Source organism: Rousettus aegyptiacus, unplaced genomic scaffold, assembly GCF_014176215.1.
Source record: "Rousettus aegyptiacus isolate mRouAeg1 unplaced genomic scaffold, mRouAeg1.p scaffold_m13_p_2, whole genome shotgun sequence".
NCBI classification, from domain to species: Eukaryota; Metazoa; Chordata; class Mammalia; order Chiroptera; family Pteropodidae; genus Rousettus; species Rousettus aegyptiacus.
The window spans coordinates 164,134,083-164,241,359 of NW_023416295.1; the positions used below are offsets into that span (position 1 = coordinate 164,134,083).

Consider the following 107,277-nt stretch of genomic DNA (forward strand, 5'->3'; position numbering starts at 1 on the left):
TCAGGTTGGGGGGCCCTGTCTGGATGGCACAGCCAATCCTGGCTAGTCTCAGGTAACTGAGGGAGCAGTTGAGGGTTGACTTGATGTCTAAGGTTATAAATTTAAAGATCAGTCCTGGCAGTTATAGCATAAGCAGAGAGCTGTGTGTAACCAGAGCTGTCCAGTAAGTACATAGGCGACGGCTGAGGATATATGGATGGATGGACCCAGGAATCTAAACTGAAAAATGAGGAGAGTACTTAACAGTGAAAAAGTGACAAAGAAATGGATTGGAGGTCCTGATATAGTTAAAGCCCAATTTATTACATTCATAAATACTGCGCACACACACACACATCATCCTAGTCTCTTCTGGGTGACTCCCACACAGGCTCAATGTACATCTAGTTTATCAAGAAGCACAACAAGGCTGCGTAAATATTTCTTAAATTTTATTCTTATTTGAGTTTACAACAATTCAAAGATCCAAGATGCCCATTATAAATGGGTATATTACACCACAGACATATTATAAGGCAAGGAAACCCAATTACTGAAAGACTTTTAAAAACATACTTTATTTGGCAACATCACTGATAGTCTATGATGTGGAATTTTTGATGTCTTCTAGAAGATTCTTCATCTTAAGTTTCCATTTTATCACTAAGAAACTTTTTTTTTTTTTTAAAGAAAATACATGGTTTGTGGACAAGAATGAAAAACGTTTGCAAAAAAATTATCTGCATAAATAAAGTGTCCGATAGACTAGTGAAAGAAAGAAGTTTGGAAAGCAGAAGATTTTACATTGTATAAAAATACTGTGACTTTATATTATGTAAGATGGATGTTAAGTGTTGTTTTTGTAGGTAAATAAGTCATCTGATCAGTTACATACTTATGTAAAGGATTTAAAAAAAAAAGGAAAAATTTTTAAAGAAATCTATACTCCTTTTATAAATCAATTAATCGAACAGTGACTGATTTTTCCATGTCTTTATTTTTATTTTCCTATTCCATGCCTTTTAAACACTTTGTTGCTGTAACCAAGACTGAGCAGCAAAAGAGAAAGGAGACAACCCAAATCAGTTATCCCAGTTGTTGATCGGTATCTATGGAAAATGGCTAGATCTGGGAAGGGTGGTAGCAATTAAATGTTCTACGAAATAAGGTATTGTTCTTTATTCTAATGTTTTCATTTATCTGTGTTTTCCTTGGTCTTAGGAACACGAATCATTTAGAGTTGGCTAGCCTTACTATTAAGATACATTAAAGGGAGGTTTCCCTGTCTGAAATCTAAAAGATGTAGCAGTAGCCTATTTGACTTTAGAAAATCCCGTTTCTCCAGTTGCTCTCCTCTCGGTTAATCAGTCAGGTGCTCCTGGTGCATGTGGAGGGTCTAGAAAGTTCTGGCTAAGGAGAGTGGAAACCTGGAATGGACTTCAGCTAGAATTCGGTCATTTTGCAGCTGTGCAATCTTAGAAATTTAACTTCTCTAGTTTCAGTTTCTTCCGTTGTAAAATAGATATAAGAATATTTACCTGACTTATTTCACAGGTACTGTTGTGAGTACTAAATAATACAATGTATTTGAATGCGCTTTAGAATAAGTAATGCACTAAAAGTTATTGATAAATGCTTTAGAAATGTGTTAGCTGTGTAGTACTTTATTTTAAAAAATCAAAACAGAAATCACTGAGAAATATAAATGCTTATAAATCATATAGCCCAGATTTAAACAAGTAATTTATAAATGCTTTACAATAAAATCAAATAAATTATTTACGGATTTGTTTAAATAAAAAAAAAATCTCTGCAGATAAATAGTCATCCACTTAACTTAATCATTCTTTTTTCCTTTTTTTAAAAATAAGAATGTTCACTATGTGACATTATAACTCTCCAAAGGAGAAAGTTTATAATTAGTTCAGGTCTCTGCCTTAGAAGCTTCATTATAAGGCAAAAGGATGGAATAATTAAAGTTTTAAAATAAGCAAAAATATATCTCTAAACCACAGTCCCCTTATTTTAAAGAGATTAATAGGAACGCTTCCCTCCATGTTTATAAACAACCTACAATTTATCTAATGTTAACACTAGCTCACAACGTAAATCATGATTATCAAAGTTAACGTACATGTTTTCTTCCTCTGTTGGCTCAATTAAATATCTGATGGTCTTAAGAGATTCCACTGCATTTTTAAAAAATGAACTATATGTGATATAAAAATGCTTACCCATTGAATAACTAAGGTGTTGGTCAAGTGTTTGGAACACAGATCAGAGTTTTAGGAAAAGATGTGAGAGACAGCAGTGTATATAATAAAATCCCATGTGGAAATAAGACTGTGCAAATATACGCAGGTGATATACACAGGCCTGAATGATACCGAAGTAACCCACAAACTTCTCTTTTAAAATGCTGAGGCTAAAAGTCTCAATATACTTTTTTAGAAGAGCAAATGAACCAATAATCCAATAATATCTCAGTTAGACTAAATGGTACTGTTTTTTAAATAAGAAGAAACTATTAACTATAATGCAGGTAAGAAATACTAAATTATGGGCAGTAGCAAAATTTTTGGACCACATGATATAGAAACAAATCAATAAAATGTGTTTAAGAATAACTATATAATACTAATATTCTAATAGCACTATTTTCTTTGCTACCAATTAGCCAAGACTCAGTTCTCCACCAAAAGCTTCTCTGTATCTATCTGTCTGTCTGTCTGTCTCTCTCTCTTACACACACACACACACACACACACACACCTCATACCATCTAGTCTCCTCCACAAATGCAGCTCAGCTTATCTTCTGTTTTTGACTATTAAGTCTTTGCAAAAGATCGACATTCTTTCAACAAATCAAAGATCCAAAATGACCCATTGCTTTCATTAAAGATCTCTCAAGGTCATTCTGTTTAAAAGGCAGCCTGCCAAAAATCGGCAGAGCTGAAATTAAATTGGCATTGGCACAGGGAAATTCATAGACGCAAGTAAAAGTGAATTTATCTTATGCTCAGCAGCATTTTTTTAGGTCAGGTCAGGAGCATGTAATGGGCAAACTTATCCTCAGCTGGCAGAGAGGTAGGCATAATTAAAACTATTAAAAGCTTTGTTGGGCCCCTTTCGTTGTACAGTATGCTTTGTGGTACAACACATCTGTGAGATCAGAAAGGCTAAACCAGAATTCTGTTTCCTCTAACCTGGCATTATAAGTTAAACAATAAAAGTACATTTCTGCTGTGTCTGTGGTTTTAAAATTATTCTTTGTAAACATCCTGTATTCTTTCCTACTTAATTAATTTCTGAACTTGAGCTTCTATCTATGTCTGTGTCAAATGATCATTTTTTTCCCCCTATGAAAAGCAGCATAAATACTGTTCATTCTGGTTTCAACACAAACTCTTAAAAAATGTTAAGGCCATTTAATTGGATCAGGGCCAGCCGAAGATTACCCTGGCGCAAGTCAAACTAGTGATTTAAGATTTTTGAGAAAAAAGCCAGAAGTGGTTGTCTTGTGTTTTCCTCCTTGGTAACTTGACAGCAGCTGGTAGGATTTATTAGTCTCCAACATCTCCATCTCGATCTCCAATAAGCCAAAGAAAATGAAAACTTAGCGCTAACAACGCTGTCCCGAGCAGATCGCCCAGTGCTGTTAGGTAGGGGATGGAGAAGCTGTCGGGGTCCTTTCCTTTCCTCCAGAAGTGATGGACCATCCAGTCGGCGATCCACAGCAAGGTAAATACCTGGAAGAGAACACCAGAGATTACGCCTGTCACCTGGACCTGGTAAACAGGGCCATAAACTCAAACCGCTGCTTTCTGAAAGTTAAAAACAGCAGGCATCTAAGTCAAGGACCTGCTTGAAAAGAAGAAATATTTAACTGGCAGAAGGTTTTCTTTTCGCAAGGAAAAATTCCATTTCTCCCTGAGATAACATTTTTTCCTCAATGTTTCATATAAATCTTCTCATTTTCTTCTCGCCTTCCAATGACCATAATCGCCCTTATATTTAATAGCATTGTAAAACTGCCAAACCACTGTCAGGTTTCAGCTTCTTTCTACATAAACCTGGGAAGAAGGAAGAAGAGATATGAAGAAGGAAATAAAAATTAAAACTAGGAATCATTTAACATTCTCGTACTGCAGGTATGTACACCAAGTGACATAAAGGGGGAGAACTGACCATTCATTTCCCGATTGTAAGGCCACTGGGGGCTTGTCAAGGAAAACTTCAGTGCAATGGTAAGAACAAGAAACAGAAGGTACGTGCATCAAGGAATAACTTGTCTACTTAGATAGAGGAACAGACACAGAAAGAGTCAGAATATTCTAAAGGGCTATTCAAATCCTAAGGTGATAGATGTATTTTCTAGGATATCAGGACTATAAAGACCTTTGTGATGCTTTGAATCTTGGGATCGGATAAATGTCTTTTTTCTTAGCTCCAGATTTTCTAATTATTAAACTCTTGGAGTATTAAAAGGGATTTGGGATTAAAGGTTAATGTTTACTGGTTTTGGACAAGTTGGCAAGTAGAGAATTAGTGGTTCAGAGCACTTCTCTGTCACTTACTAGCTGACTGTAGGCAAGTAAACTTTTTTTCTGCTGCTATTTCTCTGAATGAACATTAGAGATAATAGTAACTCCTCACAAGAACATTGTGAGGATTAAATAATAGACTAAATAAATTAGTGGCTGGCACAATAAACTACCAATAAACTATCAATAGTGTCTGCTATTAATTTCTAACGGTGTCACCGCTATTATATTCGTGGCCTCTCAGATTTGGGGGACACTTGGTATGTGTGAGAGGAAGCCCACTCTAGGTCCAGATTCTAGGCCAAGGGTCTGTTACCTTTCACTGTTCTGACAGGTAAGCCATGGAGGTCAGATGTCTGCCTTGGGTTCTGTAATTTAGCTCTGACACCTTTTCCAGGAAGGTAAGTGGCTTGTCCAAACAGGGATATATACCTATTCCAAAGAAGTGAACTTCAGATGTCTCTGGACATCTGTTAGAAAAAGAGGTGGTGTTTTAAGTCCTCTTTTCTTTCCCATGAGGTTGATTCTTCCTCAGGGTTTTACTGGCAGAATGTTTTGGAATCATAAGATTTTATTAGGACAATCTATTTTATGTCTGAAGGAAGTATGGAAAGGGTCAGGCCACATCCAGGCAGTGTGGTGGGAACTTGATCACCCCTGTGTCTGCAGGGTCTAGCAAAGAGGACTAAGTTATAAAGTAGACACCTGACATCTGCTTGAATACATGAAAATCAGCTAGAGACAATGTTACGTAATAGACTCCGATGAGAACAAGAACTGTTTGTCCTTGGGCAGGGAGGGTGGGAAATGTAAATTTAAGAAGGTTACTGTGTCAGGAGATACTAGTTTATAAGACATCCTTCCAGGGTAGAGTTTTAGGCTACAGGATAAAAGTTACCAAAAGACAGAACTTAAACAAATAACAATTTGGGCTGTCTATAAATGGAGCAAGGTATATGGTAAATTCTGTAATACAGGAGTATATGGAAGTTCAACAAACCACCCCTCCCACTGATTGAGTGAATAATGTATGCAGGAGGAAACAGTTTTAAAGAGAATGAGGCTAGTTAATTTAAGATGGGCAAAAAATAAACAAATATTATATACACATTACATATTTATATATTAATAGTAAATTGTGTATTAATAATTTATATATTATATAATATATCACACGTGTGATAGGTATAGTTTACTAATTCCTTGCATCACATCTGCATTGAATGGGAGATTTGTCTAAAGTAGGGTTGGCAAACTACAGAGTCCACGGGGCAAATGTAACCTGTTGCTTGTTTTCATAAATAAAATTTTACTGGAAAACAATGCTACCATTTGTTTACTTACTAGTCAGTCTATTATTTCATCCTCAAAATGCTCTCATAAAACTGGTACTATTATTATCCCTAATATTCATTTGGAGAAGTTGAATCAGAGAGGTTAAGTCAGCTGCTTGGCGTTACAACGACATAACTGCGCAGCTGTGACAGAGACCACATCCTCCACAAAACCTGAGATATTTGCTATCTGGCCTTTTACAGAAAAAGGTGTGCTGACCCCCACTCAGGAGAAAATTCTTACTCATACAGAGAGAATGAAAATGGCACCCTTACCTCACACCCACAGAATCAATTCTAGGTAGACTCAAGTACAAAATGTTTAAAACGTTTTATAAGAGGATGTCGTTATGACCTTGATGTAGGGAATGATTTCATGGATAAAATGCACGATACATTAAAGGAACAAGTTTACAAACTACATTGAAGATTTCTGTGGTTCAATAAATACCATAAATTAAAAGTCATGCCCCAGGCATATAACATTGCATATAACTGACAAAGAATTAGTATTCAGAACATCTAGAGAGAATATACAGAGAACGGCAATTCATAAGAAAAATAATCTAGAGACCAAAAAAGGAATCTAACGCTCCAAAAAACATATGAAAAGATAATCAACTTTACTAAAAACACAGGAACACAAATTAAAACCACACTAAACGTAAGACTATCAAAAATCAACTTTTATATAACAATAATAGCAAACATTGTTTTTGAAATGGCCTGTTATGGGGACATGCAATGTTCAAAGAGGTTCACATGTATAAACTGATTTAATTCTCAAAACATACCTGTAACATGCTGTGAATTATTACTAACCCTTTTTGACATATGAGGAAACTAAGGCATATGCAGAGTATAAGAAACTTGCCCAAGATCACACAGCTCATAGGTGGAGTCAGGTTCAAACTCGCACAGTCTAACACTATCCACCAGTGCAGTACATTGTTTTGGTAAAACAGAACTTACAAGAGCATAAACTGGCATAACTACTTTGGAGAACAATTTGGGACTATCTATCAAATTTGAAGATGTGCATCACCTTAATTCAGCAATTCCACACAGAAACAATATATATATATATATTTTTCCTTCTGTAACATGGAGGAAAGAATAGAATGATTCACAGCCTGGGGGCTCTACTGACCCCAGGTCCCACCCATATGGCTGCGCAAGGACGGACATGACCAATAGCTTGGTGTACTTGTGGAAGCTCTGCATTCACGCACACTAAGAGACATGTGTAAGAATATTCACTGCACCATTGTTTGGAAAAGACAAAAACTAGAAATAACCTAAAATGTCTATTGACAGGAGAATAGCTAACTTAACTCTTCGGTCATATAACTGAACACTCTATAGAAACTAAAATGAATGAAAAAGAGCTACAAGAATCAATACAAATATGTCTAAAAAGCTTAAGGTTGAATGAAACAAAGCAATAGGAGACTATGTATACAATTCTAATAAGGTTTATAAAATGAAAGGCAGCACAATGCTATAGATACATACATCTGTAACAATAGTATAGAATGGCAACAATACGTACCAATTTAGAATGCTGATAACTGCTAGGGAGGGAATTAAATGAGGCCAGGAAGAGACACGCAAGAGGCACCGACTATATAGATGATCCAGTTTCCTTCAGCTACCATCTGTTTGACCCCTCTACCCACTTCACCTTCCCCCTAGCCCCTTATATTTAAACTCTTTACCGCAAGGAGTGGGGAAGTAGACGTGGTAGATGCAATTTCTTTTTCGAGGTATTGTGACAACTCAAAGTTCAAGCAGGTTTATAAATTTATTAATTTCTTTTTTTGCAAGTTAGCAAAGGATATCCGTGCTTCCTTGGAATACTGTTATAATGAATTATTAAAGTCACAGTAAATATCAGATACTTCCTAATGCACTTTATTTCAAAACTAAATGATTATTTAAGGAATGCACATTTTTCACTGGGAAAACACATGAAAAATCAAACCAAGGGGAAACTGTGTTTTTATACCTCTTGTTTGTTTTTTTCATGAAATATGCATAACTTGTTAAGGTAAATATACCTTTTGAAAAGGCAATTTTGTAGTCCAGCTAATTATCCATGTTCTAGATGTATTACTAAGAATTTAAATTAGTATATAAAGTATGAGAATATATATTTATTTTGGATGATTGTGACTCTCTAGGCCAGCTCCTTCTCTGAGCTAGAATCAACATTCCCATGCACTAAGATCCCCTCAAAGCCCCAATTGCCAAGGACAGTCTTTTATAATGTGTGAAGATGATTTCTTTGGGAGAAGAATGCTTAGAAATATGATACAAATAAACACTAAGAAAAGCAAATTAGTACGGTTTTTCCTAACCTCTAACTTACAAAGGCTGAATTCATTTCCCCTGTGAAAATATGCTTCCCTAACCCAGTTTCCAGACTGGAAACTTTACACATTAAAATCTAATATTTAAATGTCTGTTAGGAAGAGTTTAGGATTATCAGTTAACAGGAATTAAATCTACTCTTGATATTCAGATAAAAGCATCTTTTCTTTGGTCTGGACTATTTTGGTGAGGTGGCAGACAGGGGAAAGTGGGACATGAATGAACCTTGCTTTGAGAAGGAGCCCGTAATATTCACCAAAATTCCAAAGGAGTCCATGGCACAAAAATGCTTAAGCCCTTCTGTCCAAAAATAAGCCCTTCTGTCCAAAAATAAACCTCTTAGAATGTGTTCCAGGAGACATATGCACCAATATTTGTAGCCTTGATTTTTAACAGCAAAAAACTACAAATGATCTAAAAGTCCATCAAAAGAGGAATGGATGAATAAATCATGGAACACTCATACCATGGAATACTATATTGTGGTAAAATAGATGAACAGTTACGCATGTGAATGAATCTCAAATACAATACTGAGCAAAAGAAGAAATTCACTTAAAACATATTCATTATGATTCCATTTTGATCAAATTCAAAACCATACAAAACTAAAAAAAAAACATTTAATTTGGGGTATCCAAATATATGCAGTAAAATCATACAGAGAAGCAAAGACTTTTTAGCCCTACGATTCAGGATCAATAAAAACGCCTTTGCCTTGGGAGACTATAGGGGCACAGAGATGGCTTTAAAAGATATAGGTGAGCTGACTGGTGAGTGTACTGATGTTTATTGTATTATTATTATTATTACTTACACTTTGAGCATGTTATTGTTTATCTATTCGATATTTAATATATAATTTGAATTTTTTTTAAATATAATAATTTTCAGCTGGGTGTTCATTAGATCTGGCCTAGTTAATCCTGCCATTAATCACTCCCCCTCATCTCACCATACCATTCTGTCCCAATAATGCAAAGAACCAGCGATAGCTAATATCACTTAATATCAGGAAATGACAACCTGAAAATCGAGAAAAAAGTCATACTAAATAAGATGTTTCTTCATTTCCAATAAAAGAAGAAAAACATGGAAATGAAACATATAAACAGCTAAAGGAAATTAACATTGATTTTTCTACCACATAATAAATAAAATTACTTTAATGCTGTTGATATATGTACAATGTCAAAGAAAGAGGCAATCAGCATCACCGGGCCCTGAACACCCTACTTGCTCCCTCTTCACCCTTCTCCTAAAACCATCCCCTTTCAAAGAAGAGGCCTTTCTGACAAAACATTTTACTGGCAAAAAAAAACTCCATTTATTTACTTTAAATTATTTATTGGATGGACGCCTTTCCCATGTTTTACTCGAATTTCAGAAATAATATTTTTTAAGAATCTTTTTTTGGTCTACAAGCCCGATCCTGTCTGGATCTTGAAAGCTAAGCGGGGTTGGGCCTTGTTAGTGCTTGGATGGGAGACCACCTAGAAAGACCAGGTGCTGTAGGAGTAAAAAATAAAAAATATAGGGTCGTAAGCTGACAAGGTTCTTGCAATCTGTGAAGTCAACCAAGGGTTGGCCAATAAACAAACAAACAAATAATAAAAATAAAAAATCGTTTTTTTAACGGCACACCAAAATATTTTGTTGTGGCGGTCTTTGAGTGTGGGGACTATGGGCAGTTTTACAATGATGAATACAGGTTGCTTTATGATATGAAACAAAGCTCAATAAACTAAAGAAAATTCCCATAGAACAATGTCCAAGCTCAGTAGTATAGAGATGTGTTTCTTCACTTCACTAGGTGACACGTGGTCTCAGAAAACAGACTTAAAAGGATAACTTTGAAATCGATAGGAACTGAGTAATGGATATTGCTAGAAAATGGAACTACCTGAAAAATATTTTAATTGCTTGTTAAATGAAAAGTCAGAAGTATAGCTCTGAACTTCTTTGACATGAACATCCCTAAACAGAAGACAATTCGTTTAATGGGAGAGGATAAGAGAAAAAACAGAGAGATTTGAAACCTAGAAAATGGAACTTTTCTTAATATAGAAGGCTCCAAAGTCATTGGTTAGAGACAGAATATGGAGAAAAGCAGAGAAGGGAGTTGGATGTACAAAAGGAACATTAATCTAAACAATGTCCTAGAAAAATGCAGCAATGAGACATGACAAGTGTGAAAGCCCAAACACAATCGACTTGGATTTCGTAAGATTTGAGATACAGTATCGCATGAAGATTCATAACTATAATGGTGTATTATGTTTACGCTGAAATATTAGTGCACTAAGAACTCTATGCTATGAATAGAGAATAACAGGATGTTGATTTGGCAGGAAGACAGAGAGAAACGCATCTATATTAGATCTAGTTATATGGCACATCTGTACCTCTAAAAATACTTCCTAAGTGAACTCAGACATACCTAAAAAAGAGAGTTTGCAATTAAAACGAATGGTAAATGATTTGTTTTAGAGACTAAAATAAAAACATGCTAAGGCTTGAAAGAGTAGCACAAGAATAAATATATAAATCAATGAAACAGAATAAAATGTAGAAATAGATCATATATATGTATTTCTATATTATATATGTATGTACATACATATAGTAAATTGATTTTTAACAAAGATACTAAGATCATTCAATGGGGGAAAGGACCGTGCTCCTAATGGTGCTGGAACAACTGGGTAGTCATATGCAAATATATGAACCTCAATCTGTATTGTATGCTATCCACAAAAATTAACTCCAACTAGGTCAGAGATCCAAATAAAAGCTATAACTAGAAAAATTTTTAAAGAAAATATAAGAAAAACACCCCTCATAAGCTAGAGATAGGCAAAAGTTTCTTGAGACAAAAAGTATTAACTATAATGAAAAAACTGACAAACTGAACTTCATTAAAATTGTAACTTCCATTGCTAAAATATATGATTAAGAACAACGCAAAGGCAATGTATGGACTAGAAGAAATTATTTCCAATACGTAAATCTAACAAAGAACTTGTATCCAGAATATCTAAAGATCTCAAAAATAAGTCAACTGAATTTTTAAAGATGGACATAAAATTTAGATTCCATTAAAAAAAAAACAACTAGAAAACATGAATGGCCAATAAACCCATGAAAACATACTCACTACCATTAGTCGTCAGGTAAATGTAAACTGTGATCACCATGGGACACCACCTTTACACCCTCTGAAATAGCTCGAGATAAAAAGACCGATAACATTAAGTGATGGTGAGGAAATGGAGCAACTGGAACTCTCATACTAATGGAAACGTAGGTCAGTCTAATTACTTTGAAAAATAGCTTAGCAGTTTCTTATAAACACCAATTTTTTTCATAAGATCCAGCAGTTCTACTCCTTGGTACCTAAGAGAAATGAAAACATGTCTACACAAAGACTTGCACATAAATGTTAACAGCAGCTCCATTCATATGTAATAGCCCCAAATGGGACACAAAGCAAATGTTCATTAGCAAGCGAGTGGATAAACCAACTGTAGTATGAATTCATACAGGGGAACACTACGCAGCAAAAATGGAGCAAATTACTAATATATGTAACAATATGGATACACTTTTAAAATATGCCAAATAAAATAAGGAGACAACAAAGAGTATACATTTAGATTCAGTTATATGAAATTTTAGAAAAGGGAAACACAATTTATAGTGAAAGAGAACAGATCAGTGGAACTGACTGCAGAGAGGCATGAGGGAACTTTCTGGGGGCAAATGCAACATTCTATATGTTGATCGTGGGGGCTGTTATAGGGGTATCCATGTATGTCAAAACTTAAACTCTATGCTTTACATTTCTAGATGTAACTTTGCATTTATATTCTCATTCCAGAAAGGGAACTCCTAAAAATATATAAGGACTCTGGTAGAGTTTTCTTCTCAGTAATGGCCTACAGAAGTCCACAAATTACAGCCTGCAGGCCAAATCTGGCTCACTGACTGTATGGCCCAAAAGCTAAGAATGGCTTTTCCATTTTTAAATGGTTGAGAAAAAAAAAAAAAATCAAAAGAAGAACAATATTTTGTGACACATGAACATTATGTGAAATTCCATTTTCTGTGTCCATAAGTAAAGTTTTGTTGAGACACACCATGCTCATCTATTTATATATTATTCACAGCTGCTTTTGTACTGTCAAAACAGGGCTGAGTACCTGTGACAGACCATACGGCCTGCAAAGCCTAAAATGTCGACTATCGGGCCCTTTACAGAAAAGGTTTGCTGATCCCTGCCTTACAGTACAGGGTCTCTTCCTGTTAGCCCCCACTAACAAATAATGAAAATACCAGGCTGTTTTCAAACCTTTTACTTATCCTGTGATGGACTAGGCAGAGCAGAGGCTTTGGAGTAATATAAATCTAAGTTCGAATTTTGTCTACCACTCAATGACTATTACTTTGGGCAAATTTTTTAAGCTTTTGGGTTCTTACATTTGTCACTTGGAAAGTAGACGCGACTATACACGTCTCAGAGGACTGTTAAAAGGATTAAACAAAACAATGTAAGTAAAATACATATTGACTGGCATTTAACAGACATAATAAATATTACTTCTTGTTCTTCTAAATGAGGTATTCAAGAAACGTGGCTTGTCAGAGGGGATGGAGGGGAGCGAGAATAAACTTGATTACCCACCGAACAGTTTTTGAATTAAAATGCACAAGTTATTCTACCCTACTTTGCCCCAGGCCTATTCTGACAGAAGTCAGTTATCAAACTTCATTTACTTCTTTCTTAAAGCTGTTAATGCTTCTTTCTGTACTTCACATAAATAGAAGCATGTATTATATGCTCTTTTTTGCATGTGGCTTCTTTTGTTCAACCTTATGTTTGTGAGATTCACAATATTGTGGATTTTTGCATAAAGTCATAGATCACTCATTACCCTTGCTGTAGAGTATTTCACTGTGAAACTTTATTGACTTTTGAAATAATTTTAAAGTTTAGTATTCTGTTCCAGTGGCTAAGATGTTACAATATCTACATTGTTATAACACTTAAGTAGTGATTTATAGAATATTTTACTTGTACTGGTTAAGCATTTAATACTACTTTTTAAAAAAGTATCATCTGTCTTCGAATTGTGTTATGTGTGTTTCACCTCCCCAAGAGACCTGTTATCTCCTTTAGATGTGGAACCTTGTCAAGTGTTTGCCCTATTACCCATACAAAGTTCACCCAATATATCTTAAATCAAATTTAACAAGTATATATTTATACCTCACCTAGAAAACACTATGATAAGCTTTCTGGAGCATTCAAAGAAGAATAGACAGACATGGTTATTGCTTTCAATGAGATCAGAATCCACATGAAGAAATAAAACCAAAATGCCTAAAGTAACCCAAGAACTTAAAGCTGAATATTCATTTTATAAATATTTGCTGTACCAGGCAGGGGCTGATACTGAGTCTATGATGATGAATAAACGTAGTGCCTGAACCTTTGGCTAAGTACTGGTATGCCACTGTCTGGAAGAAATACAACAAAAAATCCATAATCCCTGGATGAACCTTAACCAGCATGATCCCCTGCTATCCTCTGGGGCGGGGGGGGGGGGGGAATGGAAGGAATCTTAGCAGAGGTGGAAAGTAACCTCATTAGAGAACCTAAACTGAGGTTTTCTAAAGCACCTCCAGAAACAGATGACTCATGGAAGCTATTAACCCAAGATCATCAGAAAAAGAGATGACCACACAAAGTAGACAGCTTCCACCCAACACCATCAAAATAACAGTTATAGATAATGGACTAATTTTGGACTTTTCTTTTGGCCAACCAAAACCACTATTAACACTTCATGTCGTCACTGAATTAACATCACAGGTGGAATAAAACAATCCATATCTGAGCTAAAAGGACAGGTAGCCTGACAACCTAGGGAATCACGGGGACTTGTTTTCTTGGTCAGGCCTGAAAAATCTTAGGTTATGGTAGAGAAAGATATTCTAGTCCCTTCTTATAATACTTCTTTCTAATTGTTCCTGTTTGTTTCACAGTCATTTAATGTTTATTGTCCAATGTCTCGAATGCTCCAATGCATCCACTACCCCAGCAGAGGTTTCAATAAAAGACAAACAAACAAACAAAGAAAACAACAAAAAATGAAATTATGGGGATTGACCCAAACCGAAAATCAAATCTTCACAAAATGAAACCCCATCGTCAAGAAGAATCAACAACAGAGGCCAAAGTCTAGACAATCCTTGATGATATCCTACAGCTTTGAGTCAGTGAACAATAAAAGTGGAAACTGAGTATATAAAAAGCTCTCACACTCCTAGTAAGACTATTCTTTAGCCATGAAAACAAGTCATCAGAACTGGTTTAAATTCATTCAGTCAATAAACAACATGCCTCATTGAACATGTTTTAGAAGTCAGCCAATCAATGACCATCCTTGCTTATGAAGGAGCCAATGAGAAACAAATCCAGTCCAATAAATACAGCTTTGAGGGCCAACCAGACAGTAATCTCACTCAAGTAACCTCAATTCTACAGATGACATCACCCTACTCAGCTTTTGAACACCTGCCAGTCCCTGAACTCTACACTTCCCTAAAAACCTTCACCAGTAGTTTGCTCTGCTTGGAGAGATTTTGCCTGATTCCAGCATAGCTCCCTTATAATAGTGAGCAATAAATTCAACTTTGTCTTTTAATTTCTGAAACTGAATGATGGTCTCATCATCCTCTGATGTCCTTTAAATGTCCCTTTAATAATACAAAAATCTTTAGGGATTTTTTGCTTGAATACATTTCCCTACATGGCACAAAATGAACAACTTAGATCAGCTTTATTACATAAGAACTAGCATGGATATTTCGCTTTATAATAAAAAAGTGGAATGGCACTAAATATTTTTTTAAATAGTTACAATATTTAAATTATAGGATCGTTTAGGTTAGTATTTTGGGGGTGGATACTCTGGGGTTATAATCAACCAACATTTATCCCGGTAAACTTCTTGAGTAATAGAAGTTTTTTATGCTTTTCAATTAGTGCTTTCACATAGATATGTTTTGGGGGTTTTTTTGTAGATGATGTGAAAATTCCTCTTAAGTCATGTCTGCAGTCTCAGCAGATTCAGAATACAAGCAGTAAGTAACGTCCTAACCAGAACACTAGAAAAAGATGGCTCAGCTTCTCTGGTCCTATCTTCATCTTCATCAGGCTTGACAAGACTGAAAAGAGCTCAATTTCTCACTGCCTTGCTACACAGGGATCCAGGATGCTGTGTCCCTAATGAGGCAGGCAGTCATTTCATCTTCTGTACATTACTGGCTTGGAGCCCAAGCATACCTATCTAGAGAATTAATTAATCATAAATGTGGATTGAGGAAAGTGTCTCAATTTTAAAACCCTGCAACCTAAGCTATAATAGCATAATCGCACTATTGTATCACAAAAATGTAATCGAAAAACTAAAAAAGAATCTCAACAGTTCACCTGTTTAACGTCTTACTTTAAAGTAATCATATTAATTGACTCTCAAAGTTAAAGCAGATATTTTTACAAACATAAAAAAAAAAATCTTGGAGCTGCAGATCTTCTCCTTACTTTTCCTTTATCATTCCCTTCACACTCTTCTCTCAGCCCAAGCTAAAAGACAGAAAGCAATTAAGAGGCAGAGGCAGAACAGTCACATAGAAAGACAAAGAGATCTCTACTTTCCAGTTGGAATCTGCCAGATTTAAATCCTGAGCAGCAAGAAAAGAATGTCAGTGAGGTCAGGGAACCTATTAATATCCCCTAGTTGCTTATTAGCTCTTTCCTTGAGATGCCATCTGGGAATAGAATTTGAGTAAGTATCGAAATGAAAAAGACATAATCACACAATTCAATCACGGCTTACTATGTGCCAGGTATTTAAACTTTATAACTACTGTGTAAAGAGGAATTGTTATCCTCATTTTACAGGAAAGAAGAAGAAGACCCCAAGGAATTAAGTAACTTGCCCAAGGCTAAGCCAATTAAGTTGTTTAGCTACTGGGGTTCCAGATCTGGCCATGTTGCCGCCATATGGCTATATTCTTCCTTATTTGGAAGAGGAATGGAGTGTCAGAATCAAGGTAGGGATACTTCATGCTAGATTCCATAGGTTCTGATCCTCTCATGGATACCCGAAGAGACGCAATGCCCCAGTATAATCCGCAGCCACCGATGATAATATTAAAATAATAGGACAATAACAGCACCTCACATGCATTATCTCTCATTTCATCCTTATAACGACCCAGGAGGTAGGCCAATTCTTAGCCTCCTTTTAGAGCCGAGAAAGCACAGCCCCTGAAGGGGTACCTTGCCTAAGGTGACACAGGTAGTGAATGGTGGAAACCAGAGCCCTAGCCCTTACACACCATCCCACACAGCATCAGATCTCTGAAGTCTGCCAGGAGCGGGGAAAATGTCAAAAGCCATCAGTATTATAGAATAAATTAAACTTTTAATTTTGGTCTTCAAGATCCTTCATGATCTTGCCACAACCTGTAGTTGTCAATCTTATTTTCCATCACGTCCTTTCATAAGTCCAGAAATTTTCTTACTATTTGTTGCATATACCCTAAGTTTTCACATTTACCTAATTTTTCCTTTGGCTGAAATGGCATTTTCTATGGATTTCACAACACACAATTTCATCCACTATAAAATTTCCCTCTGCACACAGGAGAAAACGCTTCCTCATAGTGCTTTGCCTTTCTCTCTGGACACTCAGGACATATTTACATCCTTGACTGGATTCCTCCTTGACATCAGCAGGCACAGATTCCGTGTACACTCTGGGGAATAAATGCCCTTCTGAGGAAAACGCTTAGTTGGAAGAAACGTGAAGCTCTAATGACACCAGAGAGAAGGGACAGCTTTAAGCCTACGGAATTTGCCATCCTAAAAACGACGACCCTCACTAACAGCAAAACAAAGTGTCAAACATATTCTTGTCAAACCCATTCTTGTGAAACAGGAGCCAGACTCCACCTTGCTGTGTGGATTTGCATAAGTCACTTAACTTCTCTCCATGCCGAGTGCCTCATCTGTGATGGAGACTAGGAGTACAACTTACCTCACTGGGTTGTTGTGAGTCCTCAGTGAGTTCACATGTGTAAAGGGCCTAGAACAGTGCGTGGTCAATAATAAATGCTATATAAATAATTGCTAGTGTCATTTTTGAAACTCTTACCTATATGTATCGGAAAAGTGGCTCAGATCACCAAACCTCAAGAAAAAGAACAGTCAGAGGTGAAAAACTTTCATAAGGAACAACTGAGGCGATGAGAAGATGAACCGGATTATACCTAAGAGAACCGGTATTTTTTTCCTCTCGAAAGTCACAGCTCAAGAGGAAATGTAACTGAACACTACAAAATAATGTCAACTCATGGCAAAACAAGGTGATTATAGGCTTCTTAGTAAAATGCAGAGATATTAGAACCACACAGTACACTTGAGACCCTGAAGGGAACCTATTGTAGGCCCAACAAATTTAAAAATAGATCGCTTCTACGCTTAAAAACAGACCAATTTAAAATTAGCTATTTATACCTGGAATACAATTTTTCAGGAAAACAATGTTTTATATATTTCTCTGACTAACCATAAAAGCCAATTTAACTTAATATTACTTTAGTAGTAATTATAGATTTTAATATTAATATATTATTTTGGTTGCCAGATAATTTTCATATTAACATGTATATTACTAATCATGTACAACAATGCTTTGTAACAAATCATTTATTGCAGGAGAATTCACAAAATCACACATCGTGGATGCAGGAGGGGATGCGCATGACAGCTTCAGTCATCCACTTCCCAGTGTGACCGGGACAGAGATGATATAAAGTCTGTGGGAGTGAGGCTCTCCCACTCCAGGAGCTGAGGGCTGAGAGATTGAGGGGATCCTTGTTGGTGTACCCTAAGCCTGGCCTATTTCCATTTTCACTATATCCACTTGCGACTTCCTGTGCACCACTCCCCACTGATAGGGGACAGATTTGGGAGGAAATAAGGAATTTAGTTTTGGACATGTTAAGTTTGAGATGTCTTTTCAGCATTTAGCCAGAGATACCAATTTGGAATAAGCAATGAACAGGGGGGTATCTGAGGCTCAGATCACTTATCAGAAGGGCAAGAAAAGAGTCCTACAGTCAAGAACAGGCCAAAAGGAAGGTGAGTGGAGATGAAAAAGGACTCAGGGCATTGAACAACCTGCTCCAATAATGAGGAAGGAAAAAAAAATAATGCTGATGACATTAATGATAATAAACTGCAGCTACTCGCATTATTAAAAACGTATTATGTTGCAGGAACTCGACCAAGTACTTTAGATTCCTTAGCCTAGGGAAAAAAGTAAGGCCAGAGAGCTTAGGAAACTTAGATAAGGACACAAAACAGTAGCAGAGCAGAAATGCAGACTCAGGTCTCACTCTGAAGAGCCCAGGTCTTTCTATAATGTTATGCATATGGGAATCTTATTTTCCCTCTTTTTTCCTTTGTCCTTTGTATGTGACGTTATATGAGGAGGGATCGTTTGGCTTATATTTCTCTTCTGTGGAAACGTTCATGTTTACGCTTCCATAGTTAAAATAATTTCACTGAATCATCATAACTACGATGTTGTTGGTGCTTTTTTAAAATTTATTTTTCAACTACAGTTTTGCCAATGCTTCTTTTAGTTAAGTCTGTAGAACATATTTCTGCCCCAGCCATGTTCTACTTAGATGAGAAATGGAAGATGTTTGCTCTCAATTTGTACTATTTGTGTTATGGCCATTTTCATATTATAAAATATGTTTCAAAATGACCATGAACTATTATTTATAAAACAGAAACACTTTATTAATCAATATTAATCAATACTATATTTTATTTTGCAGGGCATTCATTTGCTCATTTAAGGTAGGCTTGCATTTGCTGAGAACAATTTTTCTTGAGAGCACAAACCTATGGGGAAATATAAGATGGTGTAATTTGCACATAAGTATAAAATTCTGGTGAAAGAGAGTAAATTGGTGTTTACTGAAATCAAGGAGAAGAAAATTTAGATTCTTCTGTTCTTCTGGAATATCGGGGACCCAAATACAGCTGTAAACTCTCCTCCTCCTTCCAATGAAAGAGGAGTCAGAGCTGGCAAGATATGGTCATTCCGTTTCACACACATTAACTGAGCACTAGGGTTGGGGCTCGGTGCTAGAGATACAAAAATAAGTACAACAAAGACTTTCTCTAGAATGGGTGAGACAGACACATCCACAGATAATATCAATATAACGTGGAAAAGCTAGGCTCATTGTATTCGCAGGGTGCTATGGGAACAGACCAGATTAGGTATCCAAGAAAGGCTTCCTGGAAGAAATGACGTCTGAGTAAATACAGAAGTCCTGCAAATGATTGTTCCCGTGTCATTATCCAATATCGGGTTTCCTTCAAACAGATTTCCTTCATTTAGTTGGCTGGGAAACTAAGGGGTAAGGGGAAGGTTCTTCAAAGCATATTAACCTGGGAAGAGAATAAAATACCAAGAATTCAAAACCCAACCGCTACATCGTGCCTTGTGAGGAACACCAAAGGAAAAAAGGCTTAGTCTCTGTCCTCAAGGAGGTAGGAATCTCGATGGAGCGAAATGAAGCATTAGAAAAACCTTACTATATGACGGTCAAGCAAAATAAGCTTCCGGTTCTCAACTTTCACGGGTCAGAATTCAGGTCAGAGGTTAAAAATGACATATAGGTATCTGCGAGAATAGGTTGAAATTTAAATCTTTTTATAAATTCAGAAAAATTACTTATATCCTTCATTGGCTTAAGTAAAATGAAGCATGGTAGTGTATTGGCACAGACCCATAAACATAAATGTCAAATCAACTCATAAGACAAAGAGGTAGAGTTGCAAATAAAACATGTTCTAAAAATGGCATGTTTATCAACAGACAAAAGAACAGTCTCTGAATAATTCCCATGGAATTGAGGAATGTATCTTTCTCATAATACTCACACAATGCTGAGAACATAAATTGTAATAAGCGACCAAATCATATATAGCAATACAGGTAGTCAGTAGGGAAAAAGCATCTGAAATAACTTTTGTCCCTACTGAACAGTAGAAAAATATTACTCCCCAGATAGAGTTAGTTGCTTTTTCTTCCGAGCTCTGACAGCAGATTACATGTAGCTATTTCCAGTGTTTTGTATTATATATCATATCATATTATATTATAAATCTTTATGCAGTGTAGTAGTTTTCCCTCCAGACTGAATCCTTGAGGATAGGGTCTGAATCGATTCATTCTGAGATTTAAAACCTATCCATACATCTGCTAGAATGAAGGTTTATTGAATGAATAAGTGAATTATAGGTGATTTATAATAAAAATCTCACTACTATAAAGCCTTATAGAAAAGTTAAATATCAATTAAGTCATAAGAGGTTTTGTTATTTTAAGAATAGATTCTAGTCTCCTTTGCCTGGCATCTGAGGCCTTTCTACATTGTCCCAAATCTACCTTTTTAACCTTCTCTCATCTACTCCCCTCTCTTAGTCAAATCCTGAATTACGTTCTCCTTCTCTCGTAAGCTCTGTGCTATCTCATTGCTATGCTTTTATTCAATAATCTCCAATGTTTTAGATTATGTAGCCCTTTCAGTATAAAATATTTGAGCATACTTACTTAACGTTGTGCTAATATACTACGTGTATTAGAAAGCAATCATAAAAATAGAATAGACATTTTAAACAAATGAGGTAAAATATATGAATGGAAGTTTTAATCTTTTCATTCTATATAGAATGCATTTTTTAACATGTACTTCACTTCAAAAATTACTGATTTACAATCAAAAGAACAAATCTCATAGAGTTTGTGAAAATTAACTGAATGAAAACATGTAAAGTACTAAGCAGCACTGTTCATGCAGGAAACACTATAAATGTCAGTTAATTTCATTAACATCATTATCACCAATGCAGTTTATTTCATCCATGCAGTTTCTTTCACCTGGAACAATGCCCCCATACCTATCCTCTAGCCTCACTCTTGTATGTCTAAGCCCTTGAAGGCCAAATTCGAATGTTATCTCTTCAAAGAATTACTTGAATGCATCTCTTAAAGGGTTAGGATTTCTTAACGTAGGAGGTACCAAATCCTACAGAGCTTAAAAGAAGCTATGTCTAAGAAGGAAAAATAAAGCTGGAACAGTTAGAAAAAAATTAAGTATGGGTTTATGAAAAATGATACGAATATAACCATAGTAAATTATCTGACTCTATAGTAAACAATGTCCAGATAGGCCTAATAATAGAAACAAAATTACTAATTTAAGAAAAACTGGTAATATAACTATATAGGAAAAATGTAATTATAACAGTCTTCAAATTCTCAACTTTTATTAGCAAAAATCTAAATTAAAAAGGTTAATCACAACTAGAAATTTGAACATGTTATTTTAAAATTTGTAGTTAAATGCCAGAAGAAACAGCTTAAATATTTCAAAGTGGTTGTCTCTGAGAAATGTTTGAAAGGTAGGACCCTTCAGTACTATTTAATTTAAAAATTTTGTACATATATTATATTGATCACACATTTTGAAAATAAAGGCAATTTTCTTAAATTTCAAAATTAATCACCTTCCATGTAAAGATAGCAAGTTGAGCATATGCATTCAACTCTACTTTCTCCAGAAACCTCAGTAACACAATAGAGAAAAGCTTTGGGAAGTCACAGAAATCTCCCCCAAAGAAATAGAGAATAAGAAAAGATAAAAATTTTAATGCAGGAGTTCCAGGGATCAAATAATAAGATACCAGAAAGAAACAAGAAAGGCAATCACCAAAGCAATAATTCAAAAATTTTTTCTAGAACTGAAGATGATGAATTTTAAGACTGAAAGGGTCAAATAATGTCCAAGAAAACAGACAAATACACCCAAACCGGGGCACATCAACATGAAAGTTAAGAACAATAGGGAAAAAGAGAAGATCTTGCAAGCTTCCAGGGAGTTACAAGTAGCTTTGTACAATGAAATCAGCAGTGAGAATGGTATCTGTTGTTTTTCTCCATGGTAATAGAAGTTAAAAGGCACGGAAGCAATGTCTCTAAAATTCTAAAAGAAACAGAATTCTATATCCAGTCAACATATCCATGTTAAAAAAAAATTTGCATTTTACAACATGCAAAAGCTCAAAATATTTACTTCCATGCACTCTTTCTCAGAAATCTATCAGAAGATATATTCATGCAAAACAAGCGAACAGAAAACAGGAAGATACAGAATCCAGGAAAAAGGAACCAAAGGTTCTATTGATCAGATCATATTAAAACTGGTCTTGAGTTATTGGTTTTAAGAAGATCAAGTCAATATGAAGGCATTAGGCTGGTTTTTGAACTCTTAAAATATTTTGTGTGCCTTTAGATTTACAGTTATACTTTTATATCGACCTGAGCATAAAAAGACTGTGAGAGGCTTTAACTCTTACCTGTAACACAGCAGCAAATAAGTATACTACTATGAAGATTACAGTTAGAGATGTATGACCGCTTTTCATCAGATGAATAGTGTAGAGGAAAATTAAATGCCCAGGAATCACTAAAAGCAGTAGAACTTGAGCAGACTTATTATTTACTCCTGTAATATAAAATGTAAAAGTTGTTAAAACAAAGTCATACTTTTCTTAATAATAGGTCACGGTTATTAAAATGTGAAGATTACTTCCCAGTTACTATACTGCATAGCATCGCACAAAATTTAATTGCTAAAAATAAATTCCAACTATTTACAATTCACTTAATTCTTTAAAATTCTCACAAAATGTTCTATGTTAATTAAGTAAAAGGTAGTTGATGAAAATTTACTATGAAGAACATTGGTCAGACTTTAATACCTTTCATAAAAATAGAGGGATGACAAAAGAAAAAATATAAAGTTCTTAAAGTACAGAAATATTTTAATTTTAATTTTCCTTTAGAGTCCTTTTGCTGATATGACAAGTCTGGGCATTTTTGATTCTCACTCAAAGGTCAAAAATTACATTTATTTTTATCAGGAAAAATAAAGGCCCACATTATGAGGTTTACGATTGTTTTAATTTTTTGGCAATCATGTGCCTGGTTGATATAAACAATGCACTGGTCCCTTGTAACTGAGGTTATCAGCTCTCATCCTGTTAGTCTGGGATCAAATGCCCACATTTAGAAAACCCAAAGAGATTAACATAGGAAAGACAGTACATCTGTCTCCCTAAATCACCTAGCAATGTTATCTTGTATCTGTGAGGTTCCTCTTTCCTGACTCATAAACAGGATATCCCAGCGAAAGGGACAAATGAGAAAAATTATACAAAATTCCTCAGCAACTGCAGAATTGATAAAAGTGACTTCTTGCTCCCTGAGATTTACTGAACAAAATCTATTCTATTTAAAATCTATTTAGTGATCAGAAACAGAAAAGTGTAACAATCACAAACAAAATATATACTCAACAAAGCTTGCCTGCTTATACTCACAAAGAATAATAGTTCTTAAAATAAAATGTTCAAAAATTCACAAGTACATACCTGGACCAAAAAAAGTTCTAAATGGGTAGTAACAAGTTTTAGGTTCCTCGGGTAATTCTCCTGGAATGCTATGTAAATGGAGGTAGGTAGAAATCCTGCTAGCCTGAATGGCCACCAAATTACCACCAATACCTGAAACACAGGAAAAACAAAGTAGTTATTCTCATATTTTAAACAACTTGCATAAATTCAACCAAATGTAAGGCCCTCTATGTCACATTCTAGGCCAATAACTGTGACATATTATTAACCAAAACATGAAATGCTGATTTATTTAATGTTGAAGTATATTTTCCAAAGGCATAAAATAAAACCATTGTTACGAAAGACTTAGTCATTATTTTTTCAACTCTGACCATCATCTGGTCTAAAAGCAGACTGAACTAAGTAATTTTTAAAAATTACTATCACAACCAAGAAATAAAGCTAGGTAACAAGATGCATCATGTTCCTCATCATAATGAGAGGAAAAATAAGCTAAATTTACTCAAATAGACAAGGCTTAATACTTTTCTTCTCAGCTTACTAAAGAAATTGGTTTGCAGCACTAAAAACTACACTCAAGAAAGTCACCTTTTAACATAGATTATCTTCTCATATACTCCAAGGAAGAGGAAATGATCCTGAGAAGTGAAATTAATTCCAAAGTGTGGTAAGCTCCCCCAAGGTGAGACAAGACACCCAAACTCTTTCCCCTTTTACGGAGTATGGGAGGAGAGGCGGTAGCCATAAAAGCAAGAAGGAAAAAACTGAAAATTACAAATACTTAAATGCTGACTGTGAGCTGGCATAACAATTTAGAATAACACCTGGGAGTCCTAGACACAAAAAGAATCCACATTCACTTGCCAGTTATTTCTGTAAGCCCTCACCAGGTGCTGGTGAGACAGAGTGAGGTAGGGAAGAGGACTCGAGAGAGCAAACCTTGGTGGCACACAGGCAAGAAATCATATCTATCTATTTCTGAATCTCTCTCCCATAGGAAGCATAATCTGCTTGGGATGATAAAGAAAACATACTCACTATCTGATCCCCGAGAAAGATCAGTTGCCATTGCAGGAAAAGTAGAAGTAACAGCTGTCTGCTACTGGAGGAGTGGAAGAAAATCTTCTGCTCAAGCCCAGTCTGACAGAGTTTGACTGTCAGTAGGGGGAAGGGAAGAAAAGTTGAGAAAGCCTCACCTCTGAGGACTAAATATATAGGAACTGCTTAAGATTAAGAATAGTGCAAGAATCCCAAACTCCATCCTACGCCTTGCACCAAGTAACGAGCAAGAGTACAGATAGTTAAGCCTTCCAGGATGCAGGCATAAAGCACTTCAGACTTCACACTAAGCATAAGGTAGCAGGAGCTCATCGACAAAGAAATTTGAAGTCAGTGGTGCACTGAGAGTAACTCTAATCATCACAGAAAACAAACCCAGCTCAACTACTGACTAGATTAACTCAATCCTCTGAACTGATGACCTAACAGAAGGAAAAGCCTGCTTACTTCTAGGCATAAATTGTTGCTAAACATCCTATAGAGCACAGGAAGCCCTACAACAATAAGGAATTATCTGGCCCCAAATGTCAGTAATGTCAAGATTGAGGAACCCTGTAATAAAGGAATTGATATATGCCTCCGCTACCTGAAAACTGAGAAAACTATCTCTAAATAATGTGTAAATTAAAGAAGAAAGCATAATAGAAAGTAGAAAATATTTGTAATTAAATGGCAATTAAATACTACATACAAAAGCAGATGGGATACAGCTAAAGCAGTATTAAGAGGCACACTTATAGTCTTAAATGCATATATTAGAAAAGAGGGAGGCTTATTGAACTAAGCATCCATCTCAGGAAGTTAGAAAAGACAGAAAAATAAACACAAAGTAAGAGAAGGAAAATAATGAAAATAGAAGAAATTAGAAAGATTGATAATAGCTAAACATTGGTTATTTGAAAAGAAAAAAAAGAGTAGTAAAATATCAGGAACAAAAAAGAGAGTCATAATTCCGATTATTCCCAACATTTAAAAAATCAGAATATTATAACTAACTTTATTGCCAATAAACTTAAAAATTAAAATAAATATAAAAATATCCTAATGTATATAACAAAATTAACTCAGGAAGAAATAGAAACTCTGAATCATTCTATAGTGATTAAAGAAATTTAATCCAAAATTTAAAATCTTCCGCCAAATCACCAGGCCCACATATATTTTCCGCTTTGTTGGTTTTTTTCCAAGTGAGTTCTATGAATATTTAAGCAACAAATAATTTCAATCTTACACATATTATTTGGGATGGTAAAGGAAAGTGTAAAATAAGAATAAATAAATCTAACTCATATAATGAGAGAGTCTAGTATAACTCAGCGTTCAAAATCCAAAAATGAAAATATGAAAAAGGAAAATTATAGGTCAATCTCATGAATAAAAATAAATGCAAAAAATACTAAACAAATTATTAGCGAAAAGAATCCAGCAATATATGAAATGTACAACACATTATGACCAAACTGGATTTATCCTACAAATACAAGGTTGATTTAATATTTGAAAATAAATTAATGCAATTTACCACATTAACCGATAAAGGTAGGAAAAGAAATAATATCATTACATAAATGAATGCAGAAAAAAATAGTAAAATTCAACATTTTATCATTTAGGATTAAAAACGCTTAGAAAACCAGGAATTGAGGAGGACTTCTTTAGCCAGATAAACACACACAAACACAAAACCTGAGATATGACAAAGAAGGTACTGCAGATCAATTAAGAATGCTATACTTCTGCTCAGCAAAAGAAATCATCAGTCAACAAGGTAAAGAGACAACCATCCGAATGAGAAAATATATTTGAAGCAACACCTCCGATAAAGGCCTAATACCCAAAATAAACAAGAACTCACACAACTCAATGACAACAAAAAAATAAATGTTCCAATCAAAAAATGGGCAGAGGACCTAAACAGACACTTCTCCCTAGAGGACATACAAATGGCCAACAAATATTTGAAAAGATGCTCAACGTCGCTAGCTATTAGGGAAAAGCAAATCAAAACCACAATGAGATGCCATCTCACACCTGTCAGAATAGCTATAATCAACAGGACAAGTAATAACAAATGCCTGAGAGGATGCAGAAAAAAAAGGAACCTTTATACACTGCTAATGAGACTGCAAATTGGTACAGTCATTATGGAAAACAGTATGGAGGTTCCTCAAAAAACTAAGAATTGATCTATCATAAGATCCAGCAATCCCTCTACTGGATATTTACCCTAAAAACTTGAAAACCCATATCCAAAAAGATATTTGCACATTGATGTTCATAGCGGCATTATTCACAGTGGCCAGGACATGGAAGCAACTGAAGTGTCCTACAATGGATGATTGGATAAAGAAGCTATGGTACATATATACAATGGAATATTACTCAGCCATTAGAAGAGATGAAATACAGCCATTTGCGACAATATGGGTGGACCTCGAGATAATCATGCTAAGCAAAATAAGCTAGACAGAAAATAAGCTAGTTGAAAATCACATGATATCACTTATATGTGGGATATAAACCTAAAAGCAATAAATGAACAGGACATACAAACAGAGACTCTTGGACGTGAACTGTAGACTAGTGGTTACCAGAGGGTAGAGGATGGGGGAGGCGGGGAGGTAGATGGGATAAAGGGCATCAAATATGTGGCGACAGAAAGAAATTTAACGATGGGAGGTGAACACGCAGTGTAAATATATATATGCCGTACTGCCTTACAGCTGAAACTTATTGGATTTCGTTACCCAATGTCACACAAAAAAAATAAATAAATTTATAATATGAAAAAAAGAATGCTATAGACTTTTCAATAAACCGTGCAGTGATAATTGGTTATTAATATGCCCCCCAAAAGCCCCATGAAATTAGACCCTTATTCTAATATGATTCACAAAAATCAATTCCAGGTGGATTAAAGATATTTTGTGAAAGGCAAAATTATTAAACTTTAGAAGATAATATAAAACGGATGGGAAGGACTGATTTTTTGAAGACGTAATAGAAAAACAGCAAACTATAAAGAAAAGCGTTGATAAATCTATCTACAGTATAATTTAAAAATCTTGTTCATCAACATACATAGTAGAGAAAGTGAAAAGGCAAGCCTCAGAGTGGAAGATCTTTATAAAACAAAGGACAACTGTCTAAAATATATGAAGAATTCCTAAAAATCAATAGAAAAAAGGAAAAAAGAATAGAGAGTTCGCCAAGAGGTTGATCCAAATTGCTAGTAAACTTTATGAAAAAGTACTTTAAGGTACTGGCGTAAATACTGGCTACTCAGTAGTTTTCCTTATGATTATTCTTTAAACTACGTGTACTTGTATTTTGCATTTATTCCACATTATTAAAAATAGGGAAACCTAGAAATAGCAAAACCTAGAAAAAATACATAAATAAACTAGGTACTGGAAAAAATATCCACTATTTATTTACAAATCAGGTTACCAAAATTTAAACAACAGACAAGAATATTTTCAATGCAATTATGTCTCTGCATACCCACACATAGAAAAACATTTTAAATCTTTTGTATATATTCCAACATCAATAGCAACAACAATAAAGAAAATAAAAGGCAATCTAAAAAACAATCGGCAAGAAATTTCATCTAAAAAAAAATCTCTAAAAATCAAACAAAACAGCTAAATGCTAAGTTGAAGCAGACAAAGCACTTAAAATTCCTACTATTAATACAGATTATGCCTCGAGATGAGTTAGTCTACACTGCTCACTTAGGAGGCAGTTACCGTCATGAGTGAATGACTGTGCAATAGAGTGGAAAGATCACTGGTTTTACAGTCAGAAGATATAATTTGAGTCTCAGCTCTACTTTCTGGCTTTGTTATTCTGGCCATGTTAGCTTAATCTCCTTAGGCCTTTGTTACTTAATTTTTGCAAAATGGCAATTTAAAATATCTTCTCTAAATATTGTTTTATAATCCTTAAAATGCTATAAAAACAAATACAACCCAAATTATATGTAAATGTACCAATTCAATGAGTTTACCTAGATCACCTCATTTAAAATTATAGTCCCTTAACCTAACGTTCCCAATGCATTTACTTGACCGTCCAACTGTTGTGTTTTTTTTAGTAAAAATCGTTGGGGTGACAGTAATAAAATCAAATAAGCTTCGGTTGTACATTTCAACAGTATGTTGCGTGTGTGTGTGTGTGTGTGTGTGTGTGTGTGTATTGTATTGCGTGTTCACCATCCACAGTTAAATTTCCTTCCATCACCAAATATTTGCCTTTTTTACCCCTATCTACCTCTCCCCGACTCCCTCTGGTAACCACTAATCCACTGTCTCTGTCTATGAGCCTCTGTTTGTCACGTTTGTTTGTTGCTTTCAGTTTTATATTCCACATGAGTGAAATCACATAGTTTTCGACTTTTTCTGTCTGACTTATTTCACTTGGCATGTTTATCTCAGGATCCATCCGTGTTGTCGCAAATTGGCAGTATTTCATCTTTTCTCATTCTGCCCAACTTTTTCATAACATTTACCATCTTCTAACATACTCTATTTTTATACATTATGCTCATGATTTATTGTCTATCTCCTCCTAACTAGAATGTAAATTTCATGAGGGCAGAAGTTTTTGTCTAATTTGTTCACAGATATCCCGAGCCTAGAATAGTACTTGTATATAACAGTAACTCACTAAATATTGTTGAATGAATGAATCTGACAAATTCAGCTTACTTAGGAAAAAAACATACTGGAAACAACTCTAACATTTTCAAAATGGACCATTTCCCTAGACCTAGCTCTATGCTTTAAAAGTTGGCAGAATAAGCTCTGCAAGAAGCGTGAAATTATAAGAACTGAAAATCTTCCAAGTCTGTGCAGGACTCCATTTGAATCACACGTTACATACTGGAGAGGGAGAATTTTAAACAAGGAGAGTTAGAGAACACTTCCAACAGGATGTCTGAACCAGGTGCTAACATTCAAAAGTTTTGATGACATCAGAGAGAATCAGAAGCCAGCAACTCTGTGGCCAGGACTATCACCTACTCTTGATCCAAATTACCTGGATATGAAACAGATTTTCCCCAAAAAACATCTGTGGTGAGACTACCTGTTTTTGTTTGTTTTGTTTTGTTTTTGTAATAGGAATATCTGGTTGTTGCTAGATAATGAATTCTTTGGTTGAAAATTTAGGATGTGATTTTTAGGACCTAGCAATAGGTAACTTACTATGGAGAAATCCAGGCCTAGCAGGCTCCAAATCTAAACAGTTTAACTGGAGTATACATAAGCATTACGCTCAGAAACACAGGTTGAGAGATTTTCTTTGAAGTCAGTCTATATGACTTATATATTGCTTTGATAGCCAGTGCAATTCTGGCATTCAGGGCATTCTAATAATTTGTTATTGTGGAAATAAGAATTTAATGTTTTTTAATCACGGAAAAAAATTAAATAGAGAAACAGGAAAAGCATAAACCTCCCCTGCCTTTTTTAAGCTGAGAAATTGATTTCTTGGATCAGTGCATCAAAAATAAATCAATTTAAACATTATTTTTTTAACTGAGGTATAACTGACATACATTCTATTAGTTTCAGGTATAACAACATAATGATTTAATATCTATATAAATTATAAAACATTATATTTTAAAACAAATTGTAATTACTTAAAGTAAATGTAACTTCATGATTTCCTTGCCATGTCTCATTTAGTAAATAAAAAATTCATTAAAAGCAAATTCTTAAGATAACTTAAAATAGTTTATCATAAAAATGACTTAAAAATGGATCTCAGAGAGTTATAAAAAATTTCTGAAGGAAAATAAATTTCTTTAAAAATATATTTGAAAGAGAAACAAAGCGACATTGACGAGGTTGCCTAATTAAAGCCCATAAATGCAGAGCTCTGTGCTCTGCAGAGTTGATTCTGGCTTAGACCACATGGGTTTGAAAACTGCCTCAGCCACTTATGTGACTTCAATGATGTTTATCCTCTTGGAGTTTAGTTTTCCAATCTGAAAAATAAGGGTAATTTATGTCTAATGCATCAGAGGTAGAATTAAATAAAATAAGGCAGGCATGAAAGATACTTAACAGTCTCTTCACTTGGTAAAGCTCAACATTTGTTGACAATGATGATGATAATGATACAACTTGTACAAATAATGTGATTCTGACTTGGTATTTTCTTAATTGTAAGTCCTCACACTTAACTTGCTGAAGACTTCATTAGTCAGAGAATGTGCAGGAACTGTGTTACTTTTCAATTCACATATCATTTTGTTCAAAAAAATAAAAAATAAAAAGGAAGAAAGAATAAATCACTTGGGTGTCCATATTTTAAATAATCAATTAATCTGCCTTCTGTTTACTCAGTGAATTTTCCATTAGAAGTTAGTGATGACTATTTCTAAAAATCTGGATTTGCTAAATCTGAGCTCACTTTGTGAAGTAAACGACTGGAAGAGAACACTGAATAGCTGGTACGTATTGGCACTCATCTGATTCTAGAACATAAACAAGGCCAATAACTTAGACCTCTAACTGGAAGTAAATTAGCATATCCTAGAAACAGAAAGAGGAAGAGTCTTTACACCACGCACAAACTTTCACCAAGAATTGCTGGGTAAAACAATAAGAAAAGCCTATTATCATCCATGGATTTTAATTCATAGCCCCCCAAAAGGAGAAGAATTGGATGCTAAGAATTATGCTATTTAATGCAGAGGAAAAGGTGGCATTTTGGATACATTTTTTCAATGCCAGGTATTTGCCATAGGAAAGCATAAATGGTAGTTTCCTTTTTATCTTCATTTACTCTGGGGATTCTCTTGGGTGTAATGTTCTCTTTGGTGTTTTGTTAGATATGGAATGCTTTAGTGCAAATGAAGAAAGCATGAGCTATTAAACCCAAAGAATATCTACTCTATCTGTAACCGCCCTTGGATTAAATTTGAAGCAAAAAGCTATTAATGATTAGCTGTAGCTATCTTCTAAAAAACCACTGGTAGAACTTCATAGAACTACTTTTATCTTTTCTTTGTTACCATGTCCAGATTAGCACATTGATTATCAATGCAAACGAATCCTTACTATCAACTTATCACTTTCTTCTTCCCTGCATTCTTTGACCTGCTTCACTGTGTAGTCCAGGAAACACAGACAAAGCTGGTGTTACAACTTCACCAAACTAAAAAAAGAATGAACTGAGACTTTATAAAGAGACTGGATAATTTTTCCAGATAAAGTGAATAAAACTTTAATGTAAACAACATAATTAGTGTAGGAATTTATTAAAGTTTTAATCTCTCAGGAGGTTAAAACCCCATCGTGACCTCATCATGATCACTGGTTATATTTTTAAACTACAGAGGAAATAGCTTGAAATAGCTTTCTTTAATATCGAAAATGCTTTCCTGCTATTATGACACTATCTTTCGAAGAGCTAGTCTATCCGTGTTTCTTTCGAATTAGTTAAATTCTTCACAAACTATTTGCATTACTAAAGCTAGTAGAGAGCATCTAAAAATTGTGTCACATAAATTAATAACATTAGTAAGAACAGCTTTGCCAATATACTAAATAATTAGTGAGATCCCTCAGCATCCACAAGACCTAATTTTTAAGTGCCTTATGCTACAATAAACTCAACGGATAATAAAAAGTTTGATAGTATAAATAAATTATCAGTAGGTTCATCTAGGGACCGCTTTAAAATCCCACTTCGTGTTTTGTTAAATTTAGAAATACATGTTTCCAGCAAATGTTTAGAACTCACATTGTATATATTTCACATTATGTCAAGAAATCTTTTGGACATTCCCAAGGGAACTTGAAGCGAAAGTTCATTTTTGTTAACCAGTAAATCTTTATAATCAACAGCATGGCAGATCTAATATCATCCATAGATACCTACATATTTTAGCCACCTCCGTATGTCTCTGCATTTTCACCTATCCTCCCATGACTCCTTACCAGAACTCACATGCAGAAATTACACTTCTAGTTTTAAGAAATGCAAAGGGATCGGGGAGATGAGTCTTCCACTTTTTCTTATCTTTAAGAAGAAATACACATGGAACCCCCTCATAGCGAAGACCCTTTCATCTGAACAAGGACGGGCACATTCACCTCCCACGTCCCTAATCCATTACCCTTTACTGCTTCCTTCCAGACAATCTGATGAATGAATGACAAAGTCTCCAAATTTTCTATTTCCCTTACCTTAGATCATGTATTCTTAATGCGGTCAAAAATTGGTTTTGGGGACAGAAAAAAATTCTTAACTCATTTTATCTAAAAAGCACAGATATACATACAGTATATAAATGGATAAAAAGGTTATCTGTGATATTAAAATTTCATGGGTAAGCACATTTAGGGGAAAAAAAATTGTTTCAAATGGGTCCTTCGCAGGATAATGAACAACAAAGACTGAGAAACACTGCCCTGGGTCAGAACTTCCCAACCAGTATTCCTTGAATGGGTTAGAGGTGTATTACCCAAGGTCTGCAAGGGCAGAAGAGGCCTGGGATTACAAGTAGGCCTGGTTCGAACAGCCTGCCTCTTCACCACAGTGTGCAACCCAAATATATAAATTTCTATGTGTGCCGTGACATGAAAAAGGTTGGGAAACACTCCTCTACAGAAATGAATCAATCCACTTTCTTGGGACAGTTGAGGCTGTCAATATAAGTAAGGCCTTAGTCTCTCTCCCCTACCTCATACCTCTGTATTTCTACCTACCTCTCTTGAGGACTCCCTTTTCTAGGCCATCAAACGAGGGGTATCCTTTCTTCTCAAGGCTTCTTTATAGTCTACCATTTCATGGAGTTGGTCTCTCATTATTCACCATCTCGTGCATCCTCAGCCTCTCTCTATTACTCCTTGCCTCCTTACCAATTAATACAACTATCTCTCTCCTATCTTAGAAAAAGTTCCTCATTTCGACTTCTAGGTGTTATCCTAATTCTATTCTTTTCACTGTCGACCATTTAATAAGGAATCTAAAAGTGCTACTTTCAATACAAAAATATTTATAAAATACATGTAAGCTATGAAGAATCATAATACGAAATCACGTACCCACTACCCAGTTCAAAAAATACAACAAGCCCTAGAATCAGTCCTTATGTAAGGTGAGATAATAGAAATATTCATTAAAACTTACTAATAATAGGATTGTTGTAATTTAAATTTCTCACTGAAATATTAGACAATACAGCTCTATCAGTCACTATTTGACAACATTTATCCTAGTGCATTCATCAACTAATATTCACAGAAGAATATTTGAACAGGTGGAAGAAAAGCAGTAATCATTCTACACAGTGAAAACTAGAACTCTGTAGGGCCTCAGTATAAGAATCTGGTTAGAATGACAAAGGAAGAAGTTGCATACATCCAAAGGCATAGAGAACATTGAAGCTAGGCAGAAGAATTCAAACTTGATTTCATAGGCAGGAGAAAACCACTGCAAAGTTCATCATCTTAAAACTGATGTAATTAAAAAACAAGGTTCAAAAAAGATCAGTCTGTTAGTGAAATTTAATTTGCATTGAATAGGGACTTTATTATTTGAATGATGGCTAAAGGGAGACATTAGAAGACTATGATGATGTGATTTGCTTGCTATATAAATAAATGAATAAGTGAATTATGTTAAAGAGAAAAGAAACAAGGTCTGGTCATTGTCTATTGAAAGAGGATGAAGGGCCAGGTTGGATCAGGTGACTCCATGATTTTAAGAGCAGGTGACGGGGAGAATAGGGGCACCAGAAAAATGCGGAGGGAGGTCTATAAGAGAAATTTATTGATGGACGTTCTAAAGGTCCACAAACATTTAAATGTAGAAATTTTAGGTATAAAATTAGATTTTGGAGACCGTGCCTTTATATAACAGATTTGCCTGTACATAAATATACAAAAGTGAGTTATGTGTAGTCTATCCTATGACATGTTTTTCCCCAGGTAGAATTACTTTTTAAATTATATTGGCTTAGTTTACACTAAAATCCAACTTAATGATGGCCAGCCCAAAAGCCAGTAGGACTGGATTAAAATGATCTTATTAAATGGAATTCATACAAAAAATGCCTGTGAATTTAAGTATTATAATTTTCATTTTATAGATAAGCAAAATTATCAGGCAGATTTTCAAGGGATCGGCAGAGGTGTGATAGACTGCAATGCACTGCGTTGACTCAAGCGATGCTTAAACCTGGCTAACTCTAATTTATCCATGAGACTGACAGGTGCAGCGACAACATGACAGAAGGCAGCAGATACACCCAAAGGATCCGGAACCGAAATAGCACCTGTTGCCACAGTGACCTTAAAGGTCAGATACGCCTGATTCTCAAAATAATATCTAGTGGTAAGATTAAGAAATAATTCTTTTCAAAAGTGACTTCTACATAGTGAGAAAAGGGAATGGCACTTCCGCTGTCAGCAACAAGCTGGGGTTAGAGGAAAAATGGACGGGATGGGAAGAGACATCTACTCTTAAAATCTGAACCCTAAGATTCCTATTAGTATCTAAAGGTATGTGAAGATTTGATGTCATTATGAAATAGCATATCTAATTCTTACCATTGATAACTGGTGTGTAAACGACAATTCCAACCAAGTTAGGATCAGATACGGTTGTGTCCAGAATAAGGCCTCCAATGCTGAAAGATATAAAATCATATAATTTAGGGAAGAGGAAAGGAAATGTACTAATTGGAAGCTTTCCTTTACACACACAAACATCCCTACTTTTAAAAATAAAATATTTAGGCATGAAAAAATAGAAAAAAAAAAAGAAACAATGTTCAAAGTGAAAATCAATGTCAACAGCTAAATATTGAAAATAAAACAAGGCATAAGATGTAGGCCCACATAGCAGGGCTTTTTCTTTTCTCCAAGATATGCTACTTGTAAAAAGGGAAAACACACACTTTAAGTGCATGAAAATGTCTGCAAAGGCATATAAGACATTATCAACAATGTTTATCTCTAGCAGGTGAGACTGACGGAAGAATAATGGTCATTTTATATCCTATGCTTATTAATTTTTAAAAACCTTATACATTTATTGCTTTTATCATTTAAAAATAATTTTTAAAAAGAGCATCTTTTCATATTTGAACTAAACAAGGCTTTAAAGGGATGATTTCTATTGTATTAAAACCAGTTATAGTTTGGGTGTGTCTTATCACTGGTAAATTAAAATAATGAGTTGTAGCTGTAGAAAGAGCTGATCTTGAGAACAGAGGTCTGGAAAAAATGACATACAATTATACAGTGGCAAGCCATACACTCGCAATGTCTCAGTGGAGCTTGGAGATTTGTTTTTTTTTTAAAGTTTCCAAGACTATTATCTATTGGTTAACTTCAGTCTCTTGGTCTACATACTCTGAAACATTGCCAGTCCCAATATTCCATGGGGTCCTATTGCCTAACTCTTCCAGGAAAATGTGATCCACATTACAGAAAAATGAACTATACACTGTTACAGAATGGGGTTTATGGTCAAAATACCAGATTAAATGTTCTTACCACTATTTGATAGTTAATATTAGGAAATTATTAAATCTTGATTATTTAATTCTTTAGTAAAATAAATGAATAGGTCGATATGCCCAAACTGCTAGAAGTTCCCATTAAAAGATACACTATCAAGTCCAAAAATAGTCACCCTTAGAAATACCTGAATATTTTAAGCCCAATTTTTTAAAAAATACATATTCTATTGAACTGGTTATGTGTAAAAAAAAAGTGGAGGGAAAAAAAGAAAAAATCAACCATAGTTAACATCTTTCAGAGTTATACTGTTAGGATGTTGGTATACAGTTTCTCAGATATTTTAAAACACATATAGGTTTAAAAATAAAGACAAATTATAAAAGTAGTTTTCTCCACTTCTATTAAATTTTATTTTTATCAAACGTGTATTTAAAAAGTAAAAGTACCACAAAGCTTATTATATAGTCTCTAGTCTCAACCCCTAATCCTGTTCTCCATTAGTAATTCTTCTAAACTTCTTTAGCTGTTACTTCTTGCATTTAATTTTGTTATTTATAAATAACATGTTTTTACTACTATTTCTTGATTTTTAATTTTTACCTAATGACTTCTACTCTAGCAGATGAGGTTCAGTCTCGCTTATCCTTCCTTCCAACTTTAGTCACTTCACAATTCCCTTCGTCCCTCTATCCTGCCAAGCTGGTTATAATTTTTGGTGAAATATTTAGGGTTTATTAAAACACTGGAATCGTTATTCACAACTGAGCCACAAATTGTATTATTAGATTTCCTCACTTGTACTTTTTGCTTTGCCTCATATTTTTCTTAAATTTTTAGCTACTATTTATTAGTAAATCAGCCTCAAATTTGTAACCAAGTTAATGAAATGCCTCTGAAGACATTTCAGGTAATCGATCAATTCCACTTCTGTTTTTCTTAGAGACATTTCTCCTTAAGCCTAATGACCTCCTGCCAACCTCGACTGTTGCTCTGATGCACGGCTGTCATCTGTCATCTTCCCATGCTGGGTCTTGGTCAATGGGCTATGACCAAGTCCCAGCATTTCACAGGATCCTGTTGCCTGAACCTTCCAGGAAAAAGCAATCTACATTACACAAAAATGAACCACACACTATCACGAAACAGATTTCCTCTTTCCTGTGTCACCTTATTTCCGTTTTGATAAGACCATATCTTCTATTAGCTTTCTTATAAGAAAGGGTTCATGGGAATACATTTTCTGAGATCCTGCATTTCTGAAAACTTCCTGAGTCTATCTTTACATTTGGTTGATGCCGTGACCATATTTTACGCTTAAAATCATTTTCCTGCAGAATTCTGAAGGAATCACTTCTGGTGTTGCTATTGGATATCACTGATTCCCAATCCTGTATACGCAACCCGCTTTTTCTCTCTGAAGGATTTTGGGATTTATGATAATGTGCTTTGGTTTGGTCCCTCCTATTCCAATTCACTGTGTTGGGTCTTCAGTGGGCCCTTTCAATCTGGAAGTCTATGTTCTTCAGTTTTGGGGAATTTTCTTGTATTATGTATTTGATAGTTTCCTCTTCTTATCATTTGCCTCCAGGTCCCACTCTTTTGCTCTGTTCTACTTTCCAGGATAGTTCGTCAACCCTGTCTTCTAACTTTCCTACTGAATTTTTTGTTTCTGCCAGTTGTGTATTTTTAAATTCCCAAGAGCGCCTTCTGTTTTTCAAGCCCTCCTCATTAAGGCATTCTGTTCTTACACTGTGGATGCCATAGCTTCAAATACCTGGGCATCCTTCATTGTCTACTCCTCCTCTAAGGGGTACCATAAAGCATACCTGGCGCTGTGTGCCTGGGCAGAGCTTGTCAGCAGGTGCACCTCACTGAATAATGGTCAGGCAGGCATGTGACTCTTTCACTAAAAGACCCACAAAGGTCAGTATCTACAGTTTTTAACACTGTGCTGATAACTTTCTCCAGGAAGATATAACCTAATTTTTTTGCCTGAGGGTATAAGCCTGACTACCAGCAGTCTACAAGCAAAGAAAAGGAAATGGGATAGGGGTTTTCACTGTTCGGCATTTATAGACTTTCTCTTAATCCTATTTTTCATACAGGGCTTAATGCGCATCCTCACTTGTGTAGGTGCTTCTGAATCCAGAGCCTCTCAGATTTGTTCTCTCCATAGTTAATTCTTGTCTTCTGCTAAGGTGGTGGGGGGTGGGGTGGGGCAGTCACCTGGGTCATCAAGCTAGAGAAGGGCATTAAGGATCTAATTGCTTCTTATATAAATGTTCAACCAATCTTCTCTATTTCGGCTCACAGAAGTACTTAGGGCCTCTTATTCCTCCACCTTTCTGGGTTTCTGAGGCTCGGATCCACTTTTTTCTTACGGGTACCGTCTCACCCTGCGGGCACTTAGGTTTCAGCTCTCACATTCTGTGAGTTAACAACCATCCACCTGCTTCCCACCTCACTAATTTCATCAACTCTCACACCTGCTGTCGTCCCCTCTGCTCGCCTTCTGTCCTTGTGGTTTTATAGCTTTTTATTCTTTTGCTGTCATTTTAGAAGTTTCGGGAAGGATGTTAGACGCCTATCCATGTACCATGTTTAACAGGAAATTCATACTCATTTTTAGCTTATTCTTTTCATCAAATGTATAATTAACCCTTTCCCACATCAAGAGAAATGTGACGATGTTGTTTTCAACAGGTGACTGGGATTCCGTTTTGTGGCTAATGCCACAGCGTCTTTGCTAGGCCTCTCTGGTGTCCTCTCTCCCCTCCATTTATTACACATTCCGCTGTGATGATGATCCTTCCAACTAAGTCTTTTGCATATAACCTTAATTATATCCTTAAGTCCTGTCAGAGTCCTAAAAGTGGAAGTAGTCAAAGGGTATATACATTTCCAAGGCTTTCTGATACCTATCTGAGCAATTTACTATTAAAAATAAGGTTTTTTCAGCTTAAAACACACACACACAAAGACAAACACCACTAAATTTTACTCAGAGATCTGATAAGGATTTGGTTGGTGAAAAGTTTGAAACCGGCAGGCAAATGAGGTTCTGTACATCTATCTAGTTCAATAATTCCTGTCATTTATTTCCCTTATTACCTAGGATAATAAAGAGTTGGCCATAAAATAATTGATCCAAAAAATAAAAATAGGCAATTGATTTATTTTAATATACACACAAATACATGCATATGAACTACAAACTCTCTCTCTCTCTCTCTCTCTCTCTCACACACACACACACACACACACACACACGTAAACACACACATTTTAATACTAACCTACTTATAACCATAGCCGTTATTACAGGTTCCCAGCCTGAGTGGAGAACTGTCCTCGTGGCTGGATGTTTGGCAGCTATTATAATCCAGATAGGAGTTAGAGCCAAGAAAAAGACACCAACTAATGGAGAAATGTAGTAATAGGTCTCTAAAATTAGAAGAAGAAAAAAAGAGACATTTTAATCTCTCTTCTAACCATGTAGCAAATTTAAATATTAAAGTAAAAGTTTACCAGAAGATATGCTATAAAACATATTCATGTGCTATATATATTATCTAAAAATTTCAAACAAATTTAAAACTATATAGACAAGGTAAAAATATTAAATAATGTAACTGAAAACTATTACATAAATTCAACAAATATTTATTGAAATAGCTATGTGACCTAGATAGGAATAGCAATGATAATAATAATAAGAACAACAACAATAAAAAAAACTAAATTATTTGGCTCCTACTATTTACCAAGTGCTCTGTTAAATGCTTTATATTAACCATCTCATTTAATTGTCCTCACAAGCATCAGGTAGATACTATTGTTTCTAGTTTATGAAGAAACTGAGTCACAGGAGCTTAAGATTACGTACAGCTAAGAAATAACAAAAGTTGGGAGAAAACGACATCTATCTGAAGTTAATGCACTTAACTCTAAAGCCAAATAGAATATTGTTTTTATCTACAAGGATCTCACAGTACAAGTATTCCATGGAATATTGGTTAACCAACTGATAATAGGTATCCCCCCAATACCATGTAGTACTCCAAGTTACGCCGCCCCCCCAAAGAAAACATAGAAAAACTAGGTTTAATAGTGTTAAACAGATTTCTTCACTGCAGAACTACTTCAGAACCTTTAATATGCTAAGACAGAATATAGTATGCTGTATTAATCAAAGTTTGGCCAGATCATCTAGTTTCCCATCAGAGTGCTACAACCTACCTTGGACAAGAAATTTAACTTCTATAAACTTTATTTCCTTCTCTATAAAATGATAACAATAATAGTACCTATTTAATGGGCTTGTGAGTCTTAAGAGAATTAACATGTTAACTAAAACAGTGCCCAGGCACATAGCTAATGTTTACTGAACCCTTACTATCAACATCATCATCATCATCATCATCATCATCATCATCATCCTCATCATCATCATCATCATCCTCATCATTACTATTAACATCTTGCTGTTCAGGACACACTGAGGCAACAGATTGCCAGGACTTTGTTATACTTCCTAGTGGCAGACTGTCTTACTTGATCACAGTTATTCATCCTCTCCCCAGTCTTGTAATGCTTTCCTATAGAAAGTGTTTATTTCTGCCTCACTGACTTTGGACTTGGCTATTTGTCTTGCTTTGTAGACATGATATATGCATGATGTATGCTTCCTCTGAACAAAATTTTAAGTACTTTCAGAAATGACTAGAAGATTTTATAGATAGCTAGATAGACAAACAAGATAGATAAAAGGGCAAACAGACAGGTAGATATCAATGGTCTTCAGTCACTAAACGGCAGGCATTGCAAGAGTGTAATCCCTGAGAGAAGGGAAGAAATAAGCCCTGTGATAACCTTAGCTTTCTGACTATAGGCACATTCCAGACAACAGCTCAGGAAGGAAGAACTCCACCAAAGCGAGGCTCAGGCAGCAGGAATTTATAGGGTAGACTACTGGAAAAGAGGAAGCTAGCAGAGAAAGAGCTTGAGAAATGAATATCAAGCCATAGTGTAAACTCCACGAAGCTAGTCCAAGAATCATTGGGGATTCGTAAACTGAGAAATTCCCAGCTTTGAATACTGAGAACATTCAGTAGACTTATGAAGGGTCATGTCTTAGTGGTAAACCTAGTCCCAGTATGAGGTCTGCTCTATATCTGCCCGCAAAAGCATAAAACCAAGCTTTGTAAAGCTCAAGCTAATCCACAAATAACTGCCTACAACAAGAATGAGGCCTAATACTGTGTAAAGAAAAACAAAACAATCGAGCAGTTAACATTAAATTCACAGTGTCAAGCATACAACCAAAAATTATTTTTAAGAGTTTGGGATAATATTTGGTAGATTTACAAACTTAGTTAAATACCCTAAGGCATTCTACTTATGTTAGACAGTTTATGGACCTCACAAAAGTATCCAAGTACTTAAAATAATCTCTATACATCTAATAAATCTAATAAATTACATGTACAAATATGGTGACTCTTAAGTTTTCACAAATATTCATATACTGTATACAAAATTGGTAAGATTTCTATTTAACCCCAAGAATAAGTCAATTACTTAATCATAAATTTAAAAATGCAATTAGAAGACTGACATGTTACTCTAATGGGCTAAATAACAAGTATATAAAAAATATGTACTGCCCTGTTAACACTGTTAATAGCATGAGTTGAATTCTCAAATATTGTCGAACTTAATTCTAAATCTCTCTAGGATTAAAAAAGTTGCCTATCCCTTCTTAAAACAGTTACATCATTCCAGGACATTTTGGTAATATTCTTTTAGCTTATTAAGGTTTTATTATTATCAGAGATTTCAGCCAGGACATTCTGGATTCTTCTCAATTATTCTAATACCCATTTTGTAGAGTGGAGATTTCATAGCTTAAAGATAGAATTGATCTCATAGTCCTTGTAACCTACAGCCTTAGATTTAAGTTGAATGCTACTAAATTTTTCTGACATTTCACAAAATCCTTCAACTTATTCATACTCTTATCTTTAATTGGATTTTGTATTTCTTCATTTTACTAAGATATTTAGAGATCTCACCTATGACTGAAGATGTCTGAACTAGATAGAAACTCGGATTTTATTCCTATCAGGTAGGAACAAACAATAAATATATGTATATTAAAAAAAATACCCAAACATTATTTTCATGGTTTTATCTGGATTTGCTGTCACATCTTCAAAATAATTATACTAACAAAATTCATTTAAATATTTTCTTCCATTTAAAGGGATATGACTAATGCTACATATAGTGCCATTTTCTCCATGATTTTTTAAAAAGTGCAAAATCCTTTATTGAATGGATTCCCATTTCTCCTTTTTAAACCAATGGATAAGGATAAAGAATATCTTAATTAGAAGCATTCTTACTTCCTAAAACAACTAAGGTTGCCAACAATCTCTTTACAGGATTAAACAGAAAACTAAACGCATTAAAGTCCATTAAACACAAATGAAAAGAACTATTCTACAAGGTTAGATCATCTTAATATTTCATTTTCAGGTCAAGAGAGGGGTATCTCGCCAGACTTTTAAGTTATTCCCAATATTAAATCTCTGGAAGGTCATCTGAAGTTGAAAAAAAAACATCCACCACCCCAAATCCAGAATTGCTGTCTGAATTTTCAAAGAGAAGGAAAACTTTCTCAGGAAAGGAACTAAAAATAATGAGTGAGCAGTTCCTCAAAAACAAACAAAATTATCACATGACCCAGCAATTCCACTCCCAGGTATATATCAAGAAAACTAAAAACATTATGTTCACGTAAAAACTTGTACAAAAATATTCATATTATTATTCATAATCACCAAAAAGTGGAAGCAACCCAAGCATCCACCATATATGGTGAATGAAAACAAAATGTGGTATATCCAACAACAGAACATTATTCAGCCACATTATTAGTCCATACGATGGACTATTACTCAGTACTGATTGATGCTATGACGCGGATGCATCTTAAAAACATACTCACTGAAAGAAGCCAGACATAAAGGGTCACACATTATATGATTCCATTTTTTGAAATGTCTAGAACAGGCAAATCTATAGAGATGGAAAGCAGACTGCTGGTTGCCAGGGGTTGGAGGAACGGGGAGTGACGGCTAAAGATTTCTTCTGGGAGTGATAAAGATGTCCTGGAATTAGATAATAGCTCACATAATCTCATGAATGTACAGAAACCCACTAAACTGTACACTTTTAAAAGGTGCACGGTATGGTATATGAATTATATCTCAAATTTTAAAAAATTCCAACAATGTAAAAAAAAGAGACCATATTCTTCAAAAATGTCGATGTTATAAAAGGCAAAAACTACATACGTTTGTACACACATATATACGGAAAGAAAACGAAGATAAAGCAAATGCGGTAAAAGTATTAACATTAGGTAAATATGGGCACAGGGTGTACAGGGTTTTTCTTGTACCACTTTTTTTTTTTTTTTTGCAACTATTCTATATGTTTGAATGATCTCCAAACAAGAAAAAAAAAAATTAAACGTTAAAAAGTGTGAAAAACATGCTAAAATAAAAGCTTCTAAAATGGTTTACAGTAAATATGTCCTACTTCAATTTCCTAGCAAATCGGATACCCATTCCTGCCAATTAGGTCATATGTATCATCATTATATAGCACCCTCCCACTTTTTCCCTGGCTAATTTCTAATACAATTCTAATAGTTAAGGAAAAATGAAAAATACAGAAAAAGGGAAGGTGCTAAAACTTTCCTCTTTTTAGGATACTGGTTTTACGGATGTCATAAAATTAGACAATGGCTTTTAGAAAACCACTAATGACACAATTGACACAAGAAAATGGTCAATGAAATGTCAACCATAAACTTCTGCATTAATATCAAAACCTAAAAGAATGTCTTCCTTCTAAATGAAATATATTTAAATGATCCTAATCAAAATAACGTTTTGTGTTAATTTCTGAGTATGTCATAATGGGCACCGCGCCTGAATAATGGCCCTCGAAGACATCCATTTCCTAATCCCCCAAATCTGTGAACGTTATCTTACACAGCAAAATCCTTTTTGAATCAAGGCTTCCGAAATGGGGACGTCATCCTGGATTATTTGGGTGAGCCCTCAATGCAATCGCAGGTGAACTTACGGGCAGAAGGAAGAGGGAGATCCGACTACAGAAGAAAACACGAAGTACCCATAGAAGCAGAGACTGAGTAATGGTGGCTAAAAGCCAAGGAAAGCTAGCAGCCCCCAGAAGGTGAAAGAGGTAAGAAATGGATTTTCCCTTGAAAGCTCTAGGAGCAACTTGCCCTACTGACACTTTGATTTTAGCCCTGTAGAACTCATTTTGAACTCTGGCCTCCAGAACTGTAAGAAAATTAGTATCTGTTGTTTTAAGCCACGAGGTCTATGGTAATTTGTTACAGCAGCAATGGGAAGTGAATACAAGTACTAAGTAAAACTTTGTGGGATTTTAAGTCTCATGAATACCTATGTGCATTTGTACTGATCTGTGGTATAGGTAAACAACAGAATGGTCCAAATTGCTATGATTCCACTTAATTGCCAAATGTAACTGCCATCTTTTTGATTCATGGCTTTTACCTTTTATTAGATTGTTAGTGGCATTTTGCAACTACTGTTATGTAATTTCATTAATAGCACTCATTACTCCCACTCTAAATTCTTCTCAAACATGTAGCTGCTATGAGTGACAGACACCTTTGTTAACTGTTTCTGTGTGAACAACAAAGCAATGAGCATTTTAAGTTGTAAACAATTTTTTAAATGCCATTTATATCGACCATCAGAATTCTCTCACTAAATTGGTCTTCTAGGAACCACTCTAAACTGTGACAGCACTGGAAAATTCTGAAGAAGAGTGACACGCATGATAAATTTAGTTCCTACCTACTCACATCATCACGTCAAGGCAATGACATTCTATAACGTCCTGTAAATAACCAGGTGGCCTCCCTGTTAGTTCGCATAGAACTGAAGTAGCCACCTGAAGCTGATTGTTATTGCTCTTAAAACTTCAACTAAGCCATCTTTTTCAAGTTAACCTTGAAGAATGAGAAATCAATCAACATTTTGCCTCTCAGATCTTGCCTAAAAAGAGAAAAGCTGGCAATTTTCAAATCAATAAAGATCAGGTACAAACAAGAATTATATAGCCATGCAGATAAAAATAATGGAAAAATAGTTTTTACAATCCTCTTAAAATTATGCAAGCAAGAATAAAGGGCAACAATTATTGCGTACAGTTACTTCAGTTACTGGCTCAACCTTAGGCTCTTTTAATAGTTTTTAAAGATTATTATATATTTAAAGATTACTATATGAATGAATAAATACCTTTATATTTTCTCTGCAAGTCATACCAAAGCATATTATAGTCCAGAGCTTAGATTACTCTCTATACTTTCTATTTCTTCTTCTATTTCCATTTGAAATAGATCTTTTTTAGCTATATGTTGACATTTTAATTTTTCCATAAATGATACTAATCTTTAGGTACTTTCTGCTAAGGCAGGATACCCTTCCAATATTTCCCAAATACTGTCTTCATTCAAAGGATCATTTTTGTTATAATCTATTATGTTATTGGACAGATACTATGGCAAAATCATTTGGAGTTATATCTGTCTTCTATTTTCCATGCATATATCACCTCCTGAATACCTTCTACCTACATTAATTGAATAGTTTTCAAAAGCAATAAAGCATTTGATGAAGTGCTATTTGCTTAACATCAACTACAGAGTGCTACAAAGGTAAATAAACAAAATAAGAACATAGTTTTATCCTCAAGAAGCTTATATTCTCATAAAGGTGCTACATAATGACCGCCCAAATGAACAGAATGTCATAAGGACCAACAAAGAGTTATAGAACCTGAGAGGAGAAAAAGATCCTTTATGATTGGGGAAATGTATGAATTTAGCATTGAAAAATGAGGATTCTGCGTGGCCTTCAAGGAGGGGAGGGGAATGACGTAAGAAAGAAAAGAGAAAAATCACAAGCTTGTATGATGATCAGTAAATGGCTGAGTTTAGCTGCAATAAAAGGTACAAGGAAGGGAGAATCAGGTGGGACTTGAGAAGGTAAGTTTCTGCCAACTCCAGGAGGCCTACATACCAGACTAAAATGAACTCTGTTTATTAAGCAATAAAGACTTACTCAGAGTAACTCCAAAAAAATAAAATCAATAGGAATAAACAAAGCTTTGGGCTTGTTTTGTCTTTTTTTTTTTTTTTAAGAACTGGAGAGGTGAGAAGTAGGGGATAATCCATGTTTACTTCAACTATCAGAAACCAGCCGATGTTATCAGGATTAAAAGAAAGGTAGGCAATGAGTCCTAGTACATGTATTGGATCTAACAGGACATGGAGAGAGCTGTTTAAAGTCATTTCCAAAAATTCAAAATCCTAAGTAAGGAGTTAAGTGAGACTTTTCTCAGGATCCAGTTCTTGGAGAGCCATATAATGCATGGCCTCTATTTATAACCAGAGCCCACAGCTGCCATGAGATTCTCTTTTTATCTTTACAGACTGCTCAGTGTTTCCAATATCGTTCAGGAATTAAACTCTATTTCCAAGAACGAGGCATCTCAGCAGGATGAACAAGTCTTGAGGTTTAAATGTGCCAGCTGCCAATCTTTGTATTCATAGTACCGCTAATACTAGGCTTACAACTGCTGATCTCATGAGGCCCCCTAGTGCTCACAACGCAGATACTTGAGAATGGCGAACACCACACTTCAGAAAAACCTTTAACTACTAAATCAACTGGTAGGTAACAATATATACAGTGGAATGTTACTTGGCAATAAGAAAAGATGCAATACTGTCATTTGCAACAACATGGATAGATCTTGAGAATATCATGCTAAGCAAAATAGGTCAGAAAGAAAAAGTTAACCATGATTTCAGTTCTATGTGGGATATAAAACTGAAAGCGACAAACGAACAAGACAGACAAAACCTCACAGACACAGACAACAGTTTAGTGGTTACCAGAGGGAAAGAAGTGGGGGAGGGGGGAGGTAGAGAAGGGTAAAGGGGGTCAAATATATGGTGACGAAAGTAGATCTGACTTCGGGTGGTGAACAGACTATGCAGTATACAGATGACATATTATTGAATTATACGCTTGGAACAAATATTATTTTATAAACCGATGTTGCCCAAATAAATTTAATAAACAAACAGACAAACTATGGAATCAATAAGAGGCTATGATTCTAGTACCAATTCCAGTGTGAGGGTGTGGGATTGGGGGCTTTTCACACCGCCAAGCAACCCCCCAATGCTAGCTGGGTGTCCCTATCGCTCAACTCAATTTTGACACTATGTGTCAGAGACAGCATCAGATTCCGTAGGGTAAGGGTTCAGTCTTACAAGACTTCCTCTCCACCTCCCTACGCCTTCAGATGTCATTCGCCATGTCTAGATGGTTACTTATGCTTCTGGTCAAATGGCTGTAAGTCAGAGGTTCCCATGACCTCCTCCTTGGGTTTAATTAATTTTCTAGAGTGGCTCACGAAACTCAGAGAAACATGTTACTTACTAGGTTACCAGTTAATTACAAAAGGATATAACTTGGAAATAGCCAGATGGAAGAAAGAGGAACAGGGCCTGTGTGGGAAGGGGTGTGGGGCTCCCATGCCCTCTCTGAGAACAAAACCCTCCCCAAAGCTCCACGGCGCTCACCAACCAGAAGCTCTCTGCACCCCGTCCTTTGGGGGTTTTTATGGAGGTTTCATTACAAAGGCATGAACATTTCTGACCCTCTATTCTCAGTTGGTTCCCTTGGCAACCAGCCCTCCATCCTTAGGTGCTTTCCAAAAGTCACCTCTTTCTATAAATCCAGTTGTGGTGAGAAGGGGCTTGTCATGAATAACAAGACACCTACTTCACCTTCATGGCTCTGAAGCAATTTCAGGAACTGAGGACAAGATATTAGGATGAGATATGACAAAAGATGCTCCCGTTGCCCTTACTGCTTAGAAAATTCCAAGGGTTCGGGAAGCTGTGATTCAGGAGTCTCGGACAAAGAGTAAAGGTGAGAAATATATTGTGATCTGAATGACTAAATATATGTTGCTTATAAATCACGGTATCATAATAGCCCATTAAAAATAATATCTTTTTAGGGAAATAAATGATACAGATGAAATTTAAAAGATCCTATTTTAATTCATCTTGAATTGCTTTGAGCCAACTTTCAGGAGCAAAGGCCTGGAAAAGCCTACGCAATCTTTAATCACAAAATGGTTTTTTTCAAAATTAAGATCTCTGATGGCATCAGTCCATTTCACTTTACTTCTTGATCCAATTGAGCTACCAACCACATATAACACTCAAAACCTGAAAGCTTTAGATGAGAACACATTATGATTACGTCTTTTATAAGGAGAGTTTATCACTTGTTGACAAGTCAGCACACATTGTTTTCCTCAAAAGTTGATTTACCTTCCGGAATCTAATAATACTTAGGTCTGTATCATTACAACACTGTCATATTTATTATGATAACATTCTTTGATGATATTCTCTTTCTTACTTTCTTACCACTGTGGCTTTAACTGAGGAGCCGCCCTGATATTTAGCAAGCAGCTGAGAAATGTGTAACAAATGACCACATGGTAATTTAAGTCCCCAAGTCTGCAAATAACATACCTTACTTTTTTAGGTCCATAGAGAAATTCATCCGAGAACCACTACCATCCCTGCAGCCTCATTACCACCTGCACCCACAATGTTCCTGGCCAGATCCACAGAATTTCTAACCTCTAAATATTAGGAAGAAACCCTTCTCCCTCCTCTACTTCTCCCTCCTTCTCTCTTACCTGCTCCTCAAAGTGGGAGAGAATTATCTACTAGGTAAGATTTGGGAAAAGCACCAAGCATGCCTAACGCATGCCTTTCTCTTTTGGAATCCAGCCTATTGATTGCTGTCTCCCCTCCCCGACACAGTTAGCAGCCTGTTCCTGCAGGGGTGAGGCCTACAAGTTGTCCAGCTGTCTGCCTTTGAGCTGGTGAATACGTTTAACGGAGTAGGAGAACAACACTGAGTCACATTATCTGATAATAGCCATAAGCTAATATTGCACTCCCTGACTTCAGTGAGCATCAGCTGCTAAACTGCATAAGAATTTAGAGGTGACAAGTATGACCAATTATCATCCCAAGAATACAAATTAGAGCAGAGTATCCCTTTAACAACGTAACTCTCATTTTCTGTGCTGGGAGAGAAATTAAGATTACCCTGAATATACATAAATTTCTATCATTCCTTGTACATTTGACAAAAATAACAAACACCCAAGACCTAGGAAAACAAGGTCTTACATTCAGGGCATTGATCATTTATTGTCTTCTACCTTACTTCAAGTGGAAAATCTTTTCTAAATGAGAAGATCTGTTTTTTGAACATATACATTAAGTCATTAAATATTGTTTGTATCCCACTCAGAAAATAAAGGTAGTTTTATATAAATGAAGCTTCCTAGATAGCTCTGAAAGCAATAGAAAATTCCTGAGTTTGTTAGGTTAAAACTCTTTCTCTAGTTCAAAAACACCTGAGGCTCTTCTTCAAACCAAATGTACTTTCGTCTAAAGTGTACTATAAAGCTGTAGAGAATCGATGAAAATATATGAGGATATGTAAATAAATGCTTCTGGTTTGGCTTATAAACTCCCTCTTTTTTTTTTCTTCATTTCTGAAGGTGTCTATTTTCTTTTAATTTTTTAAATATGGCATCTAAAAAAAATGACCCACACCCAACTTTTAGCACTAAATCAATTTTCACAAATCATATTCATTTACATTGATAGTAGTCCCAGAGTATACATGTGTATTAAAACAACTCATTAGTCTATCAACACTCTATCACTATTATCAGGAATCACATAAGTAAGATGATTCCAACTTCACACAGCATTCGGGTTAATTTTCACGGTGATTTTTTTTTTTTCTTTTTGTTAAAGCACACTGAGTTCTGATGGGGGGGAAATCACTAAGTTTCAAGCACTACCATAACCTCGTGTTCTGAGACACAGTATCATTCATGTTATCAGAACACTATAGGGTGATTCCTCAGTCGTGACACATTTAGAGGAAAAGGCAGAAGTCACAGAATATGACAGACCCGTGTTTAACCTTCCTACCAGTAGTGGGGAACATACATAATCTGTATGATCCTCAGTTTTCTCATCTGAATTGGAGATGATAATCCTTATCTTACAGAGTTTTAAAATATGAGAGAAAAAATATATGAGAACCATAACACATAGTAGGTGTACAACAAATGGCAGTTATTGTTCTAATCAGTCTCAACCACAGCTCTCATACTGATGAAGGCCACCACGGATTCATGGCATTGCTGTAACAATATTTACTTAAAGATACTCTGAATAACACATTATATTTCGTTTCAATTCAACTTACCAAGACAGGCGTACAAACCCTGACTTATCCAAGCTAATATGGCAAGAGTTATAAGGTCACCAAAACTAGCAGCAATGGGTGTAGCAACATTATCAGGATTTATGCCAGTCTTCTTTGAACCAACGATAACCCCAACCATTATTATTCCTAAAAGAAAACGAAATTATTACTTTTATGCTATGATTTTAAAGACAATTAATCCCCCTGAACACTGAAGTATATAGGCTGGATAAACAGCATAACAGTTCCAGTCAGACTGCTTAAATAAGCGGACTAAAGCAGATAAAACATTTTACACTAATGCTTTGACAGAATGCCTTTCAACAAATTCCAAGTGGGGAATCACAGAAGATTTGAGAAGTTCTTTAGAGACCTGAAAACGTACTGTAAAATGACATTAAATTTTCAAATTAAGTAACATGTATGCCTTAGATGTAATGTATTAGTGTGTATCAAACCCAAAGATTTTATTTTAACCCTCAAATAAAGCATGAAAATATCAAAGAAAATAAGTGATATTTCTATTCATAATGAAAGGTAAGTGATATTTATATACATAGCAATGAAAACTGATTTGTTTACATAGTGGTAGTCAGAAATGTTTGCTTCATTTTATCATTCGAGAATGTTGAAATATTAAGAGGAGGGAAGAAATTAAATTTTGAACACAAGGACAGAACATAAGAAGCTGTCTTTGTAAAAGATATTCTTTAAACCCAAAGTTTTTTTGTGTTTTGGGTTTTTAAAATTATTATTATTAGAATTTATTTGAGCCAAACTGATGAAATATGCTGGGGAGCAAGATCTCAAATGCTCCCTAAACCCCAGGTTTCTGTCTAGGCACCTATCACTAAAAACGGAAGATGAAAATGTGGCTGTGTACTTACACTTTTAAATCTTTATTTTCCTGAATCACAAAAATGGGAGAAAAATGATAACATTTATATCCATACCTAATTGTATAGATTTTCTCATGCCAACACAACTCATTAAAGGCATGCAGTGGAGAGACAATTTAATATTAGTTTACTTATGTGCTAATCAAAAATCAATATGAAAACCAAAACATGGCTATTAAAAAACAGGATCTTAGAGCATTTTTAGACTGAAAATGACTCTAAAGGATTTTATTCTAGCAAACTCATTTTATAGATAAAAAATCTGATGCCTTGGGAGGGGTTTAAATTCTTGCCTAAGGACACATAGATTGTAAGCAACTCTAGTCCAGTGTTTTTTCTACTATCTTATAAAGCCAAATTATTAAAAGTAGAATTTTTGTCTTGCATCAAACAATGTCTCATATATTACATTCTGGAGGCTTTTTCAATCTATGGACTTACCTTTCTCATAATATCATGGAAGCAGCAACAGAAAAGTTTTTTAAAATGTATTGTGCAATAATCAAAATATGATCATATAGAATTTTTTTCAAAATCAGCACATTTACAGATTGATATGAAACGTTCTATGACAGAATGCCATCTATATCATTTCAACTGAAAAAAATTATTTTGCCATCATGGACCAATGAAAAGAGCTGGGGGTCAGCGAACAGGTTTTAAACATGATTTTTCTGTGAACAAGCTGATGAAAATGGACAAGTCACATTCCCTGAGTCAGTTTCTCACCCACAACAAGTGGTTAATAGTATCTGCTCTACATACATTCAGGTGGTTACAAAGGGCAAGTTACCATAAAATGAGAACATACGTTATTCAAAGTAAGAAGCATTAAACAAATATATTTTTAAAATCTGAAATTTTATGGTTTTGAAAATTCTAGGCAATACAGCTACTTACTAGACTGAAATTTTTAAAGCAATTTTAAGTGAAACAAAATTAGAAAAACAGAAGCAAATAAGCCTTAATCAAGTGCTAATGCTTCATTTTTTTTTCCACCAGAGACTAATTTTCTGAGAGCTTAACTTTGCTCACTTTGACCAGTGTTGACTCGGTTCAACCCTAGTATTTCTGTGTACAGTCATGTTACTAAATGAGGGGAATCCATTCTGAGAAATGCATTGTTAGGTAATTTTGTCGTGTGGATATCATAGGGTGCACTTGTATAAACTTAGATGGTACTACACCTGGGCTAAATCGTATAGCCTATTGTTCCTAGGCTACAAGCCTGTACATCATGTTACTATACAAAACAACACAAAATTAAATCTAGCACCAGAGAAAATGGTGCAATCAAGACACAGTAAACATGAGATGTACAAAGCTGCTGCCCACGTAACACATCATACTGTTGTAAAGCAATTTTTTATAAGTAGAAAGAGTACACTCTAAAATAATGATAAATTGTAGAGTAGATACATATACCAGCAACATAGTTGTTTATTATCATTACCAAGCATTATGTACTGTACGTAATTATATTTGCTATAACTTTAACACGACTGGCAACGCAGCATCGCCACAGACATGTGTTGCACTAAGACATTACGATGACTATGACGTCACGAGGCAACAGGACTTTTTCGGCTCCATTATACTCTTAGGAACCACCATCACATATGTGGTCCATTGTTGGCCGAAACATCATCGTGCAGCATATGACTGTAGAGACAAGACACTACTCCTGATATAATTTAAGTACTAAAAAAAAAAAAAAATGCTGGAAAATATTTTAGAAATCAAGTCTTAACTATAATTAAATTCTCTAAATTCTGGGAAAGAACCTAGCCAAAAACTTAGCTTCATTATCTGATCACCTCATCTGAGAGTCTTCTATTTTTAACTTTGCTGGTGATACTAGGGTGAGAAAATGGCAAATATAAAAAGAACCAAGTCTTTCTGATTCCATAATAATCTTGTTCTCTCGTGTAAAGTTCATAGTAATAAATAAATATTAAAAATTATATCCCAGCCAAAAATTTCTCATGTGGTTAACTTTTTAAAACTTTTGGTCCTCTCAAATTCCACAGCCAACGATATGCTGTGCTAAGCATATGGTTATATTTGTATTGCCACAGAGCTAGTGAAGAACTTTTTTTTGAAATCCGAAACTTTAAAAGATTTTACCAGAGGGAACGGCTTTTGGAACTCAGAACGCCTGGAATCCTTGTTATTCAACTGACGAGATGAGTTCCAGGAAGGAGTTTCTCATTTTCTTGATCCTGTCTGGGAACTGTACCTGGGTACTTAAGGCCAGGAGACCACTCAGAGAGCCTGTTCTCCACTAAGGTTTACGTATAAGAAGTATAAATATTGGAAACAAGGTATTTCAAAAGTCTGTAGATAACATTTGTAGTTTTTTGTTTTTTGTTTTTTGGTTTTTAATTATGAACAGGTATCATTTAAATAAAAAAAAAAGCATCATCTTAGGAATAAATCTTTGAAAGTAAAAGGCTTTAGCGTAGACGCCTATAGATTTACTTACCCTGCAGGAGAGAGGCAATGAAGGCAGTTGCTACGCTGCTGGAGCACAAAAGGATGGAATGATTAAGGTAGTATTTCCCTTCCGGGATCCAGCCCAATATAATGGCTGCCACGGCTGCTAGAAAACCAACGACTGTTGCTTGAACCTAAAAAAAAAAAAAAAAAAAAAAATTTATAACATCCAACAGAATTATTCATTCTGAAATCGCATTTTAAAATCTGATTGTGTAAATGTGCATACGAGAAGTCAGAGGAAAGTATTGTGTATGGTAATTGAGCTGCCTTACCTTTTCAAGAAGCTAATAAATTTAGTTTTAATATTCCCTAAGGCAGTAGGTTCTCAAACTGTCCTTTCTGGTGGCAATAGACATGGAATAGGGTCCAGGAATAGGTTTCTAACAAGTGCCGCAAGTGACTTTGATGATGTAATCCACAGATCATCCAATAAAATACCAACCTTAATACTGAAAAGCACTGAACCCACAAAACTGAAGTCTGACGCTAAAGGCAGCATGGGCAAGAGGCTGCATTTTATAATCCAATAATAAGAGATTGACTTCTGGCTATGACACTTAGCTCTGTGGCAAATTATTCAAATTCATTCATTCGACAGTATTAAGTTGGAATCTATTATGTACGAGGCACTATGCTTGGTGTTGGGCTACAACCATGGTCAAAATAGATTTACTCCCTGCTCTCAGAGCTCTTGGTTGGTGGGAGAGATAGATATTAAACAATAGCCTTACATATAATCACAATTATGATTAATGCTATAAAAACTTTAGCTCCTAATCTGAAAAATGATAATGATAATATCGAACTTGAAAGAGTTATTCCGAGATTTAAATGAATTACACGAATATATAAAGTGCTCCCCACAGGGGTGGCATAAAGGAACACTCAAAAAAATAAACCAAAAAACAGCAACTAAAAAAAATTAACACTAATTGTGAACTCTTAGAATGGTTTTAGTCAAATGTCGGGACTAAAGGAAACCCCGACGGAACTATCTAGTTTACTAATTCTTAACTGTTTTTGTGTCATGGACTTTGACAGTCTGGCAAAAATATTATAGATTCTTTTCTCTATGAAAACACAGATGCATTCAACATTTTCAGTGGGATTCCTAGGTGCTCACAGACACTCTGAAGCCAATCCATGTACTGGAATCCAGGCCTCTGGGTAAAAAAAAAAATCCCAAATAGTCTATTATCTGTCATATTGTAAATTAATGGAAGAGCCAAGGCTAGTGAGTCTAAGAAGCCTAGATTCTGTCTCCATGGTCTTTCATCACAGCTCCCGTTGACGTCACGCACGGATTCAGAGCCGAGATGCAAGCTGTCAGCTTCACTGTGGCTGTACCACTGGTTAAACTATGTCCGCGTTTCACACTGGTTAGTAAATAATATGTAAACTCAGTAAAATTAATTAATAATGTAGTTTCTAACACTGTGATTCCAAGGTTTTTCTTGGAAATAAAACACAGAACCAGAGAGCTCTGGATTTTACAGAACTTTTATTTCTGGGAAATAAAGTACATATCTAGGGAGCCTATAGCAGACATGATGGCATATGGCGTGCGCGCACACACACACTCATGCACACACTCACACAGAGAGGGGGGAGGGGAGGGAGGGAACAAGAGAGAGAAAGAGAGAGAGAGAGAGAGAGAGAGAGAGAGAGAGAGAGAGAAACAAGCACACAGCTGAGAAGAGGAAGTCCTGTTCCATAAACCTGCAAAAGAAATGCCTAATTGTACCCAAGAGAAGAGCAAAGTCTGGGTCGAGGAGTAGCTGAGGAGGTTAATGGGGGCCACAGGCCTAACTAGATGTGAGAGCAGGGTACGTCCTACCTGGAGAGGTAATGGTTCTTCAACAAGACTGGGAACTTTGCTTTATTTGACAATTTACACACTGGTCAAGATGGGCTACCTGTACAATTGTGAAGAAATCTGTAATGGGTAATCCGTGTGGGGTCCCACTTAAGAGGAGAGCACACACCCCGGCTAACGGCTAATGAAAGCATGTGCCTCCTCCGTCCTTACTCTGCCCACCTCTACCCACAGCCTGTCTCCTGTCAGAGGAGCCTTTACCAGCCCATCCTGTGCCCCTCCCCTTGCTCATCTCGCTGTAGCAGATAAAGCCTCAGAAAGGGCGCAACACCTCCGCCCACCTGACCTTTTCTTCTCCCTTCTGCTTTTGTCCACAGGAAACTGGGCTCCAACCAGGTGCTGCCTCACTGCCTAACACCACTGGTGCCTGGTGGGCCTGTGTGGGGTTCCCTGTTTCTCATACATCCTTGGTGGAGTGAGACAGACACAGAACAGACACAGACTTCAGGCCGGAGCACCTAAGATCAGTGAGTCCCCAGCCACCTCTGGCTCCCATCCTGACCAACAATTGCAGGGAGAGAGGATGACAAGGGAAGGGCTGATACTAAGAGTGGAAGGAAAAACTAAAAACTGAGATGGAAATTGTTAAATGATTTAACTCATGTTACATGGTCAGTGTTCAGGATAGTTAAAATATAATATGGAATATACTTTTAAATTTTAATTTATAGATTAATTTACAGCAGTCTACTGGTTGGTATTTGTTTTGATTATTACCGCTGCACAGATTCCTACAGTTTCAAACAAAAAGGGATCATAGACCGCTCTAATGCAATACCGAGATTTAGAAGAGGACAATGAAGACTAAAAAGATTAAATTAACAAAGGTTATACAGGTAGTTAATGTCAGAGCTGAGATAAGACATCAGATTTTCTCATTTCTAACCCTGGGATCTTAGAAGTAGTTGCACAGATATTTTTTTTAAAGCCTATATTCTAACCCAGGGCCCTTATGACTGACTAAATTTAGCTTTAAATCTTAGCTCTAGAAATCATATCTTTCTATATATTTACCTCTCAGAAACCTAGCCTTTCCCCCCAGATAATCAGCAAATCCCCGAGGCAGCAAACGACACTTAGCCTGGACCTGGCTAATGTCACTAGGTCTAGACCTCTGGAAGACTAAAGATATACACTGGACCTAAGTTATGTTTCAGCTCTTGAGCTCTAAGGTGAAATAACCCGCTGGTTATCTTCCCATGAGATCAGACAGAGGGATGCGGGAGTAGGCTTCAGAACTGTCCTAAAGACCAGAAAGAATGATTATCCTGACCTCGTCTTAGACCAATTAGCTGCCAGCATGACCTTGAATCCCTAACCCATGGTGTCTTGTGATTTTGCCCTATCTAATCTATAACTTACACACCCTCGAAGATTCAGGTTTTTAGAGTAGAAGCTCTCTGCAAATTGGCCAATTCAATATTTTCTTTCTATATTGCAAAAACAACAACAAAAGTACCTATAGTCCAAAAATTTCCTTATTTCTTTGAATTACTTTTATGCAAACGTGTTCTCAACATTATGTCCTAGTTGGCCTAACATTAAAATAAGTATTTCCAAACCTCACACTTGCTAGAGTTACCAAGGGGATGCAGTCTTGTCTTGGTGGGAGAGGAACAGATATTCACCTGAGATTAGAAAGAACTATAGATAATCTATATGTAATTCATGGTTCAGTGTATAGGTAATTGACAACTTAATGTGTTCATTTATATTAACACTAATAATATTGATAAATTAAGGAAAACTCAGCTTAAACAAATATCTGACCATAATACATAAAAAAAAAGACCTAAGTTTAGAGGATTTACATAAAAAAACAAAGTAGAAAAAGCACATCTAAGGAATGAAGTGCTAAATATTTATTTATACAGATATTAACTCTAATTTTGGCTCTATTACATACTTATGATAGAAAATATTTTGCATATGTATTCCATATTTTGTGTATTATATATTTCTTTATACTGAGAAGAACACAATCAGTTTCTAGAGAAATAAAACTTTCAGAAATCATGGGTATCCATTTTGGGTCCCCTGAAACAATGATAGACTTCGTAGCACTAAATTAATTCCATTCTTACAGGGAACCCAAGATCTGTAAACAAATCTGTAAATCACTTACCTGTTTTAAAGCCAAGTTGCCAATTATTAGGTTCCACTTTTCAATGGGTGAATCCATCTTCCCAATATTTACCTGTTAAGGTGAATATTTTCATGTGTCAATGAATAATTAATATGTTCTCTATTCTGTTTAAACAGCATGTGAAGTCTTCAAGCCAAAGATAATTCTTTACTAAATCTGATGAGCTCACATTGCACTTTAAATGTAATTCTGAATTCCTTACCAGTCTTGCATCTCACATTCTGCTCACCTGAGATGTTTAATTTTTTTTTTTTTGCTTAATTTCAAACTCATAAGAACTAGTAAGTGGGCTAGTTAGTACTATCTGCCTTGTCCCTATGTTATTTTACAACTAAAACAATCAAGTGTCATGCTAACATGCCAAATTTTGTATACTTAGCCCAATATAAATACATAATTTTGAGCTGCTAGCATTTAATTCTCCATAAGACCAAAAAAAAAACCCCAGATATAAATAAATCATTCATATATATATATAATTTATATTTGACTCATGACACTAAAACTGTTAGCAATAAAAAAACTTTCAGTTCGCATATCAATTTTGATCATGCGTCTCACTATTAAAATTTCTACATCTTTCTGCTAAATGGGAAATACTCTCCAAAAAATATTATTCACATATTCAATTGCTCTATAAGCTAAACTGTACTTCTCAACTACTTAGGATTCAAAATAATGTATATCCAAATCTGACAGTTTTTCTAATGTAGTATTTTGGAAAATAGTGAGCAGTCATTATTAAAAATACTATACTGAGCTGGATTTCCATTACTCATCATCTGCTTGGTCATGGAAGATAGGTGACTGGATAAAGTGGGAGATATATAAGAATTATTATTTTTAAAATTTAATTTAATTTAATTTGGGGTGACACTGGTTAATAAAATTATATAGGTGTTAAGTACACAATTCAATAATACATCATCTGTATATTGCACAGCATGCTTACCATTCAAAGTCAGATCTCCTTCTGTCACCATATACTTGACCCCTTTTACCCTTGTCTACCACCCACCCCCATTTCTTTACCTCTGGTAACCACTAAACTGTTAACTGCATCTGTGAGGTTTTGTCTCTCTTGTTCGTTTGTTGCTTTCAGTTTTATATCCCACATATAAGTGAAATCATATGGTTCTCAGCTTTTTCTGTCTGACTTATTTTCCTTAGCATAATTATCTTGCAATCCATTCATGCTCTTGCAAATGGCAGTATTTCAAATCTTTTCTTATGGCCAAGTAATATTCTATTACGAGCAGCATTAAGCACAGACAAACTAGAGTTTAGCTCACTGGCTTTAGACTATTAGGTTAAGTTTAACATCAATATTTCCTATATCAATCTAGAAAAAAGATCCTATTTCTTAATCCCATTCTGGATTGTAGTCTCAAAGTATACAGCAAATGCAAATATTAAGATTTGTCAGTGCTTTAGAATAATTATTCATGCTGTCTTTACTTGTATACTTCTTTCCTAAGCCTGAAAAATCTATTGATGAAATTTGTGTTTGTAGCTCTAGCAACTTGAGTCTTTGCTCAAACAAGTAATAAAGTACAAGCAATGTTTAAAGAGTGAACCTATCTCGGGTTTAGTGTTCAAGAAATAGGTATGAGACACTGGAAACTACAAGACATTCTTGAAAGAAACTGAAGAAAACACAAAGAAATGGAAAGATGTTCCATGTTCATGGACTGGAAGAATTATCACTGTTAAAATGTCCATGTTACCTAAAGCAATCTACAGACCTAATACAATCCTATCAAAATACTTAAACAAAATTAGTTTTTAAAAGTAAGATAATTTCATATATTGGTAACTACTTTAAAAAATAATAAACATTTATATTCCCTTTATCTGGCTTTGTCAAATATTAAAATTTGACCATATTTAGCATATCAACACACACATAAATGTGTATGTTTAAGATCATTATATTATCTCACAGGTATCTGAAGCGCTATATTTCTTCAATTTTTTCCCTCTTGGTTCTTCATATTGGATATTTCTACCAATCTATCTTTGAGTTCACAAATTCTTTCTTCTGCTATCATCCATGTGAGAGATTTGATTCTTTTTCACAGTTTCCATTGCTCTTTTAAGATTCCCCATCTGTTCTCTCATTAAGATATATGTTTGTTAAATTCTTTGAACATTTTTTTTTCCCTTAAGTTCTCTGAACAGATTCATCCTAGTTGCTTTGAAAGATTTCACTAAATCCAACATCTGGGGCCATCTTGAGTCACTTTCCAATGACTGAACATGAGTCACACTTTTCCTAAATATAAATCACACTTTTGTGTTTCTTCTCCACATTTAGTAATTTGAGGTTGAAAACTAGAAAAATACTATAATGTGTATAATGACTGGATAATGTTATGTTCTTCTGAAGATTTGTGTAGACTGAAATTACAGACTCTTGCCGGTCTTGCGGTGTGCAGCAGCTCATGTTTCTGCTTGGTTCTTTCAGCTGCCAACTGTTGTTGTTCAGCCTAGCCCTTTGGGGATTTCTTTCGCATCTGTGTCATTTAGTGGCCAGCCAAAGATTTGGGCAGAATTTATACTCAAATTCTGGGGTTCATCTTCTCTGCAGTTCTCTTGCAGCTGGGATTTCCCCCATAAATTTCCATCTGCTCTATGAGCTCCAAATTCTGTTTATCTGATAATTTAAACCAATAAAACTTCAATTTCCTGCCACTACAGTTATGCATAAGTCACAGAAGACACTTAGTCAAAAAACCAAAAAACTCCCTAACCTCTGCCACCTCAAGCTAGTAAGACTGTGGGGTTTTTGTCACATGAGACCCAGGGATTGGGTCTCTCTCAGGCAAAAAAAAAGCCATAAACTTTGCAAGTCTTACCCACTGTGCTTATGGTCTTTTACGAGTCTTTCAAGGGTCTTTTAACTCCACTTTCTACCTGCTTTTGATTACTTCCCATTGCCTTCAAATAGCTTGTCTAGATATTGTAATAGTTTTTCTCTGGAAAGTTTCACTCAAAATCTTTATTCTGCCATTAACTGGAATTGGGAACCCTGATATATATTTTTTTCATGTTTGAAATATTTTATAATAAAACATAATGTACTAAAATACACATGCGTTCACACACATGCACACGCATTCTAATATCTTTCTGGATATACAGAGGAGATGCAATATGCTCAAAATCTTGATTGTGGTGATTTCACAGGAACATACTATGAATTGAAACTCGACTAATAGTAGACTTTGAATTTGTGCTGTTTATTCAAGGAAGAGGGCCTTACAAATCAAATCTAGTCTATTGAAGTGGTTTTAGATTAAAGATACATAGTTCCAATCTACAAGCTATGGCTAGGGGCTGGTATTTACAACTGAAGAAACATACCTTAAGATGAAAAATAGGAATATGTAATCCATATCCATCTAACATAAGTTATGTATGACAAGAACATGTCAAATTTAGAATTACTCCAACTTTAGAAAGCAATACTGCGATTGTAACTGTACCATAGTTATTAATACCATTATTTGGGGCTTCACTTTTTATTTTAGAAGTTTTACAATTTGAATTGAAAGTCTAACTTAACATTAGGGAAAGAGGCTTTGCCAACTTCTTCTTATCCCTCCACTGGACTGTAACTTCAATGAAGGAACATTTTCTATTTGGTTTACTGCTGATTCCCTAGCATACAGAGTAGTGCCTGGCATATAGAGAAGGCTCAAAAACATTTTTTAAATGAATGAATTAAAAAGGTAGACTCAAGAATTCTCTGAGAAGAGTTTCAAGGCAAGAGCGACCAATTTTGTCTAGAGTGGAAAAGTGCTCATGAAATTATGGTAGGCGATTCACTTCTGGGAAACAGTTTCACAGGCTTTAAAAAAATACTGTCTTTAGGACAGTAGATATCATTTTTGACTCTTATATCTAGCATTCAGCAGCAGAAAATTTTAGGCCTCAGGTAATAGAACTTAAACCCAACAATTTACAGAACACTGTACTTGGCTTATTTTCCAATTATATACTACTGTTATATATCTATAACTATATCTAGTATAATGCATATCTACTGTTGAAAAGATAACATCCAGGAGAATTAGTCAAGTTAATCAATCATCACCCTTTTAGAAACAAATTTTAACTCAAGTAAGAGGGCAAGATAAAGTTGATTTGAAATCATCATTATTCAATTTCCCCTGTTAAAAATGGAAACATTTTTTTTGACATATCTTTTTATTTGTGGACATTTAATCTTTAGCTTTATAGAATAACATGTTTCATGTTTTAAAGACAATTAACCTTCAACAGATCGAAGGAGAAGGCTGTATGTGATATCTTATATTTTGAGTTCTCTATATTTTCCCAAGGTCTTCCTTATAATCTTACGAGCTCATTTATCCTGATTCTCCTGCAGACAATAATAAAAATTAGAAAAGATCCTTTAATGGAGCAAAAAGATGAAAGTAATCATAGACTGGCCTTCTACAGCTATAATGATTTTTACTTCTACTTTTATAAGTGAAAATCAATACTACACAAGAAAATTGTAAAATTTTAAAAATAATTATTTTTTTTGCACACAGATAAAAAAGATGGCTTCCAACAGTGCTTGTTTTAAGTTTTTTTAAAAAATTACACTCTTTGGCCTTCTCCCTGGAACCAGTGAATACAATTAGGAATCAAATACAGCAGTCCCACTTAGAGAAAACAGGCCAGCACATTAAGGTGAGGCATAAGAGAAAGGAAAGAGGGATTTCAGGGGTGGAACTGATAGTCTAGACAGTAACTGGACAGAAGGGAGGAATGAGGTGATTGGCAATGTTAATAAACTGATAAGAAATGGTTGGAGTAAGAAAATCATGAGTTTAGTTTGAAATGTAGTGAGTGGTGCAGACAACTGAAAATTCAACTCTGGAGGATGTATAAGCAGTGGTGGACTACATGAAATTACTGACAGAGAGCATGAGGAACAAGGTACTAAAACCGTAAGAAAACCTCAAATCAAGAGGATGAGTGAAAATAAAATAAAATAAAATAAAAAACTAAGCAGCAGCAATGACAGAGGTGGGAAACTGAGAGTGTGGGGTCTCAAAGCTGAGGGTAATAAAAATTTCAAGGAGACGACAATCAGTGAAAAGTCTACAGAAGGTGAAGGTTAGGGGAGTTGCTTTAACAGTGGGCAGCGTATCAAAACTGAGACCCAGCTGACAACGCTTCTAGCCTTCTGTAAGAATAGTGGTATTCTATCTAACAAACGAGATCCAATTCTCTACGCAATTAACATACCATAAACTAGATGAATATAGCATGTTACTATAGCTTGATGCCATAAGTAACTACTTTTCCACCTACTAATATGTTTATTTTCACTCCTCTCAAATCCAGAGAAAATTTGAGGTGGCTGTTCCCAGTCTTTAATTTTAGCTAATCCTTCAGCCGATTCAGTTGTCTCTCTCTGAAAAAGGGTTCTGAACTCCAATTATGTCTCGCTACATACACCGCTACTACCCCGATCCAAGCCAATGTCATATCTGGCCTGTATTACTGCAATACTCTCAACTTGTCACCCTACTTCAGAACTTGGCCCTTTGAAGCCCTGTCTCAACGCAATAGTCAAAATAATCTGTTAAAAATATCTATCAGTTCACATCATTCCTCTGTTCAAAGCCTTCCGATGGTTTCCCATTTCACACAAGAGCTAAAGTCATTGCAATGGCTCTAAGGTAATCTCAGCCCATGTGATTTATCCCTCTCGGACCCCTCCCCAACACTTGGTCCAGCTCTATTGGCCTCCATGCTGCTCAACGAACACAGTGGTTCTCAAATTTCAATGTATATCAGAACAGTCTGAAGAGCCTGTTAAAATGCAGATTGCTGAACCGCACGCCCAAAGTTTCTGATTCGATAGCTGTAGAGGGGGATGGGGACTTGCATTTCTAACAAGATGCTGATACTGCTGATCAGAAGACCACACTTTGAGAACCAATGATCTAACACATCAACAACAGTCTGTCTCTGGCCCTTGGCACTGCCTGGGCCATCCCTATCTCAAATAGTCTCAAAAAATGAATGAATGAATGAATGAATGAATGAATGAATGAATGAAAACAAACTGGTATGTGAAACCTTCTCCCTTAAATGTGGACACTTTTGTTTTTCGAGACCTCTTTTTTATTCTCCTCTCTTTCCAAAAAGCCTCTTGAATTGGGTTCTACTTAGGTGATTCGCCAGTTCTTAAAACGTAACTCGTGACAACAAGCTATGGTAATATGGTATATTCATCTAGTGTACGATATTTTAATTGCTTAAAGAACTGAATAATTCCTTCAGTTTATGGCTCAAATATATTATAATCACTGACACAATTTTTTTTTATTAAGTTTATCGGGGTAACATTGGTTAATACAATTATATAATTTTCAGGTGTACATTATAATTTAACATCTGTATATTCTATTGTGTATTTACCACCCAAAGTCCAGTTTACTTCAGTTACTATATATTTGATCCCCTTTACCCACTTCACCCTCCCTCTACCCCCTATATTTGACTCCCTTTACCCCATCTACCTCTCTGCTCCTCCCCAACCCTCTACCCTCTGGTAATCACTAGTCTATGGTCCATGCCCATGAGTCTCTGTTTGTCTGTCCTGTTCCTTAATTGCTTTTAGATTTATATCCCACATATATGTGATATCATGTGATGTTCAACCTTTTCTGTCTGGCTTATTTCACTTAGTATGATTATTTCAAGGTCCATCCATATTGTTGCAAATGGCAGTATTTCATCTCTTCTTATGGCTGAGTAATATTCCATTGTATGTATGTACCACAGCTTCTTTAGCCAATCATCTATCGTAGGGCACTTTGGTTGCATCCATGTCCTGGCCGCTGTGAATAATGCTGCTATGAACATCGGTGTGCAACTATCTTTATGGATATGATTTTTTAAGTCTTTGATGTAAATACCCAGTAGAGGGATTGCTGGATTGTATGGTAGATCTAGTCTTAGTTTTCTGAGGAATCTCCATACTGTTTTCCATAGTGGCCGTACCCATTTACACTTCCACTAGCAGCACTGACGCAATTCTTGACCTATGGAAGGTAGCAACTCCAGCCCTACCCCCTCGAAGAAAGGCTCAGCTAGATCACTCTGCAGTGAAGACCATGATTGATTAGATGCTCCCATGTGCTGAGCTTCTAAGCAGCTTTGGACTTCCCCTCTCTTAAATAAGAATAGACAAATAGATATAACCAGACATTTGAAGAAAATATCGAATATAAAATATAGATGCCACAAGAAAAAACTAAAGTTCAAATAAAAAGATTAAGATTAAATTCACCTTTATTCAGTTTTAATGGTACTCTGTGATCATATCAAACAGAATTTAACTTGCAGCCTGTTCTTTTTTAACCAGATTCCCTACCTCATGACCCATTTCAAACTGGACTGGCGTGATTTGAATCTAAACAAATGCTGGATAATGCTCAAGAATGTTGCTTTTAGAAATATTTTCTTTGAGGTAAGCTAGCCAAAATTTTCGTTTTTCCTGGCAAAGTTATCAAGTTGCTTCAATGCTTGTATGCTTAACTATATTTATCAGAACAAAGTTCATTTTCCAACAAAATGAAACTAAACTCTCATTCTAAAAACCTTCTTCTCCCTGAAATGTGGCCACCTTTGTTTTTCAAGACCCTCTTCTTTATTCTCCTCTTTCCAAAAAGCCTCTTGAATTGAGTGCCACCTAGGTGATCCACCAGTTCTTAAAACATAATGCAAGTGCAGATCCCTGGGAAAAAAACAGCAGATTAAACTTCACTAACTCTGAAAACCTCAGTAAAACTACAGAACAGTTTTTGTTCTGCTTTTTTTTAAGACAAAAGCTAAAGGTATACTAGGCCCACATTCCAGCTGGATGCCAAATGGCCAAGCGTTCAAATCAATAGCAGTGACACCAAATGTCACCATTATATAAGGAACTTCTGGGATACTAGAATAAATGTAAAGCTTATTCAAATTTTAAAAATTGTGTTGCCATTTTATTACTAAATTTTTTAGAAATCATTTCTTAGCACTGAGAGCTTCTAGATTGAGACTGCGGTCATGATACTTCATATTTGTAATACTATACAGATGCCCACTTTCAAACACAGTCATTAGAGAACTGAGATTGTTTTTGGCTGGCTAGTTTTGCCAGTCTAGATATTGCTGAGAATGAAAGTGTTACCAAATTATTAGACATTCTTTCCTGTATTTGGTAAGATAAAAGATTTCTCTTTAATTCCTAGGTTTAAAGATTTGGTTGATAGTGAGAATGCAATTTCATTAAAATAATTTCCTATTACATTGCTTGATGATGATGCTTTGTAAATATTTTAGGGGGAATCCAAGATTGTTGCCCTAACATTTTAATATTTTTAATATTTTTACACCTACTTACTGCTTCACATGATAACTTGAGAAAATTTTGTTTTTAAAACTTAGATCTAAAAGCATAATAAAGACATATAACTGGCTTCCAAGACAAAGATACACACAAAAGAATTTCCATCTATATCTCAGCTTTTATTGCATCCATGCCAATTTCAGCATCTTCTCAAGAGCAGAATGATAAAGTTTTTATAGAAGATGTCACTTAAGACACACTTGGACACTTCAAGACACATCTACCTGGCTATTTAAGAGAATTCCAGTAAAAAACTGTTTTCTCCACAAGCAACCCCTGGTTATTAGTAAGTCCTATTATTGTTACCTTCAGAGTAAAATATTAAGGCTATTTTGTTGAAGTAACTCTTTCTAATACATAAGTTCTCTTCCACCTTGTTTTATTTTTATTTTTTTAATTAAATGTATTGGGTTGACACTGGTTAACAAAATTATATAGGTTTCAAATATAAGATTCAATGATACGTCTTATGTATATTGCGTTGTGTGTTCACCACCCAAAGTTAAATCTTCCAATACCACGTATTTGATTCCCTTTGCCTTTATCTTGTTTTAATATATCACAGAAATATATCATATGGCAGCTTCAAAATCTCTTCTATGTCATGTAATTTTTCTTAGGCCAAAAGAAGTTTTTATTTGGGAATCGAGAATCAACTAAGAGGGGTCGCGGTTCTGAGACCCATGGCTTAGAGGGCCCCACTTTGGCCTTCCTTTAGCTATGCCCCACCTCACAAGGTCAAGAGCACATAGAGCCCGAGGAATGTGCACACTCAGAGCCTGTGTGTCATCCTCTTCTAGGTCGTGCTCCAGATACCTGGGACCATAAACTTTCCTGACCAAATGGCCTGGAGGCCAATGCCAGGGCCTCATCTTGAAATCAGTCCTCCTGAAGGCTGATTCTGCCACCAATGGTGCATGCCCAACCCAAGGAGAGTTCAAGGGGTGGCTGTTTACTGGAGGTATAGAAGGAGCTTAGACATGGAGCCTGAGCTATGTGTGAGGTCTTTCAAGGTACAGGACGTAGAGCCAAGGGTGGGGAAGGAGGAGGGGCAGGACTCAGACCAGGGACTAGCTCTCTCCACAACATCATGTTCCAAAGCAGAACCCAAGAAGTCCAAGAATTCTTGGACTTCCAGATCTTCAAAAGGACAGTATCTGCCAAAGTAGAAAGGTATATTTCCTTTAATCTGTAAGTTTGTTGTATAATTTTAATCTATGTAGACATATGTTATATGGGCCTCCATTAATGGGCCACCACTTGTATCGCTGACCAGGCCCACCTGTTGAAGTGAATCTGCAGATGCTTCTGCACATGACATTATTACACTGACATCATTACACTGATCAGATACGACAATAACCTGGAATGGTCTTTTCCCAGATTTTGATAGGGTTAACTCACTTTATCATTCAGGTTCCAACTTACCACTTAACATAGAACAGCTCTCAGGAATCACCCTTCATCACATTAACCTGTTTTATTTTCTTCATTGTCTTGACCAATATCTGAAATTATTTATGTAAACTCCATGACAGCAGAGACCTTGCCCATCTCATTAATCATTTATAGACTATGGATTCTTATTTTATGCCACATGTTGTTATCTGTAACTATTTTGTGGCTCGAATTGTACCAGATATAGTTAGTATCTAGTAAGTTACCTGTGTATCCTTTTGTCATCTTCCATTTTTTTTTTTCTTTAAATACATCCTTCCTTTCTGGCCCCACAAGGTATTCCAGAATCATCTTACACTTTTATGCCCCAGCTCAAGGAGCCTAGTTTCTATTATTCTCCACTCCCTTTAATATTCAATAATTACAATGATTACATGCAAAATTACAGACTAGACTAAAGTGAACTTAGCAAAATAATTCTACTCTATGAGGTTTGGCTCCACCTTAATGACTAGCTGATATCCCCAAACATCATCTCTAGGTCACCAGTTAACTACAGAGATAAGCAACAGGATTATACCCATAAATAATAATTTTTTAAATAATGACTATCAAACGTTTTAAAATGTCAAGTACCAAAAATATTGTGTACGGGCGCTAAGACCAAGAATGTAGATGAGCACCCTTACAAGGTAGAGGAGGAGATAATTAAGTTTTGGTCACTGCTGGTATTTACTAATTTTATAAACTCTGACACAGTTATCCTCTGCAGGTAAAACAGAATGTTCTGGAATGTAGCTTATTCCCTTATGTACTAGCTCTGTGTCCTTAGGAAAGTTACTCAACCGTTCTAAGCCTCAGCTCCTTCTCTGTACAACAGGAATAATAGTGCTTATTTCATTGGCTCATTACAAGAGATCCTTGTAGAGCACAGTCTTGGCACATGAGGAGAGCTCACTAATACCTAATATTTCATTATTGTACTGGGCAGAGTATGTCTATATGACCTTTCTATACAAGGAAGGGGTTTAACAAGTTCCATAGGGCTTTATTTTATTTAATGCATTTCTTTTCCAAGCATGTGCTTTATTCAAGAAACCTTAGGGAACTCACAGTTGCCTGGGAGGAAACGAGGAGAGGGCAGAAGGAGGAGAGAATGTTCCATCAACAACACAGCTTCCTCCCAGTGGTTACCTTTAGATACACAATCTTTTCCCCTAGGTCATGGATGGATTCATTTGCAGTAGCAATAGAAAAAAATTCTTCTTATATTACAAGCACTGTAATCAGTAATACCCTTAGTTAATTTTTGGCTAACATTCAATGGGGAGATGGCTCATCAGAGTGAACCTGACTAGTTACATGATTTAACCATACTTGGTCCCACGATGATGAAAACCCAAAGAATGTAATAGTGAGAAAACAATGTCTTTTGGGGCTTCTAAAAATAACTCAGAACTCTGCTGGTGGAGATATTTTCAAAATGTTTAACCTTTCTGGATGACTATTCAGCAATATGTAACTAAAGCCTTAAAAGTATGCATTTTTTTCCAAATGGTAATCACAATCCTAGAATCACAATCCCAAAAGAAATGAAAACACAAAACTGTATATATAAGAATATTCATTACATTGTTTATAATAGAAAAACACTAGAAAGAGCCTATATATCCAAAAATGGGTGGTAGAGTAAACTGTGGTAGAATTTTATACCAAAAAACTACATAGTCAATAAAATAATGGCATATGTCTACATTTATTGACATGGAAAGATGATCATGATATACTGATCTTCAAGTAGATATCACGAATTATAAAATATATATGATTCCAGTTCTTTTTTAGAACATATATATCTACATTATGATATACCTAATTATGTATAATTATAGCTATCCATCCAAGTAGAGAACAATCTATACCAAAATATTAATAGTGATTATGTGTAGATAAAGAATTTGAAGTAGTTTTAAATTTTCTTCTTTATACTTTCCCCCTTTCCTTCAGCTTTTATAATAAGCATGTATTACTTCTATCATCACAAAGTTTAAATACCAACCACTGAATCATAAAGAATCTCAATATCTGACTTGTCCCATGTCTTAATTAATGATGATAATCGCCAGATGCCCTGGAATAAAAGAGGGGCCTATAATTCACAGGATACAGGAGGGCCTATAATTCTCAGATTAGATAACCCAGGGAACTCACAGGGTATCTTATCAGGTGTAACTACTTAGCATAGCCCTGAGGTCCAGAAATTTATCAGATAAACAGAAGAAAAAAATTCTTCCTGACACAAGCTCTCCTTAATAGAAACAGCATATGTAATATACATACTTCAAGGTAGGCAAAAACTTACTGCAGTGGATAATCGAGACGCCAACGTCATTTCCAAGTTCCCTTTGAGACCAAGTAGTGCGGGAACTAAAATGAAAACTTCAGTTACTTTTTTGAACACCTCCCAGTGCTGTAAGAAAAAAAAAAAAATAGAATTTTCTGACACACTTTAAAAAATATTTTAGAATAAAGACATTTCTAAAAAGTCTCGGCCTCTTTTCTAATGTTGCATTTACATTTTGAATGACACAGGCCATTTAATCACTTAACTTTTAGCTTAACACCATCTCCAGGGCTCCAAAGCCTTGAGTTACTTTAGAAAATCCACTTAGGGCTGAGAGTGACAGTTGAGACAGTCACTACATCCCCAAATATATCTAGCTTGACACTTAGAGTTCACTTTAGCCTTTTATGGCAAGAATCAGTGTAATTAGTGGTTAAGAGCACAGACTCAAGAACCAGATAGAGGGGGTCTGAATCCTGGTCCCAACGCTAATTACCACAACCCCACAGAAAAATTATAGTAATATCATTATCTAATTTCACAAATGAAGAAATAAAGATTCAGAAGTTAAATGATTTTCTCAAGGTCAAAAGATGGGACCTAGATTTGACCTCAGGAATTCTGAGTCATCCATGTTCTGGTCCCAATTTTAGGTTGTGAGGCAAAAGATTACAGAGCACAGGATCATAAAAAGAAAAGCACTAAATTGGAAATTAGAAAATTTGTGATTCTAGGCATGGATCTTTTATAACATAGCTGCATGATCCTTGATGAGTCTATTTCTTCCTTTTCTGTATGATCTCAATTTCTTCATCCGTGAAATTAAGATACTATCGCCCCTGTCTAGACCTTGGGGAAATACCATGATAATGAAAATAACAACTATTAAAGTACTTTATGAACCGAAAAGCCATATAAATGACTTAATAATGAAAAGTGCTATTTTACAAATGCTATTAAAAGGTGATTATACCAGTAAGAAACTTTATGGACTAAGCATGTTAATTTATGCCAAAAAAAATAATCAAGGACAAAGTCATTGTTAGTACAAAGACAGGTGAGAAAAGCAAAATTTAAATCCATCAGATAAATGAAAGAAAAATCAATTTGTCCCCAAAGTTTCCCTAGTGGTTGCTCCTGGTTCAAAGGGTTTGCAAGGGAATCCATCCAGGATCAAGCCACTAAAAGATGGGGCTAAAAAAGCACCAGGCGTCCAGCAGCATCCCAGATCTTCAATTTGTCAAAATGAAACATGTTTGTTTTTTTTTGTCCATATGCCACAATGAGTTAAGAATTCTGCTATGCTAGTGGGATATGCATCCTATAGAGATGATGATGGTAGTCATGGTGATGATGGGGATGATGATGAATAACAGATAATAATAAATATTAATAATATTCAACATTCATTGATTTCTCGTTATGTGCCAGGCACTGTTCTTTAGGCTTATACATTTAATCTTTACAACAAACCTATGACATATGTATTATGTTTATCAGGTCAGACATAATTTAAGTATATATTTTACTAGGTCGTAATTTTAAGACACTTACCTATATAAGTTAATTTTTGAAACACCAGAATCATACCCAGATATCTCTATCGGTCACATGCCGTCACATTTTAGATTTGTTGGGATGTACTCCTTGGGGTTACTTCCGGCCATTTCGAATTTAATTCAAATCAAATCCTCTCATGAGAATTACTGTGAGACAGGTTAAGGTTTATTTTTTTTTGCCTGTGGATGTCTAATCGCTCCAGCACCATTTGCTGAAAGAGCTGTTTTTTCTACAATGAATTCCTTTTGCACATGTCAAAACTTAATTGGCTGTGTATGTATGAGTTTATCTTTGGGTTATCTGTTCCGTTGCGCTGATCTGTGTCTCCCCTCTGCCAATAATATACAGTCTTGACTACTGTAGCCATTTTAATAAGCTAGAAATCAAGTAGATTTATCCCTCCCGCTTTTTCAAAATTATAAGGCTGTTCTCTTTCCCTTTGCATATAGATCTTATAATATTATTTATATGTACAAAAAAATCTTGCTGAGATTTAGAAAGTTCTGTTAAACCCATATATCAATATGTGGAAAACTGATATCTTTATTATGTTGAGTCTTCCAAGACATTAATATTTTCTCCATTTATTTAGATATATTTTTCTTACTTTAATCGGTGTTCTATAGCTTTCAGCATACAAATCTTGTACATGTTTTATTAGAGTCACATCTGAATTTTTTTTTAGGAAATGTTATTGTATCTTTAATTTCAATGTCCACATGTTCGTTACTAGTGTATAGAAATAGAATTTATTTTTGTGTATACTGTGTATCCTGCAACCTCAGTGGACTCCTTTATCAGTCCTAGGAGGGGTTTTTTTTTTTTTTTTTTTTTGTAGATTCCTTGGGATTTTCTAAGAAGACACATAATCTGCAAATAGAGATAGTTTGATTTCTTCCTTTCTGATTTGTATTCTTTTTATTTACCTTTCTTGCCTTATTACATTATCTTAAATAAAGGTATGGGTGCCGACATCCTTGCCTTGTACGTGAAATGAAGGGAAAAGCATCCAGTATTTCACCATTACATATAGTGTCGAGGAAGTTCTGCTCTATTCCTATTTATCTGAGAGTTTTCATCATGAACGGGTATTGCATTTTGTCAAAAACTTTTTCTGCATCAGTTGATATCATGTTATTTTCTTCTTTAGCCTGTTATTATGGTAAATTACATTGATTTTCAAATATTGAACCGGACTTGCATCTCTGGAATAAACCTTAATTGCTCACAATGTATAATCTGTTTTATATATTGCTGAATTCTATTTGTCAGTGTTTTGTTAAGGATTTTTCTGTCTCTGTTCAAGAGAGATATTGGTCTGCATCTTTGTTTTTTTTTTTGTTTTGTTTTGTTTGTTTTTTTTTTAGTTGTACTGTCTTTAATTTTGGTGTCTGGGTAAGACTAGCTTCTTAAAATGAATTGGGCAGTGCTCCTTTCCACTTTCCAGAAGAGCTTGTGTGCTAATTCTGCTTTAAACATTTGGTAGAATTTTCAGGTGAAACTACGTGTCTAAATATTTCTTTTGGAAGTTTTTAAAATTATTAATTCAATTTCCTTAAAGGAATAGAGCTATTCAAATTATTCATTTGATTTTGGGTGAATTGTGGTGGTTGTATTTTTATACAACTTTAAGTTGCAAAATTTATGCATGTAGAGATTTTGTAGTACTTCTGTTTCTTTTGGAAATTGGTAATTTACATCTTCTCTTTTTTCTTCATTACCAGTTTGCTATAAATTGTCAGTTTTATTAATCTTTTCAATGAACCAGCTATTTGTTATTGATTTTCTCTATTGTTTTCCTGCTTTCAATTTCATTGAGTTTTGCTTTTATTTTTATTACTTCCTTTCTACTGCTTGATTTGGGTTTATTTTGTTCAGCTTTTTCTAAGTTTGAGACAAGAACTTAGATTATCGATTTGTGATTTCTCCTTATTCAAACGTATGCATTTAGTTCTATAAATTTCCATTATCTGTACTGGTTTACCTGTGACTCACAAATTTTAATATCTTCATTTTCATTCAGTTCAATGTTTTTTTTAATTTGTCCTGAGACAACTTCTTTTACCCACAGATTATCTAAAAGTATGTTGTTTTGTTTCCAAGTGTTTGGAAATTTTCCTGTTATTTTTCTGTTATGATCTCTAGTTACTTACATTGTTGTCACAGAAAAAACTTGGAATGATTTCAGTAAGTTAGATTCACTGAGGTTGATTTGATGGCCCAGAATATGGTCTATCTTGGTAAAGGATCAAGGAGAGCTTATCAAATGCTTTTTCTGTGTCAGTTGATATGATCATGTGGTTTTCTTCCTTAGCCTATTAATATGATGAATAACATTGATTTTTCAAACACTGAACTAAACTTGTTTCCCTGGAATAAACCTCACTTCAATTCTGCTGTTTTGGGGTGGAGTATTCTATAAACGTCAATTAGATCTTTTAGTTAATAATGTTATTCGGTATTTCTACATCCTTGCTGATTTCCTATCTAGCTGTTCTATCAATTACTGATAAAGTGTTGAAGTCTCTAACTATAAATGTGGACTTTTCAATTTCTCTTTCAGTTCTATTAGGGCCTCTCATTAGCAGCTGACAGGATTAAAAATCCTGTTGCTCTACTTGCCCTTCTCTGGTACCACCCTGGATGAAGTACTGGGACATGTCCCTATAGCTTTTCCCCCCAAGCTTTATTGAGGCATAATTGACAAATAAAATTGTAATACATTTAAAGTGTAAAACCATATTTGATATATACATACACTGTGAAAGGATTCCCACCATCAAGTTAATTAACATATCCATCACCTCATAGTCACCTTTTTATGTGAGAATGCTTAAGATCTACTACTATCAAGTATCAAATATCAAATATACGATACCATATTATCAGCTGTAGCCAACGTGCTATACATTATATCTTCAGAATTTATTCTTTTTATAGGTGAAGGCCTGTACCCTTTTACCAGCCTCTCCCCATTTCCCCCACACCCGTCCCTAGCAACTACTGTTCTACTCTCTGTTTCTGAGTTTGACTTTTTTTTAAGATTCCACATATAAGTGGTAGCACGTAATATTTGTCTTTCTCTATCTGGCATATTTCACTGCACAAAATGCCCTCCAGGTTCAACTATGTTGTTCATTCCGGACTCTTGAGGTAGAATAGTTATTGTCTAAAAGTATTCCATCTTGTTAGGTTGCCCCTTTCCTACATACAGAGAGTAGGCTCTTGTTATTATTGTTGCTTGTTGGTTTCGTTTTGATTTTGTTGGTTTGTTTTATCTACACCTATGGACATTTCTAGGTTGCTGGCTTCTTTAGCACCAAATCTGGTATACAGGATGCAAAAGTAAGCCCAGGGAACTCACTATTGTTTTGTTATTTAGTCTTAAGGGGCCTAGCCAGCCTGCTTTCTTCTTTGCACCTTTCAGAGTCTTCTTATGTTTATTTTATATAAAGTTTCCAGGGTTTTTTTGTGTGTGTGCTTACTGAGAAGGATAGGAAAAAGTACATCCACTGTAGCTTCCTGGAAGTAGAAGTCCATGTATTATTTATTAAATAAAAACCATAACCATCATATCAGAGGGAATGCTGGCTCCTTCCTAGCATTATAGTTACAATAAAAAAGTAATTTATATTTATTATAAAATCTGAAACTACACCTATACTTTACACGGAGGGACAAACATAGTGATGCCGTCCTAGATTTGTGAATTAAGAAACTGGTGTCAAAAATTAGCCTAATGTTGAAGTACAAATTAGTAGCTGATAGTTGGGCATCAGGAGCATGGAAGAGGGAATGCGGTTCGCATTAATATGATGGCTAAGCGGGGGGCCGAGGGAGGGAGGGAGGAATTGGGGGGATCGTCTTATGAACATTATAGATGTCTAACCAACGTACTGTATACTTGAAACTTAAATAAATATATTTTTTTAATTAGCCTAACGTTAATACGTCCCTCGTACCTTCTCTTTGCAGTTTTAAAACACCAATATATCTTCACAAAACTTCACAAAAGCACCCCTTTCCTCTCTGACCATCTACTTTCTACATCAGAAAAACAGCCCTACTTGGAATTCTAGGGTTAGAAATATAACCCAGGTACTGCATCGGGCCATCTGAATTTTGAAATACATACACTGCATTAACAGGAGAGTCTTCCTAAAATACAACAGAATCTCAGAGTTTTGCAGACATCAGCTTTCAATAATATTCTAATGATAAGTACAAATTTGCCTAGAAATTACTGGAAGTTCCAATGGTATTAGTTCTGTTTACTTATATTTCTCTTAGATGAATGGGTGACTAACACAAACCTCATTCTACAGACTCTCATAATAGATTAAGTCCATGGGCAATCTGAGATAATGCATACAGCATATTATACAGAAAATAGGACTTATCCACAAGACAGGGCTCTGCCATTTACCAGCTGTATATTCTTGGGCAAATCATTTGAACCCCCTTGCTCATTTTTAGTGAGGGAAGAAAAGGCCCAGAGCTTGGATTAGGTGATTTCTAAGGATGTTTCCAATTTTGACAATCAAATTTTATCAAAATTCAGGCATCTTTATAACAGAGGTAGAGTTCACTTTATTTCATTCATTCATTTAACAACGAATGACTGAATATCTGCTCTGCGTAATGCATTTGGCTAGTTTTTTGCACTAGACCCTACTTCAGTGGGACCAAAGACTATGTGGCCTATCTTCCCCAGCCAACGCCACTTGCTAGGAGGAATAGAACTTGAATTAGTTTAGATTAGTAGTTCTCAAACTTCAGTCCACATCAAAACCACCAGGAATGCTTGTAAAAACAGATTACTGGCCCCCACCAATGGTTTTTGGTTCAGACAAGCTAGGATGGAGCCTGAGAATTTGTGCATCTAGTAAGTTCCCAGAGGATGCTGACGCTGTTGGTTCAGGGAGCCCACATTAGGGACCACTGGTTTGGATACGAAGAAAACAGTGGAGGTACCTAGACCTGTATGTGAGCAGTCGCTGCTCTCTAGGTGCTGTTCTTGCCTCTTCTGCACTTCTGCACACCTTGCCGTCTCCATTTCCCTTGTGACAATATCACTCCCTCTCTTTTGAGAAGCAGTTAAATTCCTCTTTTTTTTTTGTGGTTCTGGTGAAATTGCTGATCTGAGGACCCATCTGCCTCCAGGGAGAGAACTGTAACTCAAGTTGGGCTAATTATATTACTATGTCTCCCTAGTCACATTGATTGGTCCCAGGGGCAAGCATGTAACCAGACAAGCCCACTGCACAGTTCTTCCCTAGAATTTCCCAAATAGAAGACAAAGAATAGCTCATCCTTTCCCTTTGTAAAACGAACTAAAAGGATCTGACCCCGCAACTGTCAGCATCTATATGCATTAGGAAAGAATGAAGGCAACAAAAAGGAAGTTGAAGGAAAAGATGGATAGAGAGAAAGTAGTCATTAAATTAAATCCCTGATCTTGTAATATCTGAGGTAGGCTACATACCTGTCCTTCCCAGTTACAAAAGACTATTATTATTATTATTATTATTATTATTATTATTATTATCTGCCTAAATTAACTGGTTATATGGACTTCAATTTCTTAGAAGAGTTCTGATTAATAGAAGGTGATCCGAAGATATGTTCTCTATAAAGAAGGGGATAGTACGGTAGTTAAAAACATGAATTTGGGAGTCCGCAAACTTAGTTTAATTCAGCCGCTTGTCAGTTGTGTGATCTTAAGCAAATCATTTAATCTCCGAGCTTCATGTATAAAATAGAAATAACATGGCCTATCTCAGAGATCTCATCAACAGCAAATGAGGTACCTCATGCTATTTACTGACAAAGAACATTCAATAAATGATACTTGTTAACATTACACCATTTATTGAACATTTATCTCCCAGGTACTGTAAATAGTGCTTTATTTGCATTTACTAAATTCTTTAGTCTGGGGCCCACAGCACATAAAAGGATATTATAAAGCACAAGGACACAAGGTAGTTTAGGTTGGGCCAAAAGCTTACTCTTTTATGTAAACTTGAAAATGTAAAAGCTGCCATTCGATGTCCCTATAGGTCTTTTTGATACCTCTACGGAGTTCCTATAGCACTCACTTTTTACCTCTAAAGATGCATAAATATTCAGCTATATACTATAGTTACATCTATGCATTTATATTTCCCCCTACTACAAAAAGGCATAGACCTTGAAGTAAAAATTCTAAATTTGAATTCCCACCCTATATTAGCTAGCCTGGTGAGCTCTCTGAGCCTCAATCAATTTCCTCACTGGTAAAGTGAGGAAATATCTATAAAACTCAATCTTTAGATTATTACTTCAACGCAAAACATATAATTTTGGCAAATTTTCTCAGCGAACATCAACTGACAACTCCAGAATAATTGGTAATTAAGAACATAAGTAGAAAACAGGAAGGCAGGACTAGACCAGGTGTTACATAAAACAGGGATTAGATCTCCCGTTAAACGGAAGGAAGATAATGGCCAAGCGATCTACCCTAATCTGCCATTTAGCTCATATTATTACGGCACTACCTTAAACACTAATGGTTATTTAATACCTTATTCTGAACTTGATGATCCAGCTGAGGAAGCACAGAAAACAGAACCTGCTATGGACTGAATTGTGTTCCAATCAGTAAGTTATATGTTGAAGTCCTAACCTCCAATGTGACTGTATTTGAATTTAGGGCCTGTGAGGAGGTGATAAAGGTTAACTGAGGTCATAAGGGGAGAGCCCTAATCCTATAGGCTGGTGCCCCTCTAAGAAGAGTAAAAGGCATCAGAGCTTTTCCCCTCTACTATGTGTGGACGTAGGAAGAAGGCAGCTATCTGCAAGCCAGAAAGAGAGCTCTCACTAGGAAATGAATAGGCTGCCACCTTGATCTTGGACTTCCCAGCTTCCAGAACTGTGAGAATAAATGTCTGTTGTTTAAAGCACCCAGGCTGTGGAATTCTGTTACAGCAGTCCAAGCAGAATAAGATAGCAACAAAGACAAACTTTACCTTTTTTGGTTGTTTAAAGCTGTCCCTGAACTCTATCCCTTTAGAGGTGTGGAGCCCTTAGAAGATTACAAATGCTTTCAACATGCATTAAAGTTATATACTGTATAGTGGTTAAGATGGACATTCAAGTTAGACCAAGACACAAGCCCCAGCTCTATCACTTAATAACATAAAATGTTCTGTCTCATGAAACAAACACAATAACTTCTCTACAGTTTTCTTGTAAAGATTAAAATAAGATGATGTATGTAAAGGGCTTAGTACAGTGTCTGGCCTATAACAAATCATCATAAATGACAACTGCTCAACATTTATTTAACAAATATTTATGGAGCACTGAATTCAATACACTGATAGATACGCTGCTAGAGATGTAATGGTTAAAAATAAAAAATAAATAAATAGTTACCAAAACACAAAAAGATAGAGAAAATTAGATTAGTCCTATGACTTTTAAAGAACCTCAAACTGTAATTATAAACATTCCCACGAAGAACAGTGCAGGCCCAGACACCTTCATCGGGAAATTATACCAAATATTCAAGGAAGAAATGAGAGAGTTACGTAAAACTTAACAAAAACAGGAGGGGAAAAAAAGAGAACACTTTCAAATTCATTTATGAGACGAACACTACCGTAATATGAAATCTGCCAATGACATTATGAGGACAATTATAAGCTAATCTTATATATGAATATAAATGCAAAAGTTCTAAACAACATATTAACAAACTTAATCAGAATTTTACAAAATGGACAATAAATCATGACCAGGTCATATTTATCCCAGAAACATAAGGTTGGTGTAAACGAAATAATTCAACACAGCAACAAATAAAGGAGAAAAATCATATAATCTTATTGCAGAATAAATACAAAAAAAATTTGATAAGATTCAACATGTAGTCATTATTCTTTAAAAAATAAACCTTCACGGACTAAAAAATAAAACCTTCCTTAATCTGATAAAGAATATTACAAAACTCCACACCAAAACTTATACTTCATGATGAACTGTTGAAAGCTTACTCTTTGAGTTCTGGAACAAGACAAGATTGCTTGCTCTCACCACTTCTACGTAGACTGCTTTGGAAGCCCTAGCCAGTAAGAACGGCAATAAATAAATAAATAAATAAATATGTGTAAGGTTTCAAAAGAAAAACTGTCATTCATAGATAATATGGTTATAACAAAGAATTCCAAAAGAATGTACAGGTAAATTATTAACATTAATAAGTGATTTTAACAAGTTGCTAGATACATGATCAACACACACACTCTCTATATAGACCTGTGACAAACATAAAAATTTTTAAAAGAACTGTATCACTTACTATAGTATCAAATAACTATAAATGAATCTAACAAAAAAAAACATAAAAGAACTTTGTTCAGAAACTATAAAATATCAATGAGAGGAATTAAAGATGACCTAAATAAATGGAAGGCTATTCCACGTTTAGGTATTGAAAGACTTAACTTTGTAAAGAGTCAATTCTCCCCCTAATTATCTCTAGATCCAATGCAGACCGAATCACAACTGCAGCAATAGTTTTGTGAACATTTTCTTTTAAAGCCTACAGCACACCTGGTCTTGCTAGGTGGTCTCCCATCCTAGTACTAACCAGGCACGACCCTGCTTAGCTTCCCAGATCAGACATTGGGCTTGTTCAGGGTGGCACGGCCATAGACCATGGACTATATCTCCACTGGGGCATGAACCCAGGACCTTCTGTGTGTAAAGCAGACGTGCTAACCATTATACTATAGAACCACGTCCCATTTTTGTGAAAATTGACAAGCTTTTGTACTAAAACATACATGGAAATGCTAAGGGAAAAGAATCAAGGGGAAAGAATCACCAAAACACTCTTGAGCAAAAAGAACAAGGAGAGAACAGTCTCTACTAGATAACAAGACCTATAAACTAGATAATTAAAATAGTGTGGTGTTCATGCCAAGACATGTAAATACACTAAAGGAACAGAACAGAGAGCTCAGAAACAGACTTCCACATACATGAGCACTATGTAACAGAGCAGACGCAACGGAAATCCATATAAAAGAGAAAAACATAACTCTATACAAAAATCGTTCCAAGGAGGGAATGATCTAAATATAAAAAGCAAAAATAGCAAAAGCTCGAGAAGTTAATTTAAAAAAATTTTAATTACCAAAGAGTATGGAAAGATTTCTTAAATAGGAGACAAAAAGCACATACCATGGAAACACAGAAAAAATGAGACTGTATCAAAATTAAGAACTTCTATTCATCAAAACACACCACTGAGACAGTGAAAAGGCAATCCACAGAGGATAAAAGATATTTGTAATACATATCTATAACTAAAGGGCTTATATCCAGAATATACAAATAAGTCCTACAAATCAATAAGAAGACAAACAAGTCAAAAGGAAAAATGAGCAAAGAAACTTATGAGTAACATCCTAATGGTCAGCAAACATCATTAGTCATCAGGGAAACCCCTATTAAAACCACAATAAGATCTCACCCTACATATGCCAGAATTTATTTATAAAATTAAAGACTGCCAAGAGCTACTATAAATAAGAAAAGAGAGCACTGGGACCTCTTATACACTGGTAATTAGTCTGTAATTTGGTACAACCACTTTGGAAAACCATTCGCATATATTAAATTTAAATAGATAGATAGATAGATAGATAGATAGATAGATAGATAGATAGATAGATAGATAGATATAGATATAGATATATATCTTCAGGCCCAGAAATTCCATTTCTACATATATACCAACAGAAATGCATGCATATATGCACCAAGAGTACAGAAATACCATTCACCTCAATGTCCACCAATAGTAGAATGGATAAATTGTACATATTCATACATTGTATTACAATACTGCAACGAAAATAAATGAACTACAGTTGCATAAAACTTACATAATGTTGAGCAAAAAATCCACACTCAAAGGAATATATACTCTACACTTCCCTGTATAATGTTTTTTAAAAAATTAAGTAAAACCAATGGTAGTGTTTAATGAAGCACACTTACAGAGACATATCATAAAATCAGGTTATCTTTGGTGATGGGGGAGAGGGTAGCAGTTGGAAGGGAGCACAAAGTAGCCTAATGAAGTACTGGTGAAATTCTACTTCTTGACCTGGTTGAAAGGTACAAGGTTATTTGTGTCATGAAAACTCACTGAACTGTACATTTTTGGTTTTTACACTCTGCATGTGATACATTTCAAAATTTAAACATTTTTAAAAGCACATTCACATTAAATCTTTCAAAACATGTTGTTTTTATGGTTTTTAACACTAAAGTTTAACATTATAAAGTCCTTAAGGCTAGAAGTATTAAATTTCATAAAATCATAAACAGAACTTTTTCCAATTATATATGTGCTGGTCTCTCAAATAGTATCAAGAAATAAGTCATTATTACACCAGAGGAATGTACATAATGAGCTATGTAAATATTCTTCCTAACAATTTATATGCTAACATATTATTCCTACAGATGTTATCATTCTATAGCTAAAGGTTGAATGTTTCTTCTAAATAATTTTTTTAAAAATGTCAACCAAAACCACTTATTAATTTTGGCAACTGTTATACTATCATAATAACTTGAAAATTATATTTCAAGTGAACAGGAAGATTTGATCCCCCTTTAATATTACAGTTTATTCAAAAATTCAATGTACTCCTTAACACAGTTCTTTTCATACTTTTTTTACCATTTGATGGTGGAAAAATTAAGTTTCTTACTATGCACATTTTCCATTTAGATAAAAATGTTAACCTGTCGAAAAGTACATTAGAGTCACAAATGACTTGAGATTTCTTTTAAGGAGTAAAGAACAGAAAGACAAGAGGACATTACAAGATAATCTACCTAACACTCCCAGAGCCGATCTTTCTCTGATTGATGAATAAAAACTGATACCAACAGAATCCCACATTTTAACAATTTACTACTTTAGAAAGATAATTGTATAATAGGTAATTGTGTAACTATACTTACCTTAAGAGATAAAAATCAATAATACCAAGCAATCCATTTTTAAAATCTATCCTATGAAAATATTAGTAAAAGTGTATAAATATATATTTATAAGGATATTTATTATAGCACCAGCATGGGAGAATGAATAAGTAAATTTTCATATATACGTACAATGAATTACCTAGCACTCAATATTAAGTGCAGAATATCTTTGTTACTAATTTGGAAAGATGTCCAAGATGTATTACTAAGCAATAAATATAAGTTGCATAAAAATATATATACCATCAATTTTTATTTTTGAAAATAACTACACATATGTATATATGTAAGCACAGAAAAAAGCCGGTAAGTATACACAACAAACTCTTAATGATGGTACCCTTTGACATGTACTAAATTTAAATATCTGTGAAGGGAAAGAGCATTTTGGTTTGAAGAGGAAGAACAGAGAAGGCTTTTTGCCTTTTATTTACACTATGTATTGTTCAAACTCATTTTAACATGTATAAACTTTTATTTAAAAAATAAACAACTATTTAAATATAACATCTATTATGTTTTTCATGTAACTAATTTACCCATTTGGGGGGTTACTTTGCTATTGTAATACTTTTCTATGAAAAGAATAGTTCTATGAGACTATTCTCTTAGAACTTCTATAGGAAAACGAACGAAAAACACCTAGAAACAGCAGATTCTCTACATCAGAGTCAGCATCAATTCATTTTACTAACAGCCAAATTAAATCTAAAGTAAATATCTGAGATTAGTAACCTACGTAAAGCATTTTAAACAACAAAGGCGATGAAGTTCAAGATGAAAACCTACCTGGACTACATCCAAAACCATGCCAGCTGAAACCGTTCCAAAACCGGCTAGCAAAAACGGCACAAGTATTTGCAGTGCCATGACACCGCTGGATTCCTTCGGCAATTTGTGGCTTGCCTCCACAGCGGCATCTTCATCCCCATCACTAGATACATCTTCATCCTGTAACATGGCAGTGGTTTCTGAAGTCTCCCTTCCATCACAGTAATTGTAGTTGGCATAGTCGTCATACCTTTGGCTACAGCCTGACGGGGCGTGCCCGCTATTGCCGTGGAAGGACGGCTCTGAGAAACTGTGATACTCCAAGTGTTGCTCAGATCTAGTACTGAAAGTCTGTGCTGCAGCTGATAGTCCATCTTGCCAGATGCCGTTGGCTTTTTTGTGCCTGTCTTCCTGGTTTTTCTGGTAAATTACTGGAACCATACTCAACAATAAGTTTAAAAACTTATCGGATTGAACTGTGTTTAAGCTTAAAGTCCAGTCTACAAAACCTCCTCCGCTCCTAGGACCACCACTTGTTTTATTAGTAACAGATCTTCCTTTACTATTAGTCATATTGTCATCGCAGAAGACCCTGGACTCCTTAGATCTCAAGCTTCATGAACCGGAGCACATGAATCAGAACCACACGAACGCTGGTTTAAAGATGCTGACTTCATTTTGCAGTGTCCACTAATAAAAGATGTTTAGAAGTTCCACACTGGGATTGGAACTGAAAAATAAAAAAATAAAACAATCTTTAAAAATCAGATTAACTATCTCGATACTTAAGATTTTCATAGTTAAAAACACATATGTTCTTAAACCAATCCTAAACTGCCAACGCCACACTTTGTGGGCTTAACAAATAACTGCTTTGAAGTATAAAACTGCTTTGTACACAGCAATATACAGAGCTATTATCTGTGCTCAATCTTGGTTAAAAGATTTTATCTTTGCATACTTTATGTAATTAATTCCTATGTAAAGTCTTGAACTGTCCCTGAAGTTCTATATTGGACAAATTTATTAAAATGATGGCTTCCATTACTATAGAAAGGTCTCAGAATAAAATTGCTACAACCCTTTACATGTATCAATACCTGATAAAAGGGATATGACATTATGTTTTAAGCATATTAAATAATAAACCATGTTACCTTAGTTACATCTTCACATACATTTTGTTATTAAATTATGAAGAGACAATGAAAACGTTTGTCATAAAAACATTTGGTGAACATCCTGAATACTGTTCAGTGCATTTATGTATAATATGAAATTAGGTTGGAGTCATATTTATAGTTCTGACATATAAAAATTTCATTATAATTGATTTACAACTGTAATCCCTCCATTATCTAGGAAATAACAAAAATGAAAAGCAATTACAAATACTCACTTAATCCTCTATTTTGCAAGCCAACCAAAAGAAAGCTTGTAATGTACTTATCACTTAATATCCTTCTCAAAGTCGGCTCTGACTCACAATTCCAGAGTTAAGCCCCTGATTGGCTGGTCACCTTTGAACTAAGAGACAGACACATTTATACTATAGCTAGTTTGAGGGTGATGGGCACTGAAGGTAATACCCCACCAGCCCAGGTAGAGAGCCTATTTGTACAGATGCTTCCAAAGCTGTCGCAATAGATTTAAAGGCTTCAGGTGTTTCTCAGGAAGACCAAAGCCTGTCTCATACTTCTAAGAGCATCGAAGATCAAGAAATTGGCACTGTTTCTGATAATAGATGGCCCCACTGCCTAAATGGACTGCCCACCCACCGAGCTAGGCTAAGAAGTACTGCTGCCATTACCGCTGCTTTTTGTTTTCAAAGCCTTAGAATACCCTTCTCCTTGGATAAGAAGATCAATACTTAAGGAGTGGCAAAGAGCAAAAGAGAAGAATCTATGTAGGGAACAAGCGGGAGGTAGGGTGTGGTTCATCAATGTCATCACTCACTTTCTCTCTTGTGGTGGTGGAGGGGTCTGGGAATTCTTACTGGGGAACATTTTTAAAATATAGAGTCTAGGACTCCAGACCTATTGACTCAGAATATCCATGTTTGAGGCCTATAACTCTTTTTATCTTTTTGAACATTTATAAAAGTTTATTTGAGCCAAACTCAAAGCTTATAAATATAAATCTTTTTTTAAGCTCCCCAAGTGATTCCAACGCAGACTTCCTATGGACTTGAACTGAGAATCCAATGAGTCGATTAAATACTAGTTGCCATTTTTTGCCACCTGCAGACTGATTGGTATAAAAAAAGGCAGTGTTTAAAAAAAAATTGGATGAATGGAACCAATGTCCGCAGTGAAGCAGAGAATAAACTAAGCAGTCCCAGAAAGAGAGAAGAGGCTAGAATAGCAGCCTGAGAACCTTCCACACAGTGAGAGGGTCAGCTACATGTCTGGAACAGATGAGATGCCCAGCAACCTGAAATGAGTCAGACTGAGTTTCTGTTCCTTTGACCCATTCGTTTTTTACAGTGAGCGTTTCACTGCCTCGAAGACATCTCTAATCAAACAAAATACAAAGCAAACCTAAACGAGATTGAGCTTTCAGAAAAGTAGATTCCACTGAAGGAAAAATGATGAATATAGGCAATTTCTTCCTCCTCTTAAAGTAGAATCATCAGGTTGATCAAAACGGAAATGCAGAGAAATGTAGATAAACCAGAAAAAAAAAAAAAAAAGGATGACATTATCTGTATCATCATTCATTTGGTCACCCTGAAGTTTAGAAACTTGACCAACTAACTAAATAGAAAAATGGGAGAGGAATTTCCCGGCATCTCTCTTAGAATATTTGCAGGACATGGCTACACCGAGCAGCTGGCCATCAGCATCCAGATGCAGAAGACACATCCAGCTCATACTTTTGCTCCTAGTATTCTTACTTTGACATAACGACCCAGAAGGTTAAATGGAGACACAGACAGTCAACCAGGACCACCATGCTCAGAGCTCATGCAGAGCCTTTGTGTAAATTTTAAAAAAGAGTGCCTCCCAGAAACAGGCAGGCTGGTGAGTGGAGCCGTGGGCTGGATTTCAGCCCCACTCTATCCCCGCACCCAAGCGCCTTCATGCACTGCAGAATATGCATGATCTTACACAGCAGACTGTGCAGCTGGGTAAAATATTAAACCGGGCTTAGAGAACATAACACACAGGGACACATACCTTTGTTGCTGTATGCTCAACATCTTACCCCAGTTTTTTAGCTGATGGCATCCCCATTTCCTGTGTGAAACCATCCTTCCCCTATTCCATGAGGTTCTGGTAGATCTATCAATTACTTCCAGATCACATAATCACAGGTGGCTCGAGAAGGACCTGAGCCCTTCCTTGAAATGTGATATATTTGTTGACTTACTTATTTCCTGACTAGATTACACAATTAATGAACTAGGCACCATTCCTGATTCTAATGTGGAGAAAAAATAATCGCACGAGCAAATAAATAAATGAAATAATTTGTGGTAAAGGCTAATGCAAGAAAGAGTTGATTTAACAAGGAATGAATGACTTACAAGGCTACTTTACAGTGGAAGGCCTCTGGGGGAGTTTAGTCACTTCCCTTTGGAATAATGCAATTTTGGAGCGGTCACTATGTCTTCCTCCTTGAAAGGTTCCCTCTACCAGACCACCACCACTACTGCCTGGAGGAAAACCCATCAGCATGAGAAGATTCACCGAAAGAGAGAATCAAAGCTAGGCCAAGAGGAGAGAGACCTCACGACATAATCAGAACTTTTATTTTATTTATTTAAGGCCCACTCCACCCTGCTCTTCATTGCTTACACTAGTCTGAGTGGTGTTTCTGTCCTAATAGCTATTTTTTAATAATAGAATTTGGTAGCAGAAATTATCTTGCTGCAAGCGCATGCCATGGACCACAGGTCACCACCGTGCACAGAGGAAAAAGTGTTTGTTTTTATTTTATCCTTCATTTCATTTAGTTATTGAATGATCATCAGTTATTCTAATGCTTGCTTACTGATGAGGTCTATTACCTCCATTAAAGACCTCTTAAACTGTCTTCCTTTAAAGAAATCACTTACAAGCTCTTCTTGTTGAATGGGATTACAATCAAAGTATTCTGTGGTTGATTTAAAATGAGTAATGTATACATACAGAAATAAAAATAAGTAAAAATTTATTTCATATGTTATACTAAATTGTTACTCATCCATGAATGAGTAGAAGTAAAAATTTTTAAAATAAGTTAATAAAACTAGTCAAAGTTTCTCCTGGCTTTGAGGTACTTAAGCTAAAGGATGCTAGTGGAGATACTTATAGGTCACTCTTTAGCTACTTACTAGGTTTTATTAATTCAGTACCGACATAGCCAAAAAAGAAAGTGTGTCTTTAAAACTTCAGAATAAAGGCTCAGGTTTAAATTCTGAATTCTCTTTGTAAATTATAAAGTAATCCTTAGGGGAAAAAACTAATCTATTACTTTATTCATTAATAGCCAATATTTACACAGATAAAAATTTAAAAAATAAAAAAACATCTTTAGCAGATACAAGTAGAGTGGTTAAAGTTGTGGCTTGCAGATTTTTTTTTTCCCCAGATTGCTACATTAAAAAAAAAGTTACTTATCCACATGCTCATGCAATGTCAGTAAAAATATCGGGGACGATTCAAAAACCTTAGTTAGAATTGGCTGTATCTAATGTTATTTCACAGTTTTGTTCCAAAGACTCCTTAGGTGGGTGCTATGTGCAGCCAAACACATGGGCAACTCTATCTTAGTGCCTTAGGGATACTGGTTCCTCAAAGCATGGCCTGTGGTCCAGCTGCACTGGCATCGCTCGGGAGCTTGTTAGAAATGCAGGCTCTCAGCTCCCACCCTACCCCAACTTCCTGAACTCAACCCCTCCTCTGTTAATAGCATCGCCAAGTGATTTGTGTACACCTTAAAGTTTGAGAAGCAACTTCCTGTACATTCAAAATGGAAATCTGATTTACATCCATCCGACTTTCAAATGTGAACAAGAACGTAAGCACTGGTAACACATACACTGTGAATGGTTATATTTGGGTAAGTGGTATAAAGCCCAAACAGTAGGCTTTAAAAGTACTGGTTATTTATTTATTTTTTTAGCCTGGCAGTAGATACTTAAGTGTTTATTTTTGTTCTTTAAATTATTCATATACATCACATCAATGCTTTGTATAAGTGACAGTGTGACCTATTTTATTATTACTCCCACTTATTGCTCCCCTTCTCTAAAAGGATGATCTCCACCTGCTGCCACATTACGTGCAGGGTCTACGGGAGGATTATAATTCCTCATCTCCACTGACATCAGGTTTGGCCATTGGAATGAGAGCAGCAATGGCACCTACATGCAAAAACAGTTCAGCTATGTCTTCTTTTCCCTCTGTCACAAGAATGGCATGTCCTAGGTAGGTGCTACTTCTTTAGACCGGGTCCCTGGACAATTACGTGCAGAGCCACAGCTACTGCAGCCAATTCACGGCAACCCACAGACAATGCGTATCACGAGAGAGAAATAAAGCTGTTGCTGAAAGCCCTGAGAGTCTGGAATTGTTCATTACCGGAGCACGATCTAATGAAAGTTAAGCAAAAAAAGTATGTATCTTTTAAAAATTTGGATGAATGGAACCACATTCCTATTTATTTTAGTTTAGGTGAGTCTCTCTGATATACTGAGCACTTGGGGTTTCATCTTTGGTTAAAGAGTTTTAAAACAGTGGTTTCCAAACATTCAGATCTCATTAAACCAAATTTCCTCCATAATTTTTATCAAGGTAAAAATGGTATTTCCCACTCATGCCTGTTAGAATGGCTATCATCAAAAAGAAATAACAAATGCTAATGAGGATGTGAAGAAAAAGAAACCCTTGTGCACTGTTGGTTGGGACTGTGCAGCCACTATGGAGAACAGTATGGAGGAACCTCAAAAAATTAAAAATAGGACACCATTTGATTTGGCAATCCTATTTTTAGGTATATCTCCAATATAGATTATCTGCATTCCTTGTGTTCCCAGAAGCATTATTTACAATAGTCGAGACAAGAAAACGACCTACGTGTCTACCAAAAGATAAATGGATACAGAAGCTGTGGTATATACATACACAATGGAATATTATTCAGCCATAAACAAAAACTTAGAAAATCCAGGCATTTGCAACAACATGGATGGACCTTGAAGGCGGTATGCTAAATGAAATAAGTCAAAGACAAGTAATGAATGACCTCACTTACATGTAGAACCTTAAAAAAAAAAAAAAAAGAACTCAGAAAAAGAGATTAGATTGTGGTTACCAGAGGTGGGCAGAACTGGAGGAAGGAGGTCAAACAAAAGGTACAAACTTCCATTTATAAAATACAGAATTATGAGGGATGTGATGTACAATGTGATAAATTGGTTGCCATTGTATGATATATGAAAGTTGTTAAGAGAGTAAATCCTAAGAGTTCTCATTTCAAGAAGAAATTTTTTTCCTGTTTCTTTTTATTGTATCTGTATCAAATGATGAATGCTACCTCAACTTATCGTGGTATTCATTTCACAATATGTGTAAGTCAGACCATCATACTGTACACCGAAAACTCATAGTGACATGTCAATTATAGCTGAATAAACCTAGACAGAAATTACAAGTACATACATAGAATCTAAAAAATATTTTTTAAATCCTTAAAAATTAAGTTTACATTTTAACACCAAAAATGTAGAAAGGACAAAAATTTCAAGACTAAAAGACAGCTTTTCCATTGAACACATTTAGATCTATGAAAAACTCAACCCGTGCTCCCTATGAAAAAACTTTGCATTGGGCAGCACTTGTCTATAGTTGTGTCAGAGAACAACTGGCTTCAAGGAAAATAAACTAATACTACAGTCCTTATGAATTCCATTTAGTTACGAAAAAAAAAAAATTACTGCTAAAACTCCTTATTTTTAAAGTTAAGAAAAAGAAGTGTATGGTATGTGTGTTGATTAATACTAAACCAGTATCTCGGAGAAAATCTGCCCATTGTACTAGAGTAGGCATTCTGTTCCACTGCAAAGGCTAAATAATGACATGAAAAATCCAGCAGCAATGTGAGTTAGCAGGCCTAAATCATGTCAGATTACTAGGAAAGGCATTATATGGGAGTTTAATACTTTGTGATCTTCCCATAACGATAAAAAGGTTTTGATATAATCTATTATGGGTAATTACCATATTTAGTAAAAAAAAAAAAATCTCAAAACCTATTGATCGGGTGGGTGTTTTATGTTTGTATAAACAAAACCACAGTACTATCACACACATACATACACACAAAAAATAACCTAGAATCCAAGTCATATAATGGTTTTTATATATTATATGTTATATATATTATATATTCTTGCTTTTGCCATTCTGCAAACGTACATTCTGCTCTTTTCATTTCCTCTTTGAAATATGTCTTCTACGTTTCTGTTAGTTATTAAAATGTAGATAGTTACCAAACAGGATGTATTATGTGGTCAGTTATATTAGCTTTTGGTACGATTATGCCAACAAAAACTGTATCTTAGTTGATTTTATACAAATTATTTCCTTGTTTTATTTTTTAAAAAGGTATATTCTTTTGAATCATACATACCCAGTAAGTACTTGTTTAACTGCATAATAACTTCATAAAAAAGGATCATGTCTATTTAATTTGCTTTGGCAGCCCCAAACAGCAGGGCAACTTTATGACTGCTCAATTTTCTTTAACCGTTTTCATTTAGAGATCCCAACCTGTGTAAACTTAAATCCTCACCAATTTCTATCAATGATTAACTTCTTCTATTCAAGCAAAAATTATTTTTCAAAGCTTTTTAGATACCGATTTTATCATATGAACTCCTCGGGTTCTCCTTTTCTTAACCAAAATTCCTTTTTCCTGAAGAATTTACCATCAAATCACTTCTCGGCACATACCCCAAACAGCTCTTAAACAAACGGTCATTCTTTGGTTTTCTCATGCTCGCTCTGGCATCAGTCTCTGCCATCCTGCCATGACCTCGCTGCCAAACCCTTCACCCTTGAGAAGTTATCGGAACCCATGAGGACACTCTAGTCTCATCTGTGGGGATCCTGGCTCTCGATTACTGGATTATGTTAAATAAAGAACGCTCCTCTCAAGGTGAACTAGCCCTACGGTTATTAATAAAAGCACTTCTCCTTTTTAGCTCTTTGATTTCAACATTCTCATCCACTGAGCTCCTCATATTGCTTATTTTTGGTACTAATTATTTCATACTGACTCAACGCCTTCTACTAGATTACCTGAGGCAGCTACATTATTCTCTCTTATTCTTCCCTCAGTTTCTTTTATTCCAATTTCCTCTATTCAACTTTCTTGCTTCTACACCTTCTACCAAATATTCCTAACACCCAAGAACTTCCACTTCATTCAAAAGGTCAGAGTAAAAGTAAACTACCTCAACGAAATCTACCCGAAACAATATAGGATGAAGGGAACAGAGAAGAAACAGTCAAAATTAAATGTCCACACACACGCAATTAACAATTTTCATGTCACTTACAGTTTTTTTTAAAAAAAGAATTTTTTAATAATAAAAAATTGGACTTGGTCACCCACATCCAATTCCCACATAGCAGAGATGTCTTGGGCTTCCTATGACATTTAATACATCACTTAACTCTCTTAAAAGTTAAAAATCAATATGATGATATAAAAGAAATCTCCCACCCACCCCCCCAAAAAAGAAACAATAAAACAAAAAATAATAAAAAATAAAAAATAAATCTCCTGAATTCTAAATGTCCTATTGCTGCTAGGCAGAAGTATAATTTATGGTATCCAGTTAAGTATGTATGACTAATACATCAAAGAACAAGTGTTGGCGAAGATGTGGAGAAAAGGGGACCCTCATACACTGCTGGTGGGATTGCAAATTGGTACAGCCACCATGGAAAATACTCTGAAGGTTCCTCAAACAGTTAAAAATGGATATACTTTTTGACCTAGCAACTGCACTTCTGGGTATTTACACAAAGAAGCCCAAAACAATAATTCGTAAAGATCTATGCATCACTGTGTTCATGGCAGCACTATTTACAATAGCCAAGATATGGAAGCAACCTAAATGCCCATCAACAGATGACTAGATAAAGAAGTTATGGTTCATATATACAGTGGAATATTAACTCAGCCATAAAATGAAATCCTACCATTCGCAACATGGATGGACCTAGAGGGTATTATGCTGAGTGAAATAAGTCAGACGGAAAAAGATAAATACCATACAATTTCACTTATATGCAGAATCTAAGGAACAACAACAGCAACAAAAAAACCAGACTAATTGAAAACAGACTCACAAATACAGAGGACAATGAGGTGATGGCCAGAGGGGAGTTGGGTTGGGGGGCTGGGAGAAATAGTAGAGGGTTAAAGAAGTACAAATTGGTAGTTGATAGATGGTCACGGGGAAGGGGAGCCCGGCACAGGGAGTGCAGTCAGCAGTAAGGTAACGGCTGTGTGTAGAGCCAGAGGGAAGATAGAGTAATCAGGGGGATCATTTCATACACTGTATAAATGTCTAACCAATGTAGTGTATACTTGAAACTAATAAAAAAAATAAAATTTAAAAAATTTACAATGCTTGCATACTCACTTCTAAAAGATCATTAGCTATTACAAGACTTTGACATATGACAACGTTTTCACACTTTGTGGACATAGATGGGTAGTGTATTGTATCAGTAGAGAACTAAACTTGGAGCATAACTAGGTGACCTTGGGAAAACCACTTAATCTCAGTATCATCAAATTTGTAAAATGGGAGCACTGATATTTTTGTGCTCCTTATCTTAGGCGAGGGAGTTAAAAAATGAGAAAATGTAATTTTTGTGGACACTTCTAAAAATGTAAACTGACAGATGTAAGGCAATTCTCAACAAGGAGCGATTCCGCCCCATCCCACCCGCCAGGGGACAGTTGGCAATGATGTGTGGAGACATTTCTGGTTGTCATAACTGGGAGGATGTTACTGGTAAAAGCCAGGGATGATGGTTAAAAATCTACAATGCATGAGATAGTCCCCAGCCCCTCAGCAAAGAATCATGAGGCCCAAAATGTCACTAATGCTAACATTGAGAAAGCCTGATGTGATGTGTACTGTGATAGTTCTTAACATTCAGTTCTGTTAATATTCTTTCTTAAATCTCTACTGAAGACAATAAAGGATGACAATTAATACTTAACTTTCACAAACGCTCTCTCTCTCTCATATATATATATATACACATATATATAAAGAATGTATGACTAGAGAAAAAAAAAGTATATGGATCTCTTATTTCCTACAGTTATCCAAGGAAAAGGAACTACCATCCCACGGTAATGATCTAAAGAATGTTCTAAAGAATGTTCTAAATTCTAAAGGACGAAGGTAAGACAGGCCAATAGCTATCCCACAAACTTCTTAAGGTGTTAAGTGTCAAATTAGAACAGAGGAGTTGTAGTAATTTACACACCTTAGCCTATACTGTTTGTCACTGTTAGTTCATTTGAAAGTACTTGGAAACTGAAATGTAAGAAATGCCGCCTCACAAATATTGTCCTCTCAGATTAAAAGGCTTGCCACCTCCAAAGCAGAATGAAAGTATCTCCTTTCATACCATCCCCTTTTTTTGACTGAAATACATTGAACAGCTTTTTAAAATCTTTACTTCTTTGGCTTAAACTGGAAACGAGCTACCAAAAATGAATTCATGCGGTCACATTGGTTTCATTTAGGCAATAGACAGTGATGTCAAATATTCTTGATGAGCTAGGAAAAGTGGGAGAAAAGTGAAAAGGCAATTAACTGCTATTTCAGTCACACTGGATTGCCGTACAATGACGGTCTTCATATTCTCTCACAAACACAAAAGCCTGAGAAGTCACGGACATGATCATGCTACTCATATCCAAAAGCTAGCTGATTCCATAAAAAAAAATCACTCATTTCTAAGATTGCCCACTGACGAAAAAGACTAATGTCATAAAAGTGAGCAATCCTAAAGTGTCTATATGCCTAAAAGACAGCCAAACATTTGTAAAGAATGAGTTTAAGCCCAGAGAAATAATCAATGGATATAATAAACTTTCTGTATAATAAATCCTCAATGCATCTCAAATAATGTTTCAAAGGAAACCAGACCCAGAGCAACTGATTTTGTTTTCAGAATCACAAACTTCAACTCCACTAAAAAAATAATTTTTTTTAAAGAATGTTTTATTTGGAAGAAAGACACATCAAAAACAAGCCAATGAATCAACTAAAACACAATCTACAGTTAAGCCATTTCTACTTATTGAGAAAATGTTGACAGAATAAATATGGTGTGTGCCCAAAAACTAAGTGTATTACATAAACAAAGTACAATTTATTCTATCGAGTCCCATCAGTTAGATTAGATCTAGCTCCTTTCAAACCAACCAACTGAAATGTGGGGGGAAAAAAATCAATCATTTAACTAGGTATTCTGATTAAATTGACAGCAATACATAAATAGTTTTTATAATACAGGAAGCAAAAACTACTAGACATATCAGTTAGTGCTACTATTGGAAAACAAGTCGATGAATGGCTGAATAGCAAACAAGGTGAATCACAGAAATCTGTTTTGAAGTTGATAAACTGTTTTTAAACAATAACAAAAAAAATAAAGTCTTCCCTACTTATCTTAAACATTGCTTACATGTACCTAATTCAAAAAAAAAAACTATCAAACAACTTTCTTCTGTAATTGATATGCAATTGACATTCATTAATTACCTGTAAATTACTACTGAGAACACATCTCCTCATGAATCATCCCTATATAAAGTCACATGATACTTTATTTAAAAATTATAGCTACAGAAAGGCTTGCTACTGAAAACTGGTATTTTTATTTTCTTTAAAAAGACTGAGCCACCTTTTTTAAACTTTCCAAGTGAGGAAATTTATAGCTACATCTGAAATTCAAATCTATGCTCAACTTATTCGTCTTAACATTATACTCCTATTTTTATTTTCTTTGGTACTAGTTTTATAATTCTTTTTTTAAACCAGCATTCCTTGTAGGTGTTGTTTTTATAAACTGACTCAACACTTTTGTGTAAAAGATAGTGTACATAGAATAAAACACAAATATTATATTTCCTTAGCAGTTTTCTCTGGCACTTATAAATCTGAAATACCTAAATTTAGAAACTAGGTAAGCAGAGTTTACCAGCATTTCAAATGAGTAGAATTATTACTCAGAACTTAAAAGTGTACTATAATTATTACTCAGAACTTAAAAGTGTGAAAGTATACTTTCATACTTTTATACTGTTAGAAAGAATTCAATTTTTAAAATACAAACTCAGTTCTGGGACCTACTCAAAATATATACTTGACTCTTTGTATAATTAAACTGAAACCTGAACTCTGAACATGCCCGATCTCATCTGATTTCGGAAGCTAAGCAGGGTCGGGCCTGGTTAGGACCAGGATGGGAGATCATCTAGAAAGATCGGGTGCTGTAGGCATTAAAAACAAACAAACAAACAAAATAAATAGATAGATAAACTGAAACCTGAAAATAAAAGCTTCCAGAATTTTAAGGTACAGAAAGGATACCAATGTGTCAAAGTTCAAAAGAAAAACAAAACTTTCTTTTTAAGAAAAGTGAGAGAAAAAAATGATTTGCCAGAGGTAAGGTTATGATTTTTCTTCTACATTTTAAGACAGAGCGTCTCATAATTTTCAGCTATTCCATTTCAAATATTTCCTCAGAGCACTTCAATTCATCCGGGGCCCTTTTCTTTCCCCCGTGCTGGCGAGAAGCAGCATACCACCCCGATGAGCAGGCCACACCAAATTACGTTACCTTCCATAAGGTGACAAAATAGGACCGCTCCTCCACTGTCATCTGCCTCAGGTGGCGACCTAGCACCTTCCCTCACTGGGACATCTTCACCCAGGGAGATGAAGCCAGATCTTCCACCTTCCCCAAACTGTCATTTCCCTCAAGTGTGCTTCCTGGTACACAGGGCTGCAAAGTCTGTTCCAGTGCACAAACTCACTACACGAGACTGTAAGCAGATTAGATAAACTACAGGTACACGGTGTTACATTACTCGATTATGTTGGCATCAAGCTGAAACGATGACCTAACTCACTATTATCTTTACTCACTGCCATCAAGTCTCTCCTCTACCCTTTGGTCAGGCTGTGCACTTTTTTATTCAAATGCCAGTTAAGAAAAAAAAAAAAAAAGGAGCCATTTTCCGAAGGGCTCCAAGTTCAACTTGAAGTTCAAGCTAAAACTACTGGCAAAGCCACCCCCAATCCAACTTAGGTGACTTTTAATGGTCTTTGCCCATAAAAATGTCCTTGCCACCTTGTTTCCCACCTCATCTGAAATTGTTTCTAATGTCCACTGGTATGGAGTTCTTTTTTATTATTTTTTTTGTTTTCACAGAATCAGTAGGTGTGCAATGCAAAAAAAAAAAAAAGCAGAGGATAAACAAAAATTGTTTATTCTGGAAACCCACCATCCACAGATAATCACTGATCACATATTGATGTATATGATAACATTACTATATATTTTCTCTATATTCATATGTTTAAAACAAGAATAGGCTCATATTGTATATACTGTTTTACATCTTTTTTTTTTTTTTGCACTTCATCAAATACTTAAAAATTCCTCATCAGTATTATTTTACAAAGTTATTTTTAACGGCTAATTACAGTTTCTTCTTTCTAAAACTCTCAGGGGCTCTAAAATTTCTTCTTTTTTTCCCACTTCTCCCTCTCCACACACTCCCCAGTAAGTACAACCCAATTAAAAGGCGAAAGGCTTCATTTGATCAGCAAGTCCGAAACACCTTCAAACAGCTACCACGCTGGTGTATTTGTTTTTCGTAGCGATGATTTCATTTGTATCGTATGGATTTGCTAGGTGATTGTGAATCACTAACTCCCTCTGCCCCATACCACCTCTTGTCTATGGTTGTCACTCCTATAATCCGCCACGTAATTCAAAACAATAATGTCAAACAAAGTAAGAGTCACAAAAGGGTACGACTCTTCCCAGAAAGAGGACATCACTGTTTCTTTAAAAATTACAAAACAATAAATGATTTAAATTTTTTTACTCTTTCTTGCTACCCCCTCACTAATGCTCAAACACATGCTTAAACTGACTACTAAACACTGTCCCCAGGGACTAAGGAGAACTAGGTTTTTTTGTTTTTGTTTTTGGTCTAAGGAGTAATGAGTCGAAATTCAGATTGTAACATCTATGCACAATCAAAATTCCAATACCTGAGTGAGTATACAGATTTCAGTGAAGTATATTTTGAAAAGGAGAATATTAACTTCCTGTTCAGAGTTGTATTATTCATGTGGAATCACTGGTAAATGCTTTATGCTACGTGTGAGATTGTATAAAGCTTCACCAAGATATCTGTTATGCTTTCAGTAGATGAATAAATCAATAACATGACTTGCATGATTTTATGGGGGAACTTCAAGTGACTTACTCAGCATATCCTCACATGTCAATTAAGAGAGATGATTTTCTTCCAAAAAATTAAATGTCAAGAAGTGTCAACACACTAATGATATTGATAGAAGTTAAGAGCTTGGGCTCCCAAGTCAAATTACTTTGGCTTAAATTCTGACTTTCACAAGCTGTGGGACCTATGCCTCTGTACCTCAGTTTCCTCATGGAAAAAAAGAAGTATCTCCTTCATTGGGTTATTGTGAAGATTAAATGACTTAATACATATAAGGTGCTTAGAACAGTGTATTGAGCCTTCAATAAATGTTAGCTAATTGTTATCATTATTACACATTTTTGTAAATGACTCAAAACCTAACTTGCCACCTCTTCCTCCCCTTACTAAGAAACAGACTTTTACCAAACAATCACAAACATGTTATATATTGTTGTGTCAAACCCCTGGCTTTTATAATTTTTAGATCAACTATTTTGTTCCAACTTTCTCTTAAAAAAATGAACTGAAGTTTAATATTTACATTTTACACAATTTACCCAGCCTACTTATAAAGTATTTTATATACACACACTGACCAGTATATACACACATGAAACGGTATCAATTTATACTGAACAATACAGGTTTTCAGGAAACCACAATGTTTTAAAAAGAAAATGAAAGCTGGAGTAGGAAGTAGCTCTGATACTGTTGTCTAATTGAAATAGTATATCTGATGTATCTTTTAATTTTAAAAAGATATCTAAATAACATTTTTGCCATCAGCAAATAAAACAGACTACCTTAATCCATACCATAAATTTCTGTTGGACTAGAGAACTAAGTCTACCCACAAGAAGCATTAGAAAGGTGGATTCCATCATGAGTTTGCCTGGGGTGATTTTGAAACTTTATAATATAGAAATGCTAGAGTTTTTTTTTTTTTTCCTTCTTAAAAAAAATTAGAACATTATGTTACGATAAAATGTCTTCACTGTTTGCTATCTAAAAGATAGAGGAAAGCGGCATATAATGAAGAAAATAGCAGGCCAGGCTTTGGACCTGAGGCTACCTACTAATTTTGCTTTCTTGATCATAGATATAACAGTCTGCTTGAAGTCCCAAGAGAAGACACTAGATAATGATGAAAAAGATTAATTTTCCCCTCTATATGTTCCTTTGGTCCTATTACTTTCCTATATTGTTTATACTTACCTCACCAGAAATACGAATAGCTATCAAATAGCCACTCCCGGACCAAAAAAAAAATACGTTTTCAAAGAATTAAGAGTCTAATCCATAAATCCTACAAAATATATAAAAACTTAAACCCAAAGGAAAAGAGAATAATCACCCATTCTATAAAACATGAACACTACTTAAAAAGAACAGACTTCATTTCTATGTATTCATCTCATATAATTTTTTTTACAACCCTACCATATAGACATGTTCATATACGACAGGTTAGGAAAATAGTCTCAGAGAGATTAAATAAATGCCCAAGTTATAAAGTTAGTAAGATAAAGACACGGGACTTGAATTCACGACTTCCCAACTAACCAGCTAATGATAAGGGAGACGCTACAGGCATTCTGTGTGTTGTGATCCTGTACACCAGTGTAAGTGGCCACGGGGGACACAGAACCAGGGTCCTTCCAGTGCTGCCTCCCAATTCCACTCATGCCCAACACCGGAATCCAGCAAACTGGATTCAAGTTATTTTTTAACACAGCTGATTGCTCAAGAATGAAGACAGCTCCTTCCTGGGCCTCATCCCCAATTCACAGGTAAACTCTCTCTGTATTATCTTCTATTACTCGATCAATAAATGAACAAATAATTACCAAAGACGCAGAAATGTAACCATAGCATAAACTGACCTTTTTTATAAGTGCCATATAAGACAGTGTAAAGGAAGAGACCACTTATATCTTTAGCACCTGCACCCCAAACGCTTTCTGTAGACTACATTACTGTCCTTGTTTACGTGTAGGTCACTTTTATTAGTCTACGAGCTTTGATACAAAATTCTTATTCTCCACCTAATATTATTCACAGTGCAGGTGTTCACTACACACATTAAAAGAATGAACAAAATGATGAGAAACTGAACCTTAAAGAGATATTAAGACTAGTGAGATGGGGGAAAAAATAAGGTCTGAGCTGATTCTTATGACCAAACTCCAACGTGGTAAACTGGGGAAGATCAGGAATTCCTGATTTAGGGGGTTTAGCACTTCATTTTCTAAATTAGTCCAGCTGCTTTTAAAAATTTATTTTTATTGCAGAGGAATTCCGTGTTGAAATTAAATTGTATGTGAAATCTCAATATATAAAGCAGGAAAAAGCAAAGCAATACCGGTTGAAGCACCCCGGTTTCCCCCGACTCAGTTCTCATCTTAACTAACTTGAGAGGATACTGAAACCCCTCCTTGGAGCAGTTTAAAAACCCCTGGGTTAGAAAAAAGTGTGGAAGGACAGATACCAAAGTGCTCCGAGCACTGATCTCTGGAGAACTGGGTTGGCCTAGGATGGTAGGGTAAAAAGAAGAACCTGTAATACCGACTTCACTTTTCAAATCCTGCATATTTTTATCTTATTTGAACTTTTGTTTATATTGAGTACTTTTTACTTTTTAATTTAAAAAATCATAAATAAGAAACTATTGCTCTAAAAAAGCATTTTTAATGGTGTAATTTCTTCAAGTGGATTGCCACATTTTAATGAATCATTTCCCTGTAGCAAGACACTTTCCTGACTAAATTACATTGCAATGAAAATGAACATCTTTCTGCATAATACTTTCTCATATCTAGAATTATTTCCTTAGGATAAATTTATACAAGTTAGTTTTGATTTAAGTTCTATGATGCACAGCTTAAAATAGGACTCAATAGAACATAAAAATATAAAATTCAGCAACTTTTAAAAGCCATCCTATATTAGCAAGTTTTGATTCACGATTCATGTTTAAGATATACGAAATCTAATTTACAAAACTAACTAGCAAAGTTTTCACATCTCAAAAAGTATATTAAAAAGAAATTTGGTTCAGAACTTGAAATTGCTCTACCTTTCATGAATTTTTCATAACTTCTCTTGCCACTTATCAAAACCATACCCTGAAAGAATTTTTCCTTCACAGTTGGGTTTCACAATCTAATTCTGTGAAGTCACAGTACTGTGACAGTACAATCATTCTCTGGCAACAAACTGACATCAATAAATTCTTACTTGTAAGTTCTTTGGGGTATATGGATGTTCTATTTTTACTTCTTCTAAGATCAAAATCTGTTTTCTGTTTCCTCTCCATTAATCTCATATGAATAATACATTTGAATCTAATTTATTCCCTTTGTTCCCAGCCATCTTTATAAAACTACCTTTTGCTTGGAGAATGCATCTCTCTTCAAACAAAACGTAAACAACTGCTGGACTGCTGCCTCCTATGACCAATCGGGTATTGCTCCATACTCCTTGGGAGAAACCCCCAAATCAGAAAGTTTGATGTTCTTTTCCTGATCTCTACTTCTGTTTTAATAGAACGTAAGTACTTTTTGTTAAATTATCTTTTAAACAATTGAATGTGGCTCTATCACATGATTCCAACTGAGAAAAAAGAATCTCTAACAAAACCTTTTTCTTTTTTCAAAAGCAAGTATTACTAGAAACACCAATGTCATTTCTATCAATATGTAACAGTTCTCATATTAAGGATATTTACACTCCATCAATGAAGATTTGCTTAGTCCCTACTGGTTACCAGACACTATGCTAAATGCCATAGATTCAACATGAACAAGACAAGAGGCAAGGGCTGCTATCACAGATCTTTCAGTCTTAATGCAAAGGCACTGAGGCAAACAAGTACTCTTTATGAAGAGTCCAATATAAAAAGAGCTTAATCATTCTTTAGAAAAAGAGACTGGAACCAATACCTGTAACACTGGGCCAAGAAATTTGAAGTTTATACTCTAAAGACTAGGCATTCAAAGGGATCTTTACAAAATATAAATCTCATCAGGCCCTGATGAAAACTGTTCAATGCCTTCTCCTCTCCTCTAAGATAAATCCAAGACCTCCAGTAAGGTTAGCTAAATCCTGCACAATCTTTCCCATGTACCCAAGACCTTTGGCTGTGGTGACACTGTTTCCTCTGAGGCAGGAATTTTCTAACTTTATACATCACAATCTAATAAGTATCTATGTGTGTGACCCATTCTTATCTTTTATTCCATTTCTTTTTTAAAACATAGGTCACCACCAACCAAACTGATTGATTATACAATCTACTGGCTGGTGCCTAGGTCCTTGGAGCTTGAAAAACACTGCGTTAGGTACACCACACTCTCCCATTCTTGGCCTTTCTCCATGTCCTTTTTCCTGAAAAAATCTGGTTCACCCTCACTCTCCCCTTTTACCTGGCTACGTCGTATTCTACTTCACAGTCACTTTCCTGAGCCTCTCAGATCAGTGCCCCCTCACTTGTGGTCTCAAAGTACTCCGTGCTTTCTAACATTTACTATACTTGACTGTAATATACTTGTGCTGGTCATCTTTCGAGGCTGTAAATTCCATGAAAAAGGCCTCAGTCTTGTTCATAGGTGACTCCCGGGGGCCTAGCCCAGTGCCTATTACATACTGGACGGTCAACAAATATTTGAGGAGTAAAACAAGGAAAGGGACTTGAATCATCTATATATTTAACCACAAAATGAAATGAGCACCCACTTAAAAACTGTTAAGCTCTTTCCAAAGAAAATATGTTCTCAGTTCCAATTTTATAAACGGTCATTAGGTTCCTAAGGCAGCCTACAAAACACCATTAACCACAACACACTTGACTGATGAAAACATGGCTGCTTACGGCCCTCTCTGCAATGACAACGGAAGTCAGGATTGAAGGGATACTTATCTTTCTCTCCAACCCATCATCAGTTCCTTCTACAGGAAAGTGATTTATCTAGCGGCTCAAATAAGGATAAAGGTCAATATCCCAGATAAGATCCACCCCTGAGCTTTCACTGACTCCCTTGGATTTGCAGGTGAGAAACTTTTCCTAAGAGATAAACTCCCTGAGACAGGACTTTCACCTCCCTGCGGGAGGAGAGATCTGCAGTTTTTCAGCTGCTAAGGTTTCATCTGGGTAGGTAAATTGAGAAGGAATACAGTAAGCACAGAGTTCATGCTAAATTCTCCAATCCGGCTTCATCAGAAAGGCCAATTAAACTACATTTTAATATTTTAAGCCTTATCTGGCTTCTTAAATCTGATCTCGATTTGACCAGAATCTGGAGAGAGAAGAGGTGTAATTAGCACACTGAAAAGCTTCACGGTAAACAGTAATCCCAGTCTGATTCTGGGTCTTCAGAGAAGAATAGGCAGGGGGGAGCAAAGTGCTGCAAAATGGAAGAGACACAGAATGAAGGGAAAGGTTTACTCCACTTTCTCGATTTAAAATTTTTCTTGGGCAAAATGGCTAAATAAATTAAATCTGTCTTTGTATCCTACAACCCTCCCTTCCAAACTGTTTCTCATTCATGCTTTTATCTTCTAGACGCCTTATGCTGTCCAAAGATCTCTGTTTTCAACACCCACACGTTTAGAAACAACAAGTTTTTCCCAAACCTCCAAAACGTTCCACGACCCCATACTACTTACCTTTCCTAGATTTCCTCAAGTTCAAAACTCTCATTTCCTCAGTGGAGATAATCATGGGGAAAGAAATCTGATTAAATCCATCCACCTTAAGACAGAATATATGACTGACAGTCCTAGCCTTTGAACCCTACAAGAGATAGATTTGTTTATTTTAAAGCTATGAAATCTAACTACAGTAATTTCAGAGGATGAGAACGAGTGCCTAAAAGTCTACCATAAAGAAGTCAGGTCCACTATGAGCAGCAGTTTCCAGAGATCATGTCCCCAAAGTTGTTCCCTCTCTCTCTTTTGCCCCCTTTCAGTCCTTCTCAATAAGTGACACTAAAAACTCCAGGAGGCAGAGAAGGCCACCTTGGGAAAGCATTGTAGCTATAGGATATTTATACACCCATTGGGTAAGTCAGTAACAATCACTATTAGGTTGGATAGGTTGTATTTTCAATATGTTTGATAATCATTGTATTAGCTAAAACAAAAACATGCACTCAGGTTCCATATTGAAATTATTAGCCTCATTCTACTAATTTATTTAGCCATTTTGCCCGTCAATGAAGTCAATGAAGCATAATATGATAGTTGCAAAGCAGATTGAACTGCTCTTCGCACAATGTTAATGAGTTACTCATCCATCATTTCCACTTAGAAATCTTTAGTTTTATTTTCTATAAGAAAACATATTAGAGTAATAAAAAAAAATGGGCTTGAATGCTTGGAAGGCAAGTGCCATGTCTTTTTCAGTGGTTCTTGCTATGACAGACCTGAAGCTAATGCTGAATTTGTGTGCACTCAGAAATTAACCACGAAAGCAGCTCAGCAGCATTCATTCAGCTGTAAGTGGCTCTTAAAAGTGGGGCTTCAGCACCACCGAAAATATGTATTTGCCTCCCACATATAAATATACTGTAATAAATACTACACGAACTTAGGAAAATAAGATCTTCCACTCTGCCTGAGAAGCATAAGAACCTTGAATCGAGTAATTGGTGTTTGCTACTTTTCATTAGTTTAGCTGGCTACCAAAATAAATTATTTGTAATTAAAGTGATAACTGGGATTGTTTTCAAACCCAGTACAGTATATATGAAAATGTCAACTGTGTGTCCTATTGATTGTAGTTGTGAACAGACCTTTTGTTACTTTTCTCAAAATTTCAGAAAAGGGAAAGGGGTAGTAAGATGCCCAAGAATTGACAGGGTTCTGAAAGACCTAAGTGGTACTTATCTAACTTTCCTCAGTAGAAGCATTATGTTGCTTAATATAAGATTGATTGTATTTTTCAGTCAATGCTAGCCCCTAAACCTAGATTTATTTTTGTCTATAAATGAACGTTGTAAGTCAACAATAAAGACAAATAACAATTAAAATACAGGCCAAGGATCTGCATAAACATTTCTCCAAAGAAGACACAGGAGTAGCCCATAAGCTCATGAAAAGATGCAAAGCAATACCACTTCACACCTTCTAGGATGGCTATGATAAAAACTAGCCGATAGACAATAACGAGTATTGCTGAGGATGCAGAGAAACTGGAACCCTCAGTGTCTGCTGGGAAAGAAAAACGATGCTGCTACTTTAGAAAAGTTTGGCAGCTCCTCAAAAGTTAAATATACATGTACAATCCAAGATAAATGAAAGCATATGTCCCCATAAAAACATACACAAATGTTTTTAGTTTGCATTATTCATAATGGCCAAAAAGTGGAGACATTCTTAATGTCCCCCAGCTGGTGAACAGATTAGCAAAACGTGATGCTGTGGTATAACAACACGGTGGAATATTATCCAACCACATAAAAGAATAAAGTGCTGCTGCATGATAGGACGTGGATGAACCTTGAAAACATCATGCTGTGAAAGCTGCCAGTCCCCAAAAGCCACAATGATATGATTCCATTTCTGTGAAATTTCCAGAATTGGGAAATCCACAGAGACAGAAAGCAAATTAGTGGTTGTCAAGGGGTGGTAAAAGGGGAATTAAGAGTAACTGCTAATGGAACAGGGTTTCATTTTTGGAGTGATGAAAACGTTCTGGATAGTGGTGACGACTGCAAAACTTTGTGACTATACTAAAAATCATACTTTAAAAGGAAGAATTTGCTAATATGTGAAGTATATCTCTTTTTTTTACTTGCTCAATTACAGAGATTACATATACATGTAATATACATGTCAATGTAATATCTCTAATACATACGTATATGTAATCTCTTTAGGTACCTGAACATTCGGCGGCTTTTACTGAGATATATTTCACATATATAAAGAAAAGAATGAAAGCACACAGTGACTCAGAGCAACTGCCAAGCCCTGAAGCAGAGGATCTGGGGTGTGCCGGAGCCTGCCTCGCAGTCTCTCCATCCGTGATCGCCTTCCACCCATCACTCAGCCACCACCCGCTATCTGGCTGGGCGTCCGGGCCGGGGGCGACCCGCCGCGGTGACCCCGCTCCGCCGCCGGCGCCCGGAGCCACCCTGCCCTCCCGCCCGAGGTGCGGCAGGCGCGGCGGGCCGGGCTCCGGCGTTGGCCGCGCGGGCCGGGCGGGCGCACAGCTGCTCCGGCGGGCCCCGCCGCACGGCGCTCCTCGCTCCCCGGGTGCCCCCCGCGCCCCGGCCGTAGGGGCCCGGGCCTGGGTCTCTCCCCACCTCCCTCCCGTACCTGGGATGCGCCCGAACCCGGCGCTGCGGCCAAAGCCAAGACGTCCCTCCATTGCCACCTGCCTCGCAGAGCGGCGGCGGACGGGGTGAGGACAGGGGACCCCGCCTCCTTAGACCCGACAGGGGCACCTGGGGCGGGGGATGGATGGAGCATTCACCTAGTGCCACCGCGGCGGCGGCGACGGCGGCGGCGGCTGCCCCCGGGCCCACGGATCCCTGCTGCTCACGCGCCGCCTGCTGCGCCCGCTGCCCCGCGCTGACAGCCCGGGCGCCGGCGCCCGCGGCCCGCTCGCTCCCGGCCGGCCGCCCCGCCCCGCCCCCGCGCGGCCGCCCGGCGCAGGCGCAAGCGCGCCGCCGCCGCCGCCCGCGGGGAGCGCTAGCGCCTGGTGATGTGGCCGCGGGGGCGGCGACCTGCGGCGCGAGCACCGCCCCCTCCCGGACCCCGGGCCACACCCTGAAAGGCGCCGGCGGGGGATCGGGTCGCGCAGAAGAAAGGGGGGCGGGGGGCGTCTCAGGAGAGAAGGGGTTGTGACTGCTTTTCAGCAGCCTACTCTCTCCCCGCTGACTCACGCACGTCCACATCACCAAGTGCTCCCAGGTCCCAATCCCCAAATCTGTGACTCATGATCTATGCTCTCAGACCGAGGGCTAGCTGGATT

The 107,277-nt window shown here is 35.8% G+C and overlaps 1 protein-coding gene across 4 annotated transcripts; it reads right to left on the reverse strand.

The window, feature by feature from the left end:
* Positions 1 to 414: 414 nt before the first annotated feature.
* Positions 415 to 106,902, reverse strand: SLC41A2 (solute carrier family 41 member 2). 4 transcript variants are annotated; one of them, XM_016127050.2, is made up of 11 exons: positions 106,777 to 106,902; positions 83,826 to 84,537; positions 70,437 to 70,544; positions 58,231 to 58,302; positions 54,216 to 54,360; positions 50,832 to 50,978; positions 39,660 to 39,807; positions 35,446 to 35,525; positions 23,828 to 23,959; positions 22,751 to 22,899; positions 415 to 3,730 (listed from the first exon to the last, which is right to left on the reverse strand). In XM_016127050.2, the coding sequence occupies exons 2-11, from the start codon at positions 84,378 to 84,380 to the stop codon at positions 3,545 to 3,547; spliced, it is 1,722 nt and encodes a 573-aa protein (XP_015982536.1). In that variant the 5' UTR covers positions 84,381 to 84,537; positions 106,777 to 106,902; the 3' UTR covers positions 415 to 3,544. The 4 variants fall into 4 exon arrangements, with proteins under 4 accessions (XP_015982536.1, XP_015982535.1, XP_036093277.1 ...); XM_016127049.2 differs by having other exon boundaries at positions 106,620 to 106,902; XM_036237384.1 differs by lacking the exon at positions 106,777 to 106,902 and adding an exon at positions 103,965 to 104,612.
* Positions 106,903 to 107,277: the final 375 nt, after the last annotated feature.

Excerpts from the sequence above, each read along its gene's own strand:
- SLC41A2 (XM_016127050.2), bottom strand. The coding sequence starts at position 84,380 with ATGACTAATAGTAAAGGAAGATCTGTTACTAATAAAACAAGTGGTGGT. Across the intron at positions 50,979-54,215 it reads CATTGCCTCTCTCCTGCAGG|GAATAATAATGGTTGGGGTT; the intron begins GTAAGTAAATCT and ends GTTTTCTTTTAG. Across the intron at positions 35,526-39,659 it reads ACGGCTATGGTTATAAGTAG|CATTGGAGGCCTTATTCTGG; the intron begins GTTAGTATTAAA and ends TATATCTTTCAG.